The 144179-nt window shown below is 40.1% G+C and overlaps 4 protein-coding genes and 1 non-coding gene across 6 annotated transcripts; 3 read left to right on the top strand and 2 right to left on the bottom strand.

Annotated features, from left to right (window-relative positions):
- Positions 1 to 20980: 20980 nt before the first annotated feature.
- LOC131230674 (long chain base biosynthesis protein 1-like) lies at positions 20981 to 58468 on the bottom strand. Of its 2 annotated transcripts, none has more exons than XM_058226578.1 (13): positions 58312 to 58468; positions 42601 to 43000; positions 41576 to 41670; positions 39094 to 39185; positions 31955 to 32048; positions 31799 to 31871; positions 31541 to 31673; positions 27695 to 27869; positions 24924 to 25064; positions 24742 to 24837; positions 24402 to 24543; positions 21605 to 21732; positions 20981 to 21507 (listed from the first exon to the last, which is right to left on the bottom strand). In XM_058226578.1, the coding sequence occupies exons 2-13, from the start codon at positions 42704 to 42706 to the stop codon at positions 21343 to 21345; spliced, it is 1440 nt and encodes a 479-aa protein (XP_058082561.1). In that variant the 5' UTR covers positions 42707 to 43000; positions 58312 to 58468; the 3' UTR covers positions 20981 to 21342. The 2 variants fall into 2 exon arrangements, with proteins under 2 accessions (XP_058082561.1, XP_058082562.1); XM_058226579.1 differs by having other exon boundaries at positions 58223 to 58434.
- Positions 58469 to 69271: 10803 nt separating this feature from the next.
- On the bottom strand, positions 69272 to 83553 carry LOC131230797 (uncharacterized). The gene is made up of 9 exons (XM_058226786.1): positions 83389 to 83553; positions 83123 to 83203; positions 81059 to 81148; positions 80434 to 80600; positions 77698 to 77767; positions 74987 to 75066; positions 74812 to 74874; positions 70252 to 70328; positions 69272 to 69529 (listed from the first exon to the last, which is right to left on the bottom strand). The coding sequence occupies exons 1-9, from the start codon at positions 83464 to 83466 to the stop codon at positions 69429 to 69431; spliced, it is 807 nt and encodes a 268-aa protein (XP_058082769.1). The 5' UTR covers positions 83467 to 83553; the 3' UTR covers positions 69272 to 69428.
- Positions 83554 to 100762: 17209 nt separating this feature from the next.
- On the top strand, positions 100763 to 100869 carry LOC131232005 (small nucleolar RNA R71). The gene has a single exon (XR_009164614.1). It is a non-coding gene; the product is annotated as a small nucleolar RNA R71 (small nucleolar RNA).
- Positions 100870 to 110908: 10039 nt separating this feature from the next.
- Positions 110909 to 134470, top strand: LOC131231633 (UPF0496 protein 3-like). Its single transcript, XM_058227890.1, has 2 exons — positions 110909 to 111123; positions 133323 to 134470. The coding sequence occupies exons 1-2, from the start codon at positions 110937 to 110939 to the stop codon at positions 134378 to 134380; spliced, it is 1245 nt and encodes a 414-aa protein (XP_058083873.1). The 5' UTR covers positions 110909 to 110936; the 3' UTR covers positions 134381 to 134470.
- Positions 134471 to 138813: 4343 nt separating this feature from the next.
- LOC131230588 (uncharacterized) lies at positions 138814 to 140171 on the top strand. The gene is made up of 3 exons (XM_058226492.1): positions 138814 to 138964; positions 139033 to 139394; positions 139569 to 140171. The coding sequence occupies exons 1-3, from the start codon at positions 138814 to 138816 to the stop codon at positions 140169 to 140171; spliced, it is 1116 nt and encodes a 371-aa protein (XP_058082475.1).
- Positions 140172 to 144179: the final 4008 nt, after the last annotated feature.

The raw sequence follows: 144179 nt of genomic DNA on the forward strand, positions 1-144179 counted from the left end.
CTCATGCGATAACCGAAACATATCCATATCCCAAGGGTGTGATACGTAACGCGATACCGATATTTCGAACATTGCTGACAAGAATGCAAAATCATTCCCACTGTTCTAAAATCTATAACAAGGTTTGAGTTGATTAGTGTGATAACCTATTATGATTATACATCATGAAAAGTTATATGCCATTGTCATAAAGCCTGCTTAAATCCCGTGGATTTTTATTTTTATTATTTTTTATTTTTAAGTTTACAATCTTCTAGTCTTGCAACTATAAATCCCACAGGTTGTATCACGCAGATTTCTTCTTTCATTATGTCACATAAGCAATTTTTGCATCCATTTAGAGTAGTTTTAGATCATTATGTGCCTCCATAGGCTAAATGATAAGAATAGATGTGAACTTTGCTATGGGTAAGTTTCTCGGTAATCAATCCCTCTTTTTGGTTGTATCTTTTGGCCAACAATCGAGCTTTGTATCTATCCGCCATGCCTTTTCATTTTAACTTTCTATAGGTGTATCAATTAAGTCCCAATGACAACTTTGGGACTTTGTATCAGACGTCAGGTTCTGGACGAAGAATTAAACTAATCAAAACTTGTTGTAGCAATGTGTTGGACATAAATGGATGGAAATTGAATGAAAACTAAGCTAATCGATTATGAATTGTTTCCAACTGGAGAGAAATGGAGAGGCTAAACTAAGATAAGTGAGAGAAATGGAAAGGCTAAACTAAGATAAGCATTCGTGAGAGAGAAAAAGATAGACAACGTTGTGTTAAATAAGAATTTGTGTATTTGGATTGGTGAGGGCATGGAGCACTTCATTCTCTGTTGAATTTATAGATTTAAAAGGTGGTTATTGAAGCGCGATCTTCGGCATCGTGAGAGATTAATTTAACTGGTTGCCGATCTTGTGCAAGTCCTCTTATGTAAGTGTAGCCTCTTATGTTTACTTTGATTGAGAGCAGTGTTCGAAGTATTGGTATCGCTACAAGTTTCCCTGGCCGGGGATGCGGAAACAATATCGATATCATCGATAATATTGCCAATAACCGGAAATGCGAGAAAACATGGGAAAATGGTAGAATTTTCAGTGAAACTTCAAGAGATGCTAAAATACACGCATTTGCATATGTAGAATTTTTTAATTTTTTTAATTTTTTATTTTTTACAAAAAGAATGTATACAAGATAAGTTTCCATTTAATGGGAGTTTAAAAGCATGTGTCGTTGTAAGAAACGGTCGAACCATTCAATCATCCATCAAACCTTTAATCCAAACATCCATTGATATTGTAGAATATCAACAACTTACAATATTACCATGAAATCATCAACAACCGGAAAGAAAATGAAAGATTATGATTTTAATATCGAGCATATTGTGATAACGATAATATTAAGACATTATCAATACTAGCAATGATAAATTAAAAACTGCATACAACAATGTGCTCATAGAAAAATTCGAAGTAGATTTTTTTTTTAATAGACACTTTATGTGATATATCTATATTGGTGATATTATTGAAATATCACCAATACAATTGTGATATAAGCATCATTACACAATCGAAAATATTGGCGATATATTGGCAATACAAACGACACTTGGAATTTACGCAATTGAAAATATTGGCAATATTGATACATTGGCGGAACTTATCAATACATTGCTGATGTCTGGAATTTCTAATACTACCAATGTTATCAGTATCGCTATTAGTGTTATTGGTATCACCAATGATCGTTTCAAAAATATTTCGAACGTTGATAAAGAGTTTGTTTTTACTGGACTCGTGTATTTATTGCTTAACAATGTCTTTAATCCGAACATACTCTTAACTTCTTGTTTTTAGACTTCATCTTCACCACTTGCGGTATATTGTTGTCGCGTGACCTTTTCCAAGCCATCTGATCTGGCCATGTTAGACAGGGTGCAAACAAATAGGCTAGCCCGATTATTGGCTAAGTGATATCCATGGTGCGGTCCACCTTACATGTTGGCAGGAAAACGAAAGCCGGCTGTTGGGTCATTTCTCTTAACAAAAGTTGAAAAAGTGAGTGTATTTATCAATGGTAAATGATCCTATGCGTTCTAACCATGGAAATACAGTATGTTCAAGCTATGTGGGGCCCACCGTGGATGTGTAAGTGCCATCCAACCCGTCAATTACATGCACTTGCCAACATTACTTAAGACTACAGTTAAAAGCTCAACTTAATCCCATGTATTAGGTGGGCAATGTGAGACATTGGGGAGGGGACGACCACCAATGAAACTCCCAGATGTAATGTGGGATCCACAGCATTGTTTTTATCTCATCCAACTCAGTCATCAGATGCAAAACACCTTGATCCATAGCTCAAGTGGCACACTGAGTGAAAGATACCTCGTTTCAACATTGAGGTCTTGGTATCGATCCCTTGTGGGGGTGGCTAACAGTGAAGTGTGAACTGACAGTGGGGTGTACTAACAATCTAACAACAAAAAAAAACAAGAAAAGAAAAAGTCATCAGATGCAAACCCACCAGAGTTATGGTCTACAAACGTGAATATATAGGATATAGGCATGGCGTACATTTCTTCCTATGTTGTGGCCCATCTGATATTTTGATAGTAATGATTCTTGGCATGTATGGTTCATATGCGGAGTCTCACATGATGAACGGTGTTGATTCTGTTTACACATCAAGGATGGCTCCATACAACTTAATCGTATGGTAACTACCATACATTGGAATGCATGGGTAGGCGTACAACTTTGTGACTTATGAGATTGTTTGATCCAATAAATACTTACTTTCCTATGTGGAAGGATGCATTGGCCTGCATGGTAAATTACAGCAACACAATGCACCCCCACACAGCACCCGTGTGCACCTTTGCTTACGTGTTATGGGCACAGAATCTGAACGGTCCACGTGATGCAGCATCCCTTGAAACCTACCAAATCTAACTTTCAGCCCCATAAAAAACTCTTGTGGGCCATGTTAAAAGGAAACAGTTTCCTCCCTTGATTTGCATTTCTCTTTGTTATGGCCCACCAGAGTTTTAGACCGGCTGAAAGTTGTGCGGTTTCAAGGGGTGCCGCATCACGTGGACCGTTGCCCATGACACGTGTGCAAAGGTGCGCAGGTGAGCGTTACTCTCTCTCTCTCTCTCTCTCTCTCTATATATATATATGAGAAAATGACCACTGTAGACAAAACCTTTTACCCAGCGGTTTTTATGAAGGAATACAAACTTAAGTGACCAAGTTAGACTAGCACGTGCGGACAGCGACTTTGAAGACGAAACTACCCCTCCTTTTCACTGCGAAGACGAGCAGTGACGCTCAACTGAGAGTTCTACGAACGGCTTAAAAGAGATCAAAGTTATATGGCCCACAGCTATGTATTTATTATATCCACAACGTTCATCCATATTTCGAGATCATTTCGGAGCATTATCAACAAAAATAAAATCATATCCAAAGATCAACTGGGCACACCACACAGAGCAGCGGAAATTTGATTTTCATCGTTGAAACTTTTGTAGGGCCCACCATAACATTTATTTTCCATCCAATCTATTCATAAGATCACAAAGACCTGGATGAAGAGGAAAAACAAATTTCATAACGGTCCAAAACTTGTGTGGCCCCTAAAAGGGTTTCAACGGTAGACGTTCAAGCAGAATGGTAATGGTGTATGGACAGGGATACGGATATAGCTACGGTTATAATCCGTAGCCATAACAGTAGCTCGGCGATCAATCGTAAATCCCGTGATTCCACCGCAAGTCACTGTCCCTATCGGCGATTAATCCCAGAATCCGCGATTCCACCCCCGATCTATGGCTACGAATTATAACCGTAGCTATAACCGTATCCCTGTGCACTTTCTTTTTTCTTTTCTTTTCTTTTCTTTTTTTCTTTTCTTTTTTTTTACATGGAAAATTTTATTCTACCTACATTTTTTTCTAACACATATTTATATAAATATGTAAATATAAGCATATAAAAAAAATTTCTCTTTTTTTTTTTTTTCATTTCTTTCTTTATTCATATAAAAATATATTTTCTAAACTAAATTTAGCTACTTGACGTACCATATATAATTTTAGGGTTGAAAGTTGGGTGGGCTCAACCCGACCAACTTGTGACCGACCCGACATTGGGTTGGGCTTGGTTAGGATGTATCGGGTTTGGTCTTGGGGTTGGGCCATACAAACAGCAACTCGATAAAAGTTGAGTTGGGCTTGAGTTGAGGCCTCGGGAATTGTCAGGAAATGCATGGAAATGACCGTGAAATGAAGTAAAATGATCGTGAAATGCATGGAAATGACCATGAAATGTATGAAAATGATCGTTAAATGCATGGAAATGACCATGAAATGTATGAAAATGACCGTGAAATGCATGAAAATGATCGTGAAATGAAATGGAATCGCCGGGATTGACCGTGAAATGCATGGAAATGACCGTGAAGTGAAAGGAAATGACCGTGAAATGAAACGGAATCGCCAGGATTGACCGTGAAATGCATGGAAATGACCGTGAAATGAAACGGAATCGCCGGGATTGCCCGTGAAATGCATGGAAATGACCGTGAAGTGAAGGGAATTGACCGTGAAATGCATGGAGATGACCATGAAATGAAATGGAATCACTGGGATTGACCGTGAAATGCATGGAAATGACCGTGAAGTGAAAGGAAATGACCGTGAAATGAAACGGAATCGCCGGGATTGACCGTGAAATGCATGGAAATGACCGTGAAGTGAAGCGAATTGATCGTGAGCGAGGGAAGCTAGAAATTGAGCGAGGCAACGTACAAATTAAACGAGACAACCTAGGAAATGAGCGAGGAAACCCGGTCGACCTCGCAAATGGTATTCACACCCCAAACATTTGAGATCGTTTTTTGTTTCTCTAATAATTGAAACAAGGAGAAACAAGTTTTTAAAATAAAGGCAAAAACCAACTTTGGTGTATGTGAAATCTTTTCGTATTTCAATTTTTGACTCAAGGTTAAGGGCTATTGATAAACATAAACTAGAAATTGAGCGGGCCAAACCGGAAAATGAGCGAGACAAACTAGAATTTGAGCGGGCCAAACTGGAAATTTGAGCGGGCCAAATTGGAAATTGAGCGGGATAAACTGGAAATTGAGTGGGCCAAACTGAAAATTGAGCGGGACAAACTAGAAATTGAGCGGGCCAAACTGGAAAATGAGCGAGACAAACTGAAAATTGAGCGGGCCAAACTGGAAATTGAGCAGGATAAACTGGAAATTGAGCGAGACAAACAGGAAATTGAGCGGGCAAACATGAAAATGAGCGGGACGAACTAAAATTTCAGCGGGACAAACTGGAAATTGAGCGGGCAAACATGGAAATGAGTGGGACGAACTAGAATTTCAGCGGGCCAAACTGGAAATTGAGCTGGACAAACATGGAAATGAGCGAGAAAAACTAAAATTTCAGCGGGCCAAGCTGGAAATTGAGCGGGCAAACATGGAAATGAGCGGAAAAAACTAGAATTTCAGCAGGCCAAACTGAAAATTGAGCGGGCAAACATGGAAATGAGCAGGACAAACTGAAAATTGAGCTGGACAAACTAAAAATTGAGTGGGCCAAACTGGAAATTGAGTGGGACAAACTAGAAAATGAGTAGGCCATCCACCTCTAGAGCCATGAACAGACCTGAACAAGGAGAGAAGGGCTAGCTTTGCCAACTTCAACTACTCTTGGGTGTAGTTAATAAACTCTAAAAGATTGAAAATCCATTGTCCTTACACAAATGTGCAAGTCCTGAAACATGGCAAATATCAGACTGGTCATAGCATTTTTTTAGGTACGTTAGAATTGTGCTTTGACATAATGAATACCCTGGGAAATAAGCCACTTTCAAAATACCCACCATTATAGCTTCTCCAATTTTACCAATTATAAAGGTAAATCTTTAGAATTTTAAGAAACAAAACTATGTGAGATTACTTCAGGATCATTTGAATTGGGGGCATCTAGATGCATTGGATATTTCAATTACCAGGCATTGCAATGCCTGGATGGCGTAACTGCTGGCAATTGAACATAAAACAATGAAAAGCTGAAAAGCTGCAAACATAACATAAAACAATGACTCTTCGATATAAACCCATAAAACTTGTAGTAGAAGACAGAACATTGTGGGGATGCTCTATGCACAATGAAGCCAAAATGTGAACTATTTAGACCACCTAAGGTGGATCCCACATTTATAGGGCTAGGGTATATCCAAGATTCTTCATCAGTTATAGGGGATGCGCCTAATATAAGTTTCCAACAACCCAGGGTATATCTACCAGATTACTCAATTTTTATGAAAATGTTCCTCAAACGAACATCCTAGCTTATCCTCTTGAGGCTGCATGCCTCTAGAATGCCAAGAATATCACCTGATTGCTGAGAAACCAGTTCTGAATGGTCTCTCAATTTGGTGCTGGATGTCTCGGAGGGACCAAACATCCAGCCTTTTCTGATTCAAATCATTTTGGATGAAAAATCAGAATAATATTGGGATACTCCATTATGAACCAACCCTATTGGTTCATCGATAAATCTGTGACCACTTCTTTGTTAATTATGTAGTGAATTGGTTGTAGCATCACCCGTGGAGGATTATGTTATATACATTGACGATCTCCCATGTCCTAATAAGACTCCTCGGCTCATTTGCTAGTGTTGTTTCCGCCCTTTTCTTAGGATTATAGATCATATGTTGTAGGAAGAATTTCAATCCTTCTATGAATAAATTTCATCCTTATTAGGAGTATTTGAAATTTTATTAGGGTGAGAAGTTAGGGTTCTCCATCTTTGAATTGGTTGTGTGAATAATAGTAGAATACCTTGTTTGCTTTTAGTGCTTGTATGTAACGGTTATGGGTTATCTACAAATGTGATGTGAAGAGTTGATACAAATTACTTGTCTTCCTTTTTTAGCAACTAGCCAAGGAAAACGTACCTAAATAAGACTTTAATTTCACTACTAAACTATGGAGGTGTCCCAAAAGAATACTTTATGGATCTTCTGAGGAATGCTTTGAATGATGCTCAATTTCTAGTTTGTCTCACTCAATTTTTTAATTTCCAGTTAGGCCCGCTCAATTTTCAGTTAGGCCCGCTTAATTTCCAGTTTGGCCCGCTCAATTTCTAGTTTGTCCTGCTCAATTTTCAGTTTGGCCCGCTCAATTTTCAGTTTGTCCGACTCAATTTCCAGTTTTTCCTGCTCAAATTCCAGTTTGTCCTGCTCAATTTCTTAGGACAAACTGAAAATTGAGTGGGACAAACTGGAAAATGAGCGGGACAAACTGGAAAATGAGCTAGATAAACTGGAAATTGAGCAGGGGAAACATGAAATCAGCAGGGCAAACTAGAAAATCATTATGCCCACTGTTTCCTGTGGTATGATCCACTTGATATTTTGATATGCTTCAATTTGGGGCTCAACCCCTTAATTAGATAGAAAAACAGATCGACGGTGTTGTATACTACATGAAACGGATTGACTACTCCCCCTGCCACCAGCTAATGGCTGGTGCTCGGTGCTCTGTGGGCCCTATCATGATGTATGTGTTTCAACCATGCTGTCCGTCTTTTTTTATATATCGTTTTATGATATTATACAAAAAAATAAGGTATATCCTTATCTCAATTGGACCACATTATATGAAACAATGTTTAATGAACATCGACCATTAAAAACCTTTTGGTGGCCATAAACGTATTGGATCAAGCTGATCTTTGTTTTTAGCCTTCATCTGGGTCTTTATGACGTAATAAACAGATTGGATTTCATATAAATAGTACAATCGACCTTAGGAGGATTTAAATGATGGATATCCAATCACTATTGTTTTCCTGTATCGTGGTACATCTAAGATTTATATCCCTCTTATTTTTAGGATGAAGCCCTGAAATGACAATAGGGAAGGATGAAGATTTCCTATTAGGCAGTTTCAGCAACATAGCCATTGGAATGTTGTCTATCTAATGAAGGACTTGGTCCCATGGCTGGCTAGTGGTAGACTCAGGACATGATTTAAGGTCCAATTTGAGGCCCACATATCCAATCAAATTCCATTGATTGGACTTGGTACCACATATCCAGAACTGGTAGCCTTATTGTTGGGTTTATGTAAAAAACCATAGAATATGGGAGGGTTTCATACAACCGTACACATATCCAAGCCCATGCGGTTGTCCTTAGAAGAAGTAGCTGAGTGGGTTTTTGGAGTCATTAAGTTGGGACCTCTTATTAAATTTTCTTTCCCTCATGATGATGGATTAAATTGAGTTCGACTCGAGTCGAGGTGGGCCAAGCTCGGCTTGACTCGTCCATGCTGAGTCAAGTCGAGTTCGAGTCGAGTCGAGTTGCAATACACCATGGTCGAACTCGGCTTGAACTCCACTTTACTCGCCTCGAGTTGGCCTTTCAATCCGAGCTGTCTTAGGTTTGATGTAAATTTTGTAAGAGCTGTATATTGTTGTGAATGATGTCTTTACTTCACGGTCATTACCATGCATTTCACGGTTAATTCTGGCGATTTCGTTTCATTTCACGGTAATTTCTATGCATTGTTCAGGTCTGTTCATGGCTCTGGAGGTGGATAGCCCGCTTATTTTCCAGTTTGTCCCGCTCAACTTCCTGTTTGGCCCACTCAATTTTCAGTTTGTCCTACTCAAATTCTAGTTAGGCCCGCTCATTTTTTGGGCCGCTGAAATTCTAGTTTGGCCCACTCAAATTTCGGTTTGTCCTGCTCATTTCCATGTTTGCCGCTCAATTTCGAGTTTGTCTCGCTCAATTTTGATTTATCGCTCAATTTCCGATTTATCCCGCTCATTTTCGATTTGTCCCACTCATTTTCGATTAGGCGTTTGACTGCTCAATTTCGATTTGCCGCTCATTTTCGATTTGCTTGCTCAATTCCAATTTGTCCCGCTCAATTCCCGTTTGGCCCGCTCAAATTCCAGTTTGGCCCGCTCAATTTCCTGTTTGGCCAGCTCATTTTCCAGTTTGTCCCGCTCATTTCCATGTTTGCCCGCTCAATTTCCAGTTTGTCCCGCTCAATTTCTAGTTTATCCCGCTCAATTTCGAGTTTGTCCCGCTCAATTTCTAGTTTATCCCGCTCAATTTTCAGTTTGGCCCGCTTAATTTCCAGTTTGTCCCGCTCAATTTTCAGTTTGTCCCGCTCAAATTTCAGTTTGGCCCGCTCAATTTCTAGTTTGTCCCACCCAACTTTCGGCCATAAAATCCTATATGATACGTCAAGTAAATAATTTTGGTTTAGAAGATATTCTTGTTATATGGTTAAAGAAAGAAATGGAGAAAAAAGAGATAAAATTTTGTTTATATGCTTATATATACATATTGATTATAACTATGTGTAGGTGGAATAAAATGAAAAAGGATGAAAACTAAATGCAAGGAAAACATTAAATTCCTCCTATGTAAACTGAATTAATGCTCCAAATAGTGTTCCCACAAACTAATTTTCCGAAAGGACATTCATCCAAACATGCTATGAAATAAATTTTCAGACTAAAAATTTGTTTTCGCTTGGCCTGGGCCTGGCTCATTGACAGTCCTACATGTGACCAGCAGGCAGCAAATGAATGTGCGTATTTGAATGCAAAGACCTTTTGGTAATGAATTTGTCTTTTAAAAAAAATATTCAATTTGTCTGGAGGCTGAATTACTCTCATTAAACCAATGTTTTCTAATTCATGTTTACTTAATGTCATTATTACATTGTAGGGTGCTATGAAGAGACAGGAAGCCTCCAAAGATATTTTCAGGCCACAACAGCAAAAAAAGGCTAGGATCTTCTAGAGTATGAGATTTCAGCAAAGATGATATGACTTCAACAAGCAAGAAATGTGCCACTTGTGTAGAGAAATAGAATAATCATTCAATCACCTATATCTTGTTTGTGGAATGCCTAGGGATATGGAACTTCTTCAAACGCTTTTTAATTTGTTGGGTTCTCCAAAAAAGTGGCCTTGGTCATAGGTGGGAGGATGAAATTGTTGTTTAATCAAGTAGGTAGAATTTTGAGGATGCTTTCATTTGACATAATCTGGTAGATCTGGAAGGAAAGGAATAAGAAATTTTTTGAAAACAGAGTATCATTAGAAGTGAGTGAGAGACATGATCAAGAATTTTTTATCAGTTGGTTGAATTTAGTGAAAATGGGTTTTGTGTCACTTTGGCATCTGTATGGAAAGAGCTTGAACAGCGACAACATGGACAAAAAAATTTAGTTGATGTTATGAGAAGTGACTAGGGAGAAACAATATGGTGTTTCAGACCGGTGAGACTCCAACAAGGCAGGTGAGTCTCATTTATATATAAACACTTCAATAAAAGTGGAACTCATTGTTACAATACTTAAAACATACAAGATTCAGTTTATTTAACTTTCTGTAATCCAGTCAGATTGAACGGGATCCCACAACATTAATAAAGATGATTTCAGAGCCCAAATGAGAGTGAAATGGTAAATTAGTCATTGTAGAGAGAGATTTATGATCAGTCATTTCTGAAAGTTTGCATTTTAAAATGGCTTGCTAGTTCTACCAGGAGATAGATACATGTACAGCCAACTCTCAGATTGCCCGCTGATTTGCATGACCATTCCTTCAAAACTAAGAACTGCCTTTGAAAACTACCAAACCTCACCAAGATTATATGACCACGATGCAACCAGTAGTTTAGATAAACCAGATGCAATTGATAACTATTATAGTTTCATTCCTACAACCTACATCACACAATGTTCCTCATATCGAAGCTCCATTCCAAATAAAATCTTTGAAACAATCAGTGTAATGATAAAAAGAATAAACAAAATTTATAATAGAAGCAAAGGAAATAAGCACTACCAAATGATAGAGCAAAGGTTAGTGCATTATCAAATTGATTCAATCTATGAGATTCTTCTCCTCCTCATATATACTAGCCTGAACAAAGAAAACAAGCCCACAAACATGAATGAATTTGTCTCATGACTTGAACTCATTTAACCTAGAGAGCATCCAAGAACCAAGGCCCAGAAGTACATATCAAGTTCAATATTGTGCTAAAAGTGAAATCGATCAATTTCTGGACAAAACTAATAGGAACAAAAAAAAAATGGGAGATTTAATATTGTTGCTGCATTTTCTTAATGATCTATATGCAGCTAGCACATCCGTAGCTGGCTCAGATCAATAGCCTAGCTCACCAAACCATGGACTGCTTTTGCATCTTTTTATTGACCAACTATTTTCTTAACTGATGGTTTGCAAACACACGATTAAGAAAAAGCTGAAACAAAAATCAAAATTTGATAAAAAAAGATAAAGATTGGACCTATTTACAATAGTCACTTGCCCATCAGTTGGGTCAGCTTAGCATCAAATTCCTTCTTCAGTTCCACCTCTTCTTCCAAATACCTCCACTTCAGCTCAGTCTTCTCATCTTCATGCAATCATATCAGCTTCTCTCTCTCTCTCTCTCTCTCTCTCTCTCTCTCTCTCTACTTCAAACTCTTTTATCTGATTTGAGTGGCTATCAATGAATTGAGCAATCTCCTCAAGCCTATTTTAAGGACTGTTTGGATTTGTGGATTTTTTATTTTTTATTTTTGAAGAAAATGGAGTTTTTTGGGAAACTCCATATCTTGAAAACAATAAGAAATGAAAAATTGTTTCCCATGATTGTCTTTCAGCAAGATTTTCTTGAAAAAATTTCATCGTTTACAAATCTATATTCATGGAAAATTTGTTGCCAGTCTAGGTAAGGAAACTTAAAGGGGGCATTTTTCAGGAAAGAAGCAAATACGAATGGATTGGCATGTTTCATCGTTTACAAATCTATATTCATGGAAAATTTTATCGTTTACAAATCTATGACAATAGTTTTGCAATTTCAAATACCAGCTTCTAGATTGAGCAACTTGGATTGCATAAATGATTGAGTGAACACATAGCATGTAAAATAGGAACTATAGGCATTAGTGAGCAGAAATGAGCAAGAATGAATCAGGCATTTCATTGAACACATGGACTACAATGCATTTCATAAAACATATCATTTGAAAATCATTTCAAATAAACAGCACAACAAGTTCTTAAGCGTAGATCGCAACCCGTGATCATTATCTGGGCCCTCAGGGGCCGATAAAACGGTAACATAGGGTTCAAACTTGTTGGCGGTTTCGAAGTAGGAGTTCGACGCAGGGCGTAAGGATCTCTACAATAGACATATTTTATTAGCAATTGTGAAAAAAGGGTTTCAATAGTCTAGGTTTTAGGGTCGAGGGTTGGATCTCACCTGTTTGTGGTCCCGCTCGTGGCACGAAGTCTTCTCTCATTGTTCAGGTCTGTTCATGGCTCTGGAGGTGGATGGCCCACTCATTTTTCAGTTTGTCTCGTTCAATTTTCAGTTTGGCCCGCTCAATTTCCAGTTTATCCCGCTCAATTTTTAGTTTGTCCCGCTTATTTCCATGTTTGCCTGCTCAGTTTCCAGTTTGTCTCGCTCAATTTTCAGTTTATCCCACTCAATTTCCAGTTTGACCTGCTCATTTTCCAGTTTGTCCCGCTCAATTTTCAGTTTGGCTTGCTCAATTTCCAGTTTGTCCTGCTCAAATTTCAGTTTGTCCCGCTCAATTTTCAGTTTGTCCTGCTCATTTCCATGTCTGCCCGCTCGATTTCCAATTTGGCCCGCTGAAATTCTAGTTTGTCCCGCTCATTTTCATGTTTGCCTGCTCAATTTTCAGTTTGTCCCGCTCATTTTCCAGTTTGGCCCCCTCATTTTTCAGTTTGTCCGGCTCAATTTTCAGTTTGGCCTGCTCAATTTCTAGTTTGTCCCGCTCAATTTCCAGTTTGTTCCGCTCAAATTTCAGTTTGGCCCGCTCAATTTCCAGTTTGGCCCGCTCAATTTCTAGTTTGTCCCGCTCAATTTTCAGTTTATCCTGCTTATTTCCATGTTTGCCCGCTCAATTTCCAGTTTGGCCCGCTGAAATTCTAATTTGTCCTGCTCATTTCCATGTTTGCCCGCTCAATTTCCAGTTTGGCCCGCTCAATTTCCAGTTTGTTACTTCATGGTCATTTTCATGCATTTCACGGGCAATCCCGGCGATTCCGTTTCATTTCATGGTCATTTCCATGCATTTCATGGTCAATCCCGGCGATTCCGTTTCATTTCACGGTCATTTCCATACATTTCATGGTCAATCCCGGTGATTCCGTTTCATTTCACGGTCATTTCCATGCATTTCATGGTCATTTCCCTTCACTTCACGATCATTTCCATGCATTTCACGATCAATCCCGACGATTCCATTTCATTTCACGGTCAATCCTGGCGATTCCGTTTTGATTCACGGTCATTTCCATGCATTTCACGGTCAATTTCCTTCACTTCACGGTCATTTCCATGCATTTCACGGTCAATCCTGGCGATTCCGTTTTGATTCATGGTCATTTCCATGCATTTCACGGTCAATTTCCTTCACTTCACGGTCATTTCCATGCATTTCACGGGCAATCCCGGCGATTCCGTTTCATTTCACGGTCATTTCCATGCATTTCACGGTCAATCCCGCGATTTCGTTTCATTTCACAGTCATTTCCATGCATTTCACGATCAATCCCGGCGATTCCGTTTCATTTTACGGTCATTTTCATGCATTTCACGGTCATTTCCTTTCACTTCATGGTCATTTCCATGCATTTCACGGTCAATCCTAGCGATTCCATTTCATTTCACCATCATTTCCATACATTTCATAGTCATTTACATGCATTTCATGGTCATTTTCCTTCATTTCACGGTCATTTTCATGCATTTCCTGGCAATTCGCAAGACTTCAACCCAAGCCCAACCCAAGTTTTATTGAGTTGCTGTTTGTATGGCCCAACCCTAAGACCAAACTCAATACATCTTGACCAAGCCCAACCCAATGTCGGGTCGGCCACAGGTTGGTCGGGTTGAGCCCGCCCAACTTTCAGCCCTAAAATTATATATGGTACGTCAGTAACTAATTTTGGTTTAGAAAATATTCTTATTATATGAATAAAGAAAGAAATGAAAAAAAAAAGATTTTTTTTTATATGCTTATATTTACATATTTATATAAATATGTGTTAGAAAAAAAATGTAGGTAGAATAAAATTCTCCATGTAAAAAAAAAAAAAGAAAAAGAAAAAAAGAAAAAAAAGAAAAAGAAAGTGTGTTGGGATACGGCTATAGCTACGGTAATAGCTACGGTTATAATCCGTAGCCATAGATCGGGGGGTGGATTCGCAAGGTTCACGATTAATCGCCGTGTTGGGATACGGCTATAGCTACGGTAATAGCTACGGTTATAATCCGTAGCCATAGATCAGGGGGTGGAATCGCGAGGTTCACGATTAATTGCCGATAGGGACCGCAACTTGCGGTGGAATCGTCGAATCCACGAATGATTGCCGACTTACTGGTATAGCTACGGATTATAACCGTAGCTATATTCGTATCCCTGTCCACACACCATTACCATTCTACTTGAACGTCTACCGTTGAAACCCTTTTAGGGGCCCCACAAGTTTTGGATCATTACGAAAATCGTTTTTCCTCTTCATCCAGGTCTTTGTGGCCTTATGAATAGATTGGATGGAAAATAAATGTTATGGTGGGCCCTACAAAAGTTTTAACGATGAAAATCAATTTTCCGCTGCTCTGTGTGGTGTGGCCCAGTTGATCATTGGATATGATTTTCTTTTTTTTTGGATAATGCTCCGAAATGATCTCGAAATATGGATGAACGTTGTGGATATAATAAATACATAGCTGTGGGCCATGTAACTTTGATCTCTTTTAAGCCGTTCGTACAACTGTCAGTTGGAGGAGCGTCAGCGCTCGTCTTCGCAGTGAAAAGGAGGGGTAGTTTCGTCCTCAAAGTCGCTGTCCGCACGTGCTAGTCTAAGTTGGTCACTTAAGTTTGTATTCTTTCATAAAAACCGCTGGGTAAAAGGTTTTGTCTACAGTGGTCATTATCCCTATATATATATATACGGGAAATGGTTCTGTGCGGTCGAGCTCATGGGAACTCCCCATGAGGTCGAGCTGTGTGGGCCCCACTGTGATGCGTATCGAACATCTACCCCATCAGTCAGATGCACCATTCCATGGTGGGCATCGGGCTTGAAAATCAAATCAATCCATGACCTTTTGGGGCCACACCACATACAAAAGTTGAGAGAGGTTACCCTCCCATTAAAACATTCATAATAATGTTTTGGGCCCACAGAGATGTGGTTCACAAATCCATCCCATCCATTATGTGTGTCCCAATAGGACGATGGGTCAGACCAAGTTTCAGATGTATCGGAATTTCAAGTGGGCCCCACCAAGTGCTTTTATATATTTTAGGCATGTCTTCATATGATTTTAGATGGTATGGCCGACCTGAGTTCCGTATACGGCTGATTTTTGGAATATCCAATAATTTAGAGGGGATCCATCAAATGCACGGTGTTGATGTTCGACATACATCATGGTGGGGCCCACACAGCTCTTCCCATAAGATCGACCTCATAGAACCATTTCCCATATATATATATATATAAAACACCAACAATGGGACGATTATCCACCCTTGCAATCATCGCTGTTGGATTATTTTTTAAGGTTCGCACGTAATGACGTGCGAACCGTAGCTGAGCGTTTCTCTTTCTCTCTCCGTCTCTCTCTCTCCCTCATGGAAGGTGATCCAACAACAGGCTTCAAGCTCCCCCCGATGTTGATGGTCTTCATTGGCATCGTGTCGATGGCCTTGATGCTCATGATCTACCATTACATTATAGTGAAGTGGTTCAACCAGCTCCGTGCGTTAAGGGCCCCACATGTCCCACCATTTTCGCCAGTCGAAGAGACCACGAGCAGCTTAGATAACTCATTCATACAGCTCCTCCCAGCATATAAGTATGGTACAGAAGTGCCGATCGACGGTGGTGAATGTGCAGTGTGCCTGTGTGAATTCAAGGAAGGGGATGACGTTCGCCGCCTGCCTGAGTGCCTCCACTCCTTTCATGTCCCTTGCATTGATATGTGGTTCCACTCACATTCAAATTGCCCCATCTGCAGGATCGACATAACTCCCTCACTCGGCCCACAACAAACGGTGCAAGTAGAATCCAGTAGTTTGCCTAATTTCAATGGGCAGCCTTGAATCGAAATGCATTCGTGGATCGTTAACGGGACAAACACGTGTGACATCCAGGCTATTCATCACATAGAGCCAATCGACCCCACATCGAATAATTTAGGTGGACCACAAGTGCAAGTTGAGTATGGACCATTTAACCTTCTTCATTTCTAACTAAACATTTTTCTCTATTACATGGACCGCCGCTAGCAGTTGGTCAAAATGTTACACGTGTGTCATGTTAACTCATATGGGAGAAACATTAAAATTCATATTATTATTGTTTAAGAAAATCAAAGATAGAATATTATTATTTGTGGTTATTTTGTAGATTAAATACCCAAGAAATCACTTTAAATGATTACAGTTACAGAATGGTCCAAAAGGTTGTCTAGGCCATGAAAATGACCTGGTGCAAGGAAAAAAGCTGATGATGGTCCATTCATTATGTGGGTCACATCTGTATTTTGAATCAGATTGATGGATGTTCATTGTTTCTAGCTAGTTGTATGTGAGCATTCTGTCCTGCAATGCTAAACGCCTATGTGATTATCAAGATCTGTCATCCCTCTACGTGATGGAAATTTCATTTGATGGGACCTAATGGATGGCCTGAAAATAGACACTGGGCTAAAACACAAATATAAAAGCCAGGCCTAAGCTCAGCACCCAACTGGCCAGGGGTCCGTAGCCTGACGTGTGAGTGAGCCAGCTAGTCATACTTACCACGAGTAGCATGACAAAGCTGTAAAGGGCTGTCTGGCATTTTGGATTTTGATTTTTAATTAAGAATCAAAATCCAGTATTTGGAGTCCCTGACATTTCAATTCCGTTAGTAGTGTTTGGCAACTTGGATTTTCAATCTTTAGACTTCGGAACTTGTGTTTGCCAACCTAGAATTGGAGGTGTAGTGAACGGATGTGCTACCTTCTTTAAATAACCATTTTGAAAAATACAGAGCTTTTAGAAAAATTGGAAAGTGGGCTTTATATATATATATATAAAATTTCAAATCCTTAGCATTATCGATATCATTTAAAGCCTTATCTCAATTAATTAGGTTGGCGACATGAAACTTGTTCCCAAAAGGTCATCGAGTTTTTCTTACTATTTTTATTTATTTTTTATTTATTATTTTTTTAAATGTTAGCTTGTTAGTACAAGCACAGTCAGTTCACACTTCATTGTTAGCCACGCCACCCCCTCTAGGGAATCGATACCAAGGCCTCAGTGTTGAAACGAGGTATCTTTCACTGAGCTATGGATCTGGGTGTATTTTTCTTACTAATTTCACCTACCTCTTTTTAGGCCCTTTCCCTTGCCCTTTTAGAACCTTCAACTAACACTAACTTGTTAGTGCACTTTGTTTATCAATCACGTCAATCTGTGTGTCAGGGAGTCGGTTGAACCCTTGGAAGTTGAAGATTGAAGACATAAAAGTCATAAGCATCAATGAGCAAAGAATAGGTACATAAGGTGCCTTGGTGACCCTAACCAATGATCCAAAACAATCCTTAGCCTCTACATGATCCTAACATTTATAGGTAAACCTTATTTAATCATATATAGCCTTAAAAACTTTAATTGAAACATGATAAGTGAGAACAAAAAAGGTGCGGGCTGATGTGAAACAAACTGCTCAAACAATAACCATCGAGCGATTTTCAATCAATCGGGCTTGAGAGATTGAACATGGCCAAAACAGTCCAACAATATATCTGGCCAAATTCAATTGAAGTTCGATCGATCGACAATTATATCGATTGATTGAGAAAATCAATTTTTGCCTTCTTATATATATATATATATATATATATATATATATATATATATATATATATATATATATATATATATATATATATATATATATATGTTGGAAATATACAGATTAATGTATGGCATATGGGCTTTTGGGCAAAATAATGGTTTTTGAGTGAATTTGAAGCCCTAGTGTATCTCAATATTTTCCAACACTTTTAGGCCTCACCCAAAGAGATTTAAGTAATCTTGCATGTGTTTGATCACTTTAATGAGCATTCTAAGCTCTTTATGAAGATGATCTTGTTTCCTTATATTCTTTAGAGGATAGATTCTAATCGAATAGAAAAACATGTCTTTCAAACCTCTAAAATGCCCATCTAGGTAAACCCTCATTTAGAAACCAACCAAGGCTTTAATTGTAGGAGATTCAAGGAAGTTGAAGAAGATCGACTTCAACGATCGGGGGAGTACATGGGGACCTGATTCGAGCACAAGAGAGCATCAATTAAGCAATCCAAGTGTAACGCATCAATGGGTCTCAATCCAACAAGGCAAGGTTGTCAATTAGTGATTGCATACTCTCTTTCCTTGTGTAGGATTGACAGTAAGAGTTTACGACCCAAACTATGTTCTTGTGTAAGACATAGGCTCTTGTATAGAGTTGAATTCACCGAATACGGGTGCATACCTGTTAGTCTTTGCGAAAGTTTTTGGCGAAATTAAACGTAGGTCATTGGACTGACCAAAATTGTTAGTTAGCCGATAGAAAATAAACTAAAGTCTCTTGCGAGAGCCTCAGGCGGGAGTGTACGTTTGATAGGTCTTTATGTAGGGCTGTAGAGGTCAGAGGTGAACCTGATTTAAAACCTCTAATGGTGAACCAGTACACTTAAAGAGAATGCTTCTACCAAGAGTAAAGTAGGAAAACCAAACAACTATACATACTTATGTTTGCAATTATGAATTGGGTATATTCTATTCTTGCTTATGTGTTTGATTAATCAAATCATTTGAATGCTTAGACTGCAAGACACTTAACTTGTAATGCACACACAAACTCACTATCAATTATAGATTAGTTGCTTCATTGACATATCTTGTATAGTCTATGTGATTAGACCCACTTTGGCTTGAAAGCTTTAGTATTAAATTGTTTGAATTACTTTAATTGGTATATTAGTTTAATTAAGCAATTGCGTTTTGAATTGACATATTTTAGAATAGTCATATTCACCCCCCTTCTAGGACATAGTCATTCGTTCCTTAGCTCCGTTAAACTTCTACACATATAGCTCGCGTGGCCCACCACGTCGCGTAATTTCACAACTCAGTCCTAACCGGCACAGTTTGGGTCTTTGTCACACATGACGGAACCAACTAAATATACTTTCCCTCATCTTATTGGTTATAGGTGCCACTCTTAAATTCTCTCAAATGCATTCTATGAATGCCGCAGCGTGGGAGCACACTACCCTTTTCTTGTTTGATTGGGTTGCGTAATTGGGGCATGGTATCGATTCATACATAAAAGTACATTGAATTTTCGAATCGCCACTAGCTAGAAGGAGCTTCAGAATTTATAACCAGCTAGAAATCATAAAATCACTTGGAAGTTAGGGATTCCTCAATTCACTTAACTTATATGGTTGATATGCGACCATAGGTTTTGAGTAAGAATCTCAGTAATATAATAGAAAAGAGTTAGGAACCCTCTTCTATTTGTACAACGTGCGGTTTTACTTTATATGATTTTGTGATTTTTAGAGAGATTTAGCAAGGTTCCAACATTATATACATCTACTCATACTTCATATAACATATGAAAAGTCGAGTAAGTAAAAAAAATAAAAATAAAAAATAAAAAATCTAACCCTGCTTTATAGAGTCAAGCAGTTTCAAATAGGTAAAATAAAGTGAAATGCAACAAATAAAATAAAATGCAATCCTAGCTTTTCTTCACAGGGTTAAAGACTTTGGGTAGGCTATTAGGGTAAAGGAAGAAAGATACTTGCAAAATAACATAAATAAAAGTGCAAGCTGGTGTTGCATATACACTAGGAATGTGTGGATTAGAATACGATCTGAGTTTATTTGAGATGTGGAAAGGAAAAAAGAAGACCAGACACCCTTTTTTAAAAAAAATAAAATGCAAAAGGAATGGTCGAATATCCCTGGCCCCAACACTACTCTTGATTTTATTGGCTTCTTTAGTGGGCTATTTTTCCTAGGGTTGGCTATCTCTCAGCCCTTCTTTGACTCTCCTCAGTTCTAAACCTTGGAATGGTAGCCGTTGCACTGACTTTATAAACCACAACCGAGAGCACATGGTTAGCTAACGGTGTCATCAGTGTCGTCATGTGTCTTTGAGATTTTGGCGTCTGCGAGATTAGGCAGTATCTTTGTCAGGTATAAAGCATGCCAGGTGAACCGTTAGCTCACGATGAGTCGGGGTCTGTTTTATCTTTTTTCATGCACGTTCTACCATGTACAGGAGGTATTCGATATCATGGAGGGTCGGCTACCCTTCTAATCTTTAGCTACCATCGTTCGGGATTGGTTGAATGGACCTGTTGGATGTCTGTGGAGGGTGTTGAGGCTCCTTATGGCCTATCCTGCTTGGATTTTTGGTGCTTCTCAGGTTGAACGAAATCAGTTTTATCAGAGAGATGTACGGTCGGGGTGTTTGTAGAGTCCGATTTACCGGCTAGGATTTGTTTTTATCAACTTCCAAATCCACTGATCAGGTCCATCAGTTGTTCCCATGACGTGCCGACAGTCCTAATCATTTGATCGGTTTAGATTTGTAAAGATTCTTAAGTTGCCGAGGATGGTTTCACCGAAGTCCAGTTAAAGTCTTAAGAGTAGTTTACAGGGATCATAAGGAAATTAAATAGGGACTTCTCATAACATCGACCTATACATAATTACATCACTTTGAATTTTAGTTGCAGATTTATCAGTAATAAGCATTTCTTTGGCACACAAAGCTATTCAATAGAATTTTTAGTGTGGCAAATTAAAAGTATAAAAAATAAAAACTCTTGCATTTACACAAAAACACTTGTTAATCACCGACAATAATACCTAGAAGCCCACACTTCACTCTAATACTATGCAAAAATTTTCTCCTGATTCTAACATCCAAACAGTGATCATATCAAAACCTTAGACCAACTGTTACAGCACTGAAATTAAGCGCACACACACACACACACACATTGAAATCTATTTACATGTCAAGACTAACACAGAATCAAATTCTAGTAATGAGAAAAATAAATAAATAAATAGGGTGCAAATTCAACATTCTCCACCCTGGACTAAGACTTTGTGACAAAAGGATTGCAATGAGGAAAGCTCAGATGGGCAGCTACCAGTAATGGTCCTATAGCACAGCTGCAGCAGCTTTCTTCAATGCCCTGCATGCTTTAAGGAGATCGGACTCTGAATGGCCTGCAGAAACAAACATGCGAATGCCTGCTGGGAGACGGCACTTATCAAGAGTAGACTTCTTAGACGTTGCTAGGAACACAGAGTCCTCCTTCAATACCTGCAGAAGAGAAATTATTAGGTGAATAACCACACTGAAATACTGAAATGCAAATGCAAGTGTCGACTTGAATACAACAAAGAGCTTATTGTCTTACACGGTCGGCAATATCGTCAAGCAGGATCATATCATTCTTGAAGGAACCAGTTGAATTCTTTAGTTTGAGAAAGACAATGGGTGACAGTGGATTGCTTGTAATTGACAGGCCTGGTATGTCCGACAAACCTGCACCATCCAGCGATGATAGCAAAAGCAGTTACTATTTAGAGTTGAGAAGTATTTAACATTTCAGCTCATTGACATGGATGACCCGCATTTCATGCTTCAGAAGATAGCTATTGAGTCTTAAATTTAAATGTATGTAAGAGACCAGCTAAGAGAATTTTCGGCACTCACAGCCAGTGTTTTAAATAGCGAATAGCGTGTAGCGTAGCCTTCACCCACTCAAGCATGAGGCGTAAGCTACATAGCGTGTAGTGCACGCTACTTCTAGATTTTTAATCAAGGTTGTGCTTGGTTGCACCAATTTCATGATATTCTGCACCAAATTAGATGATTAATAATAAAATTTAACAAAATTTCATGATATTTGGTGCAACCAAACGCAACCTAAAGTATTAGCAAAGTGTAGTAATGATTAAGTATAAAAGTGAAGAAAGAGCAACAAAACTGATTTAAAACTCTCTTATATTATTTTACTAAAAGCATTGAAAAGACTAATGAATTTTCATTTAAATAGAAAAATGTAACAAAGCATTAAAAACATTATTAATTTTGGTGATATAGTGAAAAATAACTAGTTATGTGAGCTATGTAGTGTGTAGCATCGTCTATGTAGTGGCTAGCGTATGCCAAATTAATCATGTAGCATAGGCTACATGCAACTAAAGCTATTTTCATGAGCTAGTGTAGGCAACACACAACTTAGCTATTTTTACACACAACTTGAGCTATTTTCATGAGCTACGAAGCATTTAGGCTAAGCTATACTACGTGGTGTAAGCTACACGCTACATAGCGTAGCTATTTAAAACACTGCTCACAGCTCATGCATGCCAATGTGGCATGTGTTTGCATGTGCAAAGCCTCTCAGGTGGGCCCCATTGTGCAGATATCCTGACCAGAGATTCAGGTAGGCTGTATGTGTAGAAAAGAGAGTTATAAAAACTGACCAATAGTCCACAATCAAGGTACACATGAGGCCCACTAGAGAAGCGGAATGACCTTTTTTTTTTGGAAGGTGGCTAGAGTTTTATTACAAACAAATAGTGGACGAGCCCAAGCTACAGCACAGGCCTAATCCCTATAACAAGCTGCAACACAGGCCTAAGCCCAGTTCCAAACTAAAAGAAACAGGGACATATTCCAGATCAAAGCTACAGAGAGGGGACTGATTCCAACATCATACGGTAGACTGGGATGAGCCACAAAACATGGAATGAACAAAAGAGAGAATGTGATTTGCTCTCTGGTTGGCACTACAGGAGAAGGAATAGGTCTCCCTCATTTAGGAATGACAGTTTGATGATTTGAGGGAACATCTTTCAGCTTGGACAAGGCCCTCCGGTGATTAGAGAGGATATATGCTTGGGCAGTGGAATTTGGAGAGGAGTGACCTTGTGATCTTGGCTTGCATATGGACTGTCCAAAGAGATTTCGTGGGATCTTGAATAGAATGGAGCGCCTGCCCAGCATGAGAAGCCAGTGAAATGTCATGAATACCGTCTTCAATGTGCTTTGACAGCCTTGCTTGAAGAGCTAAAAAGATGTTATACAAAGATTTTGTCGGGTCAAAAAAAGGCAAGGGCTCCCCAGGCAGCTATTCCATTTGGTAGCAGCAAATGAGAGTGAATTTTGTCTCAGAGATTGGAGGTCTAGCAGGGGACGATGTAGCAGGCAAATTGATGTCATGAATGACCTGATTTTTGGCTAAGGTCATCTATCTGGTGGGACCATGCTGACATTTATGCAAGCTGATGAATAAAATCTAAGGTTATGGGACTGGTTATAAGAATGTCACCCATTGAATTCAACTGGCACAATCACCCAGCAAGTGACTGTTAATGTGATGTCAACATTTTTTTTAAAAAAAGTTGAAATGTTTAGCTGAATAAATTGCTATTCTTTAAACTTCCATGCATTCATTGAGCGACAACACGATACGTAGATCAAGGATTAAAGACAAAACTCAAGTGCCCACAGAAATGTATGACAGCAAGATATGTCGATATGTTCAAGGAGTAAAGACAAAACTGGAGTGCCCACAGAAAAGTATTCACATTAGGACCCTCACTAAGCTCTTTTTCACTCCATGCAAGTTTTTTAGGGATCTTTGGCAGGCCAGACGTATGAGGAAATGGAGGGTTTGAAAAATGATAAGCCACAACCTTCATCTGATGAGCGAGTGTCAGTCACGGACTCACCTGACGATTGGTCCAGACTGAAACAGGAACTGAAAGGGAGCGTCTGCTGAACATCCTCGATCCAGCGGACATGTCCATGCGGGATCGAGGACATTCATCAGTCAATCCCTTTCAGTGCATGTATCCTATCCTAATATCAGTCTGGACCAATTGTCATGTGAGAGACACATGCTAATTGAACATAGATTGTTGGTTATCATTTTTCGAAACTCTTTATTTCTCTACATGTCTGGCCCACCCTTAAAACGGTAATGACTCAAAGTTCTTCAACAGATTTTCTGTGTACTCCTCAAAAAGGGAAATATACAAAGATTGAATAAAGTTCAAGAATTTCTTCAAAATTAGCAGGGATCTCGCATAAATACATAAACCAGGAATAGTTGCAATAGACTTCGGACATCACTCAGGAAATAAGATATACTGACAATCTGAGTAGCTCCTACTAAATAAACATAGTGATACAAAACAAACCTGTCCACAGAAGCGCAAGATTTTCCTTCAGCTTCATTAGCAGATTAGAATTTTCCTCCAGGACATCAATGGCGGTTATTGCAGCACTTGCAAGATAAGGAGGTAACGATGCAGAAAATACATATCCAGAGCTACTGAGACGCTGCAAAGGAAAAAGAACAAAAGAAACATTACAAACAAAACAGTTGAGCTTGTTATCGCTTGCAACACATTGAAAACTACGACATCAGTTGAATCTATGGCGATAACGAATTCCAAGACTAATTTTCACATTCAAAATTTGAACAATTTCCTTAGTTTTACTTTCTTATAATTAAACTTCACAGAGTAGAATCCATACTTGGTGATCAACAACTCTAACACTTCCAGTGCAGAATCCTCCATCCGTAGCTAGTGCATGCCCCATAGCAGCAGTTATAATATCAATCTTTTCAATCTGCACTGACAAAATATATTAACCATATATTTCAGAAGTATAAAATGAGATAGCTTGGCAGTTAAATGAAGGATCCCCTGACATACTGGAACTCCATAATGTTCAGAAAGACCTCTTCCAGAATGGCCGAGCACACCAATAGAATTGCTTTCATCCAGCAGGACTCGGAACCGATACTTCTCTTTCAATCTAATGATCTCATCTAGTGGAGCAATTTCGCCAGAATTCTGCATAACTCAAAATGAAAAGAATTTTCGTCAATATCTTGTCAGGGAAAAAACTTCTGCAGGGCATAAACAAGGATAAAATAGTTTAGCACTGACAGATAACAAGTAGTAGAAGATCTAAAACACGTGCTGTTAAGCTTTGTATTGGGTGTTAAACTAGTTTGTTCAAGCAATCAATGTTGTCAAAATCATTCCTGTATTGCAAATCATAGTAGTGGTCAAATGATATTGAATCGTATCGTAAATCGTAAAATTTTTCTGATTTTTTCAAAATAATGAAAAAACATCTGAAGAAAATATAAATCAATAAAAAGAAAAAAGAAGTAAAAGCTCATCAATCATCCATTTTCCATCAACATGCACCAAAAAAGCAATAGATATCATGATATTATCAATTAAGAACATGAATATGGTATACAGATCATGATTTTTATTTTTATTATTATTGTTATTATTTTTTTTTTTTTGGGGGGGGGGGAATTGTCTTTCAAGAAATTTTCTTGAAAGACAGACAAGAGTCCTTTAATACTTATTCTTTTGTACATTCTTGAGTATAGAATCACATTGGAATTTTGTTTTGGGCCCCATTTACGTAATCCACGATTATTGTAAGCACAATAATCGTACAATTATGTAGGATTTGAGATTCATACACCCAAGGATAAGAATCGTACAATCCGTTTCGTGAATCGTATAAGTCTGCTAACATTGATGGTGAACGGTGATGGTGTGGTGATGATGTAAATATTTACATTATTCAAGATAAGCCCACTTATTGACCATCCCAATTTTCTAAAGACCTCGAGTAAAAAAATGTAGGAAAAAAAAAGTTCTTGAAAGGTAAAAGCAAAACAACCGTGTCCATCTGGGAAACCACCAGGTATTCATATCCCAAAGGGAGCTACTCTCAGAACATTCATAGCTGTCCTTTGGTCCATCTGGAAAGGGCAAAACAACTGGGCCTTGATATACGAGGCAGATAACTCAAGTCAGGTAGCTAAAATGGTTAGTCGTAGGGTGATATTATGGTCCTCGGTAAGTAAGGTGTCCATGGGTGTAAACCGAGCAAACCTTCAAAGAAGTTCACTAGAAGTAATACAGGTTGATCGGAGAAGTGACTCAAACAAAACAGAAATTAGAGCTTTATGGTCGGAGTGAAGGAGATAGCCATGCTCTCTTTGAACCAGATTATTATTGAGGGTCGTCAGCTAATGTCGTCAAATAGGAGTCTTTGGCAAGAGATTACTCATAGAAGTTAACCTAATAGTTTGAAGAGAGTAAGGAGATCTCCTCCATGTAGGGGTGTACACGAACCGAGTTAGCTCGCTCGACTCGACTCGAAAAAGCCCCATTTGACTTGGTTTGAAACTGAGTTAAAGCCGAGTCGAGCTGATTTTTTGAGCTCGAAAAAATTTCGAGCTGAGTTCGAGCTTGCTCGAGCTCGACTCGACTCGGATCAAACCCCAACTCGAATCGAACCAGTTCGTTGACTCGGTTATTTTGATATTGAAGTTGCTCAGCAAGTGTTTGATGAAATGACTCAACGAAGTGTTGGCTGGTGGCAAGGAAGGTATGGATATGAAACAAATACCTTTGTATCTAAGTTTTTATGTTGTCTACTAAGTGTTTGATGAAATAACTGTAAACCGATGCTGCCGCTTTACATTCCGTGAGAAATTGAAGGTGCACTCCACGTGTTTGAGAAAATGCCACAGAGGCTTGATCTTCACTCGAACTCAGCTTGAACTGGCCCGAACTGCTGACTAAACTGAGCCGAGCTGGCCAGTCAGGCTCAAGGACCGAGCTGAGCCGAGTTCAAGCTGGGGTCAGCTAGTGGCCGAGCCGAGTTGAGCTTGGAGTCGAGCTGTGCCAAGCTCAACTCAGTTCGACTCGTGTACACCCCTAGCTCCATGCATAGCCAAATGGTGGAAACTTGGACGCTGATTTTTTAGCTAAAAAGGGATTGATATAGATACATTTTGTCTTGGGAATGTCCTCCTTTCCCCTTGCAATTCAGTCATTTTTTTTCTTCTTAATAAACTCTTGCTGTTGATCAATAAAAATAAAAAATAAAAAGGAAAACAACCTTCCACATTCATACAAGATAGAAGAGATGACAACTAAAATGCATACGTTTCTGGTGCCTACCCCACATTAGCCAATAAGTTCATTATTTTTAAGTTCCAACTTCAAGATACTTCCAAACAATTGCCTACAAAGAGAATACACAAAATAGACTATACCCAACAATAGCTGTTTTTCCTACATGATCGAATTTCTGGAGTATTTATCAAATTTTTTTTTTTTTTCCATACTACTCTTAATGGGTACAAAATTCCATGTTCAGATTACAACAATTGCAAGCTTCACTGGATTACCCAACTTGGTATCTAGAGCAAAATGAAGATATTTTTCATGCAATCTTGGTATTAAACTTTATTACATGCACACATCCAGGATTTGCAATTCTTTTAGGAAGACAGGTGGACATCAATCTACCACAATTATATAACCTATAAGGAGAGATACCTTCAATTCTTAGGAAGACAACTACCCATTAGCTTCCAGAATACACTTGACAGAAAAAAGTAGTGACTTCATTCAAAGTAATGTGTAGCCATCATAAATACCTGGTACACAGCTTCAACCACAATGTAGCGCCGTAGCTTTTTTGCACGCTGATTTTTTCGAGTAACTCTCTCTAACGTCTTTTGCAAAGATTCCATATCATTGTGCTTGAAATACACAACAGTGCTTCTGGATAGATAAAGACCATTTTGTACTCCCCAATGGACACCCTCATCACTGGAAAAGGAGCCGTTAATTCTACAAATTGCATACTTATAACCTCCTGCCAACTAAATTAGCACATAAACAATGTCTAGTTTTTATGAAGACCGCAGCAGCGCAGACAATACAGGCAAATAATCAGAAGATGTATCCTTCAAAGAAAGTGCCAGGTAACAGAAATCAATTGCAAAAGCAAGGGCTTGACTGGACTAGGGTGTGTTTGAGCTTTACTGATGCCCAAGCATGAGAAAACACGGTGAGAATGGTTATAGGAATTACTGCATTGCTAAGTATCATGCTGCAAGGAATGATCTCGTAATAATAATTTTATTTTATTTTATTATTATTATTTTTTTAATCATAAATTAAGTTCTAAAAATAATCAAGAAATGAAAACCAACATCTGAAGTAAAGAAGTGGATAATACCAAACGCCAAAGCTGTAAAACCTAATTCAGCCTTACTAAAGCAAAGGTATGAGATCAAAGAAACGAGGCAGTATCAGAACTCAATTACATAGCTAAAATCATTCAACATCAGAAAATAAATTATATTTGCAACAAAAAGAGTTGTTAACCTTTTTTTTTTTTTTTTTGAAAGATAACAAAATTTTATTAAAGCCAAAGCAAAGCTAAGACTACAAGCAAAAAACAGCAAAAAGAGATGCCGAGACGGCGACTCAGCTACATCCCGAGAAACTCCATATTACAACCCCTAAGCTTGGAGACAACAGAAGCCCATACGATTATCAATAATTTGATTCTTAGAGAGATGCCTTCCACTGACTTGTTGGTGTTATCAAAACACCTCACATTTCTTTCTTCCCACACCACCCACCATAAAGTGAGTAAAGCCATTCTCCAAAGTGCTTTCTTCAGATGACCGAAGGTAACGCCATGCTATGCAAGCAAAAATCAGTCTACCGAATCTGGCTGACTAAGCAAGATTTGAAACCAACCCAAAAGTGATAAATGTCTCTTCATCTTGCATACACAAAATGCAAACATTTGGAATCACCATTGCTCTTTTCCTCAGATTATCCACGGTAAGGATCTCTTTCTTCTGACTAGCCACCTGAAAGTTTCTATCTTGGGAGGGATGAAATAGGACCACACAAAACGAGTGCCCTAAACCTCTCTTTGATGATCGGCACCTCCTATAAGAGAGTAGAAAGATTTAACCAAAAAAGCGCCGTACTTATCGACTCTCCACACCATCTTATCCGATAACTAGGACGATGATGTGAATGTGTTCCAAGAGATTAACATACTCTTCCACTTCCTCGTCCCGAAGCAGATGCCTACACGGAGGCTCCCACACTATCGCCCCTCCAATACGGGAGAAGCAATTCACCATTGTAACGGAAGGATCCGGCGCCAAACTAAAAATGGAGGGAAACAACTATTTTAGAGCAGAAGAGTCCACCCACACATCTTCCCAAAATCTGATTTTTTCGCCGTTACCAACGGAAAACCCCACTCCTTGCAAGAAAGCCGCCTTCACCGAACAAACTCCTTTCCATACGGCTGACACTTTATAAAGGGATGAGTCTCTTGTCCCCCATCACTCCGCTGAGGATCCGTATCTTACTTTGAGAACCTCTTTCCAAAGAGCCCCATCCTCCTCACCAAGCTGCCAAAGCCATTTGCCAAGTAACGCGATATTCATTGCTTTGAGATCCCTCATCCCCACACCTCCCTCATAGGTTTTAGAAACCTCAATCCATCTAAGGAGATGGAACCTTTTCTTCTCATCCGCTCCTTGCCACAGGAAATCCCTCCTAAGCTTCTCAAGTCTAGAAAGCACTGACACTGGGCATGAAAGTATTAATTGACTATTTGCTTTTAGAAGGATGTTAGGCTCAATGAAATTCTGCTCGCAGAGTTGTTCCAGCATATATTTGTTTTTCTCCATTTGATATTCAAAAGGTCAAAGATTGCAACAAAATGATTGAGGGTTGAGATGGTTGAAAAGCGTGTGCATACGTTTTTCCGCTTTGTTTCAAAGCTTACTACTATCATAATCGTCAAACGTGCTAGCACCTTAACAATATTTATAGTCGTTTTGAAGCACACAATGGCTTTTCAGCTTGCTGGCTAAATACTGCTAAGAATTCAAACTCTGGTGTCCCTGAGCACTCATGCCTGCAGTCAAATCGATATAGAAAAAGAATTGAGGGAGGAGTTCCTCTTTGAGGAGTCGGTCCCAAATGAGGAGAGCTCACCTATATATCAGCCTAAGAACCTTCTAGATATCTAACATCAATGGCCTATGCCACCTGGCATTCATCCAACAGTCCAGGACCTCCAGTTGCAGGTGGAGATCGTTCCAAGAAACCAAATCGTGAGTCAATTCGAGAGGTCCAAGTTGAGGAGATGTGCATGTTATCTGACAACCTGTTCTAATTCTAGACCGCTACCATCAGCACACTAAGAGTTGATGGCCTACCAACTGTTCATCAGAAAACCAAGTGATGTATCTGTTGTCCTCTGGTGGACAACAGCAAAAGCAGGAAATGGTCATCAGATGATAAATTCAACTCAACAGGATTCTTTCAGGTGATCCATCACCACAACGAACCAACCCACATCTATCAGAAGTCTGGAAAGCTCCTATCCTGCCTGAGTGACGGTGATAAATAACCTCAAGAAGCAGCAAAGGGCGCTCCTGAGTATGTGGTTTATGCAGGAGGGATGGGGAATCTGCCCATTACTACATTGTTCTGTCACTTCATTTGTCAGGAGCCACTTTTCAGTGTGAGCTGGTTCATGAGTGACCTCTCAAGGGGTTGATCGATGGGTGCGCTGTTGGTCCTTTAATATTAAATTGGTATCCTTTGGTTGATTACTCCGTTTGCTATCATGTGTCAACTGTGGATTGAAAATAAGAAGAGGTTTTTGGAAACAAAGTTGCACCGGTGGTAGCGATCATCTGTAGGATATCCTCTATGGTGATCGAGTGGGCCGGTGTCAGACCTGAGTTTCACAACCTACCATGCATGGAGATCATGTCAGCAAGGAGGGAGGGGAGCGCAAAGGCATCCTGTGACTCAAGAAGACCAAGCATTGACAGGATATCTAAGTGGGAGGCAGCCCACCAAGGATTTTGTGAGTTCAATTTTGACGGTTGCTCCAAGACAGTCAAGGTAGTGCGGGGACTGGTGAAGTGCTAAGGCGTGATCGAGGTGACATACTGATTGCATTCTCCAGCCCATGTGGTGAGGGGAGTCCTCTCTTACCGAAGGCTCTTGCACCTAGGCAAAGCCTTCACTTGTTTTAGAGTTTTGTGCAGGAAGCATTGAGTAGACTTCTCAGAAATTTGTAAATGGTAGACTTCTCAGAAATTTGAAATGGTAGCGGGTGCAACATTGGATCTATGGTTGAGCCTCCTGTATTGCAGAGGCTAAGGAACTCTTAGCCAATGCCTTGAGCAATTTATTAACTCCAAAGCTGACCTATGAGGTGGCTGATAGGCTAGCCAAAGATGGGAGTGACGAGAGGGCACTGGTCTTTGGCCCTTCTTTAACCATGTGATTAGCTTGTTTTCTAAAATTTGTTGCTAGTATTACTTGTCATGGAGTCATAGCAGATATAATCACTATATGCTATCCAAAACTAATTAAGTTTTTCTCCATTATCCATTCATAGAAATCAAATTAATAAATAGCAAAAGACACCATATACTCACGCAATGATGAGGTCGCCTTTCTTACAAAAGGCTGGAATCGCACTGAAAATAGTAGAAATCCCATAGGAATAAAGTATTGAGTCCGGTGTTCCCAAAAAGTTTGCAATCCTGGCTTCACAGTCGAGGTGGACATCTAGAAAGAGATGCAATTTGTTATTAAATCGGATGATTTCACAGCTCTTTAAAGTAAGACAGTATTTGCAAATTTCATCTGAAAGAAATGACTTGAAACTTATGTAAATAGATGCCAAGTCTTACCAATCGTCCCATAGAAACCACGAGGACCACAAGAACCAACACCATATCTCTCTAATGCAGCCGTACATGATTCCTGAGATGCAGCTGAATTAAGATTGCTTATTGTGAATGAAATCAACAAAAAAGAAAACAAAAGAAGATCGATTTCTTCCTCACAATTAACTTCTCCTGCCCTATTAATCCCAGATAATTTGCCGAAGCAAAATTCACTACTTCCTTGCCATCTATAACTGTATGGACTCCAGCAGCACTGCAGAAGACAACAAAGAATGAGGAACAAAATTTTGCATAATCCTTTGCTTTTTATAAAATAGCAATAATTGTATAAGCCTCAGACACAACTATTGGAGGAAAAACATTTACCATTCAGAAATTGTGCAAGGTTTGTCATATGCATACTGGGTGTTCTTGGTCAGAATCATGAATCATGGTTTTTTTTACAAGTACCTCTTCCAACTTGTAGGCATGTAGCTAAACTATAGAGCAAGTACACAAAAGCCATTGTAGCAGACTTCCTCAAAGCTCTCAAACACTCAAACTACAAGATCAATGTTGTCATAATCGTTATCATATCGTAAATCGCAAAGGGGTCCAAATCGTATCGTATCGCAAATTGTGAGATTTTTTCAGATTTTCATTAAAAAAAACTAAAAAAATTGTATTAAAAAAAAAATAATAATAATAATCTAAAATTGTTATAAAATGTATACTAAATGTATCATTCATTGAGAATGTATTATATCATCATGTCATAATCAAGTTTTTTAAAATAATAATTTTAAAAAATAATAATAATAAAATTAAAATTAAAATTAAAAAATCTCATCCCATGTACATGCAAGTTTTCTATATGATTCAAAAAATAACATTTTCCCCATCCCCATTTACATATATAACGTATTCTCTATTCACTTATTTCTATAAAGTCAAAAAGGAAATAAAAAGTCCAAACGAATCTATTCTTCATTGGCTACAGTAGCGCCATCACCATCCTCCTCATCATCAATGAGGTCAACATTATCAACATCTTCAGAATTTGATGTCAAAATAAACCCCTCTTCCCCAATCTTCTACCACTAGCATTTTGCCCTTTGCTTTACTTAGAATAGCAAGTTTTCTAGGGCCTACAAAATAGTTTTTTACATAATGCATTATAATATAAGACTATTAATTAATAATTATAAGACTACAAGATTAAACAATAAGAATATGAATCATACGACATGCAATTATACCACATCGCCCATCCAATCTTGATGTGGATCCGCCTAAACCTTGCACATCCTCCAATCCTTCAGCAAAGCATTCATCCATGTTCCTCCAGGTGTTAGATGTAGGAAGTGTAGGATCATCTTCTGTTGTGATCCATTCATTGTCAAATTCCATATTTGATAGGGTCCTTAATCTTGCTCTGGTGGTAGACTCTCAGGAGTTTCAACACCTGGTCAAGGGTTCGAGTACCCAGAGGTGGTGAAATTCCACTAGCGTGAGTGTGTGGGTGTGTGTGCATGTGTATAAATAAATAAATAATAATAATTTAAAATTTTAAAAATTAAAAATTAAAAAATTAAAAAAAAATTCCATATTTGATAAAAGCATATAGGATCAATCCCTTGGTCTTCTCTCTTTGCACGACGGACTTTGAGTTGGAGATTGTATTTTACGAAGACGAGCACATTCAATCTCTGCTACTCAAGTCCATTCCTCTTCTTTCAATGTATCTGCAATGAACATTATATTACATAACATAAGGCTATTGGTCACTACATGGTGAATTCATATGTTGAGGAATGAATTCAATAATGTCTCACCTGCTTAAAAGTGCTCTAGTTGCGCTCACAACCAGTAACACTACATGTCAAACTCAAAATACAAATAACCACCTTTTACAATTCTAGACACTCGTCTCTGTAACTCTCCCACCATAAACCTAAAAAACAATCATATATAATTATATAAATAAACAAATTCATAAACCATAACACACCATCAAACTCAAAGAAGCAAGTAAAATTACCCGGTTGCTTTGTCGTTCTAGTTAATTTTATCATCTCTCTTCCAAATAAACCATAGGCCCTTTTGAACTTATCCATATGCCCATCAATAATTACCATTTGCCTTGAATCCGGGACTATTCTTTCAATACGATCATATAGGCCGATTTTAGTCTCTAAATCCAGATGAAAGTTGTCATCATATTGAAATATAGGATTTAAGAAATAAGTCACCGCATGTAAGGACCTATGCAATTGAAGATTCCATCGTTGGTCTATGATTTTCCATATGGCTGAATATCGCTTCTTCACTTTTCCCAAGTTCTTTGGTATCACCTCTTTCACCCAATCCATCGCTTCATAAATATATCACATGGTTGGCCTCTCATATAAATCAACTAGCTGTAACACCTTGATAGATGGCCAGAAATCTACATCGGTCGAAACTACGTCTTGAATATACTTCCCCTTTACGGTCTTCGAGAAGCTGCCACCTTCCCATTCTTTTGAGGTAAACATCGACCTTAAGCCAATTCTATTTTCATGGATGCTTTTCAAAGTCAAGTAACACATAACAAATCGTGTTATGGTCGATCTTGTCAACTCCTCTTTTGTGTGCTTCCTCATTAAATTCAAGACCCAATAGCGTTTGTAAATATAGATCGTTATAACCCTTGCTTTCACCACGGTCTCCGAATGAACTTCCAACTTTTCAATGTCTGCAAGCATTAAATCTATGCAATGAGCCGCACATGTAGACCAAAACAACATTTTCCTCTTTTCCATTAACATTTGACTCTCCTTAATATAGGCATATGTGTTATCCGTAACGACCTTTACTATGTTCTCTTCGCCCACTTCATCAATAATTGACTCAAGTAAGACCAACAAATTATCCGCATTTTTTGAAATATCAGACGTATCAACAGATCCAAAAAAAATACAGTACCGCCTGAACTATTAACTAATTTTATTTTTTTATTATTATTATTTTTTTTTAATTGACCGATTCACTCCATCGGTCCACCCATCTAACATTATCATGCCTCCGGTCTTCACCCATGCCTTCTTATAAACATCAATAAATTTCTCTATCGACTCAACCTCCATCTTAAAAAAATTGTTCGTTACTTCGTGATTCAACGGAAGCATCAATCCCAGCCCAAATGCAACAAACGCTTCCATGAAAGGTGCGAAGAATTGGCTCTTTACAAGGTTAAACAGTAGAGCATTCACATATAGTAAACGATAAATGGAAAGGCACATACAGTCTTTATCTCCCTTCTTCCAGATTTTGTTTAGAGTGGCTTGTTATTTTTCTTTTGGCCCACTGTTTCTTCCCATAAAATCATCCACAGTTCTTTCTTTTTCCTCCACACATTTGATCCACATCATCAATAATAGGAACTCTTTCCACACCGTACGCAATTTCTTCTTCTTGCTTCTTCTCACTAACATCATCATCCAATAAATTCTTGAATTTTTTCACTATATCATCACCGACTTGGGGATATGCCGCTATATTTTTCTTTGTTCAGGTTAGGTAATGTTTCATTCGAAATACACCTCCCCAATATGCCTTTCCACAAAAATTGCGTCCTAGATAGAGATTATAGTTCTCATCCATTGTTGAACAATATTCCCACATAAGATCATTGTTCTTGGTCTTTGATTTCTTTCGCACCTCCAATACTCAATAAGAATTAACACACAAGTGATAAGCCTACATATTACGAAGAAAAAACTATTTAAGCCTCACGCAAACATAGAAGATTATAAATTATTTTAAAAAATGAGAAAACTATTGAAATAAATGAGAAAACTTTTGGTAAAAAAAAAAACTACTTAGGCCCACATAAACTCCAAATCCCACCACTCTCTGATTTAAGCTGGAGCATTTTCAGATTGGCTGGGGTTGCGTGGGTTATGCCTAACACGATGGAAGAGCTCCTTAGTGGGTGGAATGCAGAATCTGGAGGGGCAATGGGGAAAAGAAAATGGAAAATCGTGTTTTTGGCTGTCCTATGGGCAATTTGGGTAGAAAGGAACAACCATTGTTTTAGGAATTCTAGTGTTTCCACTGCTGGTGTCTTCTCACGCGTCCCTGTTTTATTTAGAGATTGGGCTCCATAAGTGTTTTCTTTTTTTGGGCTAGGGGTGCTGTCAGGGGACAACTTCTGTTTGGGTTGTTTTTAGACTCGTCTTGCATTTCTTTTAGTTTTTCTTTCATTTCTTCTTAATAATATTCTCATCAAAAAATAAAAAATAAAAATCTCACCACTCCAAAAAAAGTGATATTATAATGTATGTGGGGGCCTAAAGAGCTTTTAAAAATAAAAGCTCTAAAAAAATTGCAAAAACTGAAAAAAATGAAAAAAAAAAAATCAAAATATACTATTTTTATTCCCGAAAAAACGGATATTTTCACCTAAATATGAAAGAAATGAAATAAAAAAGGTCAAATGATTATTTTATATATATTCTTACCTATTTTAATGTAGAAATCGAATGCAACAAGTGGTGTTTGATTCTGTGGAGTGACGAAAAAGATATGTTGGTTTCTTTCTCTAGGTTTCCTATGGCCTACAACCTTCATAAGTCTCCAAAATTTCTCAAAAGTAGCAAAATAAGTGATTTTCTAATGAATGTAGGACCTAAATAGCTTTTAAAAACAAAAGCCCTAAAATAATTGCAAAAAATGAAAAAAATAATCAAAATTTCTATTGGAAACTACTGGTTTGTTTTAACGCTATTATCGAATTGTACGATTATACCCCTTCTGCGATTCAATGGTACAATACATATCATACGATCGTACGATTTGATTTGTAAATTGTGTGATATTGACAACACTGGGGTAACAAGATATAGCATCAATATACAACCAACTGGTCCCCTTTGAGATGCATCTTTTGAGAGATTTTGTTAACAGCTAGAAGTATTAGAAAGTAGATCATATGGTTGTTGTGCCACGAATGAAAGAAGTTCTCTAGTAAACTAGAAGGAAACAGATTCATGGATCAAGGAATGATCACCTACAACCAATTGTACGATACAACTTTTTGGCTTTCAGACTTGTTGTTTCTGATTTTGCCCATGAAAGTATCAAATATTTCATGGTAAAAATGGTCATAAACAAGAGTTGGAGGTTAAGTCAACCAACAACTTCTCAAACGTGATCAGTGTGGGATGTGTTGGTCTGTTATGATAACAAAGTTTTCACTTGAAATCAGGAAACATCATTATCTCTTGCGATATTGCATTTGACAAACTGTACTATTGTGCTTGCATACTAAATCAGAGAAATGTGACACAAGGAACCACCAAAAATGTGCGCAAAATCAAGTCTTAGAAGACCGAATCTCCTCTAACGGGAAACCCATCATGTTCAAAAGCTTAACTGGATACTAATGGAGATACATGAGCATAACCAAAGGAGCCATGTTACTCATGTCTTTGCTTTCAACTGTGCATGGTCACACACCTTCTCATCCCTCTGTTGCAGGTTGTCAATTAGAGGGCATGGATCCCTCGGTCTTGCAAGGGAAGGCCTCCAATGGCCTATTTGACCTGGGAATCAATGATGAATTCTGGGAAGCAGCAAAACCTCAGAACTCAACATGATACGCAAGGGTCCATCTGAAATTGATTTAGCATAGGAAGCAATATGGCACCCAAGGATGAATGAGTTATGCATTTATTGACCAAGTTACAGCTCTTGGAGAAGGGACTCAAGCAAATCTTGCACTTTGGCAATGGAGGAACAATTACATAGTCCATTTGCTCCATTGTTGTGTCCCTTGATCAAGAGGAAGAATGCTAGGACTCAAAGCCAAACCTCTCTCATAATCTCTCCTCTTTTTCTTTTTCTTTTTTGGAATAATGCAAACTTTATTAAATGAGAAAAAGAGGCCAAAGATAAGAATTAACACCCGGCAAAATACCTAACTACAAATGAAGAAGAATAGATAAAAATAAAAATAAAAACTCATCAGGGGGGCACCTTTCGAAAGAAGAAAAAAACACTCAGGGGGACAACAAGCAAAAGACTTGAGCTCTGACGCCCAGGAAACTACATCCAACTTGGCCTTCCTGAACACCTCGTCTGGGCTGCATTCATGGTTGCGAAAACATCTATTATCCCGTTTGGCCCATATTAGCCACAAGCATGCAAGAAGAGAGTCGCCACAAAAGTCTCCCTTTTTGCCCAACTCTGTCCCCATGGCACGCCAAGAAGAACTGATCAATTGAAGAAGGCAACACCTAGATAGACTGAAAGAGGACAAGGAATTGCCCCCAAACTGCCCTGGCGAAAATACATTGCATAAATAAATGGTTCGCCAACTCAACATCTCAAAGACACTAATGCACATTCATAATGTTGATGTGTCTTTTCCAAAGATTGCCAATCATGATTCGTGAGAACTTTATTCTTATCCACCAGCCAGCCGCAGGCAATTGCCCTGGGCAGACCTTTATAGGACCAAATAAAATCTGGTGGCGGTCAAAAGACTCCTAGGGGTTTGGGATTCAAAGCATCCTGTAAAATGATTTGACAGTGAAGCTACCTTGATCTGTCCAAACTCCACATCAAAACATCCCTTCCATGTTTCATGGGCAAATTACTTGTCATTGGGGTGCCCCACAAGCAAGGGTGGATAAGGAATCTGATTTGTGAGCCGTGTAATAGGTTTATTCTGTCTATATATAAATATATATATATATATATATATATATATATATATATTATTTTTTATTTTTAAAAAAAAGAAAGAAGAAAAAAGAAAAAAAGAAAGAAAGATAAACAAACAAAATGTTCAGCGGTATAACTTCGATCCATCATGTAGTTGAGTAGCTACTGAATAAGTGACAATATTGCGTCGAACATTAACAAGTTTCCTTCACTCTATGACACAAAAAGTATAGCTAACAAAGACCAGCACCTAAGAATTAAAATCTGTTGGTGGCCAAAGCAACACAACACCAAGAGCAGCACAAGTACATATTTAGATTCTGAAATTCATTGCAATAGTAGAATCAAGTAAATATCACCTAGACAAAGACACCGATTCCAAACTATGTGCGTTCTTTTCTATAACTTCAAAAAACTAAGGTGCTCAAATTTTCAATATTCCTAATATGGATCAGAAGAGACAAAGGAAGCAAGAAAACTTGCTGTCAAAAGCACAAAGTCCACTGGAAAAACAGAAGCACCAAGGATTCGCTGTGTTAGAGATTCAAAAATTAGAACAATTGATAGAATATTAGAAAACATAGAAAGAAGGAAAAGGGGGACAACACCTTTCCAACACTGGAGGTTCATATTCCATTTCTTTTGTAAGAGGAGGATGAAGAGATTCTGGAACCCATTCTTCACAAAGCTCATCTATTTCCTGCAGAAAAGTGACCCACACTTTTCACATCTCTTGAAGAGTAATAGTTTCCAATCACAATCACCAGGTTTACATTGAATGAATGTAACTACATCTTTTATAAGATACCAAATGCATTTAGTAAGAATAAAAGCTGTTATGGCCATCTCTTTTTCATTGGACTTACTTATCTTTAGTACTTAATCTCTTTTCTCTATTACTAGTTGTTTGGGACATGTTGGGAATTTTTGCTTTTGTTATTAAGGACATTATGTTCATTATTATATTCATGACTTAAAATAAAACAAAAGAGATAGGAGGTGTCAATGCTAATGTCCATTCTCTCTTACTTCCTCTTTTTCTTCTCTTTCTCAATCACGTCCACATGATATCAGAGTGTGATTGATCTAGGCATCGATCTCTTCCTTCATCTTCAATGTTTCTTCCTTTCCCTTTTTTCTTTTGTTGTTTTGAGGTGAAAATCCAAAGTTGTAGGGGGTTGATCCTCGAATCTCTCTTAACCACCATATGGTGCATTGTGTGATCGTGTCCCGCCATGTGTGCAAGGCCTACTTTCATATAGTTCTATCGTGATGGACGAAAGTGGTGCATTGTGAGTCTGTAGCCAAATTTATGATCAAATTTGAGGTTGAAGGTACGTGTTGAAGTTGTATATAGCAAGGGTTAGAGAATCAGGGCACACATGGAGGTTTTGAACAAGAAATACCATCAAGTGACCGTGTTCGTTGATATAATCGGTTTCTGAAATACGTGTTGTGTAAGTTAAAGTTAAACGTTCTTACCTTGTGTGTTTGATTTATCCTGCACCCATGGATATCAAGAATGAAGCCAAGACTAGTCTTTTGGCTCCATTTGAGTCAATGAACTATTAGATTACCTCGACTAAACTCAATGGAGCAAATTACTTACAATGGACTAAATCAGTAAAAGTATTTGACTTCTCTAAACATGAAGAAGGTTCAATAGAATATGAAGATTCAGTGTCAGAGGATGCTCAGATTAAGAATGTTGCTATGGAATAGTATGGAGCCTCAGATTAGTGTAAACGTTATCTTTTTCCAGACCACAAAGGAAGTATGGGAAATCTGAGAGGAATATATTTGGGTAAGAACTAAATTCAGATTTACAAGTTACTTCAAAATATCTTCGCTCTTCAACAAGGAGATAAAAGAGTTGGAGAGTATCATTCAGCCATGCGAGGCATGTGGGAAGAACTAAATGTACACCAACCTCTGTCTAGATTATGAGACTATGAGATGACAGAGAGAAATTCTGTGTTGTTAAATTTCTCTCTAGTCTTTGTGGTTCGAGCCTGTCTGATCTCAGATTCTTGGAGGTAGCGAGATTCCTTCAGCATGCAATTAGTGTATAAGGGTCCCTCTTTGTCAGATCGTTCTACATTTGTTTCTACATTTGGTAGAGGAGATGGGGGAAGTCATCGTGGTGACCGTTTTAGTGGTAGAGATTCAGAGGGAGGTCACTTTGGAGGAAGAAATAATTGGGCAGCTTGTGGTACTGACTTCAGGGTAGCCACAGTCATGATAATCGACAGGGCAGTCATTGTGGTCATAGTAACTGATAAGCCTCATTGAGCAAAACATGTTTGCTCTTCAGATGATGGCACTAAGGGTTATATCTCCAAACCTATCTCCTTCGTTTTTTAGCCAAGTACTTGCGCGATACAATAACTTTGTCCAAGGATGAATATGCTAGGCTTTTGAAGGATCTTTCTACTCAAGCATCATCCTCCACTACCACTCTTGCTCAGTCATGTGTGGTTTGTTTACATCATCTGATAGTGATCCCTAGGTCATTGGCTTCGGAGCTTAAGATCATATAACTAGTAAGCACAGTATATTGTCTCAGTTAGTCAAGTCATCATCCATTTCCTATATCACAGTTAAGTACTGCTTGTCCTACCTCATCACTTTCATTGCCATCAATACTTCACATTCCTAAATTTCCTTTTGAGTTTGTTGTTAGTGAGTAAACTACCAAATCATTAAATTGTTCTGTCTATTGTGAAGTGAATTGACTCTATTATTTTGATAGTGGTATGATTGGAGATGCATTGATAGTGGTATGATTGGAGATGCATTGCGGACAGACCTCTCTCTCTATAGTGGTATGATTGGAGATGCATTGCGGACAGACCTCTCTCTCTCTCTCTCTCTCTCTCTGAGTGGCATTCTAGGCTTGGTCATCCTCTAAGTAGCTTGAAGAGTCTACTTCCATCATTGTTACGTGTTGAAGTTAGAGTGTGAGGCTTTGAGGACAGACAAGTACATAAATACAAAGATCTTAACCATTGCAATAATTGGATACCAATCCATCAAAGATTATTACACTCACTAAAATGAAAGATTTCAAAGAGCAATAAGTAAACCAACCTTTTCTGTCAGAGGCCGTTTTGGGGGCTTGTAGCTCTTTTGGATAAGTAAGAAAAAGATGACTGCCACAAGGATGACCTCCACAACTAAATGCCCTTTAGCCACAAAATAAAGCAATGTTAATTTATAAGGACAAGAGTGGAATGAGGAAGGAAAGAAATGGGATAATTGTAAACACCCCATCTGGTTTGGATTATTGCAAGTACCTCATTCAATTAGAGGAATCTGCACCAAATGGCAAAAATACTCTCGTCTTCGGAGTTCTCCCACATGCGGGGCCCACCATTATGAATAAAAGGTATCCAACCTGTCCAGTACGGCCCCTCACTAAAAATATTGGACGCCCAAAAGAAAGGCTAATCCAATCATCGGCTGGGTCACACCCACCCATAAATCTCCAAATTTATGTGGTGGACCACATGATGGTTGGATCACTCTGATTTTTGGGGTTTCCCTTTTTCACGGTGGAGTGAAAATGCTGAACTGATTGGATGACATACACACACTATGATAGGCCCACGCATCTATAACTAGTAACCTATTAGTGGGGAAGCAGTCAATTTCTCAGAGATAATTGTTCTTAGAGATAAAAGACCGTGAGGTGGAATCTGTAACGATATATAAACCTGGGGGACGATACTTGCAATAATCGAAACCAGATGGGAGGTCTACAATTGTCAGAAACTAGAGAGGAGTTGTTTGCAATTGTCCAAATATATATACATGTGTGTGTGTGTGTAAATATATATGCATGAAGCTTGGCTTCAAAAAAGCCCCTATCCTGTGCATCCCCCCTCCCCCCCCCCCCCCGCTTTCTGTTCAAGCTCTGCTCGCTGCCTCCCCACCCTTGCTTAGCGTTCCACTTGTGATCCTGGATGCAGTGTAGGATTTTGATAAATGTGCCCGAATGTTCCCCCCTCCCTCCATAAGACCCTACTTCTCTTTCCCCCCCTCGAGAAAGAGAAAGAAAAGAAGATATGTGTGTGTGTGTGTGTGTGAAGTGGAAGAAGAATTGGAAAACCTACCACCAATATGCACTCCAAAAACAACGGCTCGTGCAAAAGGGGCATTAACCATTGCTACTAACTGATCCAATGTGATGTCTGTCATATTCATAATAGATGATGCCATTGTGTAGAAGAATTTAGAGACTAAGAATGTGACCCTCCACAGTTAAAGCAAACAGGCAAGGATTTTATCAGGTGAATCGCAAACCACCAATTTCAATGCGCTTTCAAGAAGATCCCAACACAGTTCTTGATTGTAAGGGTCAGGAAAATCATTCTCTAAATTGATTTTGTGGAGTCTTCTTATCTTCATCTGGCCCCATCCAAGTTTACACTGCTAGAGGACAGTCTCAACAACCCATTTCATGTGATGTCTTGCTATTCGTTACCGAGCAAGGCATAATTCACCAAGGTCAGCCTGTTTAACAGTAGTAGAATAAGAAAATTTATACATCAATACATGATCAGGACCGGACATAATTGAATGATAAAGGTTTAAAAAGGGGCAATAAAAATAACGATTGTAGTATCAGAAACAAAGCACATTAAAAATATAAATGCATGAACTTGCATTTGCACACGCGCGCACACACACATACACAAATCTATTTGTTCAAAGAAAAAAGAATGCCGCATTAATATCATCAAGAGGTATATGCATAGTATGCATAGTACCTTTGGGGTTTCAGTTTGTACAAGTCGGGGGTTAAGAGATCCAAACCAATGTTACCTACATAGCCGACCCCCCTACGGTTTCCATTCCAAATCACGCAATGTGTATTGTTCATTTGAAATCCGGATAACTGACCTGAGTCTTTGGTTCTGTGCTCTTGTTCCTGATTAGGTTGTAGTAAATTTACATGTACAATGTAAAGATCAAGATTTCTGAGCAGGCATATCAAATTTCGTTATCACATTCATCATTTCATATATCAATTGTGATATCGATTTGCATATATAACTATATTGTGAATGCTCAGTAGAATATACTAGAGCGGCGCCCTTGACCCTACCCCAAGCATAGACATATTAGAGGAAGTAGCTTCCTCAATACCATTAATGTTTGACGTACCAAAGTGACCCACAATCTAAGCGGTAAGATGATATTGCATCCATAGACACCCCAATCAACAGAGTGATTAAGCTAATTAACCCATTTATCATGGGAAAACAGGTCTCTCATCATATTAAGAAAAGTGCATTGCAGAAATTTTTTGTGCACCCACCTTGGAGCCCAAGACCACTATAGCCTTAAAAACCATATCCAAGTCAGAAAAATTAGGAAATTGAGACCAAAGATTAACCAAAATGATGTGGGACCCAGCATATCCCAAAGGTGGGCCACACACCTATTTTTTGAGAAAAAATATATATATATATATCCTAGGGCACAGACGGTTTTTCTGCATCCCAGGGTTGCAACCACAAAAAAAACGTGGCCTTAAGCACGAGAACGTTTTTCCTCATCCAAGGTCAATTTTTGAGCCATATTAACGTCCCAATTCCTTAAGTTTCGACATGCAAAATCTATAATCCATGGGTGGCACAGCTGGCTGATGGGAAGGATCCACCCAAGCGGAGGCACCTTCATTCTAAACACGAGAACCACACTAAGTAGAAAGACGCAAGTTAGAAAATTTCATTCAATTCAAAGGTGCCTTGATACTACTCATCTTAGGCCCTTATATAAGCTTTGAAACATACATAAAAGGAAAACTCATAATGTCATTTATAACCAATGATTTATTACAAATATGGAAAATAAATAAAAAAGATTTGACTAGTTGATTATTCATAGCTAGCTGATTGATTTCGCTAGCTAACTACCTAAACAAGCTAGCAACCTAAATAGGAGGCTTGGGCCTCCTTATTGATGGGCCGACTATTGGGCTTGGGATACATGGGTCTAGCCCATGGATCGTGGGACCAAATCAGCCTGCATCAGTGAGCCATCTTAAAGCCTACCAAATTTCCCTTCAGTTGAACCCAATTTCAGCTTAATACTGTCTTCGGGCACAAAGTTACAGTTGAAATACTGAATTGCGCACAATATCTACTTTTTTTAAAAAAAGATAACACTTCATTTTTTTTTTTAACCACACACACACACACACACACACACACACACAAAACTCTCGCGCACTCACACCACAAGGGATGCTCAAACCTATGACCTCATGTTGAAACTCTAGAGAGTCTACCACTGAGGCACATCAACAAGTGACACTTCTATTAAAACACAACAAAAACTACAACAAAACAGCAACACAGAACAAAATAGAGTCGTCTTACATCTTGAGGAAAAGAAGATTACAGTCCTTAAGCTTAGGCATGCACGAGGCCCATTCAATCACAAGAGACCTGGCCTTTTGGGAGGTTCCCTTTGATGATTTTCTTTCATTTTTAAAACACCTCGGGTTTCTTTCCTCTCAAACAGCCCACCAAATTGCTCGCAAGGTCATTCTCCATAAAAACTTCCTCGTCTTTCCAATGCCTGCACCGTGCCAAGCAAGTAAGAGCTCGCTCACTGATAGCGGGAAGGACCAAGACACTAGAAAACACCCCAAGATGTCCACCCAGATCTTTCGCACGAAGACACCGGATCGTAAACTACTCCTCGCTGAGAAGGCGCCTCTGCTTCTGGTTGTCTCGCTATACCTTCTAAGGCTTGGCCCGCAGTAGTAGCTTGACCAACTCCAAGCGGGCGGAGCGCTCGTTATCCTTACTGTTCTCTACACCACTGACTGTTCTGTGTAAACAGAATTGACTCATACAAGTGCCTCCAGTAGCGCATTGATCCTCTCGGTTCTGGCCGTCCGTTTGAGGGTGGAAGCTTGTGGGGCCAGCAAGACTGAATATTGGAGGGGCCAAATGGCTTTCCCACCCAGCTGAAAAACGTATAGATTGTGGATAAAGAGATTATCAACAGTTTCCTTGTCACCCATACATAGAAGGCAAACATTCAAGAGAATCATTGACCTCTTCCCAAGATTGTCAATAGTTAAGACTTTTTTCCTACCAACCAGCCACCCAAGAGCGGCTATCTTGGGAGGAACATTATAGTGCCAAACAAATTTGGTATGCCCACCTCTTCTTGACGATTGGCAGCTCAAATGGAGTAGGAGTGAACCATGAAAAGCCTGGACTTGTCTACCCTCAAAAACATGTTATCCATATCAAAGGAAGCCGGGGAGCAAAGATCAGTGGCTCAGATGAGATGTTTGACAGTTGCAAAATATAAATTTGACCAAAGTTGTGGAACCCACATCTCCCTAACCTCAAGGAATTTTTCTCCCAAGCTAGAACCATTAGTTAGCCCATAAAGTCTCCCATCCAATTTAAGGATAACGAGGACCTACAATTTATGGGAGCACAACTAGCCCTTACATTCCCTCATATCAGGCCCCTTGGGTGTTATCCCATTCACCTTACATAACTGCCACCATTTACCCATTATATCCATGTCGAGCGCTCACCACTAGATCGTATACCCATTTAATATCACAGGATAGGCTATGACTTTGATAGTAAAATGGATGTCTAGACCTAGACATTATTCCATTGGTCACAAATGGTTTATTTGATGAGAACCCACCACGGGCCCAATCAATTCTTCACTACCCACTCATGAAAACAAGTTCCCTTTAAGGAATCCATCACTTGATGTAGTCCGTGCATGATTTCTACCAATTATCAACTTCAACCTCAACGCAAGAGTTTGGTCTTGTCAGGATGACCACGTCGACTGGATCAATGGACAGTAGGAATCGTTGCTCCTCAATTGAGACTTTAAGATGACCGCTCATAGGTTAGATCAGTGTTGTGGTGAGATTATGCCTATCCACATATGGTGCAACCTGGTTATTAAGTCAATGAGATCTCGATACCCAAATTGCAAAAGAAATATTAAAAAAAGAAAGAAAGTATAAGCACAAGGACAATGGAGTAGGAAGGGAGAGAACTTTATGATATCGTGCTTCTTCTTTTACAAAAACTTTAAGAAAACTCATGCTCAGAAAAGTATTCGAATGACTTACTCCTATACAAGGTATTCCGTAACAGTAATGGTGGCCATAACAGCCACCATCATTACCTTTACGATGCGGGTCGTAACGGCTGTTACGACCCCCAAAACGGCTATTACGGTCTCTTTATTATTGAAAGGAAAAACCCCTAAAATCCATATCTACCCCGTAACGTTGAAAAAAAAATAATCCAAGAAACTTGTAAACAGACCATTACGGGAATGTTACGGCTTTTATAATGGGGTGTAACAGGCTGTTAATGATGGTTACAAGTCATTTTTTCCATAACGGCTATTACAACCGTTACGACCCCGTAACGGGTAACAGTTGCTACCGTTACCTTTACGTAACGGCATTTACGGTCCCATAACAGCCTTTACGGCACACCATGCTCCTATACCACAACCCCCTTTTATAGATCCAAAATGAATCTTTAATTAAAATCCCCCCAACTAAGAGATTGATTTCAAATCAATCACAATTTATTTCAAGTCAACCCAATCTTCCTTAATATGGTAAAAGCTTAATAATAAAAAGCAAACATAGAAAGTAATTACATCTCTAAATCAACCCCATATGTTCAATCGTATCAATCACACCCCATTCATATCTTCAATCACATAAATCACATTTTCAAATCAGCCCCCCTTATTTCCCAAAAATAGTAAATTACAATTCTTAATTTGGGCCCCCAAATCTATAAATAATCAACCCAAAAATAAGCACATGTTGGGCTCTATGGTGGGATATGGGCCTACGTCTTGCCAAGCCCTTAAGTGGGCCTAGATGGGTTTAAGTGGGTTGGGCCTACAGTGGGCCTAGATGAGCCTAAGTGGGTCGTGGGCCTGCATCATCCCCTTAGGTTGGAAAGAACTCGACTTTAACAAGTCAAATGCTTCACAAGTAGTAGAGGTCCGGATCTAATCTTTTCAATTCGTCGCCCATGATCCATGTGCATTCAGAATTGGGCTAGTTCTTCCATTTTACAAGGTATTGCCTGTATTGGCCCCATCGAGTGTTAGCAGTCTTCATTCTCAACACTTGTTCAACTTCTTCATTCTTTTCCTTTGGGAGTTGTTTATCCATATCGGTGATGGCTTTATTTTGAACCTCATATGCCTCGCCATAGTACTTGAATAAGTCCACCACATTGAAAGTTGATGAGATATCTAAGTCATTTGGCAACTCGATTTCATAGGCATTGCCACCCAACTGCCTCTTGACCTGACTTGTACCAATTTTCCTAGACTTGAGCTTATTGTAAGTTCCCCTTGGAAAACTTTCTTTACGAAGACAGACCATAACTAAGTCACCTTCATTATATAACTTCTCACACCGATGTCCGCTCACAACTTCTTGGTACCTGGTATTGTGGTCTTCAATCTTTTTCTTTATCCGAGCTTGCAAGTCTTGGACATGCTTGGTGAAAGCATCAGCATCTCCGCTCACTTGCTCTTGCACCAATAATAAAACTAACTCAAGTACATAACGTGCACTTCTTCCATTTACAATCTCAAATGGAGATTTTTTGATGGTACAATTTACTGATTTGTTATAGGCAAACTCAGCTTGAGATAAAGCCAAGTCCTACTAAGATAAGTTGTCGCCTACGGTACTCAAGAGGTTACCAACAAGGTTTAATGCTTTACTAGCGAACGACAACCGGGGTATTACGACAAGGGAGCCTCGGACCTCTTCTTAATTCTTAATTTTGTGAATATGAAATCAAAAATTAAATCAATCGCAAAAGATTTGCCTAAAATTAAATAGATCTATAATATCAAAAGAAAATGGCAATATCTCAATTATGCCTTAGTAGGACAACCTTTCACGTAATTTCTTACGTAGGGCAACCTCATATCACTAAACAATATTGAAAAAGTTACGAATAAAAATAATATGCAAAACACGCTTAATATAACATGAAATTACAGAAAACAAAAAACTGCTTACAAGTTAGCTCTGATACCAAATTCGTAGGATTGGCTTACAAGCAGTTGTAGATCACATAGAATTAAGAAAAGAAAAACTCTAGCTTGCTAACCAAGCTCTTGCAAGGACTAAATATGAATTCGTTAATTAAACTTTTGTTCTAAAACAAAGAACCCATCTCTTTATATAGAGATCTACAAATACTATTTGAAAGAACTATACAAAAATTGTGGGTAAAATCCGTGGGCGAATAGTACCCAGTTTGGCAACTGAATGGGGAAAATCTCTTTCTCATTATCGCAATGTCCAAAGTCCAAATGGACAGTCCCATTCCTTCACCTATTGGGACTATATGATAGCATGGAAATATGCTCTCTTCTTCCAAAACTCAGAAAAAGGACATTCTTGGTTTTTGAATTTCTCAAGACCATAAACCAAAGAAATCCCGCCTTGGTTTTATACGCAATGGTGGACATTGTTTGGAACACATTCATCAATTCTGCCAAATACCCTCTTTACACACTATGCCAAAATGAAAAAATTACAGAATCCTGAGTTCCCAGCTCATTTTGTAATGATGTACTATGCCAAATACGGACTTCCATGGATTCTGAAGTGGAAGTATGAAGTTTTACCTTTTGAATATCAAAATGTCAAAGTCCTCTTCCAAACTACCTACATTAAATGGTGGAACAAATTCGATTGTGATATATAGTTCTTGAAGCAACTAAGCAAACAATCGCCCAAAAGGAAATACCAAAGACCTTCAAAGAAGTTATTTCTTCCTCAAAGCCTGATGAAGCAGCCATCTTAAAGAAAGAATTAGCTGACCTCAAATCTGCGTTCATTGCCCTCCAAGATTAAGTATCCAGTCGTCATGAATCTACGTATCATGACTCAGAAGAATCATCTACAACAGCACCAGAAGAAGAGCAAGATGTTGACGTTTTCTTCTAAAGCCAAAATCTTCCAAGCCAAAGTCATTTAAGCACCGACTACGCCAAACTTAAGCCAAAGTCATCTAAGCACCGATGACGCCAAAGAATCTCATCATCACAAACTTCCAAAAAGGCTACTATAGCAAATCACTGTAGCAACAAATGCCAAAATACTGTAGCATTTTTACTGAAGCAAATAGTAAAAACCATACAATAAAACCACACAGCTGTCAAATAATTGTCAAACTGGGTACTATTTGCCCACGGATTTTACTCACAGTTTTTGTACATTTCTTTCAAATAGTATTTGTAGATCTTTATATAAAGAGATGGGTTTTTTTGTTTTAGAACAAGAGTTCGATTAGCGAATTCATATTTAGTCCTTGTGAGAACTTGGTTGGCAAGCTAGAGTTCTTCTTTTCTTAATTTTGTGTAATCTACAACTGCTTGTAAGCCGATCCTGCGGATTTGGTATCAGAGCCAACTTGTAAGCAATTTTGCGTTTTTTGTAATTTTATGTTATATTAAGTATGTTTTGTATATTATTTCTATTTGTAACTTTTTCAACATTGTCTAGTGATATAAGGTTACCCTGCGAAAGAAATTACATGAAAGGTTGTCCTACTAAGACATAATTAAGATATTGCCATTTTCTTTTGATATTATAAATCTATTTAATTTTAGGCAAATCTTTTGCGACTAATTTAATTTCTAATTTTATATTCACAAAATTAAGAATTAAGAAGAGGTCTGAGGCTCCCTTGTCGTAATACCCCGGTTGTCGTTCGCTAGTAAAGAATTAGACCTTGTTGGGTATACATTTTATTAACAAGCTACTCGTCTTAATTTTTATTTTGTAATTATGGATCTAGGAAGAAGATCCGTTTCTGAAAAATCTACACAATTTCTTTGCCTACGGATTTTACCCACAGTTATTGTCTTTGGTACCCCGTGAAGTCTCATAATTTCTTTGAAAATATGTTGGCGACATGCATAGTGTTCATCGTCCTTTCGCATGGAATGAAGTAGGGCATTTTCAAAAAATGATCCACAACGAAAATCGAATCTACACGAGTGTTAGGAAGACCCAGAATGAAGTCCATAGAAATATCCACACAAGGCTCAACTAGAACGGGAAGTGGCGTATAATAGCCCATATATTGCACATGACCTTTAAAAACTTAACATCCGCAACATCATGCTACGAACCATTCGACGCCATGCTATATACAGGGCTAGTAGTATTTTTCATCCATCATGGCCAATATTTTATCCCTTCCAAAGTGTCCACCCAATCCTCCTCTATGTGGCTTAGAATCTTCTCTAGTATAGATCCTTCGGGAATGCATAGCCGAGAACCCTTGAATAGATATCCATCATGTCAGATGAATTCACACTTTAGATCTCGGCTATCCACACACATGTCAAGCACTTTACCAAAAAAGGGGTCCTCTTTATAATGTTCTTTTAATGCCTCTAATCCAACGACCTCCACGCCAAGACTTCCTAGTAGAATCACCCTCCTACTCAAAGCATTTGCTGCTTTGTTCTAGCTTGCAACGTTATGATCCAAATGGAAGGTATGTTCTAGTAGGAAAGTCATCCAGTTCACATAAAGAGCACTTAGCTTCTTTTGGGAGTTGAGATATCCCAACGCCTCAAGGTCCGAGTATAGAATGAACTGCCAATGAATCAATTAATGTCCCCAATGTCATAACGCAAGGACCACTGCATAGAACTCGAGATCATACATGGAGTTGTTCTGCCATGCATTATTATGCTTCTCGCTAAAGAAATCGATTGGCTTTCCTTCCTAACTCAATACCATGCCAATGCCAACATTTGAAGCATTGCTTTTCACTTCAATGACTTTATTGAAGTCTAAAAGTGCAAAAACTGGAGCTTCAGTCATCTTCTTTTTTATGACATCAAAACTTCAATCTATCGCTTTAGTCCATTCGAACTTGCCTCCCCGCATGTAGTCATTAACAGGTGCGATGATGGTGTTAAAATTCCAAATAAATCTCTGATAAAATGTCGCCAAGCCGTGGAAAGAACGAACCTCCGAAAGGGTTTGTAGGGTGGACCACTTTGTAATGGCCTTGATTTTCTCTTGATCAACCTTGGTCATTTCTACAGATATAATATACCCCAAAAACACAACACTAACGACAAAGAGCACTTTTTCAAGTTAACAAATAATGACTCCCACCGTAGTACATCAAATATTTGTTGTAAATTATCAAGATGAACAGATGCATCAAGACTAAAAATAAGAATATTATCAAAATAGACAATTAAGAACTTTCCTATAAAAGGGCAGAGTACCTCTGTCATCAACCTCATGAAAGTGCTTGGAGCATTTGAAAAGTTGAATGGCATGATGAGCCACTCGTGCAACCCGTCTCAACTCTTAAATGTAGTCTTCTACTCATCCTTGGGCCGAATACGTATTTGATGATATCCGCTCCGCAAGATGATCTTTGAAAAAACCTTTGCTCCATGCAGAATGTCCAGCATATCGTCCAAGCGAGCAATAGGAAACTGACACTTAATAGTAATCCTGTTGATCGCACAACTATCCATGCACATCCTCCACAGTCCAGACCCATCTTTCTAAGGGGTTAATAATGCAGGAACAGCACATGGTGACATGCTTTTCCGAATTAAACCTTTTTGTAGTGTCTCAGTAACCTGTCAGTGGAGCTTGGCATGTTCGGCTCGACTCATCCGATGGTGCACGAAATTCAGCAGACTCAAACCCGACACTAAATCAATGTGGTGTTGAATGTTCCTCATAGGAGGAAGTCCAACTGGAAGTTCTTCGGCCACCAAGTCTTTATATTCATGAAGAAGTTCCTGCATTGGAGGTGGAACATCCAACTGCTTTGTGTCTTCTTTAGCAACCAAGACATAAATGATGCTCGTCTACTTACTTTCCTCTTCAAATTTCTGCACACTGGGTGATTTTTCACCCTATTCTTTATCAGATTTCAGTGTTTGAAGATGTTCCATAGAGTGCAATATGATATTAACACCATCCTTGATGAAAGAATAGATGTTGGCCCAAGTCATGTGCACCATATCTCAGTCCCACAACTATGGTCTCCCTAATAAAAAGTGGCACGTATCCATGGGGACCATATCAAACCATAAACCATCCTTGTACTTGGATCCAATAGAGAAGGAAACTAAGCACCTAGAGTTAACAGAAACCACTCCCCTTTTCTTGAACCAAAAAATATGATATAGTCGTGGATACTTACATTCTTTGAGTTTTAATTTGTTCACCATTTCTTGTGAGACAATGTTCTAACTGCTCCATCCGTCTACCAAAATAGTGCATATCTTACCACCAAAAGTATAAGTAGTGCGAAAAATGTTGTGTCACAACCATCGCCCCACATTAACCACTCGAGGTGTCAATAGCATAATCCGTTGGACAACCAATGACTTTCCACTATCACAATACACATCCGTTGAATCTTTCCCAATAGGCACCTCATCTTCATATTTTGCCCACTTCAATTTTGGTTAGCATGAGGTCGAGAGTGTCTTCAACATATTCTCCTTCCTCAACCAAATTTACTTTAGTTGTAGACAGATGTTTAGGAAAATGAAAGGAATGATGTCCCAACTGCTCACATTTAAAGCACGTGAAGGAGTGTTGCTTTGTCCCATCTTCGGTAAATTAGCCCTTTGTCCAAAAACACATCTCTTCGAGTTGGGGCTTGGCTTTATTATTAGACATTGGCCCATTGTCCCTCCGTCTATGGGAAGCCATGTGGTTGCCTTACGTGAGAAGTTAGCATGTTGCTCCGTTGTCAATGATGACCCTCATGGGGCACCAAATCGACTCCCAAGTTTGCAATTAATTATCTTTTCGGCTTTTAACACAAGCGTATATGCATCAAACATTTTAAAAACATCTCTAAAAGTCAATTCATTTATGATATCCGGGTTAAAACCATTAAGATATCTTGAAAAAAAATTTGTCTTCATACTCATGAAACTCTGCTCGTGATGTCAATGTATAGAACTAGTCGGTATATTCATTTACCAACTTGTTCCCTTGACATAAATTATCACGTCTTTGATAGAGGTCACGGGCATAAGTCACATGTAGAAACTTCTCTTTTTAACTTCTTTTTCATCTTTTCTTAAGAATTTATTTTCTCCTTACATTAATGGATTCATTCGGCTTGAAGATCATCCCACCATGCAAACGCGTAACTAAAAAACTTCACAACTACTAACTTCACCTTCCAATTATCAACGACTTCCTTGTACTCAAACACCTTTTCCACCTTGCTTAACCAATCGATGAAGTCGTCAACATGTTACCGACCAAGGAATTCTGGAATTTCTACCTTAATTCCAGTTTCTCTGTCATGTTCCAACAATCGAAGGATTCGATCATTGGTGTCTTCACAAACCAAGGCCACCCGTTATTGGTTAAGACCTGGGTGGGGACCTCCCCCTATGTGTCCATGCGCTCCAACTTTGGTATCCGGATTCTCTTCATTTTTGAGCTCTCCCACTTGATAAGTGAAATTGCCTACCATATATGTGAGTTGATCTACTCACTCTGTGAATGTGCATATCAATTGAGTTATTTGCACAAACTCTTCTTATGTTGCCCCCTTCGAAGCCATTAGAGGATGATGTAGAGTCTAAAAATCCCCAAACACGACCCACTCTTATACCAAAATGGTGAAATCCAGCCGGTTATCGAGTCAATGAGATATCAATACCTAAATTGTAAAGGAAATAAAAAAGCATACCCACAAGAACAATGAAGTAGAGGGAGAGAACTTTATTGATATCAACCTTCTTCTCTTACAAAAACTTTAAGAAAACTCACGCTCAGAAAAGTATTCGAATGACTAACTCCTACACCACAACCCCCTTTTATAGATCATAAATGAATCTTTAATTAAAATCCCCCAACTAAGAGATTGATTTCACAATTTATTTCTAACCAATCTAATCTTCCTTAATATCATAAAAGCTTAATAATAAAAGCAAACATAGAAAGAAATTATATCTCTAAATCAGCCCCATATCTTCAATCGTATCAATCACATCCCCTTCATATCTTCAATCACATCTTTAAATCAACTCCCTATACCTCTCAAAAATAGCAAATTGCAATCCTTAATTTAGGCCCCCAAATCTATAAATAATCAGCCAAAAAATCAGCACATGTTGGGCTCTACAGTAGGCTATGGCCTACGTCTTGTTGGGCCCTATAGTGGGCCTGGATGGGCTTAAGTGGGTTGAGCCCTACAATGGGCCGTAGGCCTACATCAACCTGAATAAGTTTGGTAGATTTAGCATGTTGATCTCACATTGTCAACAGCAATTGAGGACATCCGATGAAGGAACGATGAGGGGCAACTTACAACTTGAGGTTTTCGCACGTGGTGAACCAAACTGATGGAGCGGATTTTCCAAGCAAACTCCATAAGGGTAGGACCTTGGTTATGGGTAAGAGATGAGCCATGATTAGATTAGATACATTTTAACATCTTTTTACTCCCTACAACTGTGTAAGGAAAATAAATTGTCTTAGAGTGAATCCGTGGATGTCCTAAAGAGACGAGGCACTTGGGGCCCGTTTGGTACATGGGCTTAGATGGGATTCGGTGGGATGGAATTGCATTTGGTCCCATGCGGGATTTTCCGTGGATTTTGAAATCCACTACACATGTGGGCCCCACATTGATGCATGTGTTTTATCCATGCCGTCCATCCATACACATCCTTTACACGTGAATTCTAGTTATATATGTGTACGAGTGACCAACATCCGTTATGAATTTGGTTCATTGATTACAATTCCATGGTCCACCAAATGGGGTTTTGCTTAATCCAGTGTTTTTCCCATAGCAAGAATTTTATCCCAAACATGTGGATCAGATGGCCAAAATACCATGGTATTTCTAGACATGCAATCATTGTGCAATAATGGTGTTAATCCCATCTAATACAATTCCATACCATTTAATTCCATAAACCAAATGGGCCCTTGGGGAACCATGTTGACTTTGTGAATCTCTACCACGGGACTATCCTTGATCCTTGCTTTCTATTAGGATTTTTGTGCTATTTTACACACATTCACACACACAGGATTTTGCTTACAATGAGAAAGAAACACTGGGAGTGTGCACATGTATGAATGCAACTAGGGCTTCCCACCTCCAATATGTTCCCTAAGTAATGTACCTCATGGCCCAAATGGACCAAACTTTGGTACATGCTTGGCTGGTGCCTTTTGGGAGGCCTCCTCAATGGCAAGAACATAGAGGAATTCCCTGTAGGCCTGATAGGTTCCTACGCCGCAAAAGGCACTTGTGGTATGAATACTAGTGGTAATAGTTGCTCCCGGTTTAAAAAATACACGAAGGAAGTAAAGAAAATGCAGAAAGTAAATTGCAGGAAAGTTAAGGGGTCGTTTGGATGCTTGTAAATGAGGGAAGTTTAAATCATTTACAACTTGCGTTTGGATGGCCCTTTCGCCTGTAAATCATTTAAAGGTTGTAAATGATTTACAACCTTTTGCCCCTTCTCATTTACTAGCAAAGGATTTCATTTACTAGCAAATCATTTACAACAACTCTTTTTTTAAACGCATTGCTATAAAGAGAGACCTCTCTCTCTCTCTCTCTCTCTCTCTCTCTCTCTCCCTCTCTGCCCCAACAGCAACTAATCTTGCTACCAGCCCCCTTGTCGGCAAGCATTTGAATTCGTGGGCCCACTTCTATGGCTCACCTAATCTTGGTTTTCTGTGAGGATCAACCCTAAGCTTTAGTGAGATGGGCTTAACCCAATGATCCACTTTAAAATCCCCTCTTATATGCCATTTGAATGTTTTTAATGAATTACTTCTCTAAACTATCCCAATTAAAGGATATAAACCATTTACAATCATTAACAGATTAAAGCCAAACACAGGCTGAAAATCATTGACAACTTAAACCATTTACAGGCATCCAAACGACCCCTAAGTGAGAGAAAATAAAGTGCTGGAAAGTAAAATGACTAGAACTAACAAATCTGCAAAAAAATTTAAGAAGTCACCGAGTCTTTTCTAATTTTTCACAACAGCTATTGGAATTTTGAAGGGCATGTAATACACAGGGAGGTCAGCCAACGCCGCCTTGATTAGGCTAATACAACCCCAAAAGAAAGATAGGCCCCTTCCAAAATAATGGAAATTGATTTCCACCACTGATCCTGCATTTCAGTTTCAACTAATCTAGACAGAACTTACAAAAGTTACATATCAACAATCCAAAAAAGAAAAGAATAGATCGAAACCTTCACAGTTTCCAACGTCAATTAATTGATTTCCACCACTGATCCCACATTTCAGTTTAAACTAATTCAGACAGAACTTACAAAAGTTACATATCAACAATCCAAAACAGAAAAGAATAGATCGAAACCTTCACAGTTTCCAACGTCGATTAATTAATTTCCACCACTGATCCCACATTTCAGTTTAAACTAATTCAGACAGAACTTACAAAAGTTACATATCAACAATCCAAAATAGAAGAGAATAGATCGAAATCTTCACAGTTTCCAACATCAAATAATTAATTTCCACCGCTGATCCCACATTTCAGTTTAAACTAATCCAGACAGAGCTTACAAAAGTTACATATCAACAATCCAAAAAAGAAAAGAATAGATCGAAATCTTCACAGTTTCCAACATCAATTAATTGATTTCCACCACTGATCCCACATTTCAGTTTAAACTAATTCAGACAGAACTTACAAAAGTTACAAATCAACAATCCAAAAAAGAAGAGAATAGATCGAAATCTTCACAGTTTGCAACATCAATTAATTGATTTCCACAACTGATATCACATTTCAGTTTAAACTAATCCAGACAAGACTTACAAATTTCACATATAAACAATCCAAAAAAAGAAGAGAATAGATCGAAACCTTCACAGCTTCCAACATCAATTAATTGATTTCCACCACTGATACCACATTTCAGTTTAAACTAATCCAGACAGGACTTAAAAAAGTTACATATCAACAATCCCAAAAAGAAAAGAATAGATCGAAACCTTCACAGTTTCCAACGTCAATTAATTGATTTCCACCACTGATCCCACATTTCAGTTTAAACTAATCCAGACAGAGCTTACAAAAGTTACATATCAACAATCCAAAAAAGAAAAGAATAGATCGAAACCTTCACAGTTTCCAACATCAATTAATTGATTTCCACAACTGATATCACACTTCAGTTTAAACTAATCCAGACAGAACTTACAAAAGTTACATATCAACAATCCTAAAAAGAAGAGAACAGATCGAAACCTTCACAGTTTCCAACATCAATTAATTGATTTCCACAACTGATATCACATTTCAGTTTAAACTAATCCAGACAAGACTTACAAATTTCACATATAAACAATCCAAAAAAAGAAGAGAATAGATCGAAACCTTCACAGTTTCCAACATCAATTAATTGATTTCCACCACTGATACCACATTTCAGTTTAAACTAATCCAGACAGGACTTACAAAAGTTACATATCAACAATCCAAAAAAGAAGTGAATAGATCGAAACCTTCACAGTTTCCAACATCAATTAATTGATTTCCACCACTGATCCCGCATTTCAGTTGAACAAACTAATCCAGACAGGACTTACAGAATTCACATATAAACAATCCAAAAAAGAAGAAGAAGAGAATGGATCGAAACCTTCACAGTTTCCAACGTCGATTGATTTCTACATTAAAGAAGAGAAACAAGCATTCAAAGCATTATTAGCTGATCTCCAGAACAAATACCTCAACAGCAGAAACAGTAGGGCTGCGAAAGGGAGCTCTCGTTTGGGTAAAGAACGGAGACAGAAAAGCCCGCAGCCACTGGATGCGGTTAGATGCTATCTCCATGAGAGCCGCTCGACGCAATGCTACCGCCAGCTGTACACGTGCCGAACTCAAGATCCAGGAGCGCGACTTCAGTCGAGAACGCGGATTAGGTAATACCCCCGGAACAGGCTAGGGATCTGAGGGACCCACCGTGATGTATTGGTTTATCAACACCGTTCATCCATTTTTAAATATCATTTTAGGATATAATACCAAAAATTAGACAGATAAAAAGTTCAAGTGGACCACAACACAGAAACTATCGGTGGTAGTTACACCCACCATTGAAACATTTCTAGGGCCCACTATGATGTTTCTTATCCATCCAACCTGTTCATGTGGTCAGGTAAAACTGGATGAAGGCAAAAAACCAAACATCAGATTGATCCAGAACTTCTACAGCTCCCACGAAGTTTTTAATGGTAACCGTTTGATCCCTAATATGTGGTCCACTTATGCCTTTAATCTGTCTCATTTTTTACATTTATAGACTAAAATGATGTGAAAAAATGTATAGACGGTGTTGATCAACCCATACATCACGGTGACCCCGCAGAGTCCAAGCCTGTTTCGAGCTCGGGTAGGCCAGGTAGGACCTAATCCGCGTCCTTCGGTGCATCGCTCACTGTGGGTCCACCGTTATGTATATGCCTTACATCCACGCCGTCCATCCGTTTTTTCAGCTTATTTTTGGGTACAGTTTTTAAAATTAAGCAGATCCAAGTATTAGGTGGACCACACCAAAGGAAACAGTGGTGATTGATACCGGCCATTAAAAACTTCTTGAGGGCCACTGGAATGTTTATTTGCCATCCAACCTGTTGATTAGGTCGCAAGACCAGGATGAAGGGACCACGTAAAAGCTTGATCTAAAACTTTTGTGGCCCACGGGAAGTTTTTAATGGTCAATCACCATTGTTTCCTGTAGTGGGGTCCACCTGAGATTTGTCATTTTTGGAATCATGCCTTAAAATGAGAGGTCAAAGCGGATGGACGACGTGAATATAATCACATACATGAAGTGTAGTGCGGTCCACCTGAGATTTGTCATTTTTGAAATCATGCCTTGAAATAAGCTGTCAAAACATACGGACAACATGAATGTAAGCACATGGATGAAGTGGATCCTTACTAGAGCTGGGCATCAGTCCGAGTCAGAATGGATTGGGTCGAACTCAATCCGTTCCGGAATCTCAATGGCCTAACCCGAACACGATCTAATCCAGGACCGAGTCGGGTCACCTGACTCGAATCGATCTGAAATATACATGGCCCGATCCGATCCGAGTCCGACTGGGTCAAGAAAACCGAGTCGGATCGGATTAGGCACGGTTCGGATCGGTCCAGATTTTTTTAAAAAAATTTAAAAATTAAAAAATAATAATAATAATTTTAAAAAAAATATATAGTAAAATTAGCTTGGTTGTTTCCTCCACCAAGGATCCATACCTTGACATTAACGTCATTGCCAGAGGTAAGGAAGGAGTTGGAGTAGATGGGATTCTAGTCGATGCTACTGATCTTGGAGGAGTGCCCGTTGGGGACAATGGAGACGAAAGAAGGGGGGTGGAAAATGTCCAAGACCGTGACTGAACCACGGTAGTCACTAGCAACGATGATATTGGTGTCGAACTTGGACCAGACGCATTCGTTAAGGCCCCAGAAGTTACCGAGAAGCAAAGTAGCTAGGGCCTGTTTGTTTTTTTTTTTAAATTCGTGGTGAATTCACAACGAAATGGGTCATCATGACCCATTCTCGCGTTTGACAGCAAGAGTAAATGTCGGCCGGTTTGTACATTTGAAAATCCCTCTCGCAGAGGAGATTTCCTTGGGAAATCTACAATCGCAGAGGAGATTTCAAGGGAAATCTTCGGAGATCTCTCGGAAGTTCTAGACAAGACTGATTGAGGTCTTGGTAGTCCATGAGAGCATTTGATTGACGCCTTCACCTTGTATATATGGCTGGTCCAGCCTTACATAGGAACCACCTTCCACCACAAGACTCCCTCGCAGGTACTCTCTAGCGAAAAGATTGATGACCACCGTTGAAAAGTTCCTAAGGCCCGACATGCATGTTTTTTCGAAATCCCACCTGTTCAAAAGTTAAAAAAGACATTAAAGAAGGGAAAACACAAATATCACCTTGATCGGAAACTTTTTTGGCCTTTAAAATTTTTTAACAGTGGTGTCACTCTCCCCACTGTTTTCTGTGGTGGGGTCCACTGGAGCTTTGGATGTGATTCATTCTTTGGGTATTACCCTAAAATGATCTCTCCAGATGGATGGACGGCGTGGATACAAAACATACATCATGGTGGGGCCCACGGATGTTGGTTGTGACATCACTTCAGTAAGAGTCTTGCTACTAACTGGTGGGGCCAACCCAATCTGCTGCAATCCCGCGCTCATTTTCCCATACCATGATCAACGTTAAAAAACAAATGCTAGAAACGGTATTTGCATTCTCGCCTGACTTTTTCAAACAAGAGATTTCGTGATGATGCTCGGTGACAAACCTAAGGCATTTCCTTGAGCATATAATAAATGCTCAGAGAGAGTGCAAATTACTGTCCATAGAGCTCATATCAGAGACACATCATTTATATATGAAATCCATGCCATAGTAAACGTTGGGGCCATCTTCAAGATCACTGTGTACAAAGATGAGGAAAACCCACTGATCAGATTGGCCTCATCAAAGAAATAAATAGATGGACAACATATTGTCATTATATACGGATTTGGCCTATCGTCTGAATGGATTAGCCTTATTTTTTCCTAGTGATCATCGTTGTGAGACCAATCGTTTCAACGGATCGGATGATATGTATAGATGACATGTTGGCTATTTGCAGTCAATGGAGGGTAGCTTTACCATCCATTGAGATGGATCTGAGAAATCCTTAGATCTGATCTACCTTAAAAGGCAAGTAACCTCTACCCAAACTACCCTCACCTTTACATCTCTCCCATGTGCATTTGCAACTTGCACGGGCCATCACATGGAAGGGCAAAAGAGTCATTATGTCCAACTGACATCCCACACCAACGGCCGTAAAATGGCTACACCTCCACATGTTAGCATCTCGTGGACACATAGTTAACCCTTCATTTAATACTCTGATAGAGCACCGCACATCATACTCATGCCCAGATATAAATGCACCTAAACCCGGTTCGGATCGGATCGGTTTGGATTGGTATGGATCCGAACTCGACCCGAAAAGTTTTCGGATCTGGATTACTCTACTCGATCTGCACTGATTCAAGTCGTTGGATCAGTTTGGATCGGGTCAGATCGGGTTGGATCTATCGAATTGGGTCAGGATTGCCCAGCTCTAGTCCTTACTCTTGCTCTAGTGGTAGACTCTCAGGAGTTTCAACACCGGGTCAAGAGTTCGAGTACCCATAGGTGGTGAAATTCCACTATAGCATGTGTGAGGTGTGTGTGCGTGGGTAGTAAAAAATAAAAAAAGAAGCACATGCATGAAGTGTAGAGTGGTCCACCAGATATATGTCATTTTTGGAATCATGCCTTAAAATGAGCTATCAAAACGGATGGACGTTGTGAATGTAAGCACATGCATGAAGTGTAGTGTGGTCCACCTTAGAATTGTCAATTTTGAAATCATTCCTTAAAATGGGCTGTCAAAACGGATGGACAACATGAATGTAAGCACATGCATGAAGTGTAGTGTAGTCCACCTAAGATTTGTCATTGTTGGAATCATTCCTCTAAAAAAAGGGCCGTCAAAACGGATGGACCACATGAATGTAAGCATATGCATGAAGTGTAGTGTGGTCCACCTGAAATTTGTCATTTTTGGAATCATGCCTTAAAATGAGCTGTCAAAACGGTTGGACAAGTTTAACGTAAGGGCCTGTTTGGGAGCATGGATTTGGAAACCCCTTGATTCGGAACTCCCTGAATTTGCAATCTTCCTTGTGTGTTTGGCACCCTGGAGTGTGAATCAACTTTAATCCAAAAGTACATGTCCATAGTATATTTATACGGGTTTGAATTTAATTACTAAATCAACTTTAATATCTCTAATTAGTAAGATATGTAATTTTTGACACAATGGTTGTGACAAGCCTGCTGAAATATATGCTTTGCCCGAAAATGATGAAATTCCAATCCTCGGATGGGCCACAAGTACAAGATCATGTTTGAGTGACTAACTAACGATTTTTAATCATTGATTTACATGGACATGGTTTGGACAGTGCTGGACAATGTTTGAACGGTGCTGATTTACATGGACATGGTTTGGACAGTGCTGGACAATGTTTGAACGGTGCTGATTTACATGGACAATGTTTGGATGGTGCTAATTATTATTAGTAGGCCATGTGCCCAATAGAATGATAGTGTACAGTGATAAACATGTTACTTCTTCAACTATTGAAATGATTTTACGTGTAATCCAAGCTCTCACTGTGGATTACAAACCCCCTCAAGGGGATTGGAAACCGCTGGATTTGAAACCCTCAGTTGCTTTATGCTACCAAACAACCAGGGGATTTGAAACCCCCTCAAATCTCCTCCAATCCAGGTGCTAAACAACTCGTAAGCACATACATCAAGTGTAGTGTGGTCCACCTGAGATTTGTCATTTTTGGAATCATAAAATGAGCTGTCAAAACGGATGGACAACAAGAATGTAAGCACATACATGAAAGTGGGCCCCACATTCAGGGATCCACCTACCAGGATCCCGGCAGTCGATTGTGAGAGCTCTTTTGTTCCATGGGTGAGGATCAGGGGAGCGGTTTAGGTGCTGCCCGGCCTCACTCAAGAAGGTGCTGTCCTTACCGTGGGCCCACCTTGATTGATGCATGTATTCTATATCCACACGGTCCATCTATTTTGTTAGATAATTTTAAGTATACGTTCAAAAATAAAGTAAATCCAATTCTCAGCTGGACCATTCGATGGGAAACAGATGTGTTTGACCGTGAATGGGCCATGTAAGTTTTAGATCAAGGTGAGATTTATTTTTCCCTTCATCCAAGTTTATGTAGCCTTATGGATGAGTTGGATGGCTAATAAATATTACAGAAACATTATCTTGGGCCCAAGAAGTTTTTAATAGTAGGGCTTTCAATCACCACTTATTCCTGATTCCTATAGTATGGTCCACCTGTGATTTGGGTTTTTTTTTTTTCATTCTTAGGCTCATGCCCTAAAATGATATGGAAAAATGGATGGACGGCATGGATATAAAATACATATATCAAGATGGGCTCCATAGAAAGGGCCGCACCGTCTTGGGTGAGGCTCAGCGGCACCTAATCCGCTCCCACATTTTAGTGGGTGAGTCACTAACCAGTAGGCCCACCTTAATGTAATGTCATCTATTCACTCGGTCCCGCTAGATTTTTCAGCTCATTTTAAGGTATGGTCCTGAAATTGGAGCAAGTCCAAATCTCAAGTAGACCATACAACAATATAAATTAATGATCATGACACTACAATTTGAGGATTATGAATTTGTATTTTATCAATATAGTATCATCCCACAAAAATGCTCATAACTCTCTTATTAAATGTTGGATCAAGGTGATCTTAGGCTCTTTGAAAAAATAATTTGACAAGCTTTCAACTAAGATTGAAATCATCTTATTTAAAGATCATTTAAAAGTAAACCCAAGCCCTAATGGCATAACTCATGTTGCTTGCGTGGTCAACCACATAACTTTGATAAACATATTGGATTTCTCTCATTACACCTTAGATCTAATTGATTTTGGCTTTGTCAAAAAGATAATTTGATAAGCTCTCTAATAAATTGCATTTGTCAAGAGTTGTTTGGTTTATCATCATCTGACTTGGAGTGTACCCTCCGTAGCATGAGTCCTACTTCACTTTTCCATGACTTTCGAGTCATAAAATGATAAACCAAACGGTTCGAGATCCACGTACTTTATGGTTTATTGAAAAGCTTATCGAATTATCTTTTCAATAAGTCTAAGATAACTTAATTATGAAGTATAGCAAGGAAGTTCCTATCTATTTACCGAAGTCATGCAACGCTAATTATCCAAGTAATGTGAGCTATACCATTAAGGACTTTGGTCCACTCTCAAAAGGTCAAGTGGTCTCCAAATGAGACGATTATGACTTTAGTTGAAAGCTTTTCCTACTTTGACTTGTAATGATAAAGTTATGAGCATTTTTATGGGATTGCGTGATGCTAGAAAAATTCACAAATTTGTACTCATCGAAATTTTCAACAATCGACGTTCAATACCAATTATTTCATATGGTGTTGCCCACTTAAGAGTATTGAATTTGCACGAGTTTCATGCCTAACCCTAAATTTATGTTGCTAAAATGGTGGACAAGTTGGATTTCTCAAAAGCATCATAGTGGGCCCACGACCTTTTCAACTATCCCTAAGTGGGAAAAGACATATATATATATATATATATATATATATATATATATATAGAGAGAGAGAGAGAGAGAGAGAGAGAGAGAGAGAGAGAGAGAGAGAGAGAGAGAGAGTTCAATACCCTGCCATGTGGCCTAGTTATGTTTTAAATCTGCTATCATTGTCCCACACACTAACATAAGGTGGAAAAATTGATGGATGGGATGGTGTAAGCACCCCACCTGAAAGGAGAGCGAGCTACTCTTCAACTTCAACAAGACTAGTCCTGGGAGTAATTGATAGACTACATTGGCAAATCAAGGGACGCATAAATCCAATCTTGACCAAGCATCCTGAACCTTGGGACTTGAAAACACACCGTATTTAGAAAGTCATCTCCGACTAATCCAAAAGGCCTTTAAAATACATGTATTGGACAAAAAGGGTCCTCGGTGTGACTCAGAAGCGACTGATGGGTTAGATTGGCAGGCCCACAACCCATTTGATTCATATATCAGGCAAGTGTTCAGGTTATCAAGAATTTTCAGCCCGCAAAACTCTAATCAAGCTACATTTGCCAAATCCAAAGGTACCGAAAATCCACACAAATCGAGTCAAGAGGGTCCCCACACCTCCTGGAGACAATCACCAACCTGATCAAGCGACGCCCAAGTCTAGTGAAAGATAGCCCCCTGAAAGCCCCATGCACAACGGTTACAAAAGCAGAAATTGCACAACAGGTACCTAAGATACCACTTGCAAAGCGCCACTCACCACCAACAGAATGATTAGGTATATAACCAGTACTAAGGGTACTACTTAAAGGTTTATTTAAACCACATAAGGCAACTGTGTTGGTTGAGGAGGGGACCAAGGTTACCAGGGGAATCTAAAACCATTCACAACGGTCAAGTCATTTAAGAAGAGAGCGTCACTCATGACACAGCGCATCCATATGAAGTGCAAAGTGTGCCACTAGCGCCTTTACAACCACATTACCTCACAACCTACAACTGCATCTGCGTGTGCTAGCGCTAACACGTGTGTCTCTCTCCATTCTCCTGATAAAAATACTAGAGAACTCTAAGGCTTATAAACATATTTTTTTATCTCTCTCTCTCCCTAAGTAAGGTAGAATTAAACTTTTCAAGTATTTTATATTTTTCAAACAAAATTTTGAAGGGAAAACAAAAAATTTTAAACATTTGAATAAAGTAAAAATAAAAAAAAGTATATGTGCATAACTCTAACCATTTTTATTATTTAATTTAACCAACTCAATTGAAAATAAATCTCAGTGACGGCCGGAGAACAATAGCTCAGTTAATACGCAAAATATGAACACGTACCAGCAATAGAAGAATTAGCCTGAGCCAAAAAGATGCCTCTGGTTGCAAACTTATCATTCAAAGCATAGGTGAAAAAGCTATTGCACTGCCAGTAGTGTCCTAGGCTGGAAGCAAGTATGGGACCTCCAACCACAGGCTTGGCTACTGCCCCTGCCACCTCCCAGTGGCTGGTAGTCGGTGCTCTGTGGGCCCCACCATGATGTATATGTTTCATCCATGCCATTCATCCATTTTTACATATCATTTTAGGCCTTGGTCCCAAAATGAGAGGGATATAAATCTCAGGTGGACCACACCACAGGAAAACAAAAGTGATTGGATATCCACCATTAAAATCCTCCTGAGGCCCACTGTACTGTTTATTTCACATCCAATCTGTTGATTAGGTCATACAGGCCTAGATGAAGCGAAAAAAAAAAGATCAGCTAGATCCAAAACTTTTATGGCCCCAAAAAGTTTTTAATGGTCGATGTTCATTCAAAACCGTTTCCTGTAATGCGGTCCACTTGAGATTGGGATATATCTCTTTTTTGGTCTCATAATCTAAAATGATCTAGAAAAATAGATGGACAGCATGGATGAAACACATACATCATGGTGGGGCCCACAGAGCACCGACTACCAGCCATTGGCTGGTGGCAGGGGGAGTAGCCAATCCGTTTCCAAGGACAAGACCCAATCTTAACATGTCTAAACTGTCGTCCAGGATGCTATCGTAAAACTGCAGATCCAAATCCATCCTCTAATCCATATCCCTCAACCCGATCACCCTACCATCCTTGTAAATGGTCACGCACTATCCATCCTCCAAGCCCCACATCCGACCATCCAACCTCTCAAAACCATTGCAAAACCCCCATGCATCTTAGATCAAGAAAGAGACCCACTGAAACCTGTCCAAAAAGGCTCAACAGATCTTAGTAAGAAAGGTCACACCAACAACAACAAGCAAGAGAGAAAATGCAGAAAGAGAAATCATCCCTTGAATACAAACAATTACAAATGATTACAAGTAAGAGAAGGAATAAAAGCAATAAATCAATCCTCCATATCATAATGGCCATCATCATCATCTTGTTGGCAGCGCTTCTTGACATGCAGTGCCAAAAAATTCCTGCAGGCATATCCATTGCCTCTGTCGGGCTCGTTGGGGTATTCCAAAAGACCGTGAAAGACCAGCTCCGGCTCGCCCAACGGCTTGCCTTGTCCAAATCATTATACAAATGAGCCAGGAGTGTTGCATTCTAGTTATATGGGAAGGAAATATCATGCACCAAATGTAGCATCCTTAGACTATCCTCTCATTACCATGACCGAGTATAAGACCTCCCAGCACGAAGAGCATGAGCACTTGCACTTTCCAGACAACTGACTCCTCGGTATCTAGGTTCATAGGGGCAAAAACCTGCACTAGCCAACGGAGCTTGAAGCACCCACCCTGGATCTTAGAGGAAGGCGGCGCAACTCCAAGCAAGGAATCCCATTGTTTGGTGGTGGGAATTGATAATTCCCCTCAGAAGGGAAGGGACGAAACTCATATCTACGACTAGTATGAACATAAACATCAAGATGGGTGGTTTCCAACTCTGGAATGTGTGTGTTTCAGCGTGCTAGCACTCTACCAGACAAACCAACAGGCTCGGGTTTCAGTACCTGAATCTAACTGAGAGAAGACCACTTAAAAGGGGTTTGCTCCAAGACCCTCTCAAAAAGAGGTTGCGGCTCCACGAACCAGGTATTCCAAATCATGTGGACCACTTGACCTTTCATCTCGACAAACCAGTTATTCCAAATCATGTTAAGATCCAAGCCATTGATTATGCTGATCCTCATTAGAATGCTGTGGCCCAAAAATCAGCTTTGCCACTCGATGAGGGACACAAGTTTCCTGGAACACTTGTTAGGGGCGTGGGCTTCACCATGATGGCCGTGTGAAATACACTCCATCCTTTAGTTTCAGCAGCTCGTGTTACGATGACGGCCCAAAGTGAGCCACCCACATAAATACGCACTCGATCCTATAATCTCATTAGTGAAACAGAATCAGTTGTAGTCTTGAGGTCAAAAATTCAGTGAATAAAAAAGCTGAATTTTAATACGGTCTGGACTTTAAAAAAAAAAAAAAAACAGAGTGAAAAAACGGCTACGTATGTGTGTGTATATCATACATGAATAAGATTAAAATAGAAATTTTCAATTAAAATAATTAAAAGTTCTACATGTACATGCAATACCGTACATAGGTAGATGAATAGAGTTCTTTGCATCTCTCAAATCTTCCTTCTTCAAATAATCCTCTTGTAACCCTATCCATCTCTACTAAAGTTTTTCACATTTTTTTTAAGTAATCCATGATGATCCCAAATGAATACCAATAGTTAATTGGACCTATTTTTTGTGTAATCAATCTTGACCGTCCATACTAAAGGCTAGTAATCAAATGGTCACCGTGATCAAGTCAGTGTAATATTTACATGGTGGTCTATGAAATGTGTGTTGGCCTAATGGATTCTCTAGATCAATCAATTACACTGCTTGAGTGTCCGATACAACTAGGACTACCATAACCTATAGTGCTATGAGAGTACTAGCGCATAAAAATAGAGATAATGGTTTCATGCTAGGGAGGCCTATCACTGAAGCTATCTTCCGACTTAGACAATTGATGGATAAATATTCAGAGAGGAAAGATCTACACATGCTCTTTGTAGACTTAGAGAAAGCTTCTGATAGGGTTTCTAGAGAGTTAATTTGGTGGGTGTTGGAAAAGGAGTTTCAAGAAAATATATTGACATGATTAAGGATATCTATGGGGGAATGTTAATAAATGCAAGGACCGCCACTGGATAGATAAGTGAATTCACCTCCGAAAGCATCACGTGGGCTCCACAACTTAGTTGCCCTGGCCAAAACTCATGTAAGTCCACTCATCAAGTCGCATATAGTTCACAAAACAAATAGTGGAAAAAACATGACAAAGTTCTTCTAAGCAGTGCACCTGTTCCTAACATTGTGGCCTGATCTCAGGCCAGGGCATTTACATGACACAACACACCTGAGGGATGGCTTGGATCTCACATGTGCCACCTTATATGCATGTGAGAGCTTAGCAAACCTTAGTAACTAATGTTTACATTGCCAATTGAAAACTGAATACAGATAGGGAAGAAAGAGTCTGGGATTAACCTCTGTAATATGAATTACAACATGATTAAATGATCAATATCAACTTCAGTAATTCGATATTTGAATTACATTTATTTTCCCATAGTAGGTGGATGGGGAAAAAGAAAAAAAGAATATGATACTATTTCAATTTCTTACTGAAGTCGGAGAGCTCCAAAACATGAATCCTAGGTATGCTTGCTGCTTCTTCCCTCTCCTTTTGAGTGTTGTATCCCCAGTTCCCTGCAAAGAGAAATCCAGCTTAGCAGCGAGCATCGATGAAAGTTGCCATCAGAAATTTGGTTTGATCAAGAATTCGCTGCCTGGCTCAATTAACTGGATAAATGGGGCCCACCTTTTGCTGATCTGGCCCATCTAGTTATGATAACAGTTGAATTGAATCCCTACTAAATGTGGACCACTTCTCGTAACTGACCCATTTCCAAAGAGAGAGATGATCGCCTACAGCCAGATGCATACTCTTATCATGCGGTCCATCTTTCATACCTGTGTATAGCACATCTAACGGATGTATGTGGTGGGCCCCACTATAAGGATCAGCTGGCAAAAGAAAACAGGCCAGTCCATTCATCAGGCAGGCCGCACCATCAAAACCAAAGATGTCTGGTGGTCTGATTCAATGTACAGGTGTGGCCGACAAATGAGTGGACTGATGTACCTTTTAAGACAATCAATTTGCATGGTGAGATGTGCTACACAAATGGCTAGAATCATCCAACAGGGGAGACATTGGGCAGGGGCTAAAAGGTGGGAAAAATCTCCATTTATGGGTCGAATGAAAAAGAAAAAAAGAAAAAAAGAAAAACACAATCTATTTCGGTGGAGCATCACATAATACCTCTGCAACTATAACATTGTAGAGAATCAAAGAGAGAACGAAATGAACTGAAAAGGGAAGCATATAGAGGGTAAAAGGAAAAAAAAATAGGAGAAGAACAGATCACCCAAATACAAACTCCATCCATCTAATTCAGGTTCTTTGATGACATTCTTCAAAGTTGCGAGCCGATCTTCCACAAAGCTGATCAGAAGTGAAAAGTGTCAGCATGGATTTATTAACAATGTAGCTTTCTGCGCCTTCTCGGGGCTCAATAAATTTTCCATTGCTTTTCAAAAAAAAAAAAAACTGCTATTGCTACTGCTACTACCATTCCCTTTCAGGGGAGGAATGCTAAGTGTGCAAATTTACTACACATGGGCTGCCATAAGGATGCATGGCAGACATTAAAAGCTCCGGACCATTCATCCGGCAAGGTCCAAAATATGAGAATGGCCCAATAAGATGATCCTAACAGCTTGATTTGATGAAAAAACAATGAAAACCCATTTCTGCTACTCTTCCTATCGAGCAGTTTATATCATCCAATTGGCTTGATTTTTTGGCTATTTCCCCAAGATGTTGGGGTTGGCTGGATGAGCACTCTGGATCATGTAGAAATCTGTCATGTGCCCACAGAAACTCGTGTGTAATAGACAGGAAGTCATGTGTCAGTGTTGGAGACGAACACAAGGTGTCACAGAGTGTCCTGAAAACCTGACATGTTGACATCCACACAGATATACTATGATATCAAGAATATGTATTATTATATAAAATTTGATTCACGAATGCATAAGATAGAAATGCATATAGAACTGCATTAAAACTAAATAGCATATAAGTATTGTTGGAACATACAGAGGTATGCTCATTTGCTACCAGTACAGCTCAACTTGGGGTGTTACTGGGCTGCTGTGGGACCCACATCAACTGCCCACCAATCCACCCCACCCATCATGTTCTCCTCATGCACGTCATAGAAACCAAAAATCAGGCTGATCCAAAACTTAGGTGGGCCACAACGCAGGAAACAACGTAAAATCATATCTAAGACCTCTAAATTCACGTGGCATGACTCACCTGGGTTTAGAAATGGCCTGATTTTGTGTCCTTCATCCTCGTAGGGCATGTCTGATGAATGGAGTAGATGACATCTCCACAAAATGGTGGACATTACAAATAGTGGGGAAGGTCTTGTGGTTGGGCATCCACTCCGAGCGCTTCCTGTAGTATGGCCCACCCTAGTTCCGATTTTTTGCCCCATGGAAAAATCTTGAAGGGTGCATCTGATGGACAAGGTGGATTGGATGCACAGTTGACATGCACGGCTTGCCAAAAATATGATGTCCAACTTCCACAGTAAGAGCCTTAGTGAAGATATTTGCCAATTGAGCGTAAGACGAAATAAATGGAGTGGTAAAAATGTCAATAACAACCTTCTCACAAATAAAGTGATGATCAACTTTAATATGTTTTGTCTACTTATGAAAAATAAGATTTAAGCTATATGAACGACAGCTTGATTGTCACAATACATATGCACTGGAGTCTTTACAGGAATTCCCAAATCTATGACAAAACTTTTCAACCACATAATTTTACATATGATATTCGCCATAGCATGATTCTTTGTTTCTGCATTGGACCGAGCAACAATTGTCTGCTTTTTAGTCTTCCGGGTAACTAAATTACCTCCGAAAAAACGTACAGTAGTTGGTTGTAGAGCATCAATCATCTGATGATCTTGCCCAATTTACATCAAAGTATACTTCAATATCAAGATTATTATGATAGCTAAATAAGATGCCATGTACCGAGGAAGACTCAATGTAGCATAAGATGTGACGAACTCTTCAAGGTGACAAAAAACGGAGAGCATACATGAATTGACTAACCAATAAGATAGATCTGGGCGAATAATAGTCAAATATATCAACCGCCTAACCAAGTGTTGATACTTTTGAGAATCATTAAGGAGTTCTCCATCATTTTCCTGAAGCTTTTTATAAACTTCCTATGGGTAATCAATAGGTTTGACACCGAGATTACTTGTTAAAGTCAACAGATCAAGAGCATATTTCCATTTATACAAAACGATGCCCTTCTTATAACGAGAGACTTCAATTCCAGGAGAATATTTTAGCAGCCCCAAATTTTGATGTCAAACACCTTGTTCAAATATAATTTAACTTAGAAACACCACCAACATCATCACCTATAACAAGTATATCATCCACATAGACACTCACAATAATGAGACTCTGTTTAAGTCTCTTAATAAACACATAATGATCTGAGTGAATATAAGTATATCCGATACAAATCAAGGCCCCACTAAACTTCTCAAACCAAGTGTGAGGAGCATGCTTCAAATTTCAATCCAACATATAATCTTCTTAAGACGATATACCTTCCTTTCCTCTTTAGTCAAATTACCATTCAAAAAAGCATTCTTAATATCTAACTGGTGTAGAGACCAATGCAAATTGGAAGCAAGATAAATGATCACTTGTACATAATTCATCTTAGCAATAAGAGCAAAGATCTTAGAGTAATCATCACAAAAGGTTTGTGTAAATCATTTGGCTACAAGAGAGGTTTTATGTCGAGCTATATTGCCATCAAGGATGTACTTGGAGGGTGGAGCATACTGCATACATACACCCAACGACAACTCATCAGATTCTTCCCAGCTGGTAACTCAGTCATCTCCCATGCATGATTCTTTTCAAGCGCAACCATCTTCTCTTCCATAGCTTGTCACCACAAAGGAGAATTAACGGTCTCCTTAAGGTTTTTGAGAATGTTGGATGAAGAACAATCAAGAGTCAAAAGAAAAATCTATATGCCGAAGACAAAGAATGATAGAAAACAAAAAGTTAAATGAAATAGAAGTACACCGGCTTTCACTTTTCTGATAGCAACATGCAAATCCAAGGAAGAGTGTAAGTATGGATTATAAATAGGCAAACTAGTAGGAACATTATCAGTACTTGTCACCAAAAGAGCATGCCTCGTGGAGTCCTGAGGGAGAATTGGAGCAAACATTCTTTATTTTATATACCTTCAAGTTTGATTTAGTGGAATTAGAAACAACCTTATCTCTAACATTATCAGGTTTAGAAGGGACAAACACTATCAGATCAGATTCAAGGATAGGAACCGGAAGAACCATAGACTCGTACTCCCCTTTGTCTTAAATGACTAATCTCTTAATAAATATTATAAATGTGGGCCATATCATTTTGAGCAGCATACAATTCACAAGCCGTCAACCAAATCTCACATGTAGTGAATAGCCAAAAAAAAAAAAAAAAGACTTTTATTGCCCTCTAGTTCCATAGGAATTAAGAGCCAGGACATACCCAACAAATTATTTGATTTGTATTCACCATATGGGGGATCGGTCCTAGGTGGTTCTGATATACCGCCATCTGTATATCCCAACTTTTGTTTTCCTCCAACAAACATCTCAATAGCTTTTGACCGCTGAAGATAATTGCTAGAATTAAGTATATGTGTTGTAGTTTGTTACCCGAGATTCTCAAAATGAATAACTAACATCTCCATTTTGGAGTTGAGGGACCCGACAGTCTCAAATGTGGAAGATGCAGCCATATCAAATCTCAATCAAATAGAAGAATAATAACTAGCAAGGCCTTATACCAACCAATACCAAGTCATTGCTATAGTCAGCTATATCTAGAAGTGTGACAAGCAAAGCCCTAAAAAAAAATTCCAAAAGAGCTCCAAACCAGTCCATAAAAGAAGAAAAAGGGATCTTATGACTAACAAAGGTTGATAGCCTTCACAAATCTTGACAATCTTCAACCAGAAAAACAAGACTTAATTACCCGACTGCGGCCCTCAAACATATTGCTGAAAAATAGGGCAAATTTTTACGATACGCAAAAAGAACCCGAAAACTCTGCTTTAACAGGAAATTCCAGCAAACCCTAGCCAATGAAAACCAGTTTCTGAGAAAAAACCAGAAGAAACGTTAAAGAAAATCTGTCCAAACCTGCAAACCCAACAAATCCTAAATGTCACAATCAGTTTTTTGAGAAAACTAGCAGAAAAAAACTCCAAAAATCTGATTTTAAAAAAATCTAAAAAGCAGCAATCTAACAATCATCAACCCGTCACAAAATCTTAAGCTGCTGCAAGATTCCTCAAAAAATCAAATCATATTGCCAAATAGGCAGTAACGACTCTCAAACCAAATGTGAGAGAGAGAGAGAGAGAGAGAGAGAGATTTCCTTGTTCTGATACCATGTCAGAGAAGAAAAGAATTTGAAAAAGAGGAAAAAGCACTATAGGGCTGGACGACCAACCCTTATTTATAATAGTGAGGATGTTCAATTACAAATATGCCCTTGGCACTCAAAGAGAGAAAAAAGGGCAAAAGAGAAAAACTGAAATAACTGAAACAGAAATAACCCAAGGAACAAAGGCCCACAGCCCAAAGGCCCAACAGGCACATACGCGGATGTCTACCCATAGGACTCGTGTAATTAGCATTCCTCCTTTCAAAGAGTTAAGCAACAGTTAATGAAATTTCAAACTCGGTGTAACTGGGTCCAAGGAGATATTAACTCTGGGCAAAGGCATCAATTCCATTGATATGCAACTATGATTTAGTTTTTCAAACATGATTTCCCAACTTTTGTTGAAAGAATCTTACTGGAGCTTCAACCCCTTGTGTTCTGGTTGACTTTGGAGCAGCTTCAGTACTTCTACCTTCGGCCTAATGAAGAATTTAGAAAGCTGTGTTATAGAATGAAACTACTGCTTTAGCCAACTGCAACAAGGAAGAACTTGATTTGATTTTTCCATGTAATGGGTTCATATATACTCACCCAGTTCCTAACCCATAGATCCGATCAGATGGGATTGCAACTCCGGCCAGCTCTCGTAGCAATGCATCAGCAAATCTACCCTGTAAAAGATATCTATTGAAGTCATGAGAAGAAACAAGCCACCTTTTTCACCCTTTGTTATTTATTAAGAGAAAAGCTTCAGTGCTCTCAAAGCACTATAAGTGTTCCTAGTTGCATTGGGACACTTACTCCAATCCATTGGTCTAGACTGTTCATTAGGTTCAACACACATTTCATGGATTACCATGCAAACACCCCACCAATCTGACAAATATAAACCATTTGATCCATGGTTGTCGGGACTGTTCACACAAGAATAGGTCCAACCCATCCATGGCTTGGAAAACGGATGACTGTAGAAAATAAGGCCAAATCAAGGCTGTATTGGATCATCTGATCAGTGCGATTTTTCCATGGTATCCTGTGGAATGTGTTATGGACTTAGTGAGCAGCTAAGACTTCAGATTGCTTGACTTGACTGTCCAAGTGAACTGATGCAACTAGGAGCACTACAACTTATAGTGCTCTGAGAGCATTGGAGCATGTCTCCTAAAGATTGACCAGTTGTCTGTAGTGTGTAAATTTATTCTTTCAGAGAGGAAGGGGGGGGGGGTGTGGTGTGTACTCCCTGGAAGGTGGGGCATTAGCAATGTCCCCAAAGAAGCACTTCAGCCAAATGATTCTAACTATCCAATCTATGACCTTGTAAAAGGATAGACAGTAATGACAAAATGACCTACACTCAAAGGGTTCAAATCATCTTATCAGTGTGATTTTTGAGTCATGGCATGCCATTAGTGAATAGAATGAAAGGATAGTCATGAGACTCATGATGCAAAGATGACACCAGTAGTGGCATCATAGCCTGCCGCTAGTGATTTTTGCATCCGCACCACCATTAGCAAGTCATGAGGAAAAAATCACACAGATTGGATGATCCTAACCATCTGATCCATGGCATGAAAAATGGACAGCATAGATCAAAGAGAGAAAAAAGAGGTTCAGCCTTAATCCTTAAACATCTATTAAATAGGCCCCACAATGGATTGCTTATGATTCTAGAGACACCAGATGATGCTAACATCTGGTTTACGGCTCATAAAAAGTGGACAGTAGTAATAAAATGATCAGCATTCAAAGGGTTAGGATCACCATTTGGTGTGACCTTTTGCATCAGGGCCTGCCAGTAGTTTACGGAATTAATGGACGTTCATGATACAAAAATCAAGCCACTATTGGCATCATGGCATGCCACTGCTGATTTTTGCATCCACATGACCATTGGCAAAGCCATGTTGCAAAAATTACACCGACCAGATTATCCTAACCATTCAATCAATCACATGGACAATTGACAGCCAAGATCAAAGAAAGGAAAATAGGTCCAACGATCATCTCAAAACATCTATCCATCTTCTGATTCTAAAGAAGCACTTTGTCAGTTGATTCAAACCATCTGATTTATGGCTCATAAAAAGTGGACAGTGGTAACAAAATAACCAACATTCAAATGGATAAGATCATCAGATTGGAGTGATTGTTTCATCATGGCCTGCCACCAGTGTATGGAATGAATGGACAGTGATGATGTAAAAAATCACACTACTATTGGCATCATGGACTGTCATCAGTGACTTTTGCATCCACACTGCTATTGGCAAGCCATGATACAAAATCACATCAATTGGACCGACCTAACCATCCGATCAATAGCATGAAAAGTAGACAGCCAATATCAAAGAGAAAAAATATGTCTAACCTTCATCTTGAACATTTATTCAGCTGGTCCTTTCATGGATTGATTAATGTTTGAAAGAAGCACTTTGGTCAGATGATGCTTACCATGCAATCTATGGTTCGTAAAAGACAGATTACCAACAAATAACCAGCATTCAAAGGGTTACGATCATCCAATCAGTGTGATTTTTGCACCATGCCTGCCATTAATGTATGGAATGAATGGGCAGTCTGGACCAATGGTTGGGTGTCCCACGTGCCACTTAAAAAGCTTTGGGGATATTGCTAACATCCCCTAAAGGTGGGGCTAGCTTTTCCCTTTTTGAAAAGAATATAAAACATTAGGATTTATATGATCCCTGACAGCATTGGGTCTTCAGTTTGTACATGTGGCACTCACGGTACAATGATTCAGACTATTGATCCGATGGGTCCCACCCTGGATGGGCCATGCACCCAAAATCTCCCATATGGGAAGATCCTAGATATTAAATTCTGACCTTGTTTCAGATGAATGTGGTCTATTTGCAGGCCACCAATCAAAAGGTTACAATTGTTCCCATCAAGGACAATTATTTCAGAATGGGTCTATTCATTTTGCATTTGGATCGTAGAAACATAGGTCCCACTTGTACAAACTCAAAACCTGAGGATACTATGCGTATCCTCCTGGAGCGGAGGTTCATATGATTCCTGACAAAGGAGTACTGTAAATAGCAACTTGGCCGCTAGAATAAAGGTTTTGATTATCCTTGTGGGTAGAGATGTGAATGGTATGGTGGATTTGTTAGCTAGGGAGTGTACGACCCTCCGTTTTTATTTTTTGAAGATTACCCTTAACTTTTATTGCAAATTTATTCCCCTTGATGTAATTCCTTTTTTTCTATTTTAATAAAAATCTCCATTACCTCTTTGAAGAAATGATGATCTTTGCAAAGAGTACAAGAGCATACCTGTTTTGTAGTGACAATGTATAACTTTGAGCTTGCAAACTTTAGGGCATCTGCTATGCCGGGATAAAATCTGCACAAGCATTTTCCAGTCAATTTCCTATTCCTGACCTAAACCTTCCAAAAGTAAAAAACCACAGTCATGAAGGTGCACTATATAACATTTATCTGGAATTTTAGCATTACAGAATTTGATATTTGAATAAGCTCAAGAAACAAGCTACTTTATAGAAAAATAGATATGGAGATCGTCTTAAGTGTGGAAAATAGAATGGCAGCATCTCACACTGGACTGTGTGTGTGTGTGTGTGTGTATTGAGAGAGATTTTGTTACCAGCCAAGAGGCACCATCCAAGGAGAATCCTATGTGTGCCAGATCTGGGCTGTTCATCAGATGGGTACAGCTGTGCATGTGCTGTCACCCGAAATGCTGGAAACAACATTGGCCGGGCCACTTGGGGATGTTGAATGTGGACAGTTATCAATCCATTTTAACAGTCCACTTCCTTTGTAAATGTGAGGCCTACTAACCCGTGTGGCCCACCTGTTGACTTGACTGGTGGAATTGGCACACGAACAGTGGATCCCACCCTGTGCACAGCTCGGATCTTGCACTCTAGAGCCACATATGCGACATGTTGGGACAGAAGGATTCGGGGTCCCACTCGTGAGTAGCCATTGGATTATGAAAGACCAGCCATCTTTGCATGATTATCCATCCCTGAGCATATTTGGACTGAACTACTGTTACTAGATAGAAACAAACTGCGTTCGAGTAATGGAACATGCATTCAATGCCAAGGAGCTGGAATTCTAACCAAGAATTGATAGAATTGGACATTGATGCCCAAGTAAATTACTTTTAAGAAATCGTTTGTCCAACTATTGATTTCTCCATACACATTCATTTAGTTTTCTTTTTTTTTTTTTGGTATTATCTATTATTTTGTGGAGCCTACCGGAGAGACAGGTATTACAATAGCAAAAGCAACAGATCATAACTAAGTTCTAGCAAATGTTTGGCAACAAGGCCTGCCCTTATCCTTGCAAGCCGTTTGTATGCAAGTAAATTGTGTCCAAACACAAGCTGTCCGGGACAACCAACTTGTCCATGGTTTGTCGAACACATTTGTGCACAAGAACCAAGAAAAATAAGGACAAGCTATCCCAAAACTTGAACATTAGCAGGATATCTTTTTTCTATAATAATAAATATTTTTTTAAAAAAAAAAGTGGAATAAAAATGGGAAAGCTTATCCTTAGTTCTGTGTATACAGGAATATAATGTTCCATGCACATGCTCTACATGTGTGGCTGTCCATATCCAAGCACCTACATATACCACCTTCAAAACATGTCAATGTACACATGCACCATAAATGCTACATACGCCACCATTCATCCTTTAAACTTCCCACCTTCGATCCCAGTTCTAGGCAAGGTATTCCATAATAGTAACGGTGGCCGTAACGGCCACCACCGTTACCTTTACGATACAGGGTGTAACGGCTGTTACAGTCTCTTCTTTTTTTTTGCAAAAAATATGAAAAACCTGTATTGGCTCCGTAATGGACAGTTACGGCCTTTACAGGGGGCGTAACGGGCCATTATGGGGGCTGTAAGGCCTTCACGGATCATTTTTTCCCATAACGGCCATTACAACCTTTATGACCCCCGTAACATGTAACAGTTGCCACCGTTACCTTTACATAACAGTCTTTAAGGCACATTATGGTTCCAAGGGCAGTGACAAACACGGAACAAAATAGTTGGTTAAAGACATCATGGCCAAATAGCCTATCCAATATAGCATGACCTAGACAGCCTTTGTAAGACACAACGTTGCCTGCACCCAAATGGCCCTTTCGTGTATTTGATGGTCCAATTGGTTCTTGTCCCATTGGAGTGTGCATTATACATCTCACAATTTGACTTGATTTGGGATCCAATATAGCAAAATCTCACATGTCTAGGCCCAAAATTGGGTCCAAAAGCATGTGACCTGACCCCTGTGATTTTTTAGGAACACCATGTGCCCCATACACAGTAGCTCCCAGCATATGATCAATTGGAACTTCTGCTTGTGTTCCACATGTGTGGAGATTGAGTGCCTAATGACCAAGTTGTCATAGAGTCCAGCAACTAGGGCTGCAACTTGGGTTGGGTTTTCAAGGTCCGTTGGGTTGGGTTCGGGTTAAAAAACACCAACCCGATTTGGATTTGCGTTGGGTTCAGGTTGAGCAAATTCAGGTCGGGAATAATCACATGTATTTCGATTGGGTCATTTCGGGTTGGGTCGAGCATAGAGAACTTCGGATTGGATTGGGTTGGGTTGGGCACCTCAGGATGGAATTTGGGTCGGGTTGGGTTGCGGGCTCAGTCCTCTTGAGGTTGGGTTGGGCTCAAGTTTGACCCAACGTGCCCGAGTTGCACCCTACTAGCACCACATACAGTCTCCAAAACTTAGATTTGTAAGTCATGATATTTAGATAAAACTAAAGAAAGAAGCCAAAATGGTCCTGCTAAACTATGTAAGATGTTGGGATCCAACCAGTTTCAACACAAGAACTTCCCCCATTAGGAAGAATGCATGCAAGATAGTGAATCAGGAAAAAAGAAAACCGCTGCTTCTGCTTGAGTTTGTTTGTGACAAAGGATCATCACGATACACATTTTTAAAGATCAGGTCATCATGAATGCAAGCACATAAACATGATAGAACCGGTATGAGATATTTACCTATTTGCACCAATCCAACTTGATAAATCTTTCTCTAACCATTCATCCCTGACTTTCCCGAAAAGATCGATTAAAGCATCCCTATTTTCATTCCAATCTTCCATGATGACAGGCTTCAGCTTCGACCAGTTCTCCAATATCCCTTCGATGGTAAGCCCAGCTGCAACCTTAGATAACATTCCATGTTTATCAGATGTAAACATAATTTTGAAGCATCAAAAAGTTCTTGGGATTGTTTGAATCTATTTGGGATGCATGGAAGTATTCTTAAATCATGCTTCGAGGATATGAGAATTGGGCCACACCCGACTGGTTCAATGCACTTTTAGAGGGCCTGGAAAGTGGAATCTGCATTAGGCAGACTATTGTTTTACTGTCTATCTGAAATCAGTGTTTCGCTTGTTCCATGTAAGACATGAAGTAACTGGGTTATTAGTTCACATTTCCAAGACACCCAAATGCACAGCTATAGATGAAATCATGATGCGAATTTTGTTTTCAAGTCCACAATAGCCACCTCGAGAATTCTATTTTTCTTTGGCATCCAATTATCCAAGCCACATGATAGAGAAGCAAAGCTAGAAATTCATGGAATTTTGTATCTGAATTAGGTGCAAATACCCACCGAGGACTTCCGAATGGATGGTATCTGAATCTCCAAAAGCAATCTCACCAGCAACAGATTTTCATATCCAGTTTCCACCACAGGCCGAACCTGTCATAGTACATCGATCAGTTCCACAGAGTACATTATACCTACATCATACCATGTCTATTTGAATTCAAATAACCCATCCAGAATGCTATTGTTGTCCAAATTAATTGAAGCTATTACCAATATTATACTATGGCTTTCCACATGAAAATCATATAGGATTTTCATTTTTATTATCAAAAGAAGAGCAACTTCATTGCCTGAATAGAGGAAAATATGAATCAAGGGGGATCTAGGCCACAAAATAAAGAAGAGAAGAACCTCAAGTGAGAAATCAATTCTTTTCCACACCTCTATCATATAAGGGGTCATTCGGATGCCTGCAAAATCCTTTAGTTGTAAAGAGTTCATAGGTAAAGATATTACAAGGGCTGTTGGGATGCTATGAACCCCAACCTGCCCCTACACCCCAACGTTAGACTTGCGAGTACGCCATAGCGGATCTGTCATTAGTGGTCGGCCTTTGACGAACTTCAGACTAGAGGGAAAGAGCTAGAAAGAAGGTTATTTATCTTCTCCTCTCTTTCCCCATTCTTTTATCTTCTTCTGAGGAATCTGAGCTAGTGAACAAGTGAACTTGGCAAGGAGGGAAGGGAAAGATCTCCAAGGGACTGGGTAGAAAGAAAGAAGAGCCTACAGGCTGTAAACACTTCACAGGTTACAGCCTTACAGGGGCTTTTAGAATTCTGGCATTTCGTTGTGTTTCAGATTATAGGTAATCCATATTACAGGCCCAATGGTCTTTTAAAAAAAAAAAAAAAAAAATCTTCAAGAGAAGCTTGCAACTAGCAATATTCAAGAATTTGTTGCTAGCAACTACCTGTAACACCTTAAAGAGTTTCAGGCGTAAAGTCTTTACAACTTCAAATTTTACAAGCATCCAAACAGCCCCTAAAATTTCCACGCCACTATTAGCTAACAGCGTAACTTGCCAATACATCAACCGATGATTAACTAAAATGAGATGAACTCATTCTTAAGTAGCTACCAAACAGGCCCTAAGTGAAGGGATAAGAATCTAATACACATTGCTTATGCTATCAGGCAGAAACCAAACCAATTGGACATTCTGATCCATTAGTACACTGGCCTTCTTTCATATAGCCATTGATTTTCCAAACCGTGGATGAGATGGGGTACCCGATGAAAGTAATTCTTTAGAACCATAAGCAGTCCACAATTGGGCCCGACAAATAGATGGATCAAAATGTTGAATGGACCCATTTTATGTAGAAGATCTTACCATCCACTTTATAGGCTATCGATAAGATGGTTAGAATCGTCGTGTTTTTCATTTTTTGCGTGGTAGCCCATGAAATGTGTATTGGACCTAATGGACAGTCTTGATCAATTGATCGGATTGTCCAAGCATCTGAATTCAACTAGGAGCAACTATCACTCATAATGCTCTGAGAGCATTGGCAGTAATAGAAACTGTTATTAACATTGATTTAAAATAACAAGAGAAATTCTCGCTATACGTAATAATTGCTCCTAGTTGCATTGGGACACTTAAACCATCCAATCCATTGATCTATACCGTTCAAAATGTCTGACTCCCATTTTATGGGCTACCATGCAAACATCACACCAATCTATAAATATTAACCATTTGATCAATGGCCTTCAATATGAATGGTCAAGTTTGTTTGCACAAAAATGCCCAAACAACAATCTGACCCATCCATTTGTTGGGGCCCATCATGAATTGCTTATGACCCTACAGAATCACTTTTGTTAGGCAATTGTAATCATCCCATCCATCGCACGGAAAAGAGGGCTACGGAAAATAAGGCTAAATTGGAGAATGGATCTTTGCATGGTAATCCATGAGATGTGTTATTGGACTTGATTGACGGTTCAGATCAATCGATTGGACTGTCCACGTGAACTAATGCAACTAAAAGCATTTCTCAACGTAACAAATTTCTAAAATAAAGGAAAAGAAGAAAAAAACGAAAGCTTGAAACTTACAACATGCATTTGATCGATGATCCATTGCTCCATCGCTGAATCTGAGCCTTTGAAGAGGTCGGGCCATCTTATCTTCGCAGCCTATAAAAATTCAAAATATTTTTAAATAAATAAATAAAGGCGGGAAGCGTACGGTGCTTGTTCACTTCAGGACTGCGGGCTATGGATTCCCGCCAATCACCGAAGGTTCGGTGGCGGGAATCCAGGTGCACAGTCCAAATGGATTTCTGGAAACCGGGTTTGAATGAGAGGGAGAGGGAATTGACCTTGAGAGCAGAAAGGGAGCTCTCTCCGCAGCTATCGCAGAGAACACCGTCAAAATCTAAGGCGTAGAGATCGCTCATTCCTAGCCGTTGATTTTTTTTAAGAGCTGTCTCTCTGTTCTGTTATTATTTACTTTTTTCTTCTTCTTCTTCTCAGTTCTCCCACACAAAAGGGCCATTTCTGTTCTTCACGTTTGCCAAATGAGCCGCCTTCCTTTCCAAGCAATGGATAAGTGCCACGTGGATACACGGTATTCGTTAGAGGCGCGGATTAGGTGAGGTGACTCCGGAGTAACAGCTAAGTGGTTGAGTTCCTGATTGTGGGGCCCATATTGATTTACGTTTTTCATATCCACTCCGTCCATTAGTTTTTTCAGCTCATTTGATATCTGAACCCAAAAATGAAGTGGACACAAATTTCAAGTGGACCACACTATAGGAAATAGTGTCCATTGAATGCCACCGTTTAAAACTGCCTGTGGGCCACGAAAGTTTTGGATGAAGCTGATATTTGTGTTGTCCCTTCATCCAAGTCTGTGTGACCCAACCAACAGGTTGGATGGCAAATAAATATTGCAGTGGGCCTTAGTAAACTTTTAATGGCGAACATTATGTCATTTCCCCGCGTTATAGTCTAAGTTGAAAATTTTATGCAGGAATTTGAGTTTTTAGCCTACCGTACGACCCCCCATTTATGTCCCTGCAACCTTTTTAATCCCACTTCATTTTAGCTCAGTCGAATATGCCTCATCTGTACGGACATAAAAAATGCTCGCTCAAAATAAATGTCCGAACTCATCGCTCATCCCTGCTCCTTCTTTTCACCCACGTTCTTTATTAAATATGCACGGAATCTTCATCCTACTTACATATTACATCTACCATATTGCATTTTATTCAAGACCAAGTGTATTTTTTTCTTGAGAGGACGTGAATGCATTGATAAACATAAAATTTTATAGGTTTATTTTCAAAGATAGTGTTTCACATCAACACAAAGTTGTTCTTTTTCTCGAATACGAATTTCACTGATACAGTGGCGGTGGAACGTAAGGACGTTTAAATTCTTAAAAAATTATCTAAAAGTTTGTGGTCAATTTCATGTTATCAATTTCATACATTGCTAAGTTAATTTTACGTGATTATCCAATAAACTTTAAGAAGTTTGTAGTCGATTTGATAAAGTTTCGCGGTCAATTTTACTTAGTTCCCGGTCAATTTACTAAATTGATCGGTCAAGTTCATGCACTACTTGGTCAATTTCATACATTGTATCGTCAAATTGTAGTGCGTTTTTGTAATACGATTGTGAATTTACAGTGCATTTTTTGTAATATGATTATAAATGTTATATATCGAATACATTTGTTGCTTTATTTGAAATTGTAAATTTTTTACCGCTACAATTTAAATTTCCAATAAGACATTCATTTCACGGTCAATTCCATTCATTTCATGATCAATTCCATTCACTCCACGGTCAATTCCATGCATTTTACGATTAATTCCGTGCGATTTCCCCTCACTCCACAGTCAATTCAATTCATTTCGCGGTCAATTCCCTTTACTTCACGGTCATTTCCATGCATTTCACTGTCATTCCCCTTCACTTAATGGTCAATTCCATGCATTTCACGGTCGATTCCGGTGATTCCCCTTCACTTCACGGTCAATTCGATTCATTTCACGGTCAATCCTCTTCACTTCACGGTCAATTTCATGCATTTCACGGTCAATTCCCTTCACTTCACGGTCATTTCCATGCATTTCTCGGTCAATTCGCTTCACCTCATGGTCAATTCCATTCATTTCACGGTCATTTCCCTTTATTTCACAGTCAATTCAATTCATTTCACGGTTAATCCCCTTCACTTCACGGTCAATTCCATGCATTTCACGGTCAATTCCCTTCACTTCACAGTCATTTCCATGCATTTCACGATCAATTCACTTCACCTCACGATCAATCCCATTCATTTTACGATCATTCCCCTTTACTTCACGGTCAATTCAATTCATTTCACAATCAATCCCCTTCACTTCACGATCAATTCTATGCATTTCACGACCGTTTCCGTTCACTTCACGGTCAATTCCATGCATTTCACGGTCAATTCCGGCAATTCCGCTTCACTTCACGGTCATTTCCATGCATTTCATGGTCAATTCCCTTCACTTTACGGTCAATTCCGGCGATTCCGCTTCACTTCATGGTCATTTTCATGCATTTCACAGTCAATTCCCTTCGCTTCATGGTCAATTCCATGCATTTCATTGTCAATTCCGGTGATTTCGCTTCACTTCACAGTCATTTCCATGCATTTCACGGTCAATTCCCTTTACTTCACAGTCAATTCCATTCATTTAATGGTCAATTCTGGCGATTCCACTTCACTTCACGGTCATTTCCATGCATTTCACTGTCAATTCCCTTCACTTCACAGTCAATTCTATTAATTTCCCGGTCAATTCTGGCGATTCCGCTTCACTTCATGGTCATTTCCATGTATTTCACGGTCAAATCCCTTGAGTGGACTACCTTGACGTTTAACCCTTATATTAAAATTGGTTGGGCCCACATATTGCACAGTTCAAATTTCTCATAAACTTGCCAGCCTTGTGGAGTGTAAACATGCATGTAGTGCTATACAAAACCGCACCATGCACCCAACATATGATATAATAGTGAATGACCAGGTTATGCACTTTCTACTCATTAGGTGAGGCACATTTAAAATTGAGGCGTCCCTCCCACGTGCAGTGCAAGTGCTTTTTTACTATTGTATATACATACATAAAAATACACATATGCACATGCATACCCAGTATACATGCAAACAGACAAATAATATCAAACTTGTAAGGTAGACAATGAAAATGGTGAAAAATCCTCCCCAGCACCCATACTAGCAATCACATGCCATACAAGCATGCGTATGTAGGAAATGATATCTACACCCACCCTAAATCACTGATTGATCTTTCCCACCAATTCTCAATTTTAAGAATTAAGCTAGTATGCTTTTGTACTACAATTCCCAAAACGATCTTTTCCACTAATTCTCAATTTTAAGAATCAAGCTAGTATGCTTTTGTACTACAATTCCCAAAACAGAAACTCACATGTGTAAATAAAACAGGGCATTGCATATAGTAGCTCCTCATGCATGCATGCATGCAGCCTTACATATATCAGCTGAGTTATCTATTAGTATAGAATAGGGAACTTGCCTACAGCCACCGAGTTCATACATGCAGAGTTCATGCATGCATCCTTGCGACCCGATCAACCTCGAATCGCTGCCCAAGCCCAGTCGGCCCTAACCCTTCATTCCACCTATTTATCTTCCATCTCTTTTATCCAAGACCCAAACCCAAGCACACACTTTCTCTTCTTCCACAATCCTAAAACCCATCTTCATTTTCATTCCATTTTCATCAAATCTTTCTCTACCTCCATTGAACATGCTGGAAAGTAAACACCCTGACTATAACTGCTACACAATCATCAAGGAAAGAATCCTTTTCGCACTTGACAGCTATGAACACATACATTTAGGATTTACTTCTCAAGAGATCTTAATTGCATCAGAGGTAGCAAGATCTTGATTGGCAGGTGAAATTGCAAGAATTACACAATTGGGCTACAGCAGAAGTTAAACATTGTTCCATCATCATATTTTCTTTCTAGCGGGTTCTTTATCCTATGATAGCATAAATGTCTTCAAAATTAATCTGTAATTTTTTTAGAGAAATCACCTAGAAACATATTCGTCATCATCACTGGAATTGACCATGAAATGCGTGGAATTGACCGTGAAGTGAAGTGGATTGACCGTGAAATGCAGGGAAATGATCGTGAAGTGAAGGGGAATCGTCGAGATTGATCGTGAAATGCATGGAATTGACCGTGAAATGAATGGAATTGACCGTGAAGTGAAGGGAATTGACCGTGAAATGCATGGAATTGACCGTGAAGTGAAGGGAATTGACCGTGAAATGCATGGAATTGACCGTGAAGTGAAGGGAAATCGCCGGAATTGACCGTGAAATGAATGGAAATGACTGTGAAGTGAAAGGAATTGGCCGTGAAATGCATGAAATTGACCGTGAAGTAAAGCAAATTGACCGTGAAATGCACGAAATTGACCGTGAAGTGAAGGGTTGACCGTGAAGTGAAGGGAAATCGCCGGAATTGACTGTAAAATGCATGGAATTGACCGTGAAATGCATGAAACTCATCGTGAAGTGAAGGGAATTGACTGTGAAATGAATTGAGTTGACTGTGAAGAGAATTGACCGTGAAATGCATGGAACTCATCGTGAAGTGAAGGGAATTGACTGTGAAATGAATTGAGTTGACCGTGAAGTGAAGGGGAATTGCCATAATTGACCATGTAATGCATGGAATTGACCATGAAGTGAAGGGATTTGACTGTGAAATGAATTGAATTGACCGTGGAGTGAAGGGAACTGATCGTGAAATGAATTGAATTGACCATGAATTGAAGGGGAATCGCTGGAATTGACCATGAAATGCATAGAATTGACTGTGAAGTGAATGGAATTGACCGTGAAATGCATGGAATTGACCGTGAAGTGAAGGGAATTGACCGTGAAATGAATTGAATTGACCATGAAGTAAAGGGAACTGACCGTGAAATGAATTGAATTGACCATGAAGTGAAGGGAACTAACCATGAAGTGAAGGGGAATCACTGGAATTGACCGTGAGATGCATGGAATTAACCATGAAGTGAAGGGAATTAACTGTGAAATGAATTGAATTGACCATGAAGTGAAGGGAATTGACCGTGAAATGAATTGAATTGATCGTGAAGTGAAGTGGAATTGCCGAAATTGACCGTAAAATGCATGGAATTAACCATGAAATGAAGGGAATTGACCGTGAAATGAAGGGAATTGACCGCGAAGTTAATGAAATTGACTGTGAAGTTAATGAAATTCACCATGAACTAATTGAAATTGACCGCGAAGTGAATGAAATTGACCGCGAACTGATTGAAATTGATCGCGAAGTGAATGAAATGGATTTTCGACCATCGACCTGATAGAATATTGGAAAATAACTAGGTTGGTTGGCTAAAGTAGCTTCTCCTACCCCAAAATCACATATGGCACGTCAAGTAACTAATTTTGGCTTAGAAGATATTCTTGTTAAATGAATTAAGAAAGAAATGAAAAAAAAAAAACAGAGAATTTTTTTTATATATATGCTTATATATACATATTTATATAAATATGTATTAAAGAAAAATGTAGGTAGAATAAATTTCTCTGTTGAGGGTCAAATATTACATATCAGACCCCAGTTATTGCCTGATTTTACGTACATGATAGTGCTTAACGTCATATTTTAATTGTGTTTTTATTGCAGGATGTAATCAGGAGCGTGGACTGAAAAATAGCACTAAAAGCATGGATTTGACACTCCGAAGTCACCAGAGCAAGGGACGCACTCCAGAGAACGAAGATCGACAGAATTACACGCCAGGGACCCGCAAAAATTGAGAAACTGAAGCTCAAGCGGCCTGAAAGTCAGCCAGAATGCAAGATCACTGGGTTTCCATCATCTGTTTGGCTTGAAACTTTATACATAGCTCTAGGACCAAAAACTAACCGTACACGTCAAATTTCAGCCATTGGATCCCTCTGGAAGTGGCCCAACGCTCAGATTATCCCATAAACTATTGATTTTGGGCCCGCCTGAGATCTGGATATGCTTCAAATTTGGTCTCAACCCATTATCTGAGGAGACAAGACGGATGAACGGAGCAGATTTTCCAGATCCATCATCATGGACTCCACCTGAGTTGGACGTGCATATAGTGCACATGCATGCGAGCTACACTGGACCAGCCGGTCTCGTCAAACCAACTTTGACCCGCGACTCCAACCAAAAATGAAAATTTTCGTTTTCTGCTGCGCGAAAACGTGAAACAGGGAGTTTGGATGCAATGCAGTGGGCCATCATCATGATCCACACGCCAGATCCAGATCGTCCATTCGACTGTAGGAGGAATACAACCGGGATGTTAGTGATCTGGGTCAGAAAAACGGCGAGGATTGTCCTCCACCATGATGAACGATGGAGGGATTTCCACACAATCCATCAGATGGGCCGTGTTATTAGCGCTCCAAAACTGGCCATATTGGAACGGTTTTTGGAGTAGAACCTAATGAACGGTGTGGATTTCTCATTCACTGCTGATCAAGTGCCAACCGACAGCACAGTGCCAGCCAGCCGCACGCTCTATTACAGCGCGTCCGAGACCCGAGTGCTACGGGCGGTTTTGCATCCATAGAGAGGATCGGTCCGACAATCCAGACCATCCAAAATCGTTCCAAAGTTGGACTGACTAGAGCCATGCAGTCCGAATGGCTTAGATCCAGCACTTGGAGCCGAAAATTCCCTTCAAACGCGATCTGTTGCGTTGTTTTTCCTGCGATAGATGCGGCGGACGTTGCAACTGCGTAAGACTTCCGCACCGACTCCAGTTGCGAAAAGGAAGCTTGTAGACGGACCTCTCTACTGCCCTTGGCAGCTAGAGAAGAAAGAAAGGAGGGGGGATGGAAGGCTGTGGCTGCACGTGAGCAAGGCTTGGGCTGGACGTGAGCAGAGAGAGAGAGAGATATCTGGTTTTTTTTCTTTTTCTTTTCTTTTTCTTTTTGTTATTTTGAATTTAGCCTAATCATGCTCGTGATCGGCTAAACCTCTTAGCTAGGGCTAAGAGGTGAAGCTTGTAATGAGATGGGAGACTCTATTTTTTTTATTTAACTATTAAATTGCGAATTGAACTTGATTGTGTTTTGATTATTAAGGGAAGGTTTTTAGTTTTTAATAGTTTGTTGTGACTGAAATTACGATGGGTCTGTGATAGCTTTGAGCATGTTCCTTTCCTTTTATGTTTATGATGTCAGGAAGCCATGTTGTTCACCATCGTCTCCTAGACATGGTCGGATGACGGTACCCTTCCTAACCTTCATAGCATAATGATTGGTTGGTAATTAGTTTAATTGTATTGTTTGTTTTGTCTCCTAGGCATAGTTTGGTAATGGAATCCATTCTAATTCATATACCTTTCATCTCATGAAAACTAGATCAAGTAAGTTCAGTTTAATTTACACGAATCTTGAAGCAGGCCTAAGATCTCCCTGATCTCTACAAGTGGATCATCTAAATCCCTAGTTTCCTACTTTTGAATCCTCCATATTTTAGTTTACTATTTCATCATTATTCCTCAAATCCACCTGATTTAGATTTCATCTTTTTCTAGTTCTAGTTCTAGTTATTTTCAGATTAAGTACAGGTTTCAGTCCCTTGGGATTCGACCTCGGTCTTACCGAGATTATTACTACATCACAACCCTATACTTGGGGAGTGAACATTCTCCATGTATATATATATATATATATATATATATATATATATATATATATATATATATATATATATATATATATATATATATATATATATATATATATATATATATATAAAGGGTGCACAGATGGTCGTGGCACTACGATTATAATCCGTAGCCATAGGATCCCCCTGACCCGGTCGACTCGGTCCCAACCCGATCAACCCCAACTTGTTGGGTTTTTTTTTTCCCCCCTATTGTAATCCCCACCGCTTTTTGTGGGTCCCATTATAAGGTATGTGTTATATCCAAACCATCCATCTATTTGGCGAACTTGTATTAAGGCTTGAGATGAAAAATAAGACAGATCTAGTTACCAAGTGGACCACACTGTAAAAGGCAGTGGAGGATTGAACTTCTACCATTGAAACCCTTTTAAGGGTCACAGAAGTTTTAGATCCTTATGAAATTTGTTTTTCCTCTTCATCAAGGTCTTTGTGACCTTATGAATAGATTGGACGGAAAATAAATGTTATGGTGGGCCCTACAAAATTTTTAATGGTGAAAATCAATTTTTCCGCTGCTCTTTGTGGTGTGGTCCAGTTAATCTTTGGATATAATTTTTTTGTTTTTTGATAATGCTCCAAAATGATCTCGAAATATGGATGAATGTTTTTTTTTTTTTTTTACACACTCACGCCATGGTGGGATTTCACCACTTATGGGTACTTGTACCCTCAACCAGGTGTTGAAACTCCTAAGAGTCTACCATCAGAGTAAGAGTAGGGACCCAATATGGATGAATGTTGTGGATATAATAAATACATAACTATGGGGCCCATGTAATTTTGATCTCTTTTGAACCATTCGTACAACTTGAAGTTCGAGGAGCGTCAGCGCTCGTCTTTGAGCACCAGCCGATCCGCTTCCGAAAGGAAAAGTAAGGGCATTTTCGACCTGAGAAAATTTGTGCGTATAGTTGAGGCTTATTCTTGAAAGGTAAAAGCAAGTGGGCTTAAAAAGGTTCGTGGGCCATATATGGGTCGTACAGTAGGTAATTTCTCCAGGAATTTGTACCACTTTAAATCTCACATTTTACCCCAACTTAATTATCCAATACTAAACCATTTTGTACATATACACTATCTGTGTATGAAAATACCTTTGCTTTCACGATAACACTGTAATATCTACGGTGCCACCGTGGGACTCTATCTTGTCCACGGTGGCATCATAGATTTCATAGTGGCAATGTCCACTACCAGAAAAAGGGTTAAAGACCGTATCTAAGGACATGTAGCTATGGATTATAATCATGGCAAGGCCGTAGTTATTAGTATCTTAGCCATTACGTTATTAGATTAGTCATTACTTCTATGACTATGAATCTAATCCGTAGTCATTGCTTCTGTTGCAAAAAGTACATAAAACTATGGATAATCGAGCGAGCTTAACATGAATTTGTGCGAGTTTCAAATGAAATTGAGTGAGCCTAACATGAAATTGAGCGAGCTTTAAATGAAATTCAACGAGCTTCACATGAAATTCAACAAGCCTAACATGAAATTCATTGAGCCTCAAATGAAATTAAGCAAGCTTCGCATGAAATTCAATGAGCTTCAAATGAAATTGAACGAGAATCACATGAAATTGAGCGAGCCTAACATAAAATTCAACAAGCCTCAAATGAAATTGAGCGAGTTTCACGTGAAATTCAACGTGCCTCAAATGGAATTGGGCGAGCTTCACATGAAATTGAGCAAGCTTCGCATAGAATTCAACGAGCATCACATGAAATTTAATGAGCTTCAAATGAAATTGAGCGAGCCTAACATGAAATTTTATTGTTACCTTGTTAAGGAAACCCTGCTCAATTTCATGTTAGCCTCACTCAATTTCATGTTACGCTCGTTCAATTTCATTTGAAGCTCGCTCAATTTCATGTTAGGCTCGTTCCATTTCATTTGAAGCTCGCTCAATTTCATTTAAAGCTCGTTGAATTTCATGTGATGCTTGTTGAATTTCATGTGGTGGTCGTTGAATTTCATTTGAAGCTCACTGAATTTCATGTGATGCTTATTGAATTTCATGTGAAGCTTGCTCATTTTCATTTGAGGCTCGTTGAATTTCGTGTGTAGCTGGCTCAATTTCATTTGAGGCTCGTTGAATTTCATGTTAAGCTCATTGGATTTCGTGTGAAGCTTTCTTAGTTTCATTTAAGGCTCGTTAAATTTTATGTTAGGCTCGCTCAATTTCATGTGATGCTTGTTGAATTTCATGTGAAACTCGTTGAATTTCATCTGAGGCTTATTGAATTTTATGTTAGGATCGCTCAATTTCATTGCTCAATTTCATTTGAAATTCGCTCAATTTCAAGAGAAGCTCGCTCAATTACATGTTAGGCTCACTCAATTTCATTTGAAGTTCCCTCAATTTCATGTTAGGTTCCTTCAATTTCATGTTAGGCACATTCAATTCATTTTAGGCTCATTCATTTTTATTTGAAGCTTGCTCGATTTCATGTTAGGCTCGCTTAATTATGCATAGTTGTATAATTGTTTGTACTTTTTGCGACAGAAGAAATGGCTACGGATTAGATCCGTAGCTATAGAAGTAATGACTACGAATCTAATGAAGCAATGGCTATGACACCAATGGCTACGGCCTTGCTATGGTTATAATTCGTAGCCATATGTCTTTAGTTATGACCTTTAGCCATTTTTCTAGTAGTTGAAGATGCTACCGTGGACAAGGCAGAGTCCCATGGTGCCACCGTAAAAGTAAGGGTATTTTCATTTGCAAATAGTGTGTCCGCATATAATGGTTTAGTCTTGGAAAGTAAAGTTTGGGAGCATTCAGAAAGGTCGATGGGTAAAAGGTGAGATTTACGGTGGTAAAAATCTCTTGTATCCAGTGTTCAAATTATCTCCGAAATTATCAAAATAACTCTAATATTATCTTTATCTCCAGCTTAGCGATGCCGATAACACTGGTAGTGATATTGATAGTGTCAGTAGTATCAGAAATTTCAAGTATTAGCAATGTATCGCTAATGTAATCGCCAATATTTTTAACTATGCAAATTCTAGGTGTCGCTTGTATTGCCAATGCATCAATATCACCAATGTATCACCAGTATTTCCGACTATGTAAATTCTAGGTAATGCTTGTATCATAAGTGTATCGACGATATTTCAATAATATTGCCAACGTATTGATATCATCAAAATTTTGTTTATAAGAAAAAAATTTATTTCATTTTTTTTTTCATGGGCACATGGTTGTATTCAGTGTTCAATTTGTCAATGATGATACTGATAATATCTTGGTAAATATCATGTGTTGTTGATATTTTGCAATATTTATGGATGTTTGAATGGAATGTTGGATGGTTAAATAGGCGGGATGAGATGATTGTACTGATTTCTTACAACAACACATGTTTTTAAAGCCCCGTTAAATGGAAATTGTTATCATGCATTTTTTTTGCAAGTTTTTTATTTCTAAATATGTAAATATGTACATTTTAACATCTCCTGAAGTTTCGTTGAAAATTTCACCGTTTTCCCATGTTTCCTCGTATTTTCGGTTATTAGCGATATTATCGGCGATATTGATATTGTTTCTGTATCCCTTGCCAGCGAAACTTGTAGCGATACCGATACTTCGAACATTGCTTGCATCCACTTCAAATTTTACACCATTCCTTGTGAGGAAAAAATTTGATGGGGAGAGTGGATGTACAACACATACATCAAGGTGGGCCTTAGGCCTCAATTGTAAGACCCGTATCCTAGTCTGTACTGTTCCGTCGACTTCCGCGATTCTTCCCGTCGAATTCCGGCAACCTGCGACCTATAATCGATGTTTGCGCGCGATCCTAAGCCATGTCCTATAGATTTGAGTCCGCTTAATCCGAGCCATGTACCATTGCGACCGGACCGTCGCCGTGGTTCCAACGTCGTGTCTTGTGTACTAACCCGACGCTTAGATCATAAGATGTGAACCGTGCATTATAATGGCCGTGGACGGCATATTGTGGGACCCACCCATTCCATGTGGCACCAATCTCTAGGTAATCATGAGAGTGATGGATTACATCACCCTAGCTATAGTTACCCTGCCCTAGCTATAGCCACCCTACCCCCTAGCCTTCTTACAAACATTTATTGTTAGTCACCCTCCCTTACAAGTAACCATGGCCTACCTAAGCTACTCTCTCTCTCTTTTCTCATCACTTTTCTCAAATAAGAGAAGAGACTTACATCTAAGCTCCTCCAAGAGAGAAAAGTAATATTGGTGGCCCACTTTTCATCCCAAAAATCCTTCATCCAAGCCATCCACTTCTCATCTCCCTCCATCAAAGTGAAGCACAAGGAGATCGGCTTTCCAATGGACTAAGAAGATCGACGGTGGGTGCTTATTAGGATAGATTTTCATGTTTTGATGATGGACCAAGTGAGGCCTATCGATTGATGGTGTGGATCTCACTTTGGACCCTTGATGTGGTCGATGGACCACTTTGATCCTCATGATCATTCCATGATGGGGCCATTCTCCATGGACCCCATCATGATGTTTATTTTTCATGTATGGATAGGGTCATCTAAACCTTACATTTGGTGGAGAAAGGATCTCCACCGTTGAATCCTTGATTTGGTGGGCCCACATGTATTGGGACCCACTTAATGTATGATTGAATGCAAGGGAGGGCTCATAGTGGCGGAGCCCTCCATCACACGTGTCCCACCCCCTATCTCTCTCTCTCTCTCTCTCTCTCTCTCTCTCTCTCTCTCTTTCCCTCTCTTTTCCATATATTTTTGTGTGTGTGATGATGTGTTCGCGTGGCCCACTCGGATGGACCCCACTTTGATGTATGTATTTCCCATGCCCTCCAACCCCTTCTTTGGTGGCCCACATCCATAGGTGGGGCCCACCTCAATGTATGTATTATGTCCAGACTGCCCAGCGTCCAGGGACGCTGGACGTTGAATGGAAAACACAAAAACGAGCTTGGTTTAAGACACATTTGGGGTGGGCCACTTGTGTAGGCTCCACAGTGATGTATGAGTTCAATCCATGCCATCCATCCTATTTACCAACTCATTTTAGGCGTTGAGTCGAAAAATGAAGTCCATCCGATCTTTGGGCGGGCCATAGAATGTAAAATAGTAGTTTCTACCATTGAAAGTCACCTTGACATTTTTTATGCGCCGAAAAACATCGGTTATTGGACTCGTTTTGACGGTCTTGAGCCATAGAGTGCAATGGACGGGCTGGATTCAGTTGATGCGGGCCCCATACACGAAAAACCGCAGAAAAACTCTTATATATATATATATATATATATATATATCAATGCAGCAGGCACTGCTGCTGTCAGAGGCACGCAGGCAGCGCTTACCGCGTGGAGACGGGTGGGCGGCTAGGCAGGGACCCACGGTCCCAGCCGTGGGCCCCACCATGATGTATATTTGTCATCCAACCCGTTCATATGGTGGGCCACTCCTAGTAGTGGGCCCACCCCAAAAATCAGCCGAATACGCGGCTCAGGTGGCCCACATTAGAGAAAACAGTGGGATTGGATGTATACATTTGAAACCCTTTTCTGGGCCACAGAAGTTTTGGATCAAGATGAAATTTGTTTTTCCCTTTCAGCTAGGTACGTGTGACCTTATCAATGGATTGGATGGCATATAGACATGATGGTGGGCCCCACATGGGACCCACAGTGATGTATGTGTTTGGCTCCCACCGTCAGGCGGACGGTGGAGCCCACTATGATGTATGTGTTTTCTTCATACCGTCCAGGCGGACGGTGGAAACCCCCCAGCACGTGTGTGCTTTATTCATGCTGTCCATCTATATGGGGTCCACCATGATGCATGTGTTGCATCCAAACCGTCAATCCATTTTGCAAGCTCATTTTTGGGCATGAGCTAAAGAATGAGTCAGATCCATCCACCTATGGGATCCATCATGATGCATGTGTTGCATCCAAGCCTCCTAGCCATTTGGAAAGCTCATTTTTGGGAATGAGCTAAAGAATGAGGCGGATCTAGGATCAAGTGGACCACATAGCAAATAGTAGTAGGGATTGAGTCCCTGCCATTGAAATCCTTTGTTGTCACAAAAGTTTGGATTATTAAGAAATGTGTTTTCCTCTTAATCCAGGTTTGTGTGACCTTATGACCGGATTGGATAGAAAATAAATGCTAGGGTGGGCTTTGGGAACCTTAATGGTGGAAAAATCACTATCTCCACTTATATTGGGTGTGGCCCATTTGTTATGTATGGGGCCCAATTGGTGTGGTCCATTTGAGATACATAAAGCCCATGTGATTGGCCCATTTTGATGTATTCTAAGGCCCATGGGTTATGGCCCATTGCAATGTACATAAGGCCCGTTGGTGAGACTCATTAATGAGGCCCATTTGATGAATGTAAGGCCCATGTGATACGGCCTATTTGATGTATCTAAGGCTCATGGGTCGAGGCCCAATGGGTTGTCCTTAGGGTCCATTACAATGCGTGATTTATCCATGGTTTGTGGCAGGCTATGCCTGGGAGCAATGTTGGTTTGACGTCCACATTGTAAGTATAATGTTGGTTAAATATCCGCATTACGACTCTCCCTAGGGCCCATTGATAGGCCGTACTTGTTGTGTGTAGGCTGTCTAGGCCCATCTGCATTGTAAGATTAGTCTATTACTTTATAACATGCTTAGTGTAGCTCCATGATTTATGCCCATACACATTATATGTATGCTTGATGTGAGAAATGTTTGATCATAACATAAGCCGTTGGGCTGAGACATTTACGGGACTCCTTATGAGATGGAGTGCCCCACATGAGTGCGTGGTACACGTGAGATTGTTGCATGACTGACGGTGTGACTCATGCATTTTGCGTTGTGTGTCGTAATTCACTGCACGCCCTAACAACACCAGGGCGGTGACCTCCACAGGCACATCGTGGATGGTTGTATCGGATACCGGAAATATTGGTTCTAGCATTATGGGCACTTAGGATGTCCGTGGGTGAAAATTCCAGAACCTTTTTGGTACCAGATGATGCTCCAATATCTAGACCGAGTGGATACACAGCGCCTGAGTGCCGAATACCAGTAGGCCGCGTCTCCCACTGTGTCGTGGTCGGTTGGAAGGGGGTGTGACCTTATTCGTCCGAGTGAGGGGGCTATAAGCTAGGCTGAGTTTGACCAGCTCGTAAATGAGTCCGCTATCGACGAGCCAGGTAGGTATTGACAGACTACTGGTCAAGTGGATAGTGTAGTCTCTTCCACTCGCTTGACTTTGTAGCTAGGGAGGAGGCAGTCAGTGTGAGGTGTATTAGACCCCAGTGATATCCAAAGAGGAACTGTACTGATATGTATACTTGATGAGTACTAGCACGCTTGCTTTGCATCTCGCATATGACATTTGGCTACATAGGCCTTGCATCGCATGGCTTTAGTATGGCCGATAGCATTTATGCCTTGCATCACATAGTTTTGGTACCGCTGATAGCATTCATGGATTTACCACATATTTTTGTATTACTCTGATATTGTATACTTGACACTCGCCTTGCGCACACACTTACACCACCCTCTAAGCTTTTGTAAGCTTATGCACGACCGTTGCGTGCAGGTGTTGTTGGACAGCAGTAGCGTTGAGGCAGGAGGGCGTACCAGACTATTTTGGAGCTTTTGATCACCCTTATTTTCCCTTTTCGCATTGTACTTCAAGTTTTTGACATAATGGATATGTGGTAATGTTGTTTTGTGACTTGGTTATGCTTGTGGTTATACTCCATTATAAAAAATAATAATTCATACTGAAAATCCTCCTTTTAGGATCCTAGGATCAGAATCTGGTGTATGGGCGCTAGGAGCCAAGAATGGGGTACTACGGAGGCTGTTGGCACTGGATTCGGCGATCGGGAATTTTGTGAGCCCGTTTTTTGAGTTTGGGGCGTGACATCAACCACTCGTCTATTAGCACCTAAAAAGCCCATAAACCCGACCCAGCCCTATAAATCTTTGTAAACCTAATTTTTCCCATTTTCTTTCATTCTCTCCTTCTCTCTCACACACAAGGCAAACCAAAATCTCATTTATCCACGAATATATTTAGGGCTTGGGCTTAGGGGAACTCAAGTCAGACTTTGTGTAAATGTCCTGGGCTAGACTATTTCAGCCCGTCACGGGCCCAAGCTAGATTTGAGCTTAGGTTCAAAATTGCAGACCGGGCTTGGACAGCTCAGCCCAACCCTAATCCTGCCCATTGACAGCCCTATTGATATTGTGGCTCCACTATAACATATGTATTTTATCCATGTTGTCTATCCATTTTTCCAAATGATGCCCTAAAATGAAGTAGATCCAAATCTCATGCAGACCACACCATCAGGAAACATTGATGATTAAACGCTCACTACTAAAAACTTTTTCAGGCCACAAAAGTTTTGAATGTAGCTAATATTTGTGTTTTTTGTTCATTCTAGTCCCAGTAGGGCATAGAGAACAAAGAGAAGGCATGGGTTAGAATAACATGAGGATATTTACACATTGTGTAAATTACAAAAGTATTTTGTCAGAACTCAAGCTAGGGCTACCCAACTCAATTGTGAAACAAGCTTATATTTTAAGTCCAAGCCCAGCCATTGGGGTTGAAACTCGAGGCAAACCCAGCCTAAATATTGCAGGCCCGATGAGCCCAGCGGAATGGGGCCAGGCCGTTGTAAGCTCTATTTGTAGCAAACCCCTGTAGAGAAATAAAGAGCCATTTGACAGCTTGAAATCTGCAGGGATTGATTCTATGAGTTGTATCTGGCAACTTACAATTTTAATGGCATGAAATTCAGAAATTGCGTTTGGCATTTGGATTTGTGGAATTCAGAAATATTTTCTGGCCCCACTATGATTTGAAATTGAATCTAATTCATTAATCAGGTGTGTCGTCTCATATTTTCCTTGGCTACGAAAATTAGGCGGGTCGAAAACTCAGGTGGACCACACCGTAGGGGACAGCTGTGACATCCCTTGTTTAAAACCTTCCAAAATACCTTTGCGCCCCAATTTTTTAACCCCATCCAAGCCATTCAGAAGATGCATCCCACCATGATGCATGGATGCCTAAGGAAACGCCAAGTGGGTCACACCAAAATGAACAATTTGGAAAATATAATTGTTAAATTAGACTAGAATCTCGAATTTTGTATCCCAGCTAGCTTTCAGAAAGAAAGCAAAAGTAGCTTGAAATGAGGATTCCAAGGCCAAAGATGAGAATTAATGTATTTTGGATTTTGAATTCAAATTCAGCCCTAATTCCAAGTTTAAAAATTAGGATTTACTTATTTATTTAGTTGTATATACACACCCATCGTATTGTGGAACTGCTAAAATAGTAACGTTTTTCAGAACATTACTTTTTTAACATATCCATGCATTGACTCCATTTTACCCCTAAACACCTTTTTTTTCAATCTTCTGTGTTACAATACATTTTTTTGTCAGTAGTTCGTGACAAACTCTTTTGCCTATTTACTTTTATTTAGTTTTATTATTTAATTTTTTTTTCAATTTCTTGTTCATTTTGAGAAAAAGGTAACATATTAGGTGCGCTTCCAACCTCACCCAAGATGGTCGCACATTTATCGTGGGGCTTACTTTGTCCATGGATTTTATATCCACGTCATCCATCCATTTTTTTCCACATCATTTTAGGGCATGACTCCAAAAAACGTAGATCCAAGGTTGTCTTCCTCTCTTAGGACATACATCCCTGTTTTCTCTTTAGGAATGAGTCTAGTTTGGTTTGATTTAGCAGAGACATCCCATGTCTACGTATTCTCTGCTAACATATCTAGAAAATCCCAAGCCTCATTATGATCTTTATCAAGAAAGGTTCCACTATACATCATCTCTATGAACTGACGGGTATCCATGGTGAGCCCCTTTCGGAAAGCATCAATCACGTGCCATGGTTCAAAACCATGATGTGGACAAGTAATTAGAATCTCTTTGAAACTCTCCCAAGCTTGAAAAAATAGTTCATTCCCCTTCTGGAAGAATGACATGATTTCTTATTTTAGTGCATTTGTTTTGTATTTGGGAAAGAACTTTTTCAAAAACTCTTTACTTAAGGCTTGCCTTGCAATGATGGTATTAGGTCTTAGAGAGTTAAGCAATGCGTTGGCCCGATTTTTTAGAGAAAATGAGAATAACCTAAGCTTAACTACATCCCTATTGTCATTATTTACTTGTAACGTTGCAATTACTTCCTCAAAGTCCTTGAGGTGCAAGTAGGGGCTTTCAGAATCTAAGCCATGAAATTTATGAATTAATTGAATCACACCTGGTTTAAAATCAATGTTCACTGTGTGAGCAGGGAACACTATGCAAAATGGTAAAGTTGATCTCTCAGCGTGTAAATGTTCACGTAAAGTCTGTTGTTGGTTTAACACATTCCTATGAACTTCATTTTCATCATCAAGAGGACGATTAGGTTGATTTTCTCTATTTTAATTTATAGTTGGATCCGACATATTTGGATTTGGATTATCAACTGGGTCTGGCATGGAATCCAAGGGATGTTGAGTGCCTCTTCTAAGTGACTGATTAAGGCTTGGAACTAGTCCACCTTTGGAGGAGAGTCGATGTTTTGATCCCTACTCTGACGGGACGTAAACCATCCACACCACATAACAAATACCACTAATTCAAATAATAAGTATGATACTTAAAAAAAAAAAAAAAAAAAACTTAACCAACAACTCAGGCGGCAGGGCTGACTATGAGGGTTCAATTCACAAAGCAAAATAAATCAACAACCCAGGCGGCAGGGCCGATCATGATGGTTCAGTCCACAAAGAAAAATAAATCAACAACCCAGGCGGCAGGGCCGACCATGAGAGTTCAGTCCACAAAGCAAAAATAAATCAACAACCTAGGCGGTAGGGCCGACCATGAGGTTTCAGTCCATAACAAAAATAAATCAACAACTCAGGCGGTAGGGCCGACCATGAGGGTTCAGTTCACGAAAAAAAATCAACAAAAGTAAAACTAATGCAAAAATTAAACTATGTTAATCTGGAAAATAGATTTAGCGGATGATCTTTGTGATCAAACAGCAACTGTAGGACAACCATAGCACTTGGGTGATAAAATCCCAAGCAGGGCAACCTTATGTCATAATCAGTGCTTGAAAGACCCAACTGAATTTACTTTCAAAGAAAAAAATCTACAGAAAATTTGGAGGATTTAGAAGAGAACTTACCTTAGAAGAAAACTTACCTTAGCTATTTTGCACAGATCTGATTTATTTCAGTCTCTTCTCGGCAACGGCACCAAAAGCTTGATTGCTTGCCTCCAAGTGCATAGGTTCGTAAGTAGTATCCCGTGAATACAGGGTCGATCCCACAGGGAGATGAATTGTGAGAAGGAAAAAATCAAATGTAAAACAAACTAAGTGATAAAAACTAAACTGATGATTTGATTTTGGAATTTTGAATGGATGTAATTCAACTGAATAAAATAACACCCAAGCTTCAAAGTTCCACACATATGTTAATGTTTCAAAATTATGATGACTTGGATAACACATCTAGGATCTGAATACTATGGTCAGTCTAATCAAAAAATAAAACAGTTTAAATATTTTAATAAGTGATATAAAATATTAAAAAATCATGGATTTGCACCATTGATATATATTCTCAAGCGTCAGTGATTTTAAGAATTCAATATCAATGAGATAATGAAAATTAAAGAAATATAACAGGTTGAGAACCTCTCCTATCTAGGAAATCTGATTGATATAGGGTAAGCCTATCCATCAATATGGATCTTATATGATGGAAATATATGGATCTCACAAGAGGATAAAAAATAAAACCTAAATAATAGATAACATACATACAACATTCTTCTCATTATTAAAACAATCAATTATCATATTATTAAAGAATTATTAAACCTATGAGCTTCCCTTCTAGCTTGAGCTAGAAGGAACTTAGAAAAACATAATTAAAATAAGAAAGGAAAAAAAATAAGAAGAAGGAAATAAATGCAAATAGAAAAAATCTTAAAAAAAAAAAAACTTATAAAACTCTAATAAAATTAAAAACTCTTTAAAAACCCTAAATTTTGCTTTGGGATGCCTTAAATGATGCTTAAAAATGCCTAGGAAGCCTTATTTATAAGTAGGGAATTCCAATTTTCGTACAAAGTTTAAAAAAACCCTAGAAACTACCTTAAATATACGCAGTTTCTTAAAATAGACTTATTGCTGCACAGTTTGTTTAAAATAGATTTTCTGCTGTGCAGTTTTTCAAAATAGACCTCAAAGCTTAAGAATACACTTTTTCAAGACGATTTCAGGATTCTTCACTTCAGATCTTCGATTTTCTTCATTCTTCACTTGGTTTTCTTGGATCTTTGGCATGTGAATTCTTCAATCTTGATCTCTTAAGATCCATCCCTTGCCTTGGTGATTCTTGAGCATTAAATCCATGCTTTTTAGCACCTTTTCAATCTAAGCTCTTAAATTCACCTTGCAACACATGCATGAGTAAAATAGAACATTAAGCTGATTCATGTTCATAAAACTAAGATGTAAATGGAGAAAATTATGTAATATTTGAGTCTCAACATTTACCATGGCCCACCAAAGTTTTGGATAAGTGTAAAAGCCGGCCCTAGGGGTTTCATGGGGTGCTGCATCACATGGACGGTTCAGATTTTGGGCCTACATCACGTGTGATTAGTTTTGAAAAATTTCTCATGAGTTCAAGTGAGAGCTGGTGGGCTGGTGAGCATTCCTTACACACGTGCGTGTGTGTGTGAGGAATGCTCACCTGCGCACCTTCTTATGTGAGCACCTATGTGCACCTTTGCACGCATGTCACGCACACATAATCTGAACGGTCCATGTGATGCGGCACCCCTTGAAACCCCACAAGCCCAACTTCCAGCTCGATATAAAACTCTAGTGGGCCATGGAAAAGGGAAATAGTTTCCTCCCTTGATTTGCATTTCTCTTTGCTATGGCTTACTAGAGTTTTTGATTGGGCTAAAAATTGAGCCCATACAATTTCAAGGGGTGTTGCATCATGTGGACTGTTCAGATTTTGTGCCTAAGACAGGTGTGCAAAGGTGTGTATGGGTGCTCACATAAGAACCTAGTTACGTGAGAACCCATGCACACCTTTGCACACGTGTCTTGGGGCACGAAATTTGAACGGTCCATGTGATGTGACACCCTTGAAACCTCTCACGAGCTCAATTTCCAGCCTGATCTAAAACTCTAATGGACCACGGCAAATAAATTTCGGAAGAGAAAAGACTTGAAAAACTAGAGAAATATGTGTATGTGTATCGGTTGTTAAATTACTTTTTCTCTCTTTATATATATATATATATATATATATATATATATATATATGGCTGACTTTTACTTTTTGTGGAAATTCATTAAAAAAAAGTTTGTAATGTTTCTATTTCTCCTTTTGTTCGAATTAGAGTTTAATACAATGCTTTTTGGTTACAATGAGAGAGGTTGATAAGAAAGGCTTTTAGAAAATAAAGCTATAATTGTAAACACCTCCTCTCTACTTTTTGACAATTGTAAATACCTTCCCTTTGATTTGTTTATTGCAAGTACCTCCCATTGGGGCCAATAACTAACTACAGCCCACCCATTGTATTAGACCATGGGCTACATTCCGACCTGCTTACCCAACAATTAAGACCCAAGGCCTGAGCCTAACATGGGCCTAGCATCACAAGTCTAAGCCCAAAAGATTAGTTGGGCTTGATCTTGGCCCATAAATGATAAATCCTTATTTACAACTTGACTGCTCCTAATTTTATCTGTTAATTAAGTGGGATATGCATGCACAAAGAAATAAAAAATTCCTCTAAAAATGAAACTAGCCTTCTAAATCCAAAGTAGGGCTGGGATCATTTAATTAAATGGGTCAAGTCGGGATCAAGCAACGCGCCCGATGGGACGTGTATATAAAAAAGACAGATAGAATGATCATAACCATGTAATTGCTTTAGAAATCTAAAACTACAAAATCTATTGAGAGAAGGCTCTTTGAGAGACTTCCCAATTAGAATATCTTAGCAGCTAATATTGGATTATTTTTAGTTGAATGTGGACTGTTTTTCTATTTTTTCAACTATTTATTTGTAGGCCACATCATAAGTTTAGGACTATCCTATTGAGGACATTGTTTTTGGCATGGTTCATCTATGGTGTGTTAAAAAAATCAATAAACCATGGGCTCCACCGGTCACCATCTTGGTGGACCACCAGTTGGACGGGACGATAGTGATCATTCACCATCGTTTACAAGCTCTGGCCTTGGCACCGATCGAACAAAGCCCTAAAAAAGACCAATCAATTCTAACAACTTATTGGTGGTAACGTAGTGGGTCTATGGAGAAGAAAGAAGATTACCATCTTTTTCATGTAGACAATTTATTCAAAAGAAAGAAAAGCCTCTAAAAACAAGAATAAAAGTGATATTATTGAATGAATTATGTTTCCTGTTATGTACGTTACATCTCCTGGTGAGAGACAATCTCTCTCTCTCTCTCTCTCTCTCTCTCTCTCTCTCTCTCTCTCTCTCTCTCTCTCTCTCTCTCTACGGTTCTCTCATGCATGTGTCCGTCCATGCATCGTTATGTGAAGCCTAGTTTATGTAGGTTTGCTCATATGCTCTATCTTGTGTGGTCTATATAATGAGTCACACTATGTAGAGAGAAGTATTCTATTAATTTATCTTCTGAGGTATTTCTTAGTCTGAGACTCCTTATATGAGTGGGAGAAGTAAACCTTTTGTTTTTGTTTCTCTTGTTTCTAGTAAAGAAAAAATATCTATGTTATTATCTCGTGGAATAGGCATAATAGTACCAAAGCACTTAAATTCTTATGGATCTGGTCTCTTATTTTGGTTTAGCTATTTTGTTTTGTATTTTGGCATGTTTTTCCCCAACATTTCCAATACACTTGACGCTCAAAGATGTTGATTAATTTTAATTTGACTGAAACTAACAGCCTTCCTAAAGTAGTAGAACTTATAAGACTATGACTAGATTCTTAAAACTTTAAAAATAACAAAAACGTAACTTATAAAAAATTAATAAATTTTAACTTTGGATTTAAATTTGACCATTGAAATGATTGAATTTTACAAAACCTTTGGTTGATTGGTGACAATGTAGAGCTAGCTTATAGCTTTCCCTTGAAAATGTTCCTAATCCATCTGTTTGATCAAGTGGGTCTCATGTGTACAAAGAGATAGATATCTAGAAAAATGAAACCAGTGGTCCACATGCAAGATGCAAGCGTTGCTTGACCAAGGATTAAGAATGGCATATTTGTAGGATAAAACCCATTTACCATATTAAGTTGGGCCAAGCTGGCCAATTTGAACTAAAATGACTCAACCCAAGCTTAGTAGAAAGTCGGGCTAGGTGGACCGACCCTTTGCCATCCTAGTTACATCATCATGATGTCAAAATTAATACACACACACACACACACACACACACACACAAGAAAATCAAACGATCCAATGATTGGACCAAAAATCAAGAGTGACTAAGAAGATAGCTATCCAAAATATGGCTACGGGCTCGTTTGGTATACTTTCTAGTAGGGTGTTTGTAACAACCGTGAATTTTCATACGCTTAAAACTGCAATTAGTAGTTGAAATTTTAATTTTAAATTAAGAATAAAAATAGGTTAATAGTTGAGTTGATAGAGATACTCTTGGTTGAGAGGGATGTTAATTGAAATCAAATGAGAGAAAACCCAAGATTGAGAGAGAGAGAGAGAGAGAGAGAGAGAGAGAGAGAGAGAGAGAGAGAGAGTTCTATGAGGGATTGATCAGGTACCCTTGGATCTTTTTTATTTTTATACATTTAGCTTATTTTTACCTGATCTATGTAATGGACGGTTTGGATCGGCAACACGATCATTGCATAGATATGTAAAGAAATCTAGGAAAGAGATGATTTACAAATTCAGATCTAGACAATAGTATCTCAAGGAATAGATTAAATTGCTTGCATGTGGTTGTATTATGATGGATCTAAACCGATCATTTGATCTTAAGGGCCAAAAGATATCAAAGCTCTAATTTTCAGATTGATCTTATAAATGGATGGGCCATTTTTATCACATCTAATCAGGAATATGAAATTAAATATTAAGTTGTGTATGGTCTAGTAGTTGTGTTAGATCTAATATGAACTGTTTATAAAAAGGACTGATCATATCATATGGTAGCCACACCAACTAGATCTAACTATAGGAACTATTTTATGCCTTAGATTCTAAGATGATGAGTGGACGGATCAGATATGATCCCTACCATTTATGCTTATTATGGGATAGATCTAACTTGTCATCCAAAAAGTGTGGGTGGATCTAACTGTTTGATGGGCTATAAAGATGAAAGGGTAGAATCTTACTTATTATACTTTGAATTAGATTTTAAAAGCATGAATGGCCTGGATCTAAGTGATCTATTGACCTATTCCTAATTTGAAATTTTGTGAGGTTAATGGATAGTTTAGATCTGTCCCATATGATCAATGAATCAATTAAAGCAAAGAAATTAAGAAAAATAAAGAAACTTAAAATGTTATAAAATTTGGATTGTTTGGACAATCCTAATAAGGTCGGTTCGATCAGTCGAGCGATCATTTCAACCAGTTAAAAACAACCCAAATGGTCGAATAACTAAATCTCGAAAATCAGAATGTATTCGATTGGTCAATATGACAATTCGACTGATTGAATGATTATCTCAACTGATCGAAGAAGCAGTTTCGACCGATCGAAAGGGACATAAAGTGTATAGTGAATTTGGTTAAAATTTAGATTTATTTCGACCGATTGAAGTAGATTTATATCGAACCTCGACTGGTCAATGGTAGTGTCGATCGATCGATTCGACTGGTCGACATTATGCCGGAATCTACTATTTGTTTAGAACTTTGATATTTTAATTGTGTTGTAAATTAGTAATAAGTTTTGATTTTCTTATAATGTTGTAATGATTAGATCACCTTGATTAATTGAATGAGGCCCACATTGAAAAGAAAAAGAAAGAAAAAAGAAACTAAATAATAATGATTTGATTCTCTATGACTTTCATATTTGGGAAAATTGATTAATCGTTAGTGTATTGATCGTATTGATATCACCAATAAAAATATAATTTAAATTTCAATTATTTAGGTAATTGCAAATTGGTTTATCTGAGGATAATCCCTCGGAATTCACATCACCGTATTTTAAATGAGTGATTCCGACATGTTTCCTCTTCATTGTAATTAAAATAGTTGTCTGATTGTTTTACTGATTATGATTTCTTGTGTTTAGTGCTTTGTTGAATTTGCTTAGAATTGAAATGATGTATGCTACTATATATACGACAATTGTTAATATGATGTATTAGTCATTCTCATACATCCATGTCATGCACCACGTACCTGCGTTGAATACTTGGTGCTATCCCTATATGACCTGTATGTATTTACAGTATTGGGTAACCTAGGAGACCATCTCTAGATGCATAATATGTGGAAGCCTACCAAGATGGTAGAAGCCTACCCCAAAAATGAGAGATACAGGTTGATGGAATCTAAGCAAGTGGACTAATTAACCCACTTGATGCATTCATACATCCACGCATCTCATGACATTCATGCATTCATATTTTGATTACGATGTGCATGAACTATGATGAGTTCACTCTTTAGAATTGGCTAGCTGACGTTATATTAATGGAAAAATAATACAAATTTAGTAGATGATTAAACAGTTGCTTGAGTTCCATAGGACGAAATTGAACTAGTGGACGATCCACAAGGGCAGTGGCACTATTTTAAAGAAGATGAACTAAATGTGCTGAATCAATATCGTCTCGGAATGAAATTTATGTTCTGAATCAATATTTTTTCAGAATGAAATTTATGTTACCATCTTTATTCATGTTTATGAATTTAGAAACTTGAATGTTTAAAGTACTTGGTTTGTCAATGTTTTAATAAAGTCTCAAATGGGTGGGTTGTAGTATGATGATTAGTTTTTATGAATGTTATAAATATATGGCTTGAATGTCTATAAATTTTATTAGTGGTTAGTATATATGAATGGTTGGAATAATTGAATGTGAAATGTTTTGCTAAATGTTTAAGATTGAACTTAGAATATACGCAAACTAAGCCTTTGAAAAACAATATAAATATATAATTTTAGTACATTTGGTGTGTGAGTCATGTACCATAATTCAAACTTGAGGATGCATCTTTGTATCTAAATTTCCGGGGGTGACAATGTTTGAGGCTAAAATACCATTTTGATTCAAAGAATAGTTGATGGCGTGTGTTTGGATGCACTTTACAATATGCTTGGCCACAAAAGCATTAAAATGTCAATTCTGCCAAAGCCAGTTGGATCCATTTTAGCGTACTCACCGAGGAAGTTGCCTTAGAACCCCTTTTATGGAAACTCCCCTTCGAGGAAGTGCGTCCAAACGAGCCCTAGAAGACTCGGTGATTTGGACCGAGTCATTTGGTCTCGAGTCAAGTCAGGCCAAGAAGGGGTGAATCATTGTGTTGAACCTGATGGGGTCCGAAGTGAGTCCGAGTCTTGAAACCATGATCCATTAACGGATCCTACAGTGATGGGGCCCATAAAGGCCACCTATTCGGGTCCATTTAATAATTGAGGAAGACTCGAAACATAATCAAAGGGTTTTCTTAAAAAATGTTCAACATTTTACTTTTCTTCCAAGTTTCTCAAGAAAACACAGCACTACAAGCATGAAATGTTTCAATATTGGGAATTAATCATCCAAAGCACTACAAGTTATAGTACTCCTACTTCCATCAGTTTACTTGGATAGCCTCATCGATGGATCCGAACTGTCCATTAAGTCCACAACACATTTCATGAACCACCACGAAAAAATCATACTGATTGGATGGTCCAATCCATCCTTGATTTGGACCATTTTCTCTTTAACCATTCCTTTTCCAATGGTTACGATTGCCTGAAAAAAGTGATTTTTTACAGTCATAACTAATCCATGATGGGATCTAACAAACAAATGGATTAAATTGTTGATTGAATCTAATTGTTTGAAAATGATCTTGACCGTCAATATTAAAGACCATTGATCAAATGGTTAAAATTTGTCGGATCAGCATGATAGTTCTGTACTAGCACATGAAATGATCTCTGGACACAATGAACGATCTAGATCAATGGATTGGATTGTAAAGTGTCCCAATGCTTCTAGGAGCAGTATAACTTATGGTGGTCTAGAGCACTGGACCAATTCTCTAACAAATAATAATTAAAATGTGAGAAACGTTTACGTTGTAACAAAAGACAAGTTACTCTGCAGGACTACATTCCAATCGTACTCCACAGGACTTTCATTGTACACAACTCTCACCATGTGAAAATCTGGACCATCAATCAGATGTGCCACACAGAAAAACAAAAATCCGTCATTAGACACCCAGAAAGTCACGAACGATCCGTTGATTCACGTACAGGAAACATGATCTTATTAATTAGACGGTTAGGATTGTCCAATCCACGCAATTGCTGGCTCACCTGATAGCGTTTCTGATCACCAAAACTGGACCCTACAGGACCAGTGGGGCCTTGTGGACTACAATTTTGGGCAGCCAATCAATCAAAGTGTGGTGGATTGAGAGTGAAAAGATTGCCAAAGACTCCACTTAGAATACAAGATTTACAAGGGAGCGTTTGGCTGACACTTCACGTTTGTATCTCGATTTTCCACATTAAAAGGGGCCCTTCATCAATCCAATGCTCCCTCCCCCTTGCAATTCCAAGTTCTCAAAAGGTAAGAGAATGTGAGTATGGTACAATGCCACGTGTGTTGTATGGGAATTCCCATATGGCCCACCTCATCCTATATACACGGTTCACGTGGCATAAGGGAAAGCGGATCGTTTCTGTCCATCTTGTGGGCTTTATCATCAATGGCTCAGATTTAAAAATTCCTAACCGTCTATTTGAAGGGAAACAATTGGATGGCTAGGATTGTCTGATTGAGCGTGGTCTTCGAATTGTGGTCCATCCACCGTAGTTTGCACTAGATGGACGGTCCAGATCTGATCTCCCCTCATGCTATATGTGGGAGTCCCCATACGACCTGGTGTACGGTCAAGATATTGCAATTGATCTTCTTTCTGGTTTTTTGTAGTGCGACGATTTGCGTTTGGAGAGGCAGAATTGCAATGAAATTCAGTGCATTTTGCAAAAGAAAACTTCGGGCGAGTAGAGGTACTCAATCTTTCATTATTGGCTAATCCTATACGCACACGTGTGTAGCTTGTCCACCATTCATACCTCCACACGTATCAATATCGCGTATCCAACGGAACACACCGTTGATCCATCAGGTGGGCTCATCCCATACACGTCAAGGCTCACAAATCATCTGATTCATGGGCGGTGGCATCCACAAAATCAGGCCCACCTAAAGGACGGATCAAATGTTCCACATGTACGCCATTTTGGCACACGTGGATGCATCCATCCAGCTGGTTTATAGAGACATCTCAGATTAGCTGATCTCCCAATGCAATACGTGTGAGTGTGATCATGACATACGGTGGGCTCCACCTATGATCATGTCCGTTCGCCCAGCCCGCTTTAGGCCATGCTTAGATTGTTGCATGTGATGGGCCAACTGCGGGCTTTAGTTTTGATCTTTTAGGCCCACTAAATACATTGGTGGGCCACTTGCCTAGCTCTACCGAAATGCCCGCCCATATGGCCCTCTTATGATAATGGCTTGGGCCTGTATTCTAACCAGGATGGCCCAAGTTGACCCGAGTCATGTCAGACCCGCGCGCGGATTGGACACTGACAAGGTCAGTAGCCAAATCGCTACTGAAGTGACGTCACCAATCTCCGTGGACCCCAACATGTTGCATGTGTTGTATCCATACCGTCCAACCATTTGTAGCGATCATTCCAAGGCATTACAAAGAGAATGAGATAGATCTAAATTCAAGTGGATCCACCATAAAAAATTATGAGCCGTAGCACCCATCGCTGAAGCATTTATAGGGCCCACAGTAATGTATTTTTGAGATCCATCCTATCCATAAATTAACATTGAGATGAATGAAGTGAATACAAAAATATAAGCTTCATCGAAAACTACCGTAGCCATTAAGACGTTTTGAACGATGGATGTCACTGTCCGCACTATTTTTTATGGTGGGGTTCACTTGAACTTTAGATCTCTTTCATTAGTTTTCGCCTGCCATGAAATGATCTGCTCCAATGGATGGACGGTATGGATAAAACACACGCATCATAGCGGGTTCCACATGGTGACATCACTTCGGTAGCGATCTGGCAGCTGACCTTGTCAGTATCCAATCCGCGCCCGTCAGACCCTCCTTTAAGATTTCCTCTTTTCGAGGTTTTTAGTTCCCTGTCTAGGTGAGTCGCGTCCAGTCTACTCAGGACGCGACTCAGAAGCTAAACTGATTGCGTCCTGTGCCGCATTAAATGCTTAAGGTATGTTTTATTTTCTGAAGTAAATGTATATGTCATTATATGCTTAAGGTATGTTTTACTTTCTGAAGCTAAACTGATGGCAATGATTATTTACTTTAATAATTACTGCATCGATTGTTAGTGTTGTTGACTGCAAAATATACGTGGGCCGAACTGTATGTACGTGGATTATCCACATTGTCCATCCATTTTACCAACTGAATTTAGGTGATAAGCCAAAAATGAGGCAGATCCAGAGTTAAAGTTGACCCTATCACAGGAAAAAAGGAAATTGAACGGACGCCTGCCGTTAAAAACTTCTCGTGGCCAATGTTTACTTTAGTGTGGGCCATTTGAATATTGGATCTGCCTCATTTTTTGGCTTATGCTTTAAAATATTTTGGTAAAATGGATAGATGATGCGGATATGTCATATACATCACAGTGGGCCCCACAAATTTAAGCCAATTTTTTTGAACCGTTTTTGAAAGCAAAAATACACGCAACTGGTGAAATTGTCCGTAATTGTTTATTTACCGGTCATTTATAATGAATTTGAAAAATCAAACATGCCATTAATGCGTCCAGGCAATGGATCTATGGCCTCACTGTGATGTATGGATTTTATCCACACCATCCGTCCATTTTTTATTTTTATTTTTTTTTAATGATTAAGGGGATGAGCCTGAAAATTAGTCAAATTCAATTACATGACTTAGATAAATTCATACATGACATTGGTCCCCACATAGCCCTCCATAAATTATCGTAAAGGCTGGGTAGGACACAATCTACCTCCATTGTAAAATGTGATGAATTTCTAGCAACTGTTAGTAGTACGTGGATTGAATCCTACTCGCCCGGTCTTCGGCTGGAAATGGGCAGCAGCTTTGAGTGGCCACCGTGATGTATAAATCTTATCCACACCATCCATCTATTTTTTCATATCATTTAGATTGTAAGGCCAAAAATGAGGCAGATCCAAGGCTCAAGTGGAGCACATCACAGGAAGCAAAATGATAATAATTCTCACCATTGAAACTTTTCTAAGGCCACCGTGATGTTTATTTGGCATCCAACCTATTCATAAAGTTACATATACCTGGATGAAGAGAAAACACAAATATCAGCTCCATCCAAAAATTATGTGGCTCCCAATAAGTTTTCTATAGTAAGAGTTTAATCCCTATTGTGTAGTCCACTTGAACCTTGGATCTACCTCATTATCATTATTATTATTATTATTATCCTACCCTAAAATGATACCAAAAAATGGATGGACGGTGTGGATAAGACCCATACATCATGGTGGTCACTCAAAATTGCTACTCGTTCCGGGTCCGCTTCCCTGTTAGTAGTACTGATAGACAATTTTGAAAAGAATTACCTAGTTAATATGGGCTTACATTTCGGTACTTTTTTAAAAAAGTTTTCAAATAACTACCTAATTTCCCACTACCAAGTATTTTAGCATCATGCCGGATATGTGTGCCAAGTGAATGAGTTGGTTGCTTAGGTGAGCCTCTAGCATAATGTTTATGTAAAATTCATTGTGACCATCAGGTGTGTCACCTCATGTTATGTCAATGGCCCAAGAATCACTCCATCCATAATTCAAGTGAACCACATTATTAGAAATAATGTACAAGGCAATGATCACCCTCCAAAATATTTCCCTTAGTTATGGCTCACCTAAATTACAGATGGGCCTAAGTTTTAGACTCTAAGCCTAAATATTTGTGTGGCATCTAATGATGAGAGTGGATTTCATATAATTATCAAGGTCGGCCCTATGAAAATCAAGAGTAGACATTTCTCTCCCAACTGTTTTCTTTTGTGTGGCCCACTTAAATTACAAGTCATCCTGAGTTTTTGGATTTGATCTTAAAATATGATTACACATCTAATGTTCGAAGTAGGTGTTACATAAACATCCACCAAAAATCAAAGTACCAGCCATCCCGTAACTGCAGCAAAGAGTGTCAAGAAAAAAAATTCCTAACCTGAATGGGAGTCTACTCTTGATTTTGATGGGGCCTAATATTATGATTATGTAAGATCCATTCTGAACATTAGATGTTCAGTATCATATGAGGGTTGGAGGCAAAAAATCAAGATGAGATTCTGGTGGGTCACGCTAAAGGAAATAGTTGGGAGAGGGGTGCATGTCCTTGATTTCTATGGGGCTCACTGTAATAATTATATAAAATCTACTCCAATAATTAGATTCCACACAAATATTTCGGCAAGTACATCAAAAATCATGCCCATTCAAGATTCACATATGACACACTAATAGAAACAATTTAGAGGGCGAGTGTTGCTCTGTACTGTCTCCAATCATGTGGTCCACCTAAGTAACAAATGGATATAGTTTTGGGGCTATTAGCCTAACATGGGTTGACACACCTGGTAATCCGAGGGATTCCATATGAACATCACAGTGAGGCCCACTTGAGTTGTTGTACGGCCCCAAGTGTAGGGTCACGATGTAGTATAAACTTAGTGAGACTAAAGTTGATCAAGGACTATTTTGTGGCTAAGAGCATAATAAGTTTGATCTACTTTTAAAATTAAGAATCTAGTGAATAATTAAGGGAAAAATAATAATAATTAAACACTAAGGATCTAGGATCCACTTTTAACAATTATAACGTATAATTCTCTGATTCATCTCCTGTAACTTAATTGGAATATAATTCCATTTCATTATGATCTAAAGATAATTTTATTAAACCAATCACAAACATCCAACACGGTTTGAATTTAATTGAATAATTCTCTCACTAAGCACCCAATAATCAATCGCAGGGAATTCAACCATCTATTGTGCTCAAAGTCTACAATAGATTAATGAAGTTTATAAATTGATTCATTCTCTTATCAAGCTAGGCAATTGTTAAATCAAAGCATCTATTATAACCATAATTCACAATAAATAAAGAAATAAATAACTTAAAGGCTTTAAAGTAAATTCTAATCAAATTCAATTAATTAATCATCATTCAAATCCAATGAATGAATCAATAAACTAAAATATTATAATTAAACTAAAAGCGTCACCTATTAACCTTAGTTAAGAAATTATCTAGACATAGCTACCTTTCAAGCAAAATAAAATATAAAAATTTATTATAACTGGGAAGGAAATTGAGGCGAGATGACCATGTTTGCGCTCCTCCAAGCCTTCTCTCTCTCCAAACCCTAGAAGATACCTTAAATATGATTATGAATCTCTTATATAGGTTTTGCCTAATTGACCTTGTTGATTCTAGAAAATTTCACTTCTTTTGCAAAATCAGGAAAAATTGCGCAACATAGGATAGCATACCTGGTGATGGGGGGGGTTTTACATGAACATCACAGTGGAGCCTACTTGATCCACCCGCTCATTTGGTTTCATGATTGGAAGGCAATGGAATGATAATTATATTGATTAATGAGGTATTTTTTTAAGACCTTTTTTTTAAAAGTACCAAAATATAAATTTTACATTGATTAGGTAGCTTTTTGAAAGATTTCCTAGTTGGTATCTAAAATGTTTAAATAAGATATAAATAATGTCAGGTTGTGTTGAGCAAAGTTGAGTTCTTCCAAGCTTTGTTTAGTTTTTGTTCAATTGACACCCAGATCCATAGCTCAACTAGCAGACTGAGTGGAGATACCTCATTTCAACACTTGAGGTTTTGGCATCGATCCCTAGCGGGGGGTGGCTATATGGAGTGTGTGTACAGACATGTGTGTTTACTAACAAGCTAACCCAAAAAAAAAAGTTTTTGCTCAATTGTGCCAATTTTTTCTTTATTCTAAGTACAGTTTTTCTCAAGTTTTTATCAGGTCCCGACCAGATTGAGTTTTTCCAAGTCTTAGTGAAATATGCTTGAGTTGGGTGAGTTGACTCAAGTTTTTTTGAGTTTTAAAACTATGATTTATATGCCTCAAAGCAAAAAAATGTTATGTTTATCTAGTGGAGATTTTGGGACATGGTCCATCTATAATAGGATATAATAGATGAACATTATCTAGATTATCTAGGGGTCCCAATCAAAACTCTTTCCTAAAATGTAGGGGTGGTAGTGGTTAGGATATTAAAGTATTTATACCATACCAACTAATGGGTACTGGACCCATACCCAACCCATGTTGGGTCCGAAGTTGCACTCATACCCTTACCTATTAATTGTTTTTTCTATATATATAATCAAAGTATTTTAAGTACTAGACTTATATGCACCACCATCGCTATAAACTAGTGTCACATTTCAACCATTAGCCTCATCATCCATCACACTTGCCAATGTTTTAAAAATTTTCTCTTGACTTTTTATTTTACATTTTTAGTTTTTTAAATATGTGGGGCCTTTGTTAGCTTGTGTATGCCCATCAAACTCCCATATCAAGTGAATCTCAGCGTTTCATTGGAATGCCCTAAAAATCAAGACAATCTAATTATCAAGTGGGCCACACTACTTGAAGTAATGGACAGTTGCCCCAGAACTTCCAAATTCTCTTAGTGCACCATATAATGAAAACAGTTTAGAGGGTGAGCATTGCCCTGTAATGTTTCCAATCATGTGGTCCACCTTAGTCACAGATGGAGCTGATTTTTAGGCTCTTAGCTTAACATGGGGTGATACACCTGGTGATTTGGGGGATTTTACATGAATATCATAGTGGGGCCCACCCAAGCCATTCACCCCTTTGCTGTCAGGGCCAGAAGGTAGTGAAATGATAATTATATTTATTAATGAGATATTTTCTAAAAAGTTATTGGGATATAAATTTCATATTTATTAATGAGGTTTTAAATTTTCATGTGTGTGTGTGTGTGTGTGTGTGTGTTGTTGGCATGTGTACGCCAATCCAACTCCCACATCAAGTGAATCTCGTTGTTTCGTTGGAATGCCCTAAAATCAGGACAATCTAATCATCAAGCGGGCCAGACAACATAAAGCAATGGACAATTGCCCAAAAACCTCCAAATTCTCTTAATGCACCACATAATGGAGATAGTTTAGAGGGCTAGCATTGCCCCGTACAGTTTCCAATCACGTGGTCCACCTAAGTCACAAATGGAGCTGATTTTTGGGCTCTTAGCCTAACATGGGGTGACTCACCTGGTGTTTGGGAGATTTTACATGAACATCGCAGTGGGGCCCACTTAAGCCACCCGCCCATTTTCTTTCACGGTCATAAGGCAGTGGAATGATAATTATATTGATTAATGAGGTTTTTTTAAAGGTAGCACAATCTAAATTTCATATTAATTAGATAGCTTTTTGAAAAATTCTCTATGTCAGCTTATGCTAAAGTTGAGTTCTTTCGAGCTTTGTTAAGTTTTTGTCAGTTGTGCTGATGTTTTTTTTTAAAAAATTTTTTTCCATTCAAGTAGACTTATTCTCAAGTTTTTATTAGGCCTCAATCAAATTAAGCTTTTCCCTGTCTCAGTGAAATCTGTTCAAGTTAGGTGATTCAACTCAAGTTTTTTCGAGTTTTCAAACTATGATTTATACACCTCAAAGTAAAAAGGTTATATTTGCCCAGTGGAGATTTTTGGGCATGGTCCACCCAAAATGGGACACAATAGATGAACAATCTAGATTTTCTAACTATGGGTCCCGCTCATAACTCTTGCATAAAATGTAGGGATGACAGTGAGTAGGGTATTAAGGTAGTTGTACCATACTCTCTAATAGGTAATGGACCCATACCCAACCCATGTTGGGTTTGAAGTGGCACTCATAACCCTACCGGTTAGGTTGTGGAATATTGGGTACTCATTTGTTAGTTGATTTTTCTTTTTTAAAAAATCATTATGTACTATACTTATATGCACCACTATCTTTATAAACTAGCGTACAATCTCAACCATTAGTCTAATTGTCCATCACACTCTGCTGGTGTTTAAAAAAAAAAAATTCTTTTTGACTTTTTAATTTTCATTTTTATTTTTTATTTTTATATACATATATTTTTAAATATGTAGGGCCATTGATGGCCTGTGTATGCTAATCCAACTCCCACATCAAGTGAATCTCACTGTTTCACTGGAATGCCCTAAAAATCAGGACAATCTAGTCATCAAATGAGCCACAAATGAGCCACACAATAGAATGCAATGGACAATTTCCCCAAGACCTCCAAATTCTTTTAGTTCTGAATAATGGAAACAATTTTGAGGGTGAGCGTTGCCCTGTACAGTTTCTAATCATATGGTTCACGTAAGTCACAGATGGAGCTGATTTTTGTGCTCTTAGCCTAACGTAGGGCGACACACCTGGTTATTAGGGGATTTTACACTAACATCACAGTAGGGCCCACTTAAGCCACCCACCCATTTTCTCTCACAACCAGAAGGCAATGGGATGTAATTATATTGATTAATGAGATAGTTTAAACAAAACCTTTTTAAAAAAGGTTTTGAAATATAAATTTTATATTTTTTAGGTAGTTTTTTTAATTCCCTATTTAATATCTAAAATGTGTAAATAAGATACAAATAATGTTAGGTTTTGCTAACTGAAGTTGACTTCTCTGAAGCTTCATTAAGTTTTTGACAAGCTGTGATGATTTTTTTTTTCTTCAATTAAGTAGAGGTTTTCTCGAGTTTTCAATAGGTCCCAGCTAGATTTAGTTTTTCTGATTATTGGTGAAATCTACTCAGGTTAGGTGAGTCGACTCAAATTTTTTCTACTTTTCCAACTATGATTTATACACCTCAAAGTAAAAAGGTTATGATTGTCCAGTGGATATTTTAGGGCATGGTCCATCCATAATGGGACACAATAGATGAACAGTCTAGATTATCTAGCTATGGGCCCCACTCATAACTCTTTCCTAAGATATAAGGGGTGGCGATGGGTATGGTATTAAGGTACTTGCACTGTACCCACTATTAGGTAATGGACCATACCCAACCCATGTTGGGTCTAAACTGGTACTCTTACCTCTACCTGTTAGGTTGTGGAATTTCAGGTTCTCATTTGTTAATAATTTGATTTTTCGTTTTTAAAAAAGGTGTCATGCACTATACTTACATGCACCACTATCTTTATAAACTAGTGTCCCATCTCAACCATTAGTTTAGTTGTCCATCACACTTTGCTAGTGTTTTTTAAAATCTTTTTTACTTTTTATTTTTCATTATATATATATATATATATATATATATATATATATATATATATATATATATATAGGCCTGTGTATGCCAATCCAACTCCCACATCAAGTGAATCTCATTGTTTCATTGAAATGCCCTAAAAATTGGGACAATCTAGTCATCAAATGAGCCACTCAATAGAATGCAATGGACAATTGCCCCAAGACCTCCAAATTCTCTTAGTGCTCAATAATGAAAACAATTTTGAGGGCAAGCATTACCCTGTACTGCTTCTAATCATATGGATCACTTGAGTCACAGATGGAGCTAATTTTTGGGCTCTTAGCCTAACATAGGGCGCCGGGCCTGGTTATTGGGGGATTTTACATGAACATCACAGTCAGGCCCACGTAAGCCACCCGCCTATTTGCTCTCATGCCCAGAAGGCAGTGGAATGCAATTATATTGATTAACGATGTATTTTAAAAAAAACCTTTTTAAAAAAGGTATCAAAATATAAATTTCACATTAATTAAGTAGTTTTTTTTATATAAAAAATTTCCCTCTTTAATATCTAAAATGTGTAAATAAGATACAAATAATGTTAGGTTGTGATTACTTAAGTTGAGTTCTGTGGAGCTAGGTTAAGTTTCTGACAAGTTATGACGATTTTTTTTTTTTCCAATTAAGCAGAGTTTTTCTCAAGTTTTTAATCAGCCCGGACCGGATTTAGTTTTTCTGATTCTTAGTGAAATCTACTCGAGTTAGGTAAGTAGACTCAATTTTTTGCAACTTTTCAAACTATATATAATTTATACGTCTCAAAGTAAAAAGGTTATGGTTGTCCAGTGGAGATTTTAGGGCATGGTCCATCCATAATGGGACACAATAGATGAACAATCTAGATTATTTAGCTATGGGCCCCACTCATAACTCTTTCCTAAAATGTAAGGAGTGGCAATGGATAGGGTATTAAGGTACTTGCACCATACCCACTGTTGGGAAGAAAATAGTACGAGTCTGGAGACTCGGCTATGGAATGGGCCAACTCTACTAATGTCGCCCGGGATCCTGAGACAATAGGCCTAACCGAGGGAAGCATAGCGAAAGCCTAAAGGAGAGACTTAGCTCGGTTTATAAGAAACAAATCTTGACCAAAGCTTACAAAATCCAGAGCAATAAGGCAGAATCTGTGAGATGCACGAAGTTGACTCGGTAAATGAGACAGCAACATCCAAAGAGGCCGACTAAAGTCCGAAGCTCAGATGCCACACGAACGACCATAAAACCAACCCATTTCAGGGTCGGTTACTAAGTCGACAATCAGATTAAGAAAGTATACTGGTTACGGATCAGTATCATCTCATCCGACAGAGGGCAAGTAGCTCTACCTTTTATAGCCAGCCGAGACTTGCTCATTAGTTGAGTCGGCTAGGCTAGATCCAAACAAAATAGAAGCGGCATAAAATGGAACACTTTCCCAAAAATCCAGTAAAAAGATCTCCGATCTCAAAGATCTCGGGATCGGCTGCAATCCAAAATTGGATTGATACCGGACCTCCAAGAGATCAGGAAAAGAATCCTAACACGACGGGATCCTCCCCTTCCTATAAATATGAAAAACTTTGAAGATGAAAGGTACGCAAAAAGCTATCCCTAAAACCCTTATAAATGATCCTAGTCCTAACTTTGGCATCGGAGGGTCCCCGACTCTAGCCAGGGTCTCCTTTGTCTTCTTCTTGTGCAGGTGAAAGATCGAAGGAGGGGTGCATCGGATTTTTGTATCAACAGTTTAGCGTCGTCTGTGGGAAGCGATACGAAAAGTCATTTTTCAAGCTCTATCGAAAAGCTTCAAATAGATCTCCAATGGTAAGAACTATGAGAACTACCCAAAATGAGCCTAACGAGGTCGCTGTCACTGGACCACCGACAACAGAAGGCCTACCAGGCATGAATGGAGCCTAGGGGGCCCAAAACCGACCCGACAATCGACAAGGTTCTGCGGCCCAGCCGGCAACCTCCGTTTCGACCAGGCATACTAAACGGAACTGGGGGAACGGACGGTTAGATAAGGAGGTTCAGGAACTCAGGATCGATATGAACTACATGAAGCGAATGCTGGAACAGATTTATCGCCAGCAAGTTCCGCCCTAACATGATGGTGATCGGGCGAATGCCCCACAACAGTTTACTGACCTTCAGCCCGTTGCTCCACGATCTCTCCCTCAGCAAAGTCAACACCAGGGTCTGCCCGAGCCAGCACCCTCTCACTCTGTGACCGCCCCACTGCCTGCCACTGATCTTTGACACGAAATAGATCAGAGGAGGCGCAGCAGGCCACTGGTCAAGGGTACGCCTGACAGCGATGAACTCTGGAAAGCTGACCTCCAGGATTTTCGAAAGAAAGTACGGGAAGAAATCGCAGACATGAAGCAAAACTGCGATGTAAATCTGACGAGACCCAAGGCAAAGGCATCCCTGTTTACAGAAGAAATTATGCAAGCCCGGCTACCAGAACGGTTCCGCCTTCCTCAGATTACCCCTTTCACCGGTAAAACCGATCCAATCGAGCACATCGAGTCATTTCAGACGTATATGGAGTTGCACGATGCATCGGACGCCGTGATGTGCCGAGCCTTCTCCCTCACTTTAGCTGATGTAGCTCGACTTTAGTTTAAACAGTTGAAGCCAGAGTCCATTAGCTCGTTTACGGAGCTCAGCGATGCCTTCCTCACCAATTTTATCGGTGAAAAGAAAAAGTTGAAGCCATCTACGCATTTGAACAACATAGTTCAAAAAGAGGGAGAGCTGTTGAAGGATTATATCAAGCGCTTTAATTTTAAGTTGCTCCAAGTCCAGAAACATTCGGACGAGACATCTCTTAACTCGATTATGCAAGGCGTCAGAGATAAGCCGTTTCTTGCATGCTTAGATAAGAACCCACCTACTACTTTGACAGAATTCATGGCTCAATCGGATAACTGTGCGGACGCCGAAGAAACCCAAATCCTACGTGAGGCCACTCAAAGCGCAAAAATTCCAGCCAAAGAGTCAGCGAAAAAGAAAGCTAACTCGGTTAGTGGTAAGAAGCATAAGGATGATCGGCCCCGCGATAAACATAAATCGGGTAAGCAGCCTGACTATAAATTCTCAACGTATACCCTACCCAATAAGTCGCAAGAGCAAGTATTGATGGAAATTAAGGGCGAAGGATTCGTCAACTGGTCAGATAAACTCCAAAGCAATTCGAATTGGCGAAACAAGAATAAGTACTGCCACTATCATCGTGACCATGGGTACAATACGAGTGATTGCTATCACTTGAAAGAAGAAATTGAGAGACTCATTCGAGTAGGCGATCTTAGAGAACACGTCAAAAGAATCAGGACAACGGAAGAACATCTGGGTGACAACTGACCCACGGAAGAAATTCGAACTATTGTCGGTGGTCCCCAAGGCGGGGGCGACTCAAACAATGCTCGAAAAAATCATACAAGGAGCATCAGTTGACCTGAATCCGAGATCCTGATCTTAGCTCGGCCTTCAAAAGAGAGAAGAAAGGAGAAGTACTACATATCTTTTACCGATGAAGACGCACGGGGCATTCACCATCCTTATAATGACGCCTTAGTCATCACCCTCACTATAGCAAATCACAAGGTGCTCTGTATCCTCGTTGATATAGGATCGTCCGCGGATGTACTATTTACTCTAGCATTCGACAAAATGGGCATTGAACGGTGAGCATTACGATTAGTTCACACCCCATCGATCAGATTCTCGGGTGGACAAACCCTCCCTGAAGGAGTCATCTCACTACCGAAAATTCCCCGCATCAGACAACAGTGATGGTTGACTTTTTGATAGTCGACCAACCATCAGTTTACAACGCCATCCTCGATCGACCCTCTCAATGTCTTCTTCAAGTTATAGTGTCGACATATCATCTCTCCATGAAATTTCCGACCAAGTCGGGAGCAGGAGTCGTCAAAGGAGACCAACATGATGCAAGGCGCTATTATGCGATGGCCGTGAAAGGTCCAACCGAGGTAACGATGATCGAATCATTGGACCATCTGGCTGAAACCCACGAACGAGGCCAACCGGTAGAGGATCTGATTCCAATACCTTTGATCGGGATAACTGAGTCCAAAACGGTTCAAATTGGCTCGTCTCTGCAATTGCCTCTGAAAGACAAGTTGGTATCTCTACTCTGACGATACGCCGACGTGTTTGTATGGAGCCATGAAGATATGCCCGGGATCGATCCCTCGATGATGACTCATTGCCTCAATATCGACCCAACTTACAGACCGATTCGATAGAAGTGACGACCACTCGGCTCCTGAAAGGTATGCCATCATTGTAGAAAAGGTCAGCAAGCTCCTCAAGGCTAAATTCATTAAGGAGATATACTATCCGGAGTGGGTTGCTAATGTCGTACTCATTAAAAAAGCCAACGGGAAGTGGTGAGTCTGTATTGACTATACCGACCTAAATAAAGCCTGCCCAAAGGACAGCTTTCCTCTTCCGAGGATCGACCAGTCAGTGGACAACACAACGGGACATAAGCTTCTTAGTTTTATGGATGCTTATTACGGATACAATCAAATTGTAATGCACTAATCTGATAAATCTAAGACTACCTTTGTCACAGATAAAAGACTTTACTATTACCGTGTAATGCCATTTGGCCTAAAGAATACAAAAGCAACCTACTAACGATTAGTGAACAAAATGTTTGCTCGGTAGATCGGCTGGACCATGGAAGTATACATCGATGATATGCTCGTCAAAAGTATACACGCGGCCGATCATATTGCCGATTTAGAAGAAATGTTCACTATTCTTCGTAAGTATCAGATGAAGTTGAACCCGAGCAAATGCACTTTTGGTGCAAACTCGAGTAAATTTCTCGGATTCTTAGTCAGCCAACGAGGAATCGAAGCGAATTCAGAGAAAATCAAGGCATTGCTCCACATGGAATCTCCGAAAATGATCAGGGATATACAAAGACTAACTGGACGAGTGGTCACACTTAGCCGCTTCCTTTCCTGAGCTACTAACAAATGCCTCCTGTTCTTCAAGACACTAAAAGGTCGGCAAACGATAGATTGGATGGAAGAGTGTGAAGCAGCATTCCAGTAATTAAAGTCATATCTCGAATCTCTTCCTCTCCTATTAAAGCCCAAACCTAGGGAAGCCTTACTGTTATATCTAGCAGTCTCCCACGTAGCCGTAAGCTTGGCGTTGATACGAGAACATGAAGAGAAGTAATTACCAGTGTATTATGTCAGCAAAGCACTGCTCCCTGCAGAAATTCGATATCCACCGCTAGAGAAAGTGGCCCTAGTACTAGTTGTGTCTTTACGACGACTTCGGCCGTACTTTCAAGCGCACACCATCATCGTCGTAACTGATCTCCTGCTCTATCAGATCCTCCAGAAATTGGAAGCTTCTGGCCGACTAACAAAATGGGCAATCGAGCTGAGTGAATTTGACATTCAATACAAGCCGAGGGTAGTAATTAAAGGACAGGATGTGGCCGACTTTATAGCTAAAGTTACCCCACAAACTGATTCACCAACCGATCTCGCAAATGAGCTAGCCAATCGGTTGATGATCACACCTCCCGAGTCAACGCCCGACCCACCCTACTGGCAGCTTTTCGTTGATGGCTCATCCAATTCTAAGGCAAGTGGGGCAAGAGTCGTCCTAAAAACTCTCTATGAAACTTACATGCAATATGCCTTAAGACTTGGATTTCAAGCCTCGAACAATACAATAGAATAAGAAGCCTTATTGCTCGGCCTTCGACTAATAGCCAGTTTGGATGTTACTCATCTCAATATATTCAGTGACTCGCAGTTGGTCATTTATCAGGTTACTAGCGTGTATCAAACACGGAAAAAGCATTTGAAAGCCTACATGAAGAAAGCCAAAGAACTGATCGATAGTTTTCAACAATGTATTATTATTTGGATCCCTCGAACAGAAAACGCTAAAGCCAATCTACTGTCAAAACTTACCTCTGCTGACGAAGACGATATACCCAAGTCCGTTCCAATTGAGTACGTCGCTAAGCCGAGTGTCAACGACCCGCCTAATTCGACCGTACACTCAATCGATTTGGAATCTACGTGGCTTGACCCGATCGTTCAATATCTCAACGATAGGAAGTTGCCTGAGGATCATGTCGAGGCTCGACAGTTGAAAATCCAAGCCTCTCGGTATACCATACTCAATGGGGTACTATATAAGAAAGGGTTTTTCATTCATTTATTACGTTGCCTAAGGCATAACGAGACTAATTATGTACTGCGGGAAATTCATGAAGGGATTTACGAAAATCACTCGGGAGGATAATCGCTCGCGCATAAAGTCCTGCGGCAAGGTTATTACTGGCCGACCATTCAACACGATGCTCATAAGTTCGTTTAAAGTTGCGACAAATGCCAACAATTTGTGGCCATTCCAAGATAACCACCTGAAGACCTGACCCCTATGGTCAGTCCTTGGCCCTTCGCGCAGTGGGGAATCGACATCATCAGACTGCTCCCTTTGGGAAAAGGCCAGACCAAGTTTGCCATTGTTGCAATGGATTACTTCACAAAGTGGGTCGAGGCCGAGCCCTTAGCAAGGATAACCAAACAAAATATCACAAATTTTGTCTGGAAAAATATCATCTGGCGATTCAAGATACCTCTGACCATTGTGACCCACAACGGGAAGCAGTTCGACAACAGGCAGTACCGAGAGATGTGCGACAATCTCAAAATCAGAAATGTCTACTAGTCCCCCCATCATCCTCAGACGAATGGACAGGTCAAGGCAGTTAACAAGATCATCAAGCAGCACCTTCGAACCAAACTCGACCGGGCTAAGGGAGAGTGGGCCGAAGAACTTTCTAAAATATTATGGGCTTACTGAACTACCGCTCGAACGGACACGGGAGAGACTCCTCTCTCCCTTGCGTATGGATTAGAAGCCATTACTCCGGTTAAGATCAGACTGCCTTCTGCTCGAGTCAATTCGTTTAATGAACAAGACAACGAAGAACTGCTGGCTCTTGGACTCGACCTCTTAAAAGAACAAAGAGAAAGGACTCGGTTGCGGATGGTAGCTCGGCAACGACAAGTATCTCGGTCCTACAATGCCCAAGTCAAGGTTAGGTGATTCCGAGCTGGGGACATGGTCCTCCGAAAAATGTTCTTAAACACAAAGGAAGTTGGTGCGGGCACACTAGGACCCAATTGGAAAGGACCCTATGTTGTCTCGAGCACCATCCGACCTGAAACGTATCAGTTGGAAGATCTAACTGGGCAATTACTCCCCCATCCTTGGAATGCCGAGCATCTAAAAATCTACTATCCCTAAGTCGGCTGTTGAGCAATTGGTTAAATTCAATTATCAGACGAACCAAACAATGGAAAGCATGTAAATTGAGTCAAATAAATGTGAAAACTGAGTATATTCATTCATCAGTAGAGTTGTACATCGGATTACATTAGTTCCTACTTTGGAATTACATTGATAAAATGAAGACAAATACAGAAAAGGAGTTAATCGAGTTAAGCGATGTCCCTTCTTGGTTGCAGATGCTCTCGAGATCGACTTAAAGATGTGTGCTTGAAGTGCTTGAAGCTTGGCGTTACTTGGCGTGCTTGAAGTGCCAGATGCACTTTACAATCTAAAATTAGCTTCAAGATTCACCAGGAGCTAACTCAGGAAGTGGCTCGGCTTCACCCGTTGCCTCCACTCAGAGCGACCTCTAGCACCACCTAAGGAGCAGCCTCAGAAGTAACCCCAAGATCGGCCGTCGCCGCATCAGTAGACCTCGTTGCCTCGACATCTGGATCTTCAGACCCAGAGCCACTCTCGTCAAATCCCAAGAGATCAAGGTCAGGGAAGGACTGCTTCATCAGGTCCATACACTTGATGTAGCCATCCTGATACAAGTGATCCTGCTCCTCCAATTACTCCCGGGATTCAAGAAAGACATCTACAGCCTGGACCTTGGCATGCTCGAGGATAGCCTTGGTCTCCGTCTTGAGCCGAGCCAACTTCTCTTTGGAGGAGACATTAGCCTGGTGATTCCGCCGACTCTCCTCCTGGGCCTCTTTCAATTGTGAGGCCAAACGGGCACTCTCGGCCTTGGCCTCCTTGGTGGCCTTCCTGGCAAGCCCTAAGTCGCTAGTCGTTATATTGAGCCGAGTCACAGAAGCAGTGAGTTGTGCTTCTGTCTCCTCAGCCCATTTCTGAGTGTCCGCCAAATCCGAGCAAGCTATGAGCGCACAAGGAGCAAACTGCAAAGGAAAACAAATGGTCGGCCAAACTTAAGTAAGCTGATAAAGCAAGCGCAAAGTTCAGTTCTTACCTCGAGAAGCATCTTTGCCATATAGGAGAGGGTCCGCCTCGAGGGAGCTTCGAAGAAGGCAACGAAGTCCTTTTCGCTCCCGTGGGAAATAGCCCAAGGGAGCATGTCCTTAACGGCCCGTTGGAGGACCGATGTCTCCTGTTGAGTTGTCTCCCCTCCTGATGGCTCCTCCCTTCTCTGCTCCTCCCTCTGCTTTGGAACCAGCTCGACAATAGGTCCTTGCTCAACGGCCCCTTGGGACTCAGGAGCCACAAAGTCCGTCGCTCCCGCCCCTTCCTCCAAGTCGGGCATTATCACGATCGAGATGGCCGGGGCAGTTTTTAGTCTTCGAGACCGTCTTCGGCTTCTTCGGAGGCCGAGGTTTCGACCTCGGAGGAGCCTTCATTTTAGAAGGTGGGTGGAGAAAGGGCCGAGCCTTAGCCATCTCTGCATTGACCACGAGATGAATCAAATAAGAATTAATGGAACGAAAGAAGGATAGCCAGAGAGTACCTGTTAAGGTCGAGTCCAAACCGAGTAAAAAAGACGCTCCAGTTGGAGAAGCCTCTTCCAAGATCGTTGCTCCAGACTCAGTGCCTTTAGATTCTTGATCCGAGCTAGAGCACTGACTTTGAGATTCGGCCTCCACTTGGGGATATCTGCAAAACACATAGTCAGATTCAAAGACGTAACAGTATGAGAAGATAGAGAAAAGCACACGCCGAGTCACCTGCTTGGGAGAACACCCGAGGAAATTGAGATTTGATAGGCCCTGGCTCAGCAGTCTCCCAGCGATCACACGCCCAGAACCATCTATCTCTCTAATGTTTATTGGAGGTAGGAGGGTCGATTATCAAAGGCCCGCTTTATTCCGCTAGGGACATAAACAGTACCAGCAGGGCTGTTGCGGGTTCAGCCATACTTAGAACAAATAGAGGAACTCGTCGACGGTTAGTGGGGGATGCTCCATCTCTGCCCACAACACTGCACATCCAAACAAGTTCCTCCACCCGTTCGGAACTATCTGCCCAGGCGCTATCCGAAGTCGGGAAAGCAGATCCCGAGATATCCCCTGAAGGGGTAGACGCAAGCTGCACTGTAGAGTGACTTGAAAAATTGCGACCATCCCAGCAGGAGGGCGGTCAGGCAACTCACTCGGAAGAGGGAGGCGAAGAATGATTGAGTCCGGGACATGGTACCCGACCCTAATCTTATCGAGTTCTGCCTCAGTTAAAACTAAGGGAATGAGACCCTTCTGCTCGTCCTCAGCCTCCTCTCCCTCTGCCGCCGACTCAGCAGCCTTTGCCGATCTCCGGGCAGAGACCGACTCATTGACTCCTTTGGCCGTCTCACCATCTTCCTCTGTTTCCTCCCCAGGAGAATTGGGCCTACTAGGGGCAGTCGCCAACGGCGCCCCTCTGCGAGATGGACCCACTGAAACAGGGCACTCCGCTGAAGTTCCAGCCACCCTTTCAGAATGTTAGAAAGTTATATTGGCATTTACAGCCATCTCCGTCAGTAGCAAAGGTGATTTTGAATTGTCTCAGAAACGCCTCGCTTCACCTTTGTCACCGGAAACTCCCTCCCGGGGGCTCAGGGAACTTTGCACCATCACTATAATTGAAAGCAAAAGGGAGAGAGAGAGTTAAAAAACTCACCGGAGGCAGTAAGAATGACTGAAAATAGGGTGGAACATGGAAGCAGAGGTTGGAAACAGAAGACGAAAATGGCGAGAAGCAGCGAAGACAGCAAAAATGAAAAACAAAGAGAAAAATGTGCGTGCAAAAATGAGAGGGGTGCGTCCTGCTCCCCCTTTTATAGCCCTACGATGTGGCAATGGCATTTAAGGGGGAGTCGAATCAACGCCTGCTTCGACTCCCTCGCCTGACACGTGGTGAGTTTCGGATGACGCGAGCTCCGCTCTCGCCATGTGTCTGGCTCTCATAAGTCGAAAAGACATTCTGATGACTTTCCCCACGTGCGACCTCGATCAATGAACCGGTGCATGTATTGGACAGTACAGGATGCCTGTAAGCATTAAATGCTCCATCATAAAGTCGGTCCCAGCGAAAGCCGACTCAATAACTCTCTACTCTTTAGCGTCAACAGAGTTGATGTAAGGAGTAAGGGGGCTTACTGTTGGGAAGAAAATAGTACAAGTCTGGAGATTCGGCTATGGAATGGACCAACTCTATTAACATCGCCTGGGATCCCGAGGCAATAGGCCTGACTGAGGGAAGCAAACCGAAAGCCTAAAGGAGAGACTTAGCTCGGTTTATAAGAAACAAACCTTGACCGAAGCTTACAAAGTCCAGATTTATAAGGCAGAATCTGTGAGATGCACGAAGTTGACTCGGTAAACGAGGCAGCAACATCCAAAAAGGCCGACTAAAGCCCGAAGCTCAGAAGCCACACGACCGACCATAAAACCAACCCATTTCAGGGTTGGTTACTAAGTCGGCAATCGGATTAAGAAAGTACACTGGTTACGGATCAGTGTCATCTCATCCGACAGAGGGCAAGTAGCTCTACCTTTTATAGCCAGCCGAGACTCGCTCATCAGCGAAGTCGGCCAGGCCCGATCCGAGCAAAATAGAAACGATATAAAATGGAACACTTTCCCAGAAATCCAGTAAAAAGATCTCCGATCCCGAAGATCTCGAGATCGGCTGCAATCCAAAATTGGATTGATACTGGACCTCCAAGAGATCAGGAAAAGAATCCTGACACGACGGGATCCTCCCCTTCCTATAAATATGAAAAACTTTGAAGATGAAAGGTACGCAAAAAGCTATCCCTAAAACCCTTCTAAACGATCATAGTCCTGACTTTGGCATCAGAGGGTCCCCGGCTCTAGCCAGGGTCTCCTTTGTCTCCTTCTTGTGCAGGTGAAAGATCGGAGGAGGGGTGCATCAGATTTTTGCATCAACACCCACTATTACGTAATGGACCCATACGTAACCCATGTTGGGTCTAAATTGGTGCTCTTACCTCTACCTGTTAGGTTGTGGAATTTCTGGTACTCATTTGCTAACAATTTGATTTTTTTTTCTTAAAAAAAAATGGTGCAAGGCACCAGACTTATATGCACCACTATCTTTATAAACTAGTGTCCCATCTCAACCATTAGTCTAATTGTCCATCACAATTTGCTCGTGTTTAAAAAAAAAAAAAATCTTTTTGACTTTTTAAAATTTTTAAATATGTGGGGCCATTGTTGGCTTGTGTATGTCAATCCAACTCCCACATCAAGTGAATCTCATTGTTTAGTTGGAATGCCCTAAAAATCAGGACAATCTAATCATTAAGTGGGTCACACAACAAAAGTAATGGACAATTGTCCCAAACTTTCAATTCTCTTCGTGCACCACATAATGGAAACAGTTTAGAGGGCGAGTGTTGCCCTGTACTATTTCTAATCATATGGTCCACTTGAGTCACAAATGGAGCGGATTTTTTGGGCTCTTAGCCCAAAATGGGGCGACACACCTGGTGATCTAGGAGATTTACACGAACATCATAATGGGGGTCACTTAAGCCATCCACCCATTTGCTCTCACAGGCAGAAGGCAGTAGAATGATAATAATATTGACTAATGAGGTATCTTTTGAAAACCTTTTTAAAAAAGGTACTAGAATATAAATTCCATATTAATTAGATAGTTTTTTAAAATATTTCCTATTTAATATCTAAAATATATAAATAAAATATTAATAATGTCAGGTTGTGCTGAGCAAAGTTTAGTTCTTTTGACTTTTGTTAAGTTTTTATCTAGTTGTGTTGAATTTTTTTCTGTTGAATAGAGTTTTTCTTAAGTTTTTATTAGGTCATGATCAGAGTTTTTTTTATTAGTCTTGGTGACTTCTACTTGAGTTAGACAAGTTAGACTCAAATTTTTTCGAGTTTTCAAACTATAATGTATATCCTCAAAGTAAAAAAGATTTTAATTGTCCGGTGGGAATTTTGGAGCACGGTCCATCCACAATGGAACATAATATATAGATGGACAATCTAAATCATCTAACTATAGGTCCCAATCATAACTCTTGCATAAAATGTTGGGGTGGCAATGGATAAGGTATTAAGGTACTTGTATCATACCCACTAATGGGTAATGGACCCATACCCAACCCATGTTGAGAGTCGAGTGTCACTCATACCCCTACCTATCAGGGTGTGGAATATACCCCTACCTATCAGGGTGTGGAATATGGGGTACTCATTTGTTAGTTGATTTTTCTTATATATATATAAAAAGTATTAGCTGTTGGACTTACATGCACCACCATTCCTATAAACTAGTGTCGAATCTCAACCATCAGTCTAGTTGTCCATTATACTTTACTAGTATTTCCAAAAAATAAAAATAAAAATCTTCATGGCTAAATAAAGGAGTAAAGGCTATGGGCTGTTAGTGAGCTTTAGCTACGGTCTGAAATATCTTGCTACGGCTTAATCAGTAGCTAAAATCTACAACCCACCATGACAAAACTAGAGATTAACCGTCTCGTACGGGTCTGTATGGGGTCCATCATAATGCTTGTGTTTTATTTAAGTTGTTTTTTTATAGATCATTTTGGATCATGAGCCCAAAAAAGGATGCAGATTGAAGGCTCAAGTGGACCACACTGTAGGAAACAGTGGAAATTAAGTGCTTACCATTGAATTTTTTTTAGAGTGGTGTGGTCCACTTGGGCCTTCGATCTGCCTCTTTTTTGGTTTCTTGCCTTAAACCTAGCTGAAAATATGAACGGACGGTGTGGATAAACTACATCCATCATGATGGCCCCACGGAGCCCCTAACAAGACCGTCTGTCTCTATCCATGCGTCTATGCCTAAAAAATAGCCTGCCGCTTGACCTAATCTGTCTCTCTCTCTCTCGCTCGGCCCACTGTGATGTATGTGACTACATCCACTCCATCCATCCCAATTGAAAGCTCATTTCAGGGCATGATAAAACATAAAGCATTTCCAAATCTGAGATGGACCTAGTAAAATGGTGGTGATTGACCATTACAAGCTTCTTATGGGCCACAAAAGCTTTGGATCAAGATGATATTTGTGTGGTCTCTTCATCTAGGTGTTTGTGACCTTACCAATGGGTTGGATAGCAAATAAACATTCAGGTGGAATCCATGAAGTTTTTAATGGTGGGGATTCAATCATGATTGTTTCCTATGGTGTGGTACTCAATTTCATTTGTGGGATCATGCCCTAAAATGAGCTTTCAAAATGGATGGACGGTGTGGATTCAAGGCACATATATCACCTTGGACCCCACAGTCAAGGGTCCCACCCACCTCGGTGGATTCGGGTCTCACCTAATCCGCTTCCGATGCCCATTAGGTGCACATGGCCCATTGCCATCCCTAGTGTACCTGACCCATGTGGGTCTGAGTTAGGGTATCCGTTAGTGTACCCAACCCAGTGGGTCTGCATTCGGGTACCCATTAGCAGACCCGGTCCATTGCCTCCCACCCCTTACTAAATTGCATTTCCTGCTGTGTAGGCTTCGAAGCAACGATTTCAAGAAACTCTGTCAGCTTAGATCTTCGTGAAGAATACGCCAATGCATTCCGTACTGAATCTTACACCGAATTTTGGACACGTGTCTTGAATCTAACGGCTGCTGATATCGCCACGTGTAGCTCACTGGAATCAACGGCTGCCGCGCGTCTATCCTCTTATCGCCTTTTTGCCGAGCACCTCCTCGACCCTGACCAACCCACAATCACCAAAATTTTAGCTTCGGCCCAGTCCCGAAACCGCCCGGAAAACCATTCGCTCCTCTCCGACTACTTCTCCGAAACTGCCAACGCCTCCCTCCTTTGCGGCCTTCTCTTGAAAGACATCGAGCAAACCCGCCTCCAATACCGCCCCCTCAAAACCACCCTTCAAACCGCCCAAACCTCGCCGGGAAACTGCTCGCCATCATTCGTCGACCAGCTTTCCGACTTCTCCAAGACTCTAAACCCCTTTTGCTCGTCGGCTTCATCCCCGCTCCGCTTCCAAACCGTCCAAGCCGTCTGCGCTGGTTTGCTCAAGCGGCTAGAGTCAAGCCGAGAGAAGGCTAGAGCCAAGCTCCGGCTTGTCAGCGGATTAAAGCGCGGCTTGTCCATTGTCGCAGTGGCGCTGACAGCTTCGGTAGCGATCATAGCTGTCTGTGTAGCGGCCCAGGCCTTTGTGGTGTTCATATCAGTGCCGACTTTGTTACCGGCTTCTTTTCGGCTGAGTTCGACTCGGCGGCTGGCTCAGGTGTCAGCTCAGCTCGATGCTGCAGTTAAGGGGACGTACATTTTATGTCGGGATCTCGACACGATAAGCCGGCTCGTGGCTCGGCTACATGATGAGCTGGAGCATGTTCGAACCATGGTACGGTTTTGCTTGGAACGGCGCAATGACTGGCTACAGCCGACTCAAGAAGTGGTGCGCGAGCTGAGGAAGAACAACTTGAGCTTCGTCGACCAACTCAACGAGTTGGAAGAACACCTGTACTTGTGTTTCATGACCATCAACCGAGCTAGAAACCTTGTAATGAAGGAAGTTTTGGAGCTGAGCTGGGTCTAACTAGACTCGGCTCAACCCATATATGCATTTTTTTATTAATTATTTTCATTTATTTATTTCATGAAAATTGTTCAATACATGTTTTTATTATAGTCGTAAAGCTTTCCAACTTTGACTCCAAACTTAGCCAAGCCAACTCCAGCCAATGGATTCCAAGCCAAGTTAAGATATAAGCAAGATTTGTTGAGTCGACTCACTAACTCGGTTTAAGCCGAGTTGAGATATGAGCAAGAGTCAAGTTCTGACTTAATTGTTTTTAGTCGACTCACTGGGAAACGGATTGGCTACTCCCATGTGCTCTGTGGGTCTCACCATGATGTATGTTTTTCATCCATGCCGTTAATCTATTTTTCTATATCATTTTATGAAATGAGACCAAAAATGAGGTATATATCAATCTCAAGTGGACCACGTTACAGGAAACAGGGTTGAATGAACATAGACCATTAAAAACTTTTTGGGGGCCATAAAAGTTTTGGATCAAGAAGATCTTTGTTTTTTCCCTTCATCTGGGTTTGGATGACCTAATCAACAGATTGGATGTCAAATAAACAATACAGTGGGCCTCAGGAGGATTTTAATGGTGGATATCCAATCACTATTGTTTTCTTATGGTGTGGTCCAACTGAGATTTATATCCCTCTCATTTTTGTAATGATGCCCTAAAATGATCTGTAAAAATGGATGAACGGAATGGATGAAACACATACATCATGGTGGGGCCCACAGAGCACCGACCACTAGCCCCGAGGCTGGTGGCAGGGGAGTGGCCAATCCGTTTCCGACTCACTGACTGAGTTGATTAAGCATGACACGTACTTGCCCAGTTAAACAGTGCAAAGAGGAGGACGCGGATTTACTGCAAAAGCACGGAAGTTACTGCACTGAAACCTAGGTGGGGTCCACCGTAATGTTTGTGAGAAATCTACCCCGACCATCCCTTTTGTGAGCTAATTTTAGGGCTTGAGACCGTGATGTTTGTGAGATATCTGCCCCGTCCATCCCTTTTGTGAGCTAATTTTAGGGCTTGAGACCAAAAGCGGGCAGGATCCAAGACCCAAGTAGGCCTTACTAAAGGAAAAGGTGTGTAGGAAAATTTGTATCGTTGAAACCTCCTTGGGTCGACAGTTATGCTTAAATGCCGTCCAGACCGTTCATAACGTGAACTTCTGTGGCCACACGAATATTTAAACTATATACGTTAAATCCTCACGTTTTTTTTTGCCAACTGGAGCATTTGTTTGTACTCGTCAGCTTGATCCAAAACTTTCGCGGCCGTAAGAAGTTTTCAATCGTGAGCGTTCAATCTCCATCGTGTGGTTCACTTAGAGCCATTGATTCGCCTCATTCCAAGGCTCATACTCTAAAATGACATGGATAAATGGATGAACGTAGATAAAACCCATACGTCATGGTGGACCCCACATAGCCCCGGACGATTCAGACGCGGATTTCCTGCGGAAGCCTTTCCGAGGTTCTGCGCAAGGATGCTGGGTGGGCAAACAGATATGTTTTTGAGAAATCCACTCCGACCATCCATGTTTAGAGCTCATTTTATGATCTCCTCAATAGAACTATGTGTATCCAACACTAAAATGGGCCACACGAGAGGAAACAGTGGGCATTCAGTGAGTACCGTTGAAGCATTTTTATAGCCGTAAAATTTTTGTACCAGTATATATTTTTAATTTTTTCACTTCATCCCACTGGGAATGACCTTATAAACGGTTTAGATAGCATATACACATCAACGTTGAGTCTAAGAAGGTTTCAACGGTAGGAATTTTTTTCCCAAATTTTTTTCCCAGGGGACCTACTCAAGTGTTGGATACACCTCATTTTTTTCCTTGCATCTTAAAATGAGCTATCAAAACGGATGTACGAGATAGATTTCTCAAAAACATCTCTACGGGGAACACCCAGTATCCTCGCGCAGGAACTTCTTTAGCAGGAAATCCATGTCCGATTCCTTCGGCCGGTTCGCAATCGGCTTACTTCAGCCACTCCTATGCCCGGGTACAGAGATATTCCAGTGCCCCGTTGTCGTAATATGTGTGGGATCCACTGAGATGCCCGTCACAAATCCACTCCTTTCATCGGCTTTGAAAGACCATAATAGGAATGTAAATATACGGCCAATCCAAAACTCCCGTGGTCCATGCCAAACGAAACAGCGGGCATTGAACGCTTACCATTGGGGGCATTTTGCGTGTTGATGCAAAAAACTAGTATAATCCTTCTTCCTATCTTCCACCTGCACAGGGATGAAACAAAAGAAACCTTAGCTAAAGTCAGGGACCCTCCGATGCTAAAGTCAGTAATGGGGCAATGTAGGAAGGATTTTTGAGAAAAGTTTTCTACGTACCCCCTTAGCTTGGAGTGTTCTCTGTATTTATAGGAATATGAGGATCTCATCGTGCAGGGATTCTTTCCCTGTTATTTTAGAGATTTGATTTCAATCCATTTTTGGTCTTCATCCGATCTCGAAATCATCGGGATCGGGGATCCTTTTACAAAATTTCCGGGACAACGTTTTCATTCACGCCGTCTTTTCCTTGCCTGGCCCAGTTTTGACTGACTCTAATAAGGAGTTAATCTGAACCAGCTTTCTGGGTCAAGTTGTTTGCCATCTGTCGGGCAAGATGGAGCCGATCCGTAATCGAATCCTCTCTTACTCCGATAGCCGACTTTATAACCGACCTAATTGGGTCAGTTTTACGGTTGGACGGGCGGCTTCTGAACTTAAGGTCTTAATCGGCCTTTTAGATGTTGTTGTCTTATCATCCGAGTCAACTTCATGCATGTATGTAATTTGCCTTTAGCTCATGACTTTATAAATCTCGGTTGGAGTTTTTATTCCTTATAAACCGAGCTAAGTCTCTCCTTAAGGTGTTTAGGTCTCTTGCCTCGGTTAGGCTTCTTGCCTCGAACTCTCAGGCCGAGTCAATAGAGTTGGTCTATGCCATAACCAGGTCTCCGGACTTGTCATATTTTTCCCCAACAGTAAGCCCCCCCTTACTCTTTGCGTCAACTATGTTGCTAAGGAGTAGAGTTTTGGGTCGGATTGGACCGGAGACCGATATTATGATGGGACATTTAATGTTCGTATGACGTCCTGAACATGTGTCGATTCGTTGGTCGAGGTCGCACGTGCAAGAAGCCATCAGAGCGTGTCTTCGGCCAATGAGGTTCGAACGCGTGGCGGGAGCGGCGTCTCCATCAGTCGACGTGCGCCACATATCAGGTGGGGGAGTCGAAACGACCGTCGATACGACTCCTTAAATGTCCTTGCCACGTGGCCGGGCTATATAAGGAGGAGAGGGACGCCCCTTCCTCATTTTCGTACGTTTTCTCCTCTTCCCGTTTTCGTTTTCACAGTTTTCCCGCCCTTTGCCATTTTTGTTCTTCCTTCTTGATTTTCGCTTCTACGTTCGCCCTCTTTTCGGTCTGTATCACCATCTCCGATGAGTTTCAAACTCTCTCCCTCCATTTTCTTTTTGAATTTCAATGGCAATGCGTGGTTCTCAGAGTCTCCGGGAGGGAGCTTCCGGTGACGAGGGTGAAGCGAAACATTTCTGGAATGTCTCGGAATCGCCCTCCCTGCTGGTGGAGATGGTCATTGGTGCCAATAAAGCCTTTCAGTATTCAGAGAGGGTAACTGGGTCTTCGGCGAAGTGCCCTACTTCTGTGGGTCTCTCTCGTGGAGAGGCGTCTTTAACGACTGCCCCTGGCAGGCCTAATCCTCCTGGGGAGGAAATGGAGGAAGAGGATGAGGAGATTGAAGGGACCAGTGAGTCGGTCCTCACACAGAGACCGGCAAGAACCGTTGAATCGGCGGCCGAGGGAGGAGAGGCAGGAGATGAGCAGAATGGTTCGGTTCCCTCGGTCCTGACCGAGGCGGACCTGGATAGGATCAAGGCCGAGTATCATGTCCCGGACTCGGTTATCCTTCGCATTCCTCTGCTGAGTGAGTTACCTAACCATCCTCCAGCTGGGATGGTCGCAATCTTCCAGGTTGCTTTACACCAAGGCATTGCTCGGGATTTACTTTTCCGACTCTAGATTGCACCGGGGTAGATAGTTTCGAATAGATGGAGGAACTTGTTCGGATGCTCGGTGTTATGGGCTGAGTTAGAGCAGCCCCCATTGACTATCGACGAGTTTCTCCATCTGTACCAAGTACGGCCGAATCCACAATAGCCCGGCTGATATTTTTTATGTACTTGGAGGAACAAGGGCGGGCTTTTGATAACCGACCCTCCTACCTCCAACGAGCACTGGAGAGATATATGGTTCTGAGCGTGTGGCCGCTGGAGACTGCCGAGCCAGGACTCTTCGAACTTCACGTTCCTCGGGCGTTCTCCCAAGCAGGTGACTTGGTATGCCCTTTTTCTTTATCTCCTTACACCATTGTATTTTTTGAGTCTGACTGAATGTGTATCCCCACGCGCAGGCCGAAACTAGGAGCTGACGCCCTAGAGCGGATCAAGGATCTGAAGGCATTGGATTCGGAGGAGCGATCTTGGAAGACACTTCTCCAACCGGAGCGTCTTCTTCTCTCAGGTTTAGACTCGGCCATAACAGGTAACTTCTGGATGTATTGTTGCATCTTCTTCTAACTTTTTTGATTCGTCTTGCTTTTCTTAGTGCAGAGATGGCTGAGGCAAGGCCCATTCTTCGTCCTCCTTCCAAGATGAAAGCTCTTCCTCGATCCGAGACTCGTCCTCCCAATAGACCAAAGACGGTTTCAAAGGCTAAAGAGCAAGCCACACCGGCCGTCCCGACCGAGGTTCCGACTATAGACTTGGAGGAAGGGGCAGAAGCGGCAGACGTGGTGGCGGAAGTGGCAGCTCCCGACTCTCAGGCTCAGGCAGCTCCTGAGCCTCAAGTGGCCTCTGAGCCAAGACCCGTTGCAAAGCAGGTCCCGGGACAGAAGGAGGAGCAGAGAGGGGAGCCCTCAGGAGGGGAGATGACTCAACAGGAGGCGTTCTTCCAACAGGCTATGTCGGATATGGTCCCTTAGGCGCTTTCCCACGAGAGCGAGAAAGAGTTCGCTGCCCTCTTTGAAGCTCCCCAGAGACGGATTCTCTCTCATCTGGCAAGATTCTCCTTGAGATAAGGCTCGGACTTCTCACTCAATTTGCTGATTGCTTCGATTTTAATCTAATTTGGCCTTTGTCTTTTGCAGTTCGCTCCTTGTTTGCTCAGGGCTAGCTTAGATCTGGCCGAGGCTCAGAATCGAGCGGCGGATGCTGAAGCAACTTGGAAACGGACAGCGGAGGCGGAAGCACAACTTGAAGCTGCCATGGCTCGAGTTGGCCGACTGTCTGGCGAATTAGGGCTTGCCCGAAAGGTCACCGAGGATGTTAAGGCCGAGTGTACTCATGTGGCCTCGCTATTGAAAGAGGCCCAAGAGGAGAGTCGGCAAATTCGTCAGGCTCATGCCTCTTCAGAGGACAAGTTGGCTCGACTCAAGGCTGAGACAAGGGCTACCATCGAGCAGGCCAAAGAAGAGGCCAGGGACCAGGCCGTAAAGGCCTTTCTTGAATCCCAAGAGTATCTAGAGGAACGGGATCGCTTGTATCAGGACGGATACACCAAGTGTGTCGAAGTGATGAAGGAAGCTTTCCTCGACCTTGATCTCTCAAGATTTGAAGAAGGTGCCTCTGGGTTTGAAGGTCTGGAGGCCGAGGCAGTCGGGTTTGCTGATGTTGCAGCTGGTATCGAGGTTGAGTCTGAAGCTTCTCCTGAGGTGGCATCAGAGGTCGCTCCGAGTGGCGGTAGCAGCTGAGTCCGAGCTATCCCCTGAGTTAGCTCCTGATGAACCTTGGAGCTGGTTTGGAGCCGTTAAGCACTTCAAGCACGCCAAGCTTCAAGTACATCAAGCACACCAGGCGGGCTCGAGAGCATCTGTAACCAAGAGGGGACATGGCGTATTGCAGCCGACTCTTTTTGCCTTTATTTTTATGGTTTTCCTAATGTAGTTTCAGTGGAAGTTAATGTAGTCCGATGTAATACATATACTGATGAATGAATATACTTAAGTTTTATTCATTTGACTCAGTTTACATGTTTTTCATTCTTTACTTAACCGAATTGTTGCGAATGCTCGACGGTCGACCTAAGGATAATAGATCTTTAGATGCTCAGCATTCTAAGGATGGGGTTGCAATTGCCCGGTTAGGTCTTCCAACCGATACGTTTCGGGTCGGATGGTGTTTGAGACGATATAGGATCCTTCCCAATTGGGTCCCAGTGTGCCCGCACCAACCTACTTAGTGTTTAGGAACATTTTTCGGAGGACCATATCTCTCACTCGGAAGCGTCTAACATTGACTCGAGCATTGTAGAACCGAGCTACTTGGTGTTGCCGAGCTATCGTCTGTAACCGAGCTTTTTCTCTTTGCTCTTCCACGAGGTCAAGCCCAAGAGCTAGCAATTCTTCGTTTTCTTCTTCATTAAACGAACTGACTCGGGCTGAAGGCAACCCGATATCGATTGGGGTGATGGCTTCTGATCCATACGCAAGGGAGAAAGGGATTTCTCCCGTGGCTATTCGAGCAATGGTTCAGTATGCTTACAGTATTTTAGGAAGCTCTTTGGCCCATGCTCCTTTAGCTCGGTCGAGTTTAGTTCGGAGATGCTGTCTAATGATCTTATTGACTGCCTCGACCTGTCCGTTTGTCTGAGGATGATGGGGGGATGCATAAACATTTCTGATTCCGAGATTACTGCACATTTCTCGGTATTGTCTGTTGTTAAACTGCTTCCCATTGTCGGTGATAATGGTCCGAGGTATCCCAAATCGACAGATAATGTTTTTCCAAACAAGGTCTGTGATTTTCTGTTTAGTTATCCTAGCCAATGGCTCGGCCTCGGCTCATTTTGTACAGTAGTCTACTGTAACAACAACAAACTTAATCTGTCCCTTCCCCAAATGGAGTGGTCCGATGATGTCGATTCCCCATTGTGCGAATGGCTAGGGGTCGGTCATAGGAGTCGGCTCCTAAGGGGGTTGTCTCGGAATGACCGTGAATCGTTGGCATTTGTCGCAACTCTGGATAAGCCTCCGAGCGTCGTGTTCATTAGTCGGCCAGTAGTATCCTTGTCGCAGTACCTTATGCACGAGTGACTATCCTCCCAAGTGATTTCCGCAGATTCCTTCGTGGATCTCTCGTAATACGTAATCGGCTTCATTGGAGTTTAGGCATCGTGGCAAGGGAGTAAAGAATCATTTCTTATACAATACCCTCTTGAGTATAGTGTAATGAGAGGCTCGGATCTTTAATCGTCGAGCCTCTGCATGATCCTTGGGCAGTTTTTCATTGCCTAGATATTGGACAATCGGGTCAAGCCAAGTGGGTTCGAATCGATTGAATGTACGATCAAGCTAATCGGGTCATTAATACTCAGCTTAACAATGTACTCGATTGGAATGGACCTGGGTATGCCGTCTTCGTCGGCAGAGGCAGGTTTTGCCAGTAGATCGGCCTTAGCATTTTTTGTTCGAGGGATCCGAGTCACAATACACAGTTGAAAAGCACCGATCAACTCTTTGGCTTTTTGCATATATGCTTTTAGCTGCTCTTTTCGTGTTTGATGCAAATTGGTGACTTGATTGACGACCAACTGAGAGTTGCTGAATACGTTGAAATGAGTCACACCCAGACTGACTGCAAGTTGGAGGCCGAGCAACAAAGCTTCGTAGTCTGCTATATCATTCGAGGCTTGAAATCCAAGTCTTAAGGCATATTGCATGTCAGTTTGATCGGGAGTTTCCAAGACGACTCCTGTCGCACTTGCCTTAGAATTGGATGAGCCGTCGACATAAAGCTTTCAGGGGATTGGGTCGAGCGATGACTCGGGAGAAGCATTCGTCGATTGTTCGGTTCCAAGCTCGATAAGTGAATTGGCTTGTGGTGTAACTTCAGCATGAAGTCGGCCACAGCTTGCCCTTTTGTCGCCACTCTCGGCTTGTACTGAATGTCGAATTCACTAAGCTCGATTGCCCACTTCGTTAATCGACTGGAGGCTTCTGGTTTTTGAAGGATCTGACGCAGTAGGAGATTAGTCATGACGATGATTGTGTGAACTTGAAAATATGTCTGAAGTCATCGCGAAGAGACGACTAGGACTAGGGCCACCTTCTCCAGAGGCGGGTATCTCGTTTCTGCTGGTAATAATACTTTGCTAACGTAATATACAGCCAATTGTTTTCCTTCATGCTCGCATATCAAAGCCGAGCTTATGGCTACGTCGGAAACTGCCAAGTACAATCAAAGCTTCCCCTGGCTCTGGTTTCGATAGGACATGTGAAGATTCAAGGTATGACTTTAACTGCTGGAACGCTGCTTCACATTCTTTCGTCCAGTCTACCGTTTGTTAACCCTTGAGCTGTTTAAAGAACGAGAGGCACTTGTCGGTAGCTCGGGAGAGGAAGCGGTTGAGTGCGGCTACTCGTCCAGTCAGCCTTTGTATATCCTTGATCATTTTATAGGATTCCATATCAAGTAATGCTTTGATTTTCTCTGGGTTTGCCTTAATTCCTCGCTGACTGACCAAAAATCTGAGAAATTTACCCGAACCGACCCCAAAGGCACACTTGCTCGGGTTTAACTTTATCTGGTATTTGCGAAGAATGAGAAAAATCTCTTCTAAGTCGGCAATATGATCGGCCCGTGTATACTTTTAACGAGCATGTCATCGATGTATACTTCCATGGTTCGACCGATCTGCCAGGCAAACATCTTATTCACTAACCGTTGGTACGTTGCTCCTGCATTCTTTAGACCAAATGACATCACTCATTAACAGTAAAGTCCTTTGTCGGTCACAAAGGTAGTCTTAAATTTATCCGATTCTGCATTACAATTTAATTGTACCTAGAATATGCATCTATAAAACTAAGAAGTTCGTGCCCTGCTGTGCTATCCATCAGCTGATCGATCCTTGGAAGAGAGAAACTATCCTTTGGGCAGGCTTTGTTTAAGTCAGTATAATCAATACAGACTCGCCACTTCCCATTGACTTTCTTCACAAGGACGACGTTGGCTACCCATTCTGGATAGTAAATCTCTTCGATGAATTTAGCCTTGAGGAGCTTGCTAACTTCTTCTTCAATGATGACATACCTTTCGGGGCCGAGCAGACGTCGCTTTTGTCAAATCGGTCGGTAAGTCGGATCAATGTTGAGTCGATGAGTCATCACCGAGGGATCGATCCCGGGGCATATCTTCATGACTCCATGCAAATACATTAGCGTATCGCCGGAGTAGTGATATCAGCTTGTCTTTCAAAGGCGACTGCAGAGACTCGTCTGTCCCGAACAAGGGTACTGGAATAAGATCTTCTACCAGCTGGCCTCACTCATATATCTCGGCTCGAGGGTCCAACGATTCAATCGTGGTTACCTCGGAAGGAGCTTTCACAGTAGTTGTGTAGCAACATCGTGAATCCTGTTGATCGCATTTCACTACTCCTATTCCCGATTCGGTTGGAAATTTCATGGAGAGATGGTACGTTGATACCACAACTTAAAGAAGGCTCAGAGACGGTTGGCCGAGTATGGCGTTGTACACCGATGGTTGGTCGACTATCAGAAAATCAACCATTACTGTTGCTTGGTGCAGATAGTTACCAGCAGTGAGTGACAATGAGATGACTCCCTCAGGGAGTGTTCGTCCGCCAGAAAAACCAATCAATGAGGTGTGAACCAGCCGTAACGCTGATCTTTCGACACCCATTTCATCAAACGCCTCAGTGAACAACACATCGACAGATGACCTGGTATCAACGAGAA

This window comes from Magnolia sinica, chromosome 17, assembly GCF_029962835.1.
Source record: "Magnolia sinica isolate HGM2019 chromosome 17, MsV1, whole genome shotgun sequence".
Taxonomy (NCBI): Eukaryota; Viridiplantae; Streptophyta; class Magnoliopsida; order Magnoliales; family Magnoliaceae; genus Magnolia; species Magnolia sinica.

Bases quoted from the DNA above. Each gene is read 5' to 3' on its own strand.
- LOC131230588 (XM_058226492.1), top strand. From the start codon at position 138,814: ATGTGTATCCCCACGCGCAGGCCGAAACTAGGAGCTGACGCCCTAGAG. The intron at 138,965-139,032 runs GTAACTTCTGGA...TTCTTAGTGCAG, and splicing joins TTTAGACTCGGCCATAACAG to AGATGGCTGAGGCAAGGCCC. The intron at 139,395-139,568 runs GTCCCTTAGGCG...TGTCTTTTGCAG, and splicing joins AACAGGCTATGTCGGATATG to TTCGCTCCTTGTTTGCTCAG.
- LOC131231633 (XM_058227890.1), top strand. From the start codon at position 110,937: ATGGACGGTCCAGATCTGATCTCCCCTCATGCTATATGTGGGAGTCCC. The intron at 111,124-133,322 runs GTACTCAATCTT...CCTGCTGTGTAG, and splicing joins AAAACTTCGGGCGAGTAGAG to GCTTCGAAGCAACGATTTCA.
- LOC131230674 (XM_058226578.1), bottom strand. From the start codon at position 42,706: ATGGCATCATCTATTATGAATATGACAGACATCACATTGGATCAGTTA. The intron at 39,186-41,575 runs GTTGGTTTACTT...ACTTTTCTGCAG, and splicing joins AACGGCCTCTGACAGAAAAG to GAAATAGATGAGCTTTGTGA. The intron at 21,733-24,401 runs GTTTGTTTTGTA...TGGATGGTGCAG, and splicing joins TCTTGCGCTTCTGTGGACAG to GTTTGTCGGACATACCAGGC.
- LOC131230797 (XM_058226786.1), bottom strand. From the start codon at position 83,466: ATGAGCGATCTCTACGCCTTAGATTTTGACGGTGTTCTCTGCGATAGC. The intron at 80,601-81,058 runs GTGGGTATTTGC...ATGTTATCTAAG, and splicing joins CATCCATTCGGAAGTCCTCG to GTTGCAGCTGGGCTTACCAT. The intron at 74,875-74,986 runs GTGAGTATATAT...ATTCTTCATTAG, and splicing joins ATCTATGGGTTAGGAACTGG to GCCGAAGGTAGAAGTACTGA.